Consider the following 144,179-nt stretch of genomic DNA (forward strand, 5'->3'; position numbering starts at 1 on the left):
TGTACAAGGAGTTTCCATTTACTGCCAGATGGACCTAATGTGTAATGTCTATGCTATGTTGCCAATTAAACAATTTGCATTTTGCTGCTATAATATTTTGTGCACATAGTTTATGACTCTTATACGGTGTCTTATTTATATCCCCCCTTTTCTATATTTATTAATACTCTGGCACTACCTAGTTCTCTGAAATAGTACACCTTGTGGCACCATAATTATTTGGCCGGCGTCACACTTGCGAGTTTTACGGACGTAAGAGCGCAGAAACTACGTCCGTAAAACTCGCAAAACATACAGCACAATTATTCTCTATGCCCCTGCTCGTATCTGCCGTATTAAACTGATCAGTATTATACGGCTTTCTACGGCCGTAGAAAATCGCAGCATGCTGCGTTTGTCACCGTATTGCGCAAATAAAACGTCAATGAAAGTCTATGGAAGCCCCAAAAATACGGATTAATATGCAGCGCTGTTAGAGAGAAAAGCCGGCAATTCAGTGCGGTGTACAGTAAAATCACACTGACAGCTTACAGTAGAATAGGTAGAATAAATGTGTACACATAGAATAGGTATATACAGTTAGGTCCATATATATTTGGACAGAGACAACATTTTTCTAATTTTGGTTATAGACATTACCACAATGAATTTTAAACAAAACAATTCAGATGCAGTTGAAGTTCAGACTTTCAGCTTTCATTTGAGGGTATCCACATTAAAATTGGATGAAGGGTTTAGGAGTTTCAGCTCCTTAACATGTGCCACCCTGTTTTTAAAGGGACCAAAAGTAATTGGACAATTGACTCCAAGGCTATTTCATGGACAGGTGTGGGCAATCGCTTTGTTATGTCATTCTCAATTAAGCAGATAAAAGGCCTGGAGTTGATTTGAGGTGTGGTGCTTGCATTTGGAAGGTTTTGCTGTCAAGTAAACATGTGGTCAAAGGAGCTCTCCATGCAGGTGAAACAAGCCATCCTTAAGCTGCGAAAACAGAAAAAACCCATCCGAGAAATTGCTGCAATATTAGGAGTGGCAAAATCTACAGTTTGGTACATCCTGAGAAAGAAAGAAAGCACTGGTGAACTCATCAATGCAAAAAGACCTGGGCGCCCACAGAAGACAACAGTGGTGGATGATCGCAGAATAATCTCCATGGTGAAGAGAAACCCCTTCACAACAGCCAACCAAGTGAACAACACTCTCCAGGAGGTAGGCATATCAATATCCAAATCTACCATAACCAGAAGACTGCATGAAAGTAAATACAGAGGGTTCACTGCACGGTGCAAGCCACTCATAAGCATCAAGAATTAAAAAAACATCTAAAAAAGCCGCACAGTTCTGGAAGAACATTCTTTGGACAGATGAAACGAAGATCAACCTCTACCAGAATGATGGAAAGAGAAAAGTATGGCAAAGGCGTGGTACAGCTCATGATCGAAAGCATACCACATCATCTGTAAAACACGGCGGAGGCAGTGTGATGGCGCGGGCATGCATGGCTGCCAGTGGCACTGGGTCACTAGTGTTTATTGATGATGTGACACAGGACAGAAGCAGCCGAATGAATTCTGAGGTATTCAGAGCCGCCATACTGTGTGCTCAGATCCAGCCAAATGCAGCCAAACTGATTGGTCGTCGTTTCATACTACAGATGGACAATGACTCAAAACATAAAGCCAAAGCAACCCAGGAGTTTATTAAAGCAAAGAAGAGGAATATTCCTGAATGGCCAAGTCAGTCACCTGATCTCAACCCAATTGAGCATGCATTTCACTTGTTAAAGACTAAACTTCAGACAGAAAGGCTCACGAACAAACAGCAACTGAAAACCACCGCAGTGAAGGCCTGGCAGAGCTTCAAAAAGGATGAAACACAGCGTCTGGTGATGTCCATGAGTTCAAGACTTCAGGCAGTCATTGCCAACAAAGGGTTTTCAACCCAAGTACTAAAAATGAACATTTAATTTAAAATTATTGAATCTGTCCAATTACTTTTGGTCCCTTTAAAAACAGGGTGGCACATGTTAAGGAGCTGAAACTCCTAAACCCTTCTGTTGTGAATTCTGTGGCTGAATTCACTCCTGTGGTCACAAGTGGTACTGCAGCTTCTGAGCTTCCTCCCTCAGGTGTTCTGGTGAGCTCGTTAACTGCTTCATTACTTAACTCCGCCTGATGCTGCTATCCTTGCTCCTTGTCAATGTTTCAGTGTTGGATCTGAGCTTCTCCTGATTGTTCCTGTGACCTGCTGCTCTGTATAGCTAAGTGCTTTTTGCTTTTTTGTTGCTTTTTTTCTGTCCAGCTTGTCTTTTGTTTTGCTGGAAGCTCTGAGACGCAAAGGGTGTACCGCCGTGCCGTTAGTTCGGCACGGTGGGTTTTTTTGCCCCCTTTGCGTGGTTTTGCTTTAGGGTTTTTTGTAGACTGCAAAGTTCGCTTTACTGTCCTCGCTCTGTCCTAGAATATCGGGCCCCACTTTGCTGAATCTATTTCATCCCTACGTTTTGTCTTTCCATCTTACTCAGTCATTATATGTGGGGGGCTGCCTTTTCCTTTGGGGAATTTCTCTGGGGCAAGTCAGGCCTATTTTTCTATCTTCAGGCTAGCTAGTTTCTTAGGCTGTGCCGAGTTGCCTAGGTAGTTGTTAGGCGGAATCCACAGCCGCTTTTAGTTGTGTTTAGGATAGGATCAGGTGTGCAGTCTACAGAGTTTCCACGTCTCAGAGCTCGTTCTTGTATTTTTGGGTATTTGTCAGATCACTGTGTGCGCTCTGATCGCTAAGCACACTGTGTTTCTGGATTGCCTTCATAACACCTGTCATTAGCAAACATAACAGTACAAGGAGCCAAACTAATGATTCTCAATAGAGGGAAAGAAAAAGTTCTGACATCATTTTTTTTTTTTTTTTTTTCTGCTCTGTGTTCACTTTTTTTTTTTTTCCCTAGACATTTGTGTGATTCTGGACACAGGATGGATGGATATTCAGGGTCTGTGCTCTTCAATGGATAATCTCGTTATAAATGTACAAAAAATTCAAGATACTATTGATCAGAAATCTATGTTAGAACCAAGAATTCCTATTCCTGATTTGTTTTTTGGAGATAGAACTAAGTTTCTAAGTTTCAAAAATAATTGTAAGCTATTTCTGGCCTTGAAACCTCATTCTTCTGGTAATCCTATTCAACAGGTTTTGATTATTATTTCTTTTTGTTGCGGCGACCCTCAAGACTGGGCATTTTCTCTTGCGCCAGGAGACCCTGCATTGAGTAGTGTCGATGCGTTTTTCCTGGCGCTCGGATTGCTGTACGATGAGCCTAATTCAGTGGATCAGGCTGAGAAAAATTTGCTGGCTTTGTGCCAGGGTCAGGATGATATAGAAGTATATTGTCAGAAATTTAGGAAATGGTCAGTACTCAGTGGAATGAATCTGCGCTGGCAGCTTTGTTCAGGAAGGGTCTCTCTGAGGCTCTTAAGGATGTCATGGTGGGATTTCCTATGCCTGCTGGTTTGAATGAGTCTTTGTCTTTGGCCATTCAGATCGGTCGACGCTTGCGCGAGCGTAAATCTGTGCACCATTTGGCGGTACTGCCTGAGGTTAAACCTGAGCCTATGCAGTGCGATAGGACTATGACTAGAGTTGAACGGCAGGAGTACAGACGTCTGAATGGTCTGTGTTTCTACTGTGGTGATTCCACTCATGCTATTTCTGATTGTCCTAAGCGCACTAAGCGGTCCGCTAGGTCTGCCGTCATTGGTACTGTACAGTCCAAATTCCTTCTGTCCATTACCTTGATATGCTCTTTGTCGTCGTTTTCTGTCATGGCGTTTGTGGATTCGGGCGCTGCCCTGAATCTGATGGATTTGGATTATGCTAAACGTTGTGGGTTTTTCTTGGAGCCTTTGCGGTGTCCTATCCCATTGAGAGGAATTGATGCTACACCTTTGGCCAAGAATAAACCTCAATACTGGGCCCAGCTGACCATGTGCATGGCTCCTGCACATCAGGAAGTTATTCGCTTTCTGGTGTTGCATAATCTGCATGATGTGGTCGTGTTGGGGTTGCCATGGCTACAAACCCATAATCCAGTATTGGATTGGAATTCCATGTCGGTATCCAGCTGGGGTTGTCAGGGGGTACATGGTGATGTTCCGTTTTTGTCGATTTCGTCATCCACCCCTTCTGAGGTCCCAGAGTTCTTGTCTGATTATCAGGATGTATTTGAAGAGCCCAAGTCCGATGCTCTACCTCCGCATAGGGATTGTGATTGTGCTATCAATTTGATTCCTGGTAGTAAATTCCCTAAAGGTCGATTATTTAATTTATCCGTGCCCGAACACGCCGCTATGCGCAGTTATGTGAAGGAATCCCTGGAGAAGGGACATATTCGCCCATCGTCATCACCACTGGGAGCAGGGTTCTTCTTTGTAGCCAAGAAGGATGGTTCGCTGAGACCGTGTATTGATTACCGCCTTCTTAATAAGATCACTGTTAAATTTCAGTATCCCTTGCCATTGTTATCTGACTTGTTTGCTCGGATTAAGGGGGCTAGTTGGTTCACTAAGATAGATCTTCGTGGTGCGTATAATCTGGTGAGAATCAGGCAAGGAGATGAATGGAAAACTGCATTCAATACGCCCGAGGGTCATTTTGAGTATCTAGTGATGCCGTTCGGACTTGCCAATGCTCCATCTGTGTTTCAGTCTTTTATGCATGACATCTTCCGTGAGTATCTGGATAAATTCCTGATTGTTTACTTGGATGACATTTTGATCTTCTCAGATGATTGGGAGTCTCATGTGAAGCAGGTCAGAATGGTTTTTCAGGTCCTGCGTGCTAACTCTTTGTTTGTGAAGGGATCAAAGTGTCTCTTCGGTGTGCAGAAAGTTTCATTTTTGGGGTTCATCTTTACCCCTTCTACTATCGAGATGGATCCAGTTAAGGTCCAAGCCATCCAGGATTGGATTCAGCCGACATCTCTGAAAAGTCTGCAAAAGTTCCTGGGCTTTGCTAATTTTTATCGTCGCTTCATCTGTAATTTTTCTAGCATTGCCAAACCATTGACCGATTTGACCAAGAAGGGTGCTGATTTGGTTAATTGGTCTTCTGCTGCTGTGGAAGCTTTTCAGGAGTTGAAGCGTCGTTTTTGTTCTGCCCCTGTGTTGTGTCAGCCAGATGTTTCTCTTCCGTTCCAGGTCGAGGTTGATGCTTCTGAGATTGGAGCAGGGGCGGTTTTGTCACAGAGAGGTTCTGATTGCTCAGTGATGAAACCATGTGCTTTCTTTTCCAGGAAGTTTTCGCCCGCTGAGCGTAATTATGATGTGGGCAATCGAGAGTTGCTGGCCATGAAGTGGGCATTCGAGGAGTGGCGTCATTGGCTTGAAGGAGTTAAGCATCGCGTGGTGGTATTGACTGATCATAAGAACTTGACTTATCTCGAGTCTGCCAAGCGCTTGAATCCTAGACAGGCCCGTTGGTCGTTATTTTTTGCCCGCTTCGACTTTGTGATTTCGTACCTTCCGGGCTCTAAAAATGTGAAGGCGGATGCTCTGTCTAGGAGTTTTGTGCCCGACTCTCCGGGTTTATCTGAGCCAGCGGGTATCCTCAAGGAAGGAGTCATTGTGTCTGCCATCTCCCCTGATTTGCGGCGGGTGCTGCAAAAATTTCAGGCGAATAAACCTGATCGTTGTCCAGCAGAGAAACTGTTCGTTCCTGATAGGTGGACTAATAAACTTATCTCTGAACTTCATTGTTCGGTGTTGGCTGGTCATCCTGGAATCTTTGGTACCAGAGAGTTAGTGGCTAGATCCTTCTGGTGGCCATCTCTGTCACGGGATGTACGTACTTTTGTGCAGTCCTGTGGGATTTGTGCTAGGGCTAAGCCCTGCTGTTCTCGTGCCAGTGGGTTGCTTTTGCCCTTGCCGGTCCCAAAGAGGCCTTGGACACATATTTCGATGGATTTCATTTCTGACCTTCCCGTTTCTCAAAAGATGTCAGTCATTTGGGTGGTCTGTGATCGCTTTTCTAAAATGGTCCATCTGGTGCCCTTGGCTAAATTGCCTTCCTCCTCTGATTTGGTACCTTTGTTCTTTCAGCATGTGGTTCGGTTGCATGGCATCCCTGAGAATATTGTTTCTGACAGAGGTTCCCAGTTTGTTTCAAGGTTTTGGCGAGCCTTTTGTGGTAGGATGGGCATTGACCTATCCTTTTCCTCGGCTTTCCATCCTCAGACTAATGGCCAGACTGAACGAACCAATCAGACCTTGGAAACATATCTGAGATGTTTTGTTTCTGCAGACCAGGATGATTGGGTGTCCTTTTTGCCGTTGGCTGAGTTCGCCCTTAATAATCGGGCCAGCTCGGCTACCTTGGTTTCTCCATTTTTTTTCAATTCTGGGTTCCATCCTCGTTTCTCTTCAGGACAGGTTGAGTCTTCGGACTGTCCTGGTGTGGATTCTGTGGTGGATAGGTTGCAGCAGATCTGGACTCAGGTAGTGGACAATTTGATCTTGTCCCAGGAGAAAGCTCAACTTTTCGCTAATCGCAGACGCCGTGTGGGTCCCCGACTTCGTGTTGGGGATCTGGTTTGGTTATCTTCTCGTCATATTCCTATGAAGGTTTCCTCTCCTAAATTTAAACCTCGTTTTATTGGTCCGTATAGGATTTCTGAGGTTCTCAATCCTGTGTCTTTTCGTTTGACCCTCCCAGACTCCTTTTCCATACATAATGTATTCCATAGGTCGTTGTTGCGGAGATACGTGGCACCTATGGTTCCATCTGTTGAGCCTCCTGCCCCGGTTTTGGTGGAGGGGGAATTGGAGTATATTGTGGAGAAGATTTTGGATTCTCGTGTTTCTAGACGGAAACTCCAGTATCTGGTTAAATGGAAGGGTTATGCTCAGGAAGATAATTCCTGGGTTTTTGCCTCTGATGTTCATGCTTCCGATCTTGTTCGTGCCTTTCATGCGGCTCATCCTGGTCGGCCTGGGGGCTCTGGTGAGGGTTCGGTGACCCCTCCTCAAGGGGGGGGTACTGTTGTGAATTCTGTGGCTGAATTCACTCCTGTGGTCACAAGTGGTACTGCAGCTTCTGAGCTTCCTCCCTCAGGTGTTCTGGTGAGCTCGTTAACTGCTTCATTACTCAACTCCGCCTGATGCTGCTATCCTTGCTCCTTGTCAATGTTTCAGTGTTGGATCTGAGCTTCTCCTGATTGTTCCTGTGACCTGCTGCTCTGTATAGCTAAGTGCTTTTTGCTTTTTTGTTGCTTTTTTTCTGTCCAGCTTGTCTTTTGTTTTGCTGGAAGCTCTGAGACGCAAAGGGTGTACCGCCGTGCCGTTAGTTCGGCACGGTGGTTTTTTTTGCCCCCTTTGCGTGGTTTTGCTTTAGGGTTTTTTGTAGACTGCAAAGTTCGCTTTACTGTCCTCGCTCTGTCCTAGAATATCGGGCCCCACTTTGCTGAATCTATTTCATCCCTACGTTTTGTCTTTTCATCTTACTCAGTCATTATATGTGGGGGGCTGCCTTTTCCTTTGGGGAATTTCTCTGGGGCAAGTCAGGCCTATTTTTCTATCTTCAGGCTAGCTAGTTTCTTAGGCTGTGCCGAGTTGCCTAGGTAGTTGTTAGGCGCAATCCACAGCCGCTTTTAGTTGTGTTTAGGATAGGATCAGGTGTGCAGTCTACAGAGTTTCCACGTCTCAGAGCTCGTTCTTGTATTTTTGGGTATTTGTCAGATCACTGTGTGCGCTCTGATCGCTAAGCACACTGTGTTTCTGGACTGCCTTCATAACACCTGTCATTAGCAAACATAACACCCTTCATCCAATTTTAATGTGGATACCCTCAAATGAAAGCTGACAGTCTGAACTTCAACTGCATCTGAATAGTTTTGTTTAAAATTCATTGTGGTAATGTCTATAACCAAAATAGAAAAATGTTGTCTCTGTCCAAATATATATGGACCTAACTGTATATATATATATATATATATGTCAGTGAGACACATATATGTATATATTATTATTTCATCCAGCGCGATATAGCAGAAAGCCGGTAATTCAATTACCGGCTTTTGCTTTCTCCTTCCTAATCCCGACATGATATGAGACATGGTTGCATACAGTAAACCATCTCATATCACCATTTTTTTTGCATATTCCACACTACTAATGTTAGTAGTGTGTCTATGCAAAATTTGGCCGTTCTAGCTAGTAAATTAAAGGGTTAAATGGCGGAAAAAATTGTCTTGGGCTCCCGCACAATTTTCTCCGCCAGAGTAGTAAAGCCAGTGACTGAGGGCAGATATTAGTAGCCTGGAGAGAGTCCATGATTATTGCCCCCCCCCCAGCTAAAAACACCTGCCCCCAGCCACCCCAGAAAAGGCACATCTGGAAGATGCGCCTATTCTGGCACTTGGCCACTCTCTTCCCATTCCCGTGTAGCGGCAGGATATGGGGTAATGAAGGGTTAATGCCACCTTGCTATTGTAAGGTGACATTAAGCCTAAATAATAATGGAGAGGCGTCAATTATGACACCTATCCATTATTAATCCAATACTAGTAAAGGGTTAAAAAGAAACACACACACATTATTAAAAATTAATTTAATGAAAAAATCACAAAGGTTGTTGTATTAATTTATTCTACTCTCAATCCACTCACTGAAGACCCTCGATCTGTAAATAAAAAAAAAATAATAAACCAACAATATACATACCTTCCGAGGATCTGTCACGTCCAACGATGTAAATCCATCTGAAGGGGTTAAAATATTTTGCAGCCACGAGCTCCGCTAATGCAGCGCTACTCCTGTCTGCAAAACCCCGGGGAATGAAGGTAAAGTAGGTCAATGACATATATTTACCTGCATTTGCGGTGAGGCGCCCTCTGCTGGCTGTTCCTAGATCGTGGGACCTTTCCTAGAAAGCTCCCAGGCTCGAGATCATAAGAGGCGCCCTCTGCTGGTTGTCCTCATATGAACTCGAGCCAGGGAGCTTTCTAGGAAAGTTCCCACGATCTAGGAACAGCCAGCAGAGGGCGCCTCACCGCAAATGCAGGTAAATATAGGTCAATGACCTACTTTACCTACATTCTCCGGGGTTTTGCAGACAGGAGTAGCGCTGCATTAGCGGAGCTCGTGGCTGCAAAATATTTTAACCCCTTCAGATGGATTTACATTGTTGGACGTGACAGATCCTTGGAAGGTATGTACATTGTTGGTTTATTATTATTTTTTTTATTTACAGATCGAGGGACTTCAGTGAGTGGATTGAGAGTAGAATAAATTAATACAACAACCTTTGTGATTTTTTCATTAAATTAATTTTTAATAATGTGTGTGTTTCTTTTTAACCCTTTACTAGTATTGGATTAATAATGGATAGGTGTCATAATTGACGCCTCTCCATTATTAATTGGGCTTAATGCCACCTTACAATAGCAAGGTGGCATTAACCCTTTATTACCCCATATCCCACTGCTACACGGGAATGGGAAGAGAGTGGCCAAGCGCCAGAATAGGCGCATCTTCCAGATGTGCCTTTTCTGGGGTGGCTGGGGGCAGGTGTTTTTAGCCAGGGGGGGGGGGCCAATAACCGTGGACCCTCTCCAGGCTATTAATATCTGCCCTCAGTCACTGGCTTTACTACTCTGGCGGAGAAAATTGTGCGGGAGCCCACGCCAATTTTTTCCGCCATTTAACCCTTTAATTTACTAGCTGGAACGGCCAAATTTTGCATAGACACACTACTAACATTAGTAGTGTGGAATATGCAAAAAAAATGGTGATATGAGATGGTTTACTGTATGTAAACCATGTCTCATATCATGTCGGGTTTAGGAAGGAGAAAGCAAAAGCCGGTAATTGAATTACCGGCTTTCTGCTATATCACGCTGGATGAAATATTATTATATATATACATATATGTGTCTACTGACATATATATATATATAAATATATATATATATATATATATATATATATATATATATAAACAGTATATATGTTTTTTTTTTTTTTTTTTACACATGGATCCCTTGTATATCCGTATGTCGGTTTTGCAAGCCTGCGATAAAAACACGCAGTACGGATTACATACGGAGGATGCCATGCGCAAAAAACGCTGAAACACCCTGCCTACGGAGGAGCTACGGACCACTATTTTCGGGACTTTTCAGCGTATTACGGCCGTAATATACGGACCGTATTTTCATACGCTGTGTGTGACGTCGGCCTTTATGTGGTATTTAATAGTTGGTATTCCCATTACAGACAAAATTGCTATTTTTACATTCTGTGGATGCTTATGTTGAAACTATTATTTGCATGTATTTGGATACTTTTTGGAGATTTATTTATCTTCATTATCTGATGTTAGGAATTATAATATATGCTATTTTGGTCTCTGTGTTACCCCGTACCTTTTTTCCACCTGTTTGTTTCTCCCTTTTACTTATGCCATATGATTTTTGTATGATTAATAAAATTACGTTTATTATATTTTTATGAGTCGTGCATTATGTTATAGGTTTAATATCTTGGTAAATGCACACTATATGTTCATTGTTTTATATATATGTGTATTCAATAGTGTATTTTGTGTACCCTGATTCCCCACCTATGCTGCCGAAATACCTTACCAAAGTCGCCATTTTCGCCTGTCAGTCAGGCTGGTCTGGTCAGATGGGCGTGGTGACATCGCTGTTTCTTCCCCCAGATCTTGCATATCTTTCCGTTGGTGGCGTAGTGGTTTGCGCATGCCCAACAGGCGAATCCACTGCGCAGCTGAAGGAAAAGAGCGCGATCTGCGCTATTCAGCCATTTATCGGTGGGCGCGGCCATCTTTGTGAGGCCGCGCGTGCACAGATGGTACTGCTCGGCTTCCCGGGGCTTCAGGAAAATGGCCGCGGGATGCCGCGCGTGCGCAGATGGAGATCGCGGCGGCCATTTTCCTGAAGCCGAGTTCGCATCTCAGCTTCAGGAAAATGGCCGCTGCGATCTCCATCTGCGCACGCGTGGCATCCCGCGGCCATTTTCCTGAAGTCCCGGGAAGCCAAGCAGTACCATCTGCGCACGCGCGGCCTCACAAAGATGGCCGCGCCCACCAATATACGGCTGAATAGCGCAGATCGCGCTCTTTTCCTTCAGCTGCGCAGTGGATTCGCCTGTTGGGCATGCGCAAACCACTACGCCACCAACGGAAAGATATGCAAGATCTGGGGGAAGAAACAGCGATGTCACCACGCCCATAAGCATACCATCATGCAATAAGCATACCATCATTTAGAATGAATTCCGCATGTTTTGTGCATATGATGCGTTTTTTTCCACGAAAAAAACACATCGCTGTAAAAACCGCAGCATGTTCATTAATTTTGCGTTTTTTTTTTCGGATTTCCCACTACAAAATGCATTGGGAAGTGTCCGGAAAAAAAACGTATGCGGTTTTCTTGCAGAAAATGTCCGTTTTTTTCTCAGGAATTTTCTGCAAGAAATCCTGAACGTGTGCACATAGCCTAAATCACAGTGCAGTTCTGCAGCGTTTCTGCAGTAGAAAAATCAGCTGCAGTTCTGCACCAATTCTGCACTTAATCTGCATCGTGTGCACATACCCTTAGGCTATGTGCACACGTAGGTTCGGGTCCCTGCGGGTTGTCCCGCAGCGGATTTGATAAATCTGCAGGGCAAAACCGCTGCGATTATCCCTGCAGATTTATCACGTTTTGTCTTGCGGTTTCCGCTGCGGGTTTTACTCCTGCACTGGTTTTACTATTGATGCTGCAAATGTAGCATCAATAGTAATGTTAAAAATAATTTAAAAAAATGGTTATAATCACCCTCTGACGTCCCGATCTCCTCGGTGCTGCAGGCGGCGGTCCGGTTCCAAAGATGCTGTGCGAGAAGGACCTTCGTGACGTCACGGTCATGTGACCGCGACGTCACCGCAGGTCCTGCTCGCATAGCAAACCTGAGACCGGACGGCCGCATGCAGCGCTGAGAGGTGAGTATATCATTATTTTTTATTTTAATTCTTTTTTTTTTTTTTACCACAAATATGGTTCCCAGGGCCTGGAGGAGAGTCTCCTCTCCTCCACCCCAGGTAGCAACCGCACATTATCCGCTTACTTCCTACATGGTGGGCACAGCCCCATGCGGGAAGTAAGCGGATCAATGCATTTCTATGTGTGCAGAATCGCTGTGATTTTGCACAAAGAAGTGACATGCTGCGGGTTGTAAACCGCTGCGTTTCTGCGCGGTTTTTCCCGCAGCATGTGCACAGCAGTTTGCGGTTTCCATTGGTTTACATGTTTACTGTAAACGCAATGGAAACTGCTGCGGACCCTCAGCATCAAAATCGCTGCGGTCCAAGGCCTATCTTCATAGGATGACGCCCTCTTCTTGTCTTCACGCTGTGGCTCCGGCGTACTTTGTCTTCCATGTTGAGGGCAGAGCAAAGTACTGCAGTGCGCAGGTGCTGGGCCTCTCTGACCTTTCCCTGCGCACTGCAGTACTTTGCTCTGCCCTCAACAGGGAAGACAAAGTACGCCGGAGCCGGAGCCTGAAGACAAGAGGACGTCATCGTAAGATGGGAGGCGCCGGACCAGATCGCAACGCCCATCGGATCGGACCGGCTGCCCGAGTATAATCTAACCTCTTTTTCTCATCTTTCAGGATACATCGGGGGCTTATCTACAGCATTCCAGAATGCTGTAGATAAGCCCCTGATGCCGGGGGGCTTAGCTCAGCTTCGATTTCAGGGGTGACAAGGTTCCCTTTAAAAAAAAAAAACACTTTGAAAGAAATTAGAATCACCCTCAATATTTCACAATCAGAAAAAAATAAAAATACACGTATTTGTTATCACCACGTCAGTAAGAATGTGGGCTATCACCCATACGGTAACCATTGCAAAGATGAAAAAAATTAAGCCGCCAGAAGGGACGGACTAAACTGCATATTGGGATGATGGGATGATGGGCTGCAATACTAGACTCCACCACTAGCTGGCAGCACATTTTACAAATGCAGCCCAGGAAATGACTTCTTGTAATATAGCAAGAAGGGAATATGGGTATAACTATTGTTCTGTATGGAGATTATGGGTGAAACATCACAAATACACATGCTCAGGAGCATACTTCATCTACTTCTGATAGGAATATGGGTATAACTATTGTTCTGTATGGAGATTATGGGTGAAATATCACAAATACACATGCCCAGGAACATACTTCATCTAATTCTGATAGGAATATGGGTATAACTATTGTTCTGTATGGAGATTATGGGTGAAATATCACAAATACACATGCTCAGGAACATACTTCATCTACTTCTGATAGGAATATGGGTATATCTATTGATCTGTATGGGGATTATGGGTGAAATATCACAGATACACATGCCCAGGAACATACTTCATCTACTTCTGATAGGAATATGGGTATATCTATTGATCTGTATGGGGATTATGGGTGAAATATCACAAATACACATGCCCAGGAACATACTTCATCTACTTCTGATAGGAATATGGGTATATCTATTGTTCTGTATGGGGATTATGGGTGAAATATCACAAATACACATGCCCAGGAACATATTTCATCTACTTCTGATAGGAATATGGGTATAATTATTGTTCTGTATGGGGATTATGGGTGAAATATCACAAATACACATGCCCAGGAACATACTTCATCTACTTCTGATAGGAATATGGGTATAATTATTGTTCTGTATGGGGATTATAGGTGATATATCATGAATACACATGCCCAGTGTCATATTCGATCAATTCCTGGTAAGAACACGTATGTGTACAATTATTGTTTTATATGTTGATTATTGGTAAAATATGATGAAACATTTCATTAACTTCCGGTAAGAATATGGGTATATTTATTATTCTATATGGGGTTACTAGATTGTGGCCCGATTCTAACGCATCGGGTATTCTAGAATATGCATGTCCCCGTAGTATATGGACAATGATGATTCCAGAATTCGCGGCAGACTGTGCCCGTCGCTGATTGGTCGAGGCAACCTTTATGACATCATCGTCGCCATGGCAACCATTATGACATCTACGTCGATACTGTGCCCATCGCTGAATCAGAAACGTGAGATGTCCACGTCCTTTATGACATCATCGTCGTTGTGCCCGTTGCTGATAGAATCGGGCCACAAGGCCTCGACCAAACGCATTGGGTATTCTAGAATATGCATGTCCCCGTAGTATATGGACAATGATGATTCCAGAATTCGCGGCAGACTGTGCCCGTCGCTGATTGGTCGAGGCAACCTTTATGACATCATCGTCGCCATGGCAACCATTATGACATCAACGTCTATACTGTGCTCGTTGCTGATTGGTCGAGGCCTGGCGGCCTCGACCAATCAGAGACGCGGGATATCTACGTCCTTTATGACATCATCGTCGCTGTGCTCGTCGCTGATTGGTCGAGGCCTCGACCAATCAGAGAGCCGGGATTTCCAGGACAGACAGACAGACGGAAAAACCCTTAGGCAATTATATATATATATGGTCAGAATGGTATGGATATACAGATCCTGTAACCTATTTGCATCTGACAGGATTACATGTCCATTGACTTCTCCCACCCCTGGGAGATGTGAGCCCTGGCATCATAGGTCTTTGACCCAGTGTTCCCACCTCCTTATTAGGCCGGCCATGTCATAGAGATGAGCAGTCTTGCACCATACTTCTTGCTTATATACCTATATTATTCTCAATACATTGTTCTTTATAGGATGTTGGATCTTTTGCAGGATTTTATTGGTTACTTAGGTTTGTTGACATCAATAACTTTTAATGGAGATATATAGAATTTTTATCAATAACTTTTAATAAAATAATAGGTTTTATCTTAACAAAAATATTTGGAAATGGAACATGTATTTTAGTGTATACTGGTCTCTAGGTTAATACGAAGGCCATCATAAAAAATCCAACAAAATAGCTTTCATGGAACAATAAATGATCCTGCTTACGTTCACATGTCTGATATAGGACTCGGTATTGCTTCTTTGTCAGTAGGCAAGGCATAATTGAATCTTATGTGCCTGTTTTCCATCCAGGTTCACTTGAATGGGAATGGAAACCTTCATATTGTTCCCCGCTATACAGGGCAGATTTTTTTTTTTTTGTGTGGCTGTGGGATTCAAACTGCTCTTGGTCGGTTGGGAGAAGTTGCTCTTGGAGGACATTCTGGTACCATTCTTTAATCATGGCTGTGTTTTTAGGCCGATTCACTTGGCTGTGAAGCAACCCCACACATGAATGGTTTCAGGATGCTTTACAGTTGGCATGAGACAAGACTGGTGGTAGCGCTCACCTCTTCTTCTCCGAATAAGCTGTTTTCCAGATGTCCCAAACAATCGAAAAGGGGATTCATCAGAGAAAATGACTTTGCCCCAGTCCTCAGCAGTCCACTCCCTGTACCTTTTGCAGAATATCAGTCGGTCCCTGATGTTTTTTCTGGAGAGAAGTGGCTTCTTTGCTGCCCTCCTTGAAACCAGGCCTTGCTCAAAGAGTCTCCGCCTCACGGTGCGTGCAGAAGCACTCCCACCAGCCTGCTGCCATTCCTGAGCAAGCTCGGCACTGCTGGTAACAGTTTTAAGATACGGTCCTGGCACTTGCTGGTCTTTCTTGGGCGCCCTGGAGCCTTTTTGACAACAATGGAAGCTCTCTCCTTGAAGTTCTTGATGATGGGATAGATTGTTGACTGAGGTGCAATCTTTGTAGCCGCGATACTCTTCCCTGTTAGGCCATTTTTGTGCAGTGCAATGATGGCTGCACATGTTTCTTTAGAGATAACCATGGTTAACTGAAGAGAAACAATGATACCAAGCACCAGCCTCCTTTTAAAGTGTCCAGTGATGTCATTCTTACTTAATCATGACTGATTGATCGCCAGCCCTGTCCTCATCAACACCCACACCTGTGTTAATGGATCAAGCACTAAAACGATGTTAGCTGCTCCTTTTAAGGCAGGACTGCAATGATGTTGAAATGTGTTTTGGGGGATAAAGTTCATTTTCTGGGCAAATATTGACTTTGCAAGTACAGTAATTGCTGTTAAGCTGATCACTCTTTGACATTCAGGAGTATATGCAAATTGCCATTACAAAAATGAAGCAGTAAACTTTGGAAAAATTACTATTTGTCTCATTCTCAATACTTTTGGCCATGACTGTATAGCACTTTGCCAGCCAATTTACTGCTTTATCCAAGCAGCCAGGCGGCTGCCCAGGGCTCCCCTTTTAGACACAAAAAATGGACAAAAGCGGACAGTAGAACATAAAAGAGAGGTAGGATGACACAAAAGGAGGATACTCAGAGGGACAGAAGGATACAAGAGGGACAGGAAGACCCAAAGCGGGACAGCAGGATACAAAGGGGGGCATTTTATTCAGTTGTTTGAGTTATCCCAGTTTTTCACAAATCCAAGCACCCTCTGCTCCCGTTTAGCTTGGATAAAAAAGACTCTACTGGATATTTTTATCAGGTAAAGGATAAATATGGGAGTTGGGATTTGTAGCCATGTTATCCAAATCATAATCCCCATATAAATGAATATTGATAATAATCAATAATATAATCATCCACATCTGATGATCATATCACATTACATTTTATGTGAAATTAGTGGGGTAAGGTGTTTGTTGGTTCACAGCACACGCTATGCACGATTGAGCAGCTAAGTATTAAATTTCACAAGGAAAACACAGGCTATTTTCAACTCGACGCTTTAAAGAGGACCTGTCATCACATTCAATGCCACCAAGCCGCAGCTATGGTGGCATAGTTGACAGGTCCACCTGTGTGGAGAGACCTTTGTCCACCTCCCTGGGTGCCTCCTCATTGAAATACTAAACTTTATTGCCCCCTTGGCGCGCGTAACGGGAATCAAGAAGTGGTCCTGTTGGTGTTTTGGAGTGTGAACCAATCAGTGCTTGAGCCCTGCGCTGTGCCGCGTCATCAGTCGCTGGGCAGTAAAAAAATTCCTGCCCAGCAACTGATGACGCAGTGCATTGTAGATAGCGCAGATTTGTTCACACTCTATCGGACCGATACAGACACTTCATGCTTCCAGTGGTGCCCGTCGAGAGGAATAAAGTGTAATATTTTAGTGCGGAGGCACCAGGGAGGCGGATAGAGGGCTGTCCACACTGCTGGACCTGTCAGCTATGCCACCATAGCTGCGGCTTGGTGGCACTGAATGTGATGACAGGTCAGCTTTAAGCCTTTTTTTCAGTACTGAAGATAAGCAGTTAAAAGTCTCTTAAATCAGCCTTTATTTACTTATTTCAGCAACCTTGACATCCAACCACAAAATATATCAATAAAGTCACAAAAGCTATTTTCAAGTCAATGCTTCAGACAGTTTTCACAATCTTGAAGAAAAAAAAAAAAAAAGCAAAAACTTTGTTAAACCTGTCTTTCCAGGCCTGTTTCAGCATCTTTGAGCGTATAAACACTGCATATGTCCAGGAAATCAATGCAGATATTTTCAAATTAATAGTTCAAACTGTTATCGCTATATTAATGAAAAGCTGTCATATAGAGACAATAAACAGCCTATACTGACTTATTACAGCGCTATTGAATGCAGAATTACCAAGCTGTAAAAGGAAATTACTTAGCCTATTTGACGCTGTAATATAAATGTACATATACGTATTCATTTATTATGGAGCTTACGTGCCCACAAGTTTTTAAAGATATTTTTTCAAACAAAGCTGCAAAATTATTTGGCCTCTGTAAATATATTTCACATTGAATTACCATGGAGGTGAATAATTCTATTCATATTATTATGGAAAATTCATCAAATGTGGTACTGGGCATGACTATTTGGGATAAATATATACAGTGGGGCAAAAAAGTATTTAGTCAGTCAGCAATAGTGCAAGTTCCACCACTTAAAAAGATGAGAGGCGTCTGTAATTTACATCATAGGTAGACCTCAACTATGGGAGACAAACTGAGAAAAAAAAATCCAGAAAATCACATGGTCTGTATTTTTAACATTTTATTTGCATATTATGGTGGAAAATAAGTATTTGGTCAGAAACAAAATTTCATCTCAATACTTTGTAATATATCCTTTGTTGGCAATGACAGAGATCAAACGTTTTCTGTAAGTATTCACAAGGTTGCCACGCACTGTTGTTGGTATGTTGGCCTATTCCTCCATGCAGATCTCCTCTAGAGCAGTGATGTTTTTGGCTTTTCGCTTGGCAACACGGACTTTCAACTCCCTCCAAAGGTTTTCTATAGGGTTGAGATCTGGAGACTGGCTAGGCCACTCCAGGACCTTGAAATGCTTCTTACGAAGCCACTCCTTCGTTGCCCTGGCGGTGTGCTTTGGATCATTGTCATGTTGAAAGACCCAGCCACGTTTCATCTTCAATGCCCTTGCTGATGGAAGGAGGTTTGCACTCAAAATCTCACGATACATGGCCCCATTCATTCTTTCATGTACCCGGATCAGTCGTCCTGGCCCCTTTGCAGAGAAACAGCCCAAAAGCATGATGTTTCCACCACCATGCTTTACAGTAGGTATGGTGTTTGATGGATGCAACTCAGTATTCTTTTTCCTCCAAACACGACAAGTTGTGTTTCTACCAAACAGTTCCAGTTTGGTTTCATCAGACCATAGGACATTCTCCCAAAACTCCTCTGGATCATCCAAATGCTCTCTAGCAAACTTCAGACGGGCCCGGACATGTACTGGCTTAAGCAGTGGGACACGTCTGGCACTGCAGGATCTGAGTCCATGGTGGCGTAGTGTGTTACTTATGGTAGGCCTTGTTACATTGGTCCCAGCTCTCTGCAGTTCATTCACTAGGTCTCCCTGCGTGGTTCTGGGATTTTTGCTCACCATTCTTGTGATCATTCTGACCCCACGGGGTGGGATTTTGCGTGGAGCCCCAGATCGAGGGAGATTATCAGTGGTCTTGTATGTCTTCCATTTTCTAATTATTGCTCCCACTGTTGATTTCTTCACTCCAAGCTGGTTGGCTATTGCAGATTCAGTCTTCCCAGCCTGGTGCAGGGCTACAATTTTGTTTCTGGTGTCCTTTGACAGCTCTTTGGTCTTCACCATAGTGGAGTTTGGAGTCAGACTGTTTGAGGGTGTGCACAGGTGTCTTTTTATACTGATAACAAGTTTAAACAGGTGCCATTACTACAGGTAATGAGTGGAGGAAAGAGGAGACTCTTAAAGAAGAAGTTACAGGTCTGTGAGAGCCAGAAATCTTGATTGTTTGTTTCTGACCAAATACTTATTTTCCACCATAATATGCAAAAAAAATGATAAAAAAAACAGACAATGTGATTTTCTGGATTTTTTTTTCTCAGTTTGTCTCCCATAGTTGAGGTCTACCTATGATGTAAATTACAGACGCCTCTCATCTTTTTAAGTGGTGGAACTTGCACTATTGCTGACTGACTAAATACTTTTTTGCCCCACTGTATGTTCTTAAAATAATGATAAAATATGTTCCTGGGCATGTGTATTTGTGATATTTCACCCATAATCCCCATACAGAACAATAGATATACCCATATTCCTATCAGAAGTAGATGAAGTATGTTCCTGGGCATGTGTATTTGTGATATTTCACCCATAATCCCCATACAGATCAATAGATATACCCATATTCCTATCAGAAGTAGATGAAATATGTTCCTGGGCATGTGTATTTGTGATATTTCACCCATAATCCCCATACAGATCAATAATTATACCCATATTCCTATCAGAAGTAGATGAAGTATGTTCCTGGGCATGTGTATTTGTGATATTTCACCCATAATCCCCATACAGAACAATAGTTATACTCATATTCCTATCAGAAGTAGATGAAATATGTTCCTGGGCATGTGTATTTGTGATATTTCACCCATAATCCCCATACAGATCAATAATTATACCCATATTCCTATCAGAAGTAGATGAAGTATGTTCCTGGGCATGTGTATTTGTGATATTTCACCCATAATCCCCATACAGAACAATAGTTATACTCATATTCCTATCAGAAGTAGATGAAGTATGTTCCTGAGCATGTGCATTTGTGATATTTCACCCATAATCCCCATACAGATCAATAATTATACCCATATTCCTATCAGAAGTAGATGAAATATGTTCCTGAGTATGTGTATTTGTGATATTTCACCCATAATCCCCATACAGATCAATAATTATACTCATATTCCTATCAGAAGTAGATGAAGTATGTTCCTGAGCATGTGTATTTGTGATATTTCACCCATAATCCCCATACAGATCAATAATTATACCCATATTCCTATCAGAAGTAGATGAAATATGTTCCTGAGCATGTGTATTTGTGATATTTCACCCATAATCCCCATACAGATCAATAATTATACTCATATTCCTATCAGAAGTAGATGAAGTATGTTCCTGAGCATGTGTATTTGTGATATTTCACCCATAATCCCCATACAGATCAATAGATATACCCATATTCCTATCAGAAGTAGATGAAATATGTTCCTGGGCATGTGTATTTGTGATATTTCACCCATAATCCCCATACAGAACAATAATTATACCCATATTCCTATCAGAAGTAGATGAAGTATGTTCCTGGGCATGTGTGTTTGTGATATTTCACCCATACTCCCCATACAGAACAATAATTATACCCATATTCCTATCAGAAGTAGATGAAATATGTTCCTGAGCATGTGTATTTGTGATATTTCACCCATAATCCCCATACAGAACAATAGTTATACCCATAATCCTATCAGAAGTAGATGAAGTATTTTCCTGGGCATGTGTATTTGTGATATTTCACCCATAATCCCCATACAGATCAATAGATATACCCATATTCCTATCAGAAGTAGATGAAATATGTTCCTGGGCATGTGTATTTGTGATATTTAACCCATAATCCCCATACAGATCAATAGATATACCCATATTCCTATCAGAAGTAGATGAAGTATGTTCCTGGGCATGTGTATTTGTGATATTTCACACATAATCCCCATACAGAACAATAATTATACCTATATTCCTATCAGAAGTAGATGAAGTATGCTCCTGAGCATGTGTATTTGTGATATTTCACCCATAATCCCCATACAGAACAATAATTATACCCATATTCCTATCAGAAGTAGATGAAGTATGTTCCTGGGCATGTGTATTTGTGATATTTCACCCATAATCCCCATACAGAACAATAGTTATACTCATATTCCTATCAGAAGTAGATGAAATATGTTCCTGGGCATGTGTATTTGTGATATTTCACCCATAATCCCCATACAGAACAATAATTATACCCATATTCCTATCAGAAGTAGATGAAGTATGTTCCTGAGCATGTGCATTTGTGATATTTCACCCATAATCCCCATACAGATCAATAATTATAACCATATTCCTATCAGAAGTAGATGAAATATGTTCCTGAGCATGTGTATTTGTGATATTTCACCCATAATCCCCATACAGATCAATAATTATACTCATATTCCTATCAGAAGTAGATGAAGTATGTTCCTGAGCATGTGTATTTGTGATATTTCACCCATAATCCCCATACAGATCAATAATTATACCCATATTCCAATCAGAAGTAGATGAAATATGTTCCTGAGCATGTGTATTTGTGATATTTCACCCATAATCCCCATACAGATCAATAATTATACTCATATTCCTATCAGAAGTAGATGAAGTATGTTCCTGAGCATGTGTATTTGTGATATTTCACCCATAATCCCCATACAGATCAATAGATATACCCATATTCCTATCAGAAGTAGATGAAATATGTTCCTGGGCATGTGTATTTGTGATATGTCACCCATAATCCCCATACAGAACAATAATTATACCCATATTCCTATCAGAAGTAGATGAAGTATGTTTCTGGGCATGTGTGTTTGTGATATTTCACCCATACTCCCCATACAGAACAATAATTATACCCATATTCCTATCAGAAGTAGATGAAATATGTTCCTGAGCATGTGTATTTGTGATATTTCACCCATAATCCCCATACAGAACAATAGTTATACCCATATTCCTATCAGAAGTAGATGAAGTATTTTCCTGGGCATGTGTATTTGTGATATTTCACCCATAATCCCCATACAGATCAATAGATATACCCATATTCCTATCAGAAGTAGATGAAATATGTTCCTGGGCATGTGTATTTGTGATATTTAACCCATAATCCCCATACAGATCAATAGATATACCCATATTCCTATCAGAAGTAGATGAAGTATGTTCCTGGGCATGTGTATTTGTGATATTTCACCCATAATCCCCATACAGAACAATAATTATACCTATATTCCTATCAGAAGTAGATGAAGTATGCTCCTGAGCATGTGTATTTGTGATATTTCACCCATAATCCCCATACAGAACAATAGTTATACCCATATTCCTATCAGAAGTAGATGAAGTATGTTCCTGGGCATGTGTATTTGTGATATTTCACCCATAATCCCCATACAGAACAATAATTATACCCATATTCCTATCAGAAGTAGATGAAATATGTTCCTGAGCATGTGTATTTGTGATATTTCACCCATAATCCCCATACAGAACAATAATTATACCCATATTCCTATCAGAAGTAGATGAAGTATGTTCCTGGGCATGTGTATTTGTGATATTTCACCCATAATCCCCATACAGAACAATAATTATACCCATATTCCTATCAGAAGTAGATGAAATATGTTCCTGGGCATGTGTATTTGTGATATATCACCCATAATCTCCATACATAACAATAATTATACCCATATTCCTATCAGAAGTAGATGAAGTATGTTACTGGGCATGTGTATTTGTGATATTTCACCCATAATCCCCATACAGATCGATAGATATACCCATATTCCTATCAGAAGTAGATGAAGTATGTTCCTGGGCATGTGTATTTGTGATATTTCACCCATAATCCCCATACAGAACAATAATTATACCCATATTCCTATCAGAAGTAGATGAAATATGTTCCTGGGCATGTGTATTTGTGATATTTCACCCATAATCTCCATACAGAACAATAATTATACCCATATTCCTATCAGAAGTAGATGAAGTATGTTCCTGAGCATGTGTATTTGTGATATTTCACCCATAATCCCCATACAGATCGATAGATATACCTATATTCCTATCAGAAGTAGATGAAGTATGTTCCTGGGCATGTGTATTTGTGATATTTCACCCATAATCCCCATACAGAACAATAATTATACCCATATTCCTATCAGAAGTAGATGAAATATGTTCCTGGGCATGTGTATTTGTGATATTTCACCCATAATCTCCATACATAACAATAATTATACCCATATTCCTATCAGAAGTAGATGAAGTATGTTCCTGGGCATGTGTATTTGTGATATTTCACCCATAATCCCCATACAGAACAATAATTATACCCATTTTCCTATCAGAAGTAGATGAAGTATGTTCCTGAGCATGTGTATTTGTGATATTTCACCCATAATCCCCATACAGATCGATAGATATACACATATTCCTATCAGAAGTAGATGAAGTATGTTCCTGGGCATGTGTATTTGTGATATTTCACCCATAATCCCCATACAGATCGATAGATATACCCATATTCCTATCAGAAGTAGATGAAGTATGTTCCTGGGCATGTGTATTTGTGATATTTCACCCATAATCCCCATACAGATCGATAGATATACCCATATTCCTATCAGAAGTAGATGAAGTATGTTCCTGGGCATGTGTATTTGTGATATTTCACCCATAATCCCCATACAGAACAATAATTATACCCATATTCCTATCAGAAGTAGATGAAATATGTTCCTGGGCATGTGTATTTGTGATATTTCACCCATAATCTCCATACAGAACAATAATTATACCCATATTCCTATCAGAAGTAGATGAAGTATGTTCCTGGGCATGTGTATTTGTGATATTTCACGCATAATCCCCATACAGAACAATAATTATACCCATATTCCTATCAGAAGTAGATGAAATATGTTCCAGGGCATGTGTATTTGTGATATTTCACCAATAATCTCCATACAGAACAATAATTATACCCATATTCCTATCAGAAGTAGATGAAATATGTTCCTGAGCATGTGTATTTGTGATATTTCACCCATAATCCCCATACAGAACAATAATTATACCCATATTCCTATCAGAAGTAGATGAAGTATGTTCCTGGGCATGTGTATTTGTGATATTTCACCCATAATCCCCATACAGATCGATAGATATACCCATATTCCTATCAGAAGTAGATGAAGTATGTTCCTGGGCATGTGTATTTGTGATATTTCACCCATAATCCCCATACAGATCGATATATATACCCATATTCCTATCAGAAGTAGATGAAGTATGTTCCTGGGCATGTGTATTTGTAATATTTCACCCATAATCCCCATACAGAACAATAATTATACCCATATTCCTATCAGAAGTAGATGAAATATGTTCCTGGGCATGTGTATTTGTGATATTTCACCCATAATCTCCATACAGAACAATAATTATACCCATATTCCTATCAGAAGTAGATGAAGTATGTTCCTGGGCATGTGTATTTGTGATATTTCACCCATAATCTCCATACAGAACAATAATTATACCCATATTCCTATCAGAAGTAGATGAAGTATGTTCCTGGGCATGTGTATTTGTGATATTTCACCCATAATCCCCATACAGAACAATAATTATACCCATATTCCTATCAGAAGTAGATGAAATATGTTCCTGGGCATGTGTATTTGTGATATTTCACCCATAATCTCCATACAGAACAATAATTATACCCATATTCCTATCAGAAGTAGATGAAGTATGTTCCTGGGCATGTGTATTTGTGATATTTCACCCATAATCTACATACAGAACAATAATTATACCCATTTTCCTATCAGAAGTAGATGAAGTATGTTCCTGAGCATGTGTATTTGTGATATTTCACCCATAATCCCCATAAAGATCGATAGATATACCCATATTCCTATCAGAAGTAGATGAAGTATGTTCCTGGGCATGTGTATTTGTGATATTTCACCCATAATCCCCATACAGATCGATAGATATACCCATATTCCTATCAGAAGTAGATGAAGTATGTTCCTGGGCATGTGTATTTGTGATATTTCACCCATAATCCCCATACAGATCGATAGATATACCCATATTCCTATCAGAAGTAGATGAAGTATGTTCCTGGGCATGTGTATTTGTGATATTTCACCCATAATCCCCATACAGAACAATAATTATACCCATATTCCTATCAGAAGTAGATGAAATATGTTCCTGGGCATGTGTATTTGTGATATTTCACCCATAATCTCCATACAGAACAATAATTATACCCATATTCCTATCAGAAGTAGATGAAGTATGTTCCTGGGCATGTGTATTTGTGATATTTCACCCATAATCCCCATACAGAACAATAATTATACCCATTTTCCTATCAGAAGTAGATGAAGTATGTTCCTGAGCATGTGTATTTGTGATATTTCACCCATAATCCCCATACAGATCGATAGATATACCCATATTCCTATCAGAAGTAGATGAAGTATGTTCCTGGGCATGTGTATTTGTGATATTTCACCCATAATCCCCATACAGATCGATAGATATACCCATATTCCTATCAGAAGTAGATGAAGTATGTTCCTGGGCATGTGTATTTGTGATATTTCACCCATAATCCCCATACAGATCGATAGATATACCCATATTCCTATCAGAAGTAGATGAAGTATGTTCCTGGGCATGTGTATTTGTGATATTTCACCCATAATCCCCATACAGAACAATAATTATACCCATATTCCTATCAGAAGTAGATGAAATATGTTCCTGGGCATGTGTATTTGTGATATTTCACCCATAATCTCCATACAGAACAATAATTATACCCATATTCCTATCAGAAGTAGATGAAGTATGTTCCTGGGCATGTGTATTTGTGATATTTCACCCATAATCCCCATACAGAACAATAATCATACCCATATTCCTATCAGAAGTAGAGGAAATATGTTCCTGGGCATGTGTATTTGTGATATTTCACCCATAATCTCCATACAGAACAATAATTATACCCATATTCCTATCAGAAGTAGATGAAGTATGTTCCTGGGCATGTGTATTTGTGATATTTCACCCATAATCCCCATACAGAACAATAATTATACCCATATTCCTATCAGAAGTAGATGAAGTATGTTCCTGGGCATGTGTATTTGTGATATTTCACCCATAATCCCCATACAGAACAATAATTATACCCATATTCCTATCAGAAGTAGATGAAATATGTTCCTGAGCATGTGTATTTGTGATATTTCACCCATAATCCCCATACAGAACAATAATTATACCCATATTCCTATCAGAAGTAGATGAAGTATGTTCCTGGGCATGTGTATTTGTGATATTTCACCCATAATCCCCATACAGATCGATAGATATACCCATATTCCTATCAGAAGTAGATGAAGTATGTTCCTGGGCATGTGTATTTGTGATATTTCACCCATAATCCCCATACAGATCGATATATATACCCATATTCCTATCAGAAGTAGATGAAGTATGTTCCTGGGCATGTGTATTTGTGATATTTCACCCATAATCCCCATACAGAACAATAATTATACCCATCTTCCTATCAGAAGTAGATAAAATATGTTCCTGGGCATGGGTATTTGTGATATTTCACCCATAATCTCCATACAGAACAATAATTATACCCATATTCCTATCAGAAGTAGATGAAGTATGTTCCTGGGCATGTGTATTTGTGATATTTCACCCATAATCCCCATACAGAACAATAATTATACCCATTTTCCTATCAGAAGTAGATGAAGTATGTTCCTGAGCATGTGTATTTGTGATATTTCACCCATAATCCCCATACAGATCGATAGATATACCCATATTCCTATCAGAAGTAGATGAAGTATGTTCCTGGGCATGTGTATTTGTGATATTTCACCCATAATCCCCATACAGATCGATAGATATACCCATATTCCTATCAGAAGTAGATGAAGTATGTTCCTGGGCATGTGTATTAGTGATATTTCACCCATAATCCCCATACAGAACAATAATTATACCCATTTTCCTATCAGAAGTAGATGAAGTATGTTCCTGAGCATGTGTATTTGTGATATTTCACCCATAATCCCCATACAGATCGATAGATATACCCATATTCCTATCAGAAGTAGATGAAGTATGTTCCTGGGCATGTGTATTTGTGATATTTCACCCATAATCCCCATACAGATCGATAGATATACCCATATTCCTATCAGAAGTAGATGAAGTATGTTCGTGGGCATGTGTATTTGTGATATTTCACCCATAATCCCCATACAGAACAATATCTATACCCATATTCCTATCAGAAGTAGATGAAATATGTTCCTGGGCATGTGTATTTGTGATATTTCACCCATAATCTCCATAAAGATCAATAATTATACCCATATTCCTAGCAGAAGTAGATGAAGTATGTTCCTGGGCATGTGTATTTGTGATATTTCACCCATAATCCCCATACAGAACAATAATTATACCCATATTCCTATCAGAAGTAGATGAAGTATGTTCCTAGGCATGTGTATTTGTGATATTTCACCCATAATCTCCATACAGAACAATAGTTATACCCATATTCCTATCAGAAGTAGATGAAGTATGTTCCTGGGCATGTGTATTTGTGATATTTCACCCATAATCTCCATACAGAACAATAATTATACCCATTTTCCTATCAGAAGTAGATGAAGTATGTTCCTGAGCATGTGTATTTGTGATATTTCACCCATAATCCCCATACAGATCGATAGATATACCCATATTCCTATCAGAAGTAGATGAAGTATGTTCCTGGGCATGTGTATTTGTGATATTTCACCCATAATCCCCATACAGATCGATAGATATACCCATATTCCTATCAGAAGTAGATGAAGTATGTTCCTGGGCATGTGTATTTGTGATATTTCACCCATAATCCCCATACAGATCGATAGATATACCCATATTCCTATCAGAAGAAGATGAAGTATGTTCCTGGGCATGTGTATTTGTGATATTTCACCCATAATCCCCATACAGAACAATAATTATACCCATATTCCTATCAAAAGTACATGAAGTATGTTCCTGGGCATGTGTATTTGTGATATTTCACCCATAATCCCCATACAGAACAATAATTATACCCATATTCCTATCAGAAGTAGATGAAGTATGTTCCTAGGCATGTGTATTTGTGATATTTCACCCATAATCTCCATACAGAACAATAGTTATACCCATATTCCTATCAGAAGTAGATGAAATATGTTCCTAGGCATGTGTATTTGTGATATTTCACCCATAATCCCCATACAGATCGATAGATATACCCATATTCCTATCAGAAGTAGATGAAGTATGTTCCTGGGCATGTGTATTTGTGATATTTCACCCATAATCCCCATACAGAACAATAATTATACCCATATTCCTATCAGAAGTAGATGAAATATGTTCCTGGGCATGTGTATTTGTGATATTTTACCCATAATCTCCATACAGAACAATAATTATACCCATATTCCTATCAGAAGTAGATGAAATATGTTCCTGGGCATGTGTATTTGTGATATTTCACCAATAATCTCCATACAGAACAATAGTTATACCCATATTCCTATCAGAAGTAGATGAAATATGTTCCTAGGCATGTGTATTTGTGATATTTCACCCATAATCCCCATACAGATCAATAGATATACCCATATTCCTATCAGAAGTAGATGAAGTATGTTCCTGGGCATGTGTATTTGTGATATTTCACCCATAATCCCCATACAGAACAATAATTATACCCATATTCCTATCAGAAGTAGATGAAGTATGTTCCTGGGCATGTGTATTTGTGATATTTCACCCATAATCCCCATACAGAACAATAATTATACCCATTTTCCTATCAGAAGTAGATGAAGTATGTTCCTGAGCATGTGTATTTGTGATATTTCACCCATAATCCCCATACAGATCAATAGATATACCCATATTCCTATCAGAAGTAGATGAAGTATGTTCCTGGGCATGTGTATTTGTGATATTTCACCCATAATCCCCATACAGAACAATAATTATACCAATATTCCTATCAGAAGTAGATGAAGTATGTTCCTGGGCATGTGTATTTGTGATATTTCACCCATAATCCCCATACAGAACAATAATTATACCCATTTTCCTATCAGAAGTAGATGAAGTATGTTCCTGAGCATGTGTATTTGTGATATTTCACCCATAATCCCCAAACAGATCGATAGATATACCCATATTCCTATCAGAAGTAGATGAAGTATGTTCCTGGGCATGTGTATTTGTGATATTTCACCCATAATCCCCATACAGATCGATAGATATACCCATATTCCTATCAGAAGTAGATGAAGTATGTTCCTGGGCATGTGTATTTGTGATATTTCACCCATAATCCCCATACAGATCGATAGATATACCCATATTCCTATCAGAAGTAGATGAAGTATGTTCCTGGGCATGTGTATTTGTGATATTTCACCCATAATCCCCATACAGAACAATAATTATACCCATATTCCTATCAGAAGTAGATGAAATATGTTCCTGGGCATGTGTATTTGTGATATTTTACCCATAATCTCCATACAGAACAATAATTATACCCATATTCCTATGAGAAGTAGATGAAATATGTTCCTGGGCATGTGTATTTGTGATATTTCACCAATAATCTCCATACAGAACAATAGTTATACCCATATTCCTATCAGAAGTAGATGAAATATGTTCCTAGGCATGTGTATTTGTGATATTTCACCCATAATCCCCATACAGATCAATAGATATACCCATATTCCTATCAGAAGTAGATGAAGTATGTTCCTGAGCATGTGTATTTGTGATATTTCACCCATAATCCCCATACAGATCAATAGATATACCCATATTCCTATCAGAAGTAGATGAAGTATGTTCCTGGGCATGTGTATTTGTGATATTTCACCCATAATCCCCATACAGAACAATAATTATACCCATATTCCTATCAGAAGTAGATGAAGTATGTTCCTGGGCATGTGTATTTGTGATATTTCACCCATAATCCCCATACAGAACAATAATTATACCCATTTTCCTATCAGAAGTAGATGAAGTATGTTCCTGAGCATGTGTATTTGTGGTATTTCACCCATAATCCCCAAACAGATCGATAGATATACCCATATTCCTATCAGAAGTAGATGAAGTATGTTCCTGGGCATGTGTATTTGTGATATTTCACCCATAATCCCCATACAGATCGATAGATATACCCATATTCCTATCAGAAGTAGATGAAGTATGTTCCTGGGCATGTGTATTTGTGATATTTCACCCATAATCCCCATACAGATCGATAGATATACCCATATTCCTATCAGAAGTAGATGAAGTATGTTCCTGGGCATGTGTATTTGTGATATTTCACCCATAATCCCCATACAGAACAATAATTATACCCATATTCCTATCAGAAGGAGATGAAATATGTTCCTGGGCATGTGTATTTGTGATATTTTACCCATAATCTCCATACAGAACAATAATTATACCCATATTCCTATCAGAAGTAGATGAAATATGTTCCTGGGCATGTGTATTTGTGATATTTCACCAATAATCTCCATACAGAACAATAATTATACCCATATTCCTATCAGAAGTAGCTGAAGTATGTTCCTGGGCATGTGTATTTGTGATATTTCACCCATAATCCCCATACAGAACAATAATTATACCCATATTCCTATCAGAAGTAGATGAAGTATGTTCCTGGGCATGTGTATTTGTGATATTTCACCCATAATCCCCATACAGAACAATAATTATACCCATATTCCTATCAGAAGTAGATTAAATATGTTCCTGAGCATGTGTATTTGTGATATTTCACCCATAATCCCGATACAGAACAATAATTATACCCATATTCCTATCAGAAGTAGATGAAGTATGTTCCTGGGCATGTGTATTTGTGATATTTCACCCATAATCCCCATACAGATCGATAGATATACCCATATTCCTATCAGAAGTAGATGAAGTATGTTCCTGGGCATGTGTATTTGTGATATTTCACCCATAATCCCCATACAGATCGATAGATATACCCATATTCCTATCAGAAGTAGATGAAGTATGTTCCTGGGCATGTGTATTTGTGATATTTCACCCATAATCCCCATACAGAACAATAATTATACCCATATTCCTATCAGAAGTAGATGAAATATGTTCCTGGGCATGTGTATTTGTGATATTTCACCCATAATCTCCATACAGAACAATAATTATACCCATATTCCTATCAGAAGTAGATGAAGTATGTTCCTGGGCATGTGTATTTGTGATATTTCACCCATAATCCCCATACAGAACAATAATTATACTAATTTTCCTATCAGAAGTAGATGAAGTATGTTCCTGAGCATGTGTATTTGTGATATTTCACCCATAATCCCCATACAGATCGATAGATACACCCATATTCCTATCAGAAGTAGATGAAGTATGTTCCTGGGCATGTGTATTTGTGATATTTCACCCATAATCCCCATACAGATCGATAGATATACCCATATTCCTATCAGAAGTAGATGAAGTATGTTCCTGGGCATGTGTATTTGTGATATTTCACCCATAATCCCCATACAGAACAATAATTATACCCATATTCCTATCAGAAGTAGATGAAATATGTTCCTGGGCATGTGTATTTGTGATATTTCACCCATAATCTCCATACAGAACAATAATTATACCCATATTCCTATCAGAAGTAGATGAAGTATGTTCCTGGGCATGTGTATTTGTGATATTTCACCCATAATCCCCATACAGAACAATAATTATACCCATTTTCCTTTCAGAAGTAGATGAAGTATGTTCCTGAGCATGTGTATTTGTGATATTTCACCCATAATCCCCATACAGATCGATAGATATACCCATATTCCTATCAGAAGTAGATGAAGTATGTTCCTGGGCATGTGTATTTGTGATATTTCACCCATAATCCCCATACAGATCGATAGATATACCCATATTCCTATCAGAAGTAGATGAAGTATGTTCCTGGGCATGTGTATTTGTGATATTTCACCCATAATCCCCATACAGAACAATAATTATACCCATATTCCTATCAGAAGTAGATGAAATATGTTCCTGGGCATGTGTATTTGTGATATTTTACCCATAATCTCCATACAGAACAATAATTATACCCATATTCCTATCAGAAGTAGATGAAATATGTTCCTGGGCATGTGTATTTGTGATATTTCACCAATAATCTCCATACAGAACAATAGTTATACCCATATTCCTATCAGAAGTAGATGAAATATGTTCCTAGGCATGTGTATTTGTGATATTTCACCCATAATCCCCATACAGATCAATAGATATACCCATATTCCTATCAGAAGTAGATGAAGTATGTTCCTGGGCATGTGTATTTGTGATATTTCACCCATAATCCCCATACAGAACAATAATTATACCCATATTCCTATCAGAAGTAGATGAAGTATGTTCCTGGGCATGTGTATTTGTGATATTTCACCCATAATCCCCATACAGAACAATAATTATACCCATTTTCCTATCAGAAGTAGATGAAGTATGTTCCTGAGCATGTGTATTTGTGATATTTCACCCATAATCCCCATACAGATCAATAGATATACCCATATTCCTATCAGAAGTAGATGAAGTATGTTCCTGGGCATGTGTATTTGTGATATTTCACCCATAATCCCCATACAGAACAATAATTATACCCATATTCCTATCAGAAGTAGATGAAGTATGTTCCTGGGCATGTGTATTTGTGATATTTCACCCAGAATCCCCATACAGAACAATAATTATACCCATTTTCCTATCAGAAGTAGATGAAGTATGTTCCTGAGCATGTGTATTTGTGATATTTCACCCATAATCCCCAAACAGATCGATAGATATACCCATATTCCTATCAGAAGTAGATGAAGTATGTTCCTGGGCATGTGTATTTGTGATATTTCACCCATAATCCCCATACAGATCGATAGATATACCCATATTCCTATCAGAAGTAGATGAAGTATGTTCCTGGGCATGTGTATTTGTGATATTTCACCCATAATCCCCATACAGATCGATAGATATACCCATATTCCTATCAGAAGTAGATGAAGTATGTTCCTGGGCATGTGTATTTGTGATATTTCACCCATAATCCCCATACAGAACAATAATTATACCCATATTCCTATCAGAAGTAGATGAAATATGTTCCTGGGCATGTGTATTTGTGATATTTTACCCATAATCTCCATACAGAACAATAATTATACCCATATTCCTATCAGAAGTAGATGAAATATGTTCCTGGGCATGTGTATTTGTGATATTTCACCAATAATCTCCATACAGAACAATAGTTATACCCATATTCCTATCAGAAGTAGATGAAATATGTTCCTAGGCATGTGTATTTGTGATATTTCACCCATAATCCCCATACAGATCAATAGATATACCCATATTCCTATCAGAAGTAGATGAAGTATGTTCCTGAGCATGTGTATTTGTGATATTTCACCCATAATCCCCATACAGATCAATAGATATACCCATATTCCTATCAGAAGTAGATGAAGTATGTTCCTGGGCATGTGTATTTGTGATATTTCACCCATAATCCCCATACAGAACAATAATTATACCCATATTCCTATCAGAAGTAGATGAAGTATGTTCCTGGGCATGTGTATTTGTGATATTTCACCCATAATCCCCATACAGAACAATAATTATACCCATTTTCCTATCAGAAGTAGATGAAGTATGTTCCTGAGCATGTGTATTTGTGATATTTCACCCATAATCCCCAAACAGATCGATAGATATACCCATATTCCTATCAGAAGTAGATGAAGTATGTTCCTGGGCATGTGTATTTGTGATATTTCACCCATAATCCCCATACAGATCGATAGATATACCCATATTCCAATCAGAAGTAGATGAAGTATGTTCCTAGGCATGTGTATTTGTGATATTTCACCCATAATCCCCATACAGATCGATAGATATACCCATATTCCTATCAGAAGTAGATGAAGTATGTTCCTGGGCATGTGTATTTGTGATATTTCACCCATAATCCCCATACAGAACAATAATTATACCCATATTCCTATCAGAAGTAGATGAAATATGTTCCTGGGCATGTGTATTTGTGATATTTTACCCATAATCTCCATACAGAACAATAATTATACCCATATTCCTATCAGAAGTAGATGAAATATGTTCCTGGGCATGTGTATTTGTGATATTTCACCAATAATCTCCATACAGAACAATAATTATACCCATATTCCTATCAGAAGTAGCTGAAGTATGTTCCTGGGCATGTGTATTTGTGATATTTCACCCATAATCCCCATACAGAACAATAATTATACCCATATTCCTATCAGAAGTAGATGAAGTATGTTCCTGGGCATGTGTATTTGTGATATTTCACCCATAATCCCCATACAGAACAATAATTATACCCATATTCCTATCAGAAGTAGATGAAATATGTTCCTGAGCATGTGTATTTGTGATATTTCACCCATAATCCCGATACAGAACAATAATTATACCCATATTCCTATCAGAAGTAGATGAAGTATGTTCCTGGGCATGTGTATTTGTGATATTTCACCCATAATCCCCATACAGATCGATAGATATACCCATATTCCTATCAGAAGTAGATGAAGTATGTTCCTGGGCATGTGTATTTGTGATATTTCACCCATAATCCCCATACAGATCGATAGATATACCCATATTCCTATCAGAAGTAGATGAAGTATGTTCCTGGGCATGTGTATTTGTGATATTTCACCCATAATCCCCATACAGAACAATAATTATACCCATATTCCTATCAGAAGTAGATGAAATATGTTCCTGGGCATGTGTATTTGTGATATTTCACCCATAATCTCCATACAGAACAATAATTATACCCATATTCCTATCAGAAGTAGATGAAGTATGTTCCTGGGCATGTGTATTTGTGATATTTCACCCATAATCCCCATACAGAACAATAATTATACCCATTTTCCTATCAGAAGTAGATGAAGTATGTTCCTGAGCATGTGTATTTGTGATATTTCACCCATAATCCCCATACAGATCGATAGATACACCCATATTCCTATCAGAAGTAGATGAAGTATGTTCCTGGGCATGTGTATTTGTGATATTTCACCCATAATCCCCATACAGATCGATAGATATACCCATATTCCTATCAGAAGTAGATGAAGTATGTTCCTGGGCATGTGTATTTGTGATATTTCACCCATAATCCCCATACAGAACAATAACTATACCCATTTTCCTTTCAGAAGTAGATGAAGTATGTTCCTGAGCATGTGTATTTGTGATATTTCACCCATAATCCCCATACAGATCGATAGATATACCCATATTCCTATCAGAAGTAGATGAAGTATGTTCCTGGGCATGTGTATTTGTGATATTTCACCCATAATCCCCATACAGAACAATAATTATACCCATATTCCTATCAGAAGTAGATGAAATATATTCCTGGGCATGTGTATTTGTGATATTTCACCCATAATCTCCATACAGAACAATAATTATACCCATATTCCTATCAGAAGTAGATGAAGTATGTTCCTGGGCATGTGTATTTGTGATATTTCACCCATAATCCCCATACAGAACAATAATTATACCCATATTCCTATCAGAAGTAGATGAAATATGTTCCTGGGCATGTGTATTTGTGATATTTCACCCATAATCTCCATACAGAACAATAATTATACCCATATTCCTATCAGAAGTAGATGAAGTATGTTCCTGGGCATGTGTATTTGTGATATTTCACCCATAATCCCCATACAGAACAATAATTATACCCATTTTCCTATCAGAAGTAGATGAAGTATGTTCCTGGGCATGTGTATTTGTGATATTTCACCCATAATCCCCATACAGATCGATAGATATACCCATATTCCTATCAGAAGTAGATGAAGTATGTTCCTAGGCATGTGTATTTGTGATATTTCACCCATAATCCCCATACAGATCGATAGATATACCCATATTCCTATCAGAAGTAGATGAAGTATGTTCCTGGGCATGTGTATTTGTGATATTTCACCCATAATCCCCATACAGAACAATAATTATACCCATATTCCTATCAGAAGTAGATGAAATATGTTCCTGGGCATGTGTATTTGTGATATTTTACCCATAATCTCCATACAGAACAATAATTATACCCATATTCCTATCAGAAGTAGATGAAATATGTTCCTGGGCATGTGTATTTGTGATATTTCACCAATAATCTCCATACAGAACAATAATTATACCCATATTCCTATCAGAAGTAGCTGAAGTATGTTCCTGGGCATGTGTATTTGTGATATTTCACCCATAATCCCCATACAGAACAATAATTATACCCATATTCCTATCAGAAGTAGATGAAGTATGTTCCTGGGCATGTGTATTTGTGATATTTCACCCATAATCCCCATACAGAACAATAATTATACCCATATTCCTATCAGAAGTAGATGAAATATGTTCCTGAGCATGTGTATTTGTGATATTTCACCCATAATCCCGATACAGAACAATAATTATACCCATATTCCTATCAGAAGTAGATGAAGTATGTTCCTGGGCATGTGTATTTGTGATATTTCACCCATAATCCCCATACAGATCGATAGATATACCCATATTCCTATCAGAAGTAGATGAAGTATGTTCCTGGGCATGTGTATTTGTGATATTTCACCCATAATCCCCATACAGATCGATAGATATACCCATATTCCTATCAGAAGTAGATGAAGTATGTTCCTGGGCATGTGTATTTGTGATATTTCACCCATAATCCCCATACAGAACAATAATTATACCCATATTCCTATCAGAAGTAGATGAAATATGTTCCTGGGCATGTGTATTTGTGATATTTCACCCATAATCTCCATACAGAACAATAATTATACCCATATTCCTATCAGAAGTAGATGAAGTATGTTCCTGGGCATGTGTATTTGTGATATTTCACCCATAATCCCCATACAGAACAATAATTATACCCATTTTCCTATCAGAAGTAGATGAAGTATGTTCCTGAGCATGTGTATTTGTGATATTTCACCCATAATCCCCATACAGATCGATAGATACACCCATATTCCTATCAGAAGTAGATGAAGTATGTTCCTGGGCATGTGTATTTGTGATATTTCACCCATAATCCCCATACAGATCGATAGATATACCCATATTCCTATCAGAAGTAGATGAAGTATGTTCCTGGGCATGTGTATTTGTGATATTTCACCCATAATCCCCATACAGAACAATAACTATACCCATTTTCCTTTCAGAAGTAGATGAAGTATGTTCCTGAGCATGTGTATTTGTGATATTTCACCCATAATCCCCATACAGATCGATAGATATACCCATATTCCTATCAGAAGTAGATGAAGTATGTTCCTGGGCATGTGTATTTGTGATATTTCACCCATAATCCCCATACAGATCGATAGATATACCCATATTCCTATCAGAAGTAGATGAAGTATGTTCCTGGGCATGTGTATTTGTGATATTTCACCCATAATCCCCATACAGAACAATAATTATACCCATATTCCTATCAGAAGTAGATGAAATATATTCCTGGGCATGTGTATTTGTGATATTTCACCCATAATCTCCATACAGAACAATAATTATACCCATATTCCTATCAGAAGTAGATGAAGTATGTTCCTGGGCATGTGTATTTGTGATATTTCACCCATAATCCCCATACAGAACAATAATTATACCCATATTCCTATCAGAAGTAGATGAAATATGTTCCTGGGCATGTGTATTTGTGATATTTCACCCATAATCTCCATACAGAACAATAATTATACCCATATTCCTATCAGAAGTAGATGAAGTATGTTCCTGGGCATGTGTATTTGTGATATTTCACCCATAATCCCCATACAGAACAATAATTATACCCATTTTCCTATCAGAAGTAGATGAAGTATGTTCCTGAGCATGTGTATTTGTGATATTTCACCCATAATCCCCATACAGATCGATAGATATACCCATATTCCTATCAGAAGTAGATGAAGTATGTTCCTGGGCATGTGTATTTGTGATATTTCACCCATAATCCCCATACAGATCGATAGATATACCCATATTCCTATCAGAAGTAGATGAAGTATGTTCCTGGGCATGTGTATTTGTGATATTTCACCCATAATCCCCATACAGATCGATAGATATACCCATATTCCTATCAGAAGTAGATGAAGTATGTTCCTGGGCATGTGTATTTGTGATATTTCACCCATAATGCCCATACAGAACAATAATTATACCCATATTCCTATCAGAAGTAGATGAAATATGTTCCTGGGCATGTGTATTTGTGATATTTCACCCATAATCTCCATACAGAACAATAATTATACCCATATTCCTATCAGAAGTAGATGAAGTATGTTCCTGGGCATGTGTATTTGTGATATTTCACCCATAATCCCCATACAGAACAATAATTATACCCATATTCCTATCAGAAGTAGATGAAGTATGTTCCTAGGCATGTGTATTTGTGATATTTCACCCATAATCTCCATACAGAACAATAGTTATACCCATATTCCTATCAGAAGTAGATGAAATATGTTCCTAGGCATGTGTATTTGTGATATTTCACCCATAATCCCCATACAGATCAATAGATATACCCATATTCCTATCAGAAGTAGATGAAGTATGTTCCTGAGCATGTGTATTTGTGATATTTCACCCATAATCCCCATACAGATCAATAGATATACCCATATTCCTATCAGAAGTAGATGAAGTATGTTCCTGGGCATGTGTATTTGTGATATTTCACCCATAATCCCCATACAGATCGATAGATATACCCATATTCCTATCAGAAGTAGATGAAGTATGTTCCTGAGCATGTGTATTTGTGATATTTCACCCATAATCCCCATACAGATCAATAGATATACCCATATTCCTATCAGAAGTAGATGAAGTATGTTCCTGGGCATGTGTATTTGTGATATTTCACCCATAATCCCCATACAGATCGATAGATATACCCATATTCCTATCAGAAGTAGATGAAGTATGTTCCTGGGCATGTGTATTTGTGATATTTCACCCATAATCCCCATACAGAACAATAATTATACCCATATTCCTATCAGAAGTAGATGAAATATGTTCCTGGGCATGTGTATTTGTGATATTTTACCCATAATCTCCATACAGAACAATAATTATACCCATATTCCTATCAGAAGTAGATGAAATATGTTCCTGGGCATGTGTATTTGTGATATTTCACCAATAATCTCCATACAGAACAATAATTATACCCATATTCCTATCAAAAGTAGATGAAGTATGTTCCTGGGCATGTGTATTTGTGATATTTCACCCATAATCCCCATACAGAACAATAATTATACCCATATTCCTATCAGAAGTAGATGAAGTATGTTCCTGGGCATGTGTATTTGTGATATTTCACCCATAATCCCCATACAGAACAATAATTATACCCATATTCCTATCAGAAGTAGATGAAATATGTTCCTGAGCATGTGTATTTGTGATATTTCACCCATAATCCCGATACAGAACAATAATTATACCCATATTCCTATCAGAAGTAGATGAAGTATGTTCCTGGGCATGTGTATTTGTGATATTTCACCCATAATCCCCATACAGATCGATAGATATACCCATATTCCTATCAGAAGTAGATGAAGTATGTTCCTGGGCATGTGTATTTGTGATATTTCACCCATAATCCCCATACAGATCGATAGATATACCCATATTCCTATCAGAAGTAGATGAGGTATGTTCCTGGGCATGTGTATTTGTGATATTTCACCCATAATCCCCATACAGAACAATAATTATACCCATATTCCTATCAGAAGTAGATGAAATATGTTCCTGGGCATGTGTATTTGTGATATTTCACCCATAATCTCCATACAGAACAATAATTATACCCATATTCCTATCAGAAGTAGATGAAGTATGTTCCTGGGCATGTGTATTTGTGATATTTCACCCATAATCCCCATACAGAACAATAATTATACCCATTTTCCTATCAGAAGTAGATGAAGTATGCTCCTGAGCATGTGTATTTGTGATATTTCACCCATAATCCCCATACAGATCGATAGATACACCCATATTCCTATCAGAAGTAGATGAAGTATGTTCCTGGGCATGTGTATTTGTGATATTTCACCCATAATCCCCATACAGATCGATAGATATACCCATATTCCTATCAGAAGTAGATGAAGTATGTTCCTGGGCATGTGTATTTGTGATATTTCACCCATAATCCCCATACAGAACAATAATTATACCCATATTCCTATCAGAAGTAGATGAAATATGTTCCTGGGCATGTGTATTTGTGATATTTCACCCATAATCCCCATACAGAACAATAATTATACCCATATTCCTATCAGAAGTAGATGAAGTATGTTCCTGGGCATGTGTATTTGTGATATTTCACCCATAATCCCCATACAGAACAATAATTATACCCATTTTCCTTTCAGAAGTAGATGAAGTATGTTCCTGAGCATGTGTATTTGTGATATTTCACCCATAATCCCCATACAGATCGATAGATATACCCATATTCCTATCAGAAGTAGATGAAGTATGTTCCTGGGCATGTGTATTTGTGATATTTCACCCATAATCCCCATACAGATCGATAGATATACCCATATTCCTATCAGAAGTAGATGAAGTATGTTCCTGGGCATGTGTATTTGTGATATTTAACCCATAATCCCCATACAGATCGATAGATATACCCATATTCCTATCAGAAGTAGATGAAGTATGTTCCTGGGCATGTGTATTTGTGATATTTCACCCATAATCCCCATACAGAACAATAATTATACCCATATTCCTATCAGAAGTAGATGAAATATGTTCCTGGGCATGTGTATTTGTGATATTTCACCCATAATCTCCATACAGAACAATAATTATACCCATATTCCTATCAGAAGTAGATGAAGTATGTTCCTCGGCATGTGTATTTGTGATATTTCACCCATAATCCCCATACAGAACAATAATTATACCCATATTCCTATCAGAAGTAGATGAAATATGTTCCTGGGCATGTGTATTTGTGATATTTCACCCATAATCTCCATACAGAACAATAATTATACCCATATTCCTATCAGAAGTAGATGAAGTATGTTCCTGGGCATGTGTATTTGTGATATTTCACACATAATCCCCATACAGAACAATAATTATACCCATTTTCCTATCAGAAGTAGATGAAGTATGTTCCTGAGCATGTGTATTTGTGATATTTCACCCATAATCCCCATACAGATCGATAGATATACCCATATTCCTATCAGAAGTAGATGAAGTATGTTCCTGGGCATGTGTATTTGTGATATTTCACCCATAATCCCCATACAGATCGATAGATATACCCATATTCCTATCAGAAGTAGATGAAGTATGTTCCTGGGCATGTGTATTTGTGATATTTCACCCATAATCCCCATACAGATCGATAGATATACCCATATTCCTATCAGAAGTAGATGAAGTATGTTCCTGGGCATGTGTATTTGTGATATTTCACCCATAATCTCCATACAGAACAATAATTATACCCATATTCCTATCAGAAGTAGATGAAGTATGTTCCTGGGCATGTGTATTTGTGATATTTCACCCATAATCCCCATACAGAACAATAATTATACCCATATTCCTATCAGAAGTAGATGAAATATGTTCCTGGGCATGTGTATTTGTGATATTTCACCCATAATCTCCATACAGAACAATAATTATACCCATATTCCTATCAGAAATAGATGAAGTATGTTCCTGGGCATGTGTATTTGTGATATTTCACACATAATCCCCATACAGAACAATAATTATACCCATTTTCCTATCAGAAGTAGATGAAGTATGTTCCTGAGCATGTGTATTTGTGATATTTCACCCATAATCCCCATACAGATCGATAGATATACCCATATTCCTATCAGAAGTAGATGAAGTATGTTCCTGGGCATGTGTATTTGTGATATTTCACCCATAATCCCCATACAGATCGATAGATATACCCATATTCCTATCAGAAGTAGATGAAGTATGTTCCTGGGCATGTGTATTTGTGATATTTCACCCATAATCCCCATACAGATCGATAGATATACCCATATTCCTATCAGAAGTAGATGAAGTATGTTCCTGGGCATGTGTATTTGTGATATTTCACCCATAATGCCCATACAGAACAATAATTATACCCATATTCCTATCAGAAGTAGATGAAATATGTTCCTGGGCATGTGTATTTGTGATATTTCACCCATAATCTCCATACAGAACAATAATTATACCCATATTCCTATCAGAAGTAGATGAAGTATGTTCCTGGGCATGTGTATTTGAGATATTTCACCCATAATCCCCATACAGAACAATAATTATACCCATATTCCTATCAGAAGTAGATGAAGTATGTTCCTAGGCATGTGTATTTGTGATATTTCACCCATAATCTCCATACAGAACAATAGTTATACCCATATTCCTATCAGAAGTAGATGAAATATGTTCCTAGGCATGTGTATTTGTGATATTTCACCCATAATCCCCATACAGATCAATAGATATACCCATATTCCTATCAGAAGTAGATGAAGTATGTTCCTGAGCATGTGTATTTGTGATATTTCACCCATAATCCCCATACAGATCAATATATATACCCATATTCCTATCAGAAGTAGATGAAGTATGTTCCTGGGCATGTGTATTTGTGATATTTCACCCATAATCCCCATATAGAACAATAATTATACCCATATTCCTATCAGAAGTAGATGAAGTATGTTCCTGAGCATGTGTATTTGTGATATTTCACCCATAATCCCCATACAGATCGATAGATATACCCATATTCCTATCAGAAGTAGATGAAGTATGTTCCTGGGCATGTGTATTTGTGATATTTCACCCATAATCCCCATACAGAACAATAATTATACCCATATTCCTATCAGAAGTAGATGAAGTATGTTCCTGAGCATGTGTATTTGTGATATTTCACCCATAATCCCCATACAAATCGATAGATATACCCATATTCCTATCAGAAGTAGATGAAGTATGTTCCTGGGCATGTGTATTTGTGATATTTCACCCATAATCCCCATACAGATCGATAGATATACCCATATTCCTATCAGAAGTAGATGAAGTATGTTCCTGGGCATGTGTATTTGTGATATTTCACCCATAATCCCCATACAGCTCGATAGATATACCCATATTCCTATCAGAAGTAGATGAAGTATGTTCCTGGGCATGTGTATTTGTGATATTTCACCCATAATCCCCATTCAGAACAATAATTATACCCATATTCCTATCAGAAGTAGATGAAATATGTTCCTGGGCATGTGTATTTGTGATATTTTACCCATAATCTCCATACAGAACAATAATTATACCCATATTCCTATCAGAAGTAGATGAAATATGTTCCTGGGCATGTGTATTTGTGATATTTCACCAATAATCTCCATACAGAACAATAATTATACCCATATTCTTATCAGAAGTAGATGAAGTATGTTCCTGGGCATGTGTATTTGTGATATTTCACCCATAATCCCCATACAGAACAATAATTATACCCATATTCCTATCAGAAGTAGATGAAGTATGTTCCTGGGCATGTGTATTTGTGATATTTCACCCATAATCCCCATACAGAACAATAATTATACCCATATTCCTATCAGAAGTAGATGAAATATGTTCCTGAGCATGTGTATTTGTGATATTTCACCCATAATCCCGATACAGAACAATAATTATACCCATATTCCTATCAGAAGTAGATGAAGTATGTTCCTGGGCATGTGTATTTGTGATATTTCACCCATAATCCCCATACAGATCGATAGATATACCCATATTCCTATCAGAAGTAGATGAAGTATGTTCCTGGGCATGTGTATTTGTGATATTTCACCCATAATCCCCATACAGATCGATAGATATACCCATATTCCTATCAGAAGTAGATGAAGTATGTTCCTGGGCATGTGTATTTGTGATATTTCACCCATAATCCCCATACAGAACAATAATTATACCCATATTCCTATCAGAAGTAGATGAAATATGTTCCTGGGCATGTGTATTTGTGATATTTCACCCATAATCTCCATACAGAACAATAATTATACCCATATTCCTATCAGAAGTAGATGAAGTATGTTCCTGGGCATGTGTATTTGTGATATTTCACCCATAATCCCCATACAGAACAATAATTATACCCATTTTCCTATCAGAAGTAGATGAAGTATGTTCCTGAGCATGTGTATTTGTGATATTTCACCCATAATCCCCATACAGATCGATAGATATACCCATATTCCTATCAGAAGTAGATGAAGTATGTTCCTGGGCATGTGTATTTGTGATATTTCACCCATAATCCCCATACAGATCGATAGATATACCCATATTCCTATCAGAAGTAGATGAAGTATGTTCCTGGGCATGTGTATTAGTGATATTTCACCCATAATCCCCATACAGAACAATAATTATACCCATTTTCCTATCAGAAGTAGATGAAGTATGTTCCTGAGCATGTGTATTTGTGATATTTCACCCATAATCCCCATACAGATCGATAGATATACCCATATTCCTATCAGAAGTAGATGAAGTATGTTCCTGGGCATGTGTATTTGTGATATTTCACCCATAATCCCCATACAGATCGATAGATATACCCATATTCCTATCAGAAGTAGATGAAGTATGTTCGTGGGCATGTGTATTTGTGATATTTCACCCATAATCCCCATACAGAACAATATCTATACCCATATTCCTATCAGAAGTAGATGAAATATGTTCCTGGGCATGTGTATTTGTGATATTTCACCCATAATCTCCGTAAAGATCAATAATTATACCCATATTCCTAGCAGAAGTAGATGAAGTATGTTCCTGGGCATGTGTATTTGTGATATTTCACCCATAATCCCCATACAGAACAATAATTATACCCATATTCCTATCAGAAGTAGATGAAGTATGTTCCTAGGCATGTGTATTTGTGATATTTCACCCATAATCTCCATACAGAACAATAGTTATACCCATATTCCTATCAGAAGTAGATGAAGTATGTTCCTGGGCATGTGTATTTGTGATATTTCACCCATAATCTCCATACAGAACAATAATTATACCCATTTTCCTATCAGAAGTAGATGAAGTATGTTCCTGAGCATGTGTATTTGTGATATTTCACCCATAATCCCCATACAGATCGATAGATATACCCATATTCCTATCAGAAGTAGATGAAGTATGTTCCTGGGCATGTGTATTTGTGATATTTCACCCATAATCCCCATACAGATCGATAGATATACCCATATTCCTATCAGAAGTAGATGAAGTATGTTCCTGGGCATGTGTATTTGTGATATTTCACCCATAATCCCCATACAGATCGATAGATATACCCATATTCCTATCAGAAGAAGATGAAGTATGTTCCTGGGCATGTGTATTTGTGATATTTCACCCATAATCCCCATACAGAACAATAATTATACCCATATTCCTATCAAAAGTACATGAAGTATGTTCCTGGGCATGTGTATTTGTGATATTTCACCCATAATCCCCATACAGAACAATAATTATACCCATATTCCTATCAGAAGTAGATGAAGTATGTTCCTAGGCATGTGTATTTGTGATATTTCACCCATAATCTCCATACAGAACAATAGTTATACCCATATTCCTATCAGAAGTAGATGAAATATGTTCCTAGGCATGTGTATTTGTGATATTTCACCCATAATCCCCATACAGATCGATAGATATACCCATATTCCTATCAGAAGTAGATGAAGTATGTTCCTGGGCATGTGTATTTGTGATATTTCACCCATAATCCCCATACAGAACAATAATTATACCCATATTCCTATCAGAAGTAGATGAAATATGTTCCTGGGCATGTGTATTTGTGATATTTTACCCATAATCTCCATACAGAACAATAATTATACCCATATTCCTATCAGAAGTAGATGAAATATGTTCCTGGGCATGTGTATTTGTGATATTTCACCAATAATCTCCATACAGAACAATAGTTATACCCATATTCCTATCAGAAGTAGATGAAATATGTTCCTAGGCATGTGTATTTGTGATATTTCACCCATAATCCCCATACAGATCAATAGATATACCCATATTCCTATCAGAAGTAGATGAAGTATGTTCCTGGGCATGTGTATTTGTGATATTTCACCCATAATCCCCATACAGAACAATAATTATACCCATATTCCTATCAGAAGTAGATGAAGTATGTTCCTGGGCATGTGTATTTGTGATATTTCACCCATAATCCCCATACAGAACAATAATTATACCCATTTTCCTATCAGAAGTAGATGAAGTATGTTCCTGAGCATGTGTATTTGTGATATTTCACCCATAATCCCCATACAGATCAATAGATATACCCATATTCCTATCAGAAGTAGATGAAGTATGTTCCTGGGCATGTGTATTTGTGATATTTCACCCATAATCCCCATACAGAACAATAATTATACCAATATTCCTATCAGAAGTAGATGAAGTATGTTCCTGGGCATGTGTATTTGTGATATTTCACCCATAATCCCCATACAGAACAATAATTATACCCATTTTCCTATCAGAAGTAGATGAAGTATGTTCCTGAGCATGTGTATTTGTGATATTTCACCCATAATCCCCAAACAGATCGATAGATATACCCATATTCCTATCAGAAGTAGATGAAGTATGTTCCTGGGCATGTGTATTTGTGATATTTCACCCATAATCCCCATACAGATCGATAGATATACCCATATTCCTATCAGAAGTAGATGAAGTATGTTCCTGGGCATGTGTATTTGTGATATTTCACCCATAATCCCCATACAGATCGATAGATATACCCATATTCCTATCAGAAGTAGATGAAGTATGTTCCTGGGCATGTGTATTTGTGATATTTCACCCATAATCCCCATACAGAACAATAATTATACCCATATTCCTATCAGAAGTAGATGAAATATGTTCCTGGGCATGTGTATTTGTGATATTTTACCCATAATCTCCATACAGAACAATAATTATACCCATATTCCTATCAGAAGTAGATGAAATATGTTCCTGGGCATGTGTATTTGTGATATTTCACCAATAATCTCCATACAGAACAATAGTTATACCCATATTCCTATCAGAAGTAGATGAAATATGTTCCTAGGCATGTGTATTTGTGATATTTCACCCATAATCCCCATACAGATCAATAGATATACCCATATTCCTATCAGAAGTAGATGAAGTATGTTCCTGAGCATGTGTATTTGTGATATTTCACCCATAATCCCCATACAGATCAATAGATATACCCATATTCCTATCAGAAGTAGATGAAGTATGTTCCTGGGCATGTGTATTTGTGATATTTCACCCATAATCCCCATACAGAACAATAATTATACCCATATTCCTATCAGAAGTAGATGAAGTATGTTCCTGGGCATGTGTATTTGTGATATTTCACCCATAATCCCCATACAGAACAATAATTATACCCATTTTCCTATCAGAAGTAGATGAAGTATGTTCCTGAGCATGTGTATTTGTGGTATTTCACCCATAATCCCCAAACAGATCGATAGATATACCCATATTCCTATCAGAAGTAGATGAAGTATGTTCCTGGGCATGTGTATTTGTGATATTTCACCCATAATCCCCATACAGATCGATAGATATACCCATATTCCTATCAGAAGTAGATGAAGTATGTTCCTGGGCATGTGTATTTGTGATATTTCACCCATAATCCCCATACAGATCGATAGATATACCCATATTCCTATCAGAAGTAGATGAAGTATGTTCCTGGGCATGTGTATTTGTGATATTTCACCCATAATCCCCATACAGAACAATAATTATACCCATATTCCTATCAGAAGGAGATGAAATATGTTCCTGGGCATGTGTATTTGTGATATTTTACCCATAATCTCCATACAGAACAATAATTATACCCATATTCCTATCAGAAGTAGATGAAATATGTTCCTGGGCATGTGTATTTGTGATATTTCACCAATAATCTCCATACAGAACAATAATTATACCCATATTCCTATCAGAAGTAGCTGAAGTATGTTCCTGGGCATGTGTATTTGTGATATTTCACCCATAATCCCCATACAGAACAATAATTATACCCATATTCCTATCAGAAGTAGATGAAGTATGTTCCTGGGCATGTGTATTTGTGATATTTCACCCATAATCCCCATACAGAACAATAATTATACCCATATTCCTATCAGAAGTAGATTAAATATGTTCCTGAGCATGTGTATTTGTGATATTTCACCCATAATCCCGATACAGAACAATAATTATACCCATATTCCTATCAGAAGTAGATGAAGTATGTTCCTGGGCATGTGTATTTGTGATATTTCACCCATAATCCCCATACAGATCGATAGATATACCCATATTCCTATCAGAAGTAGATGAAGTATGTTCCTGGGCATGTGTATTTGTGATATTTCACCCATAATCCCCATACAGATCGATAGATATACCCATATTCCTATCAGAAGTAGATGAAGTATGTTCCTGGGCATGTGTATTTGTGATATTTCACCCATAATCCCCATACAGAACAATAATTATACCCATATTCCTATCAGAAGTAGATGAAATATGTTCCTGGGCATGTGTATTTGTGATATTTCACCCATAATCTCCATACAGAACAATAATTATACCCATATTCCTATCAGAAGTAGATGAAGTATGTTCCTGGGCATGTGTATTTGTGATATTTCACCCATAATCCCCATACAGAACAATAATTATACTAATTTTCCTATCAGAAGTAGATGAAGTATGTTCCTGAGCATGTGTATTTGTGATATTTCACCCATAATCCCCATACAGATCGATAGATACACCCATATTCCTATCAGAAGTAGATGAAGTATGTTCCTGGGCATGTGTATTTGTGATATTTCACCCATAATCCCCATACAGATCGATAGATATACCCATATTCCTATCAGAAGTAGATGAAGTATGTTCCTGGGCATGTGTATTTGTGATATTTCACCCATAATCCCCATACAGAACAATAATTATACCCATATTCCTATCAGAAGTAGATGAAATATGTTCCTGGGCATGTGTATTTGTGATATTTCACCCATAATCTCCATACAGAACAATAATTATACCCATATTCCTATCAGAAGTAGATGAAGTATGTTCCTGGGCATGTGTATTTGTGATATTTCACCCATAATCCCCATACAGAACAATAATTATACCCATTTTCCTTTCAGAAGTAGATGAAGTATGTTCCTGAGCATGTGTATTTGTGATATTTCACCCATAATCCCCATACAGATCGATAGATATACCCATATTCCTATCAGAAGTAGATGAAGTATGTTCCTGGGCATGTGTATTTGTGATATTTCACCCATAATCCCCATACAGATCGATAGATATACCCATATTCCTATCAGAAGTAGATGAAGTATGTTCCTGGGCATGTGTATTTGTGATATTTCACCCATAATCCCCATACAGAACAATAATTATACCCATATTCCTATCAGAAGTAGATGAAATATGTTCCTGGGCATGTGTATTTGTGATATTTTACCCATAATCTCCATACAGAACAATAATTATACCCATATTCCTATCAGAAGTAGATGAAATATGTTCCTGGGCATGTGTATTTGTGATATTTCACCAATAATCTCCATACAGAACAATAGTTATACCCATATTCCTATCAGAAGTAGATGAAATATGTTCCTAGGCATGTGTATTTGTGATATTTCACCCATAATCCCCATACAGATCAATAGATATACCCATATTCCTATCAGAAGTAGATGAAGTATGTTCCTGGGCATGTGTATTTGTGATATTTCACCCATAATCCCCATACAGAACAATAATTATACCCATATTCCTATCAGAAGTAGATGAAGTATGTTCCTGGGCATGTGTATTTGTGATATTTCACCCATAATCCCCATACAGAACAATAATTATACCCATTTTCCTATCAGAAGTAGATGAAGTATGTTCCTGAGCATGTGTATTTGTGATATTTCACCCATAATCCCCATACAGATCAATAGATATACCCATATTCCTATCAGAAGTAGATGAAGTATGTTCCTGGGCATGTGTATTTGTGATATTTCACCCATAATCCCCATACAGAACAATAATTATACCCATATTCCTATCAGAAGTAGATGAAGTATGTTCCTGGGCATGTGTATTTGTGATATTTCACCCAGAATCCCCATACAGAACAATAATTATACCCATTTTCCTATCAGAAGTAGATGAAGTATGTTCCTGAGCATGTGTATTTGTGATATTTCACCCATAATCCCCAAACAGATCGATAGATATACCCATATTCCTATCAGAAGTAGATGAAGTATGTTCCTGGGCATGTGTATTTGTGATATTTCACCCATAATCCCCATACAGATCGATAGATATACCCATATTCCTATCAGAAGTAGATGAAGTATGTTCCTGGGCATGTGTATTTGTGATATTTCACCCATAATCCCCATACAGATCGATAGATATACCCATATTCCTATCAGAAGTAGATGAAGTATGTTCCTGGGCATGTGTATTTGTGATATTTCACCCATAATCCCCATACAGAACAATAATTATACCCATATTCCTATCAGAAGTAGATGAAATATGTTCCTGGGCATGTGTATTTGTGATATTTTACCCATAATCTCCATACAGAACAATAATTATAACCATATTCCTATCAGAAGTAGATGAAATATGTTCCTGGGCATGTGTATTTGTGATATTTCACCAATAATCTCCATACAGAACAATAGTTATACCCATATTCCTATCAGAAGTAGATGAAATATGTTCCTAGGCATGTGTATTTGTGATATTTCACCCATAATCCCCATACAGATCAATAGATATACCCATATTCCTATCAGAAGTAGATGAAGTATGTTCCTGAGCATGTGTATTTGTGATATTTCACCCATAATCCCCATACAGATCAATAGATATACCCATATTCCTATCAGAAGTAGATGAAGTATGTTCCTGGGCATGTGTATTTGTGATATTTCACCCATAATCCCCATACAGAACAATAATTATACCCATATTCCTATCAGAAGTAGATGAAGTATGTTCCTGGGCATGTGTATTTGTGATATTTCACCCATAATCCCCATACAGAACAATAATTATACCCATTTTCCTATCAGAAGTAGATGAAGTATGTTCCTGAGCATGTGTATTTGTGATATTTCACCCATAATCCCCAAACAGATCGATAGATATACCCATATTCCTATCAGAAGTAGATGAAGTATGTTCCTGGGCATGTGTATTTGTGATATTTCACCCATAATCCCCATACAGATCGATAGATATACCCATATTCCAATCAGAAGTAGATGAAGTATGTTCCTAGGCATGTGTATTTGTGATATTTCACCCATAATCCCCATACAGATCGATAGATATACCCATATTCCTATCAGAAGTAGATGAAGTATGTTCCTGGGCATGTGTATTTGTGATATTTCACCCATAATCCCCATACAGAACAATAATTATACCCATATTCCTATCAGAAGTAGATGAAATATGTTCCTGGGCATGTGTATTTGTGATATTTTACCCATAATCTCCATACAGAACAATAATTATACCCATATTCCTATCAGAAGTAGATGAAATATGTTCCTGGGCATGTGTATTTGTGATATTTCACCAATAATCTCCATACAGAACAATAATTATACCCATATTCCTATCAGAAGTAGCTGAAGTATGTTCCTGGGCATGTGTATTTGTGATATTTCACCCATAATCCCCATACAGAACAATAATTATACCCATATTCCTATCAGAAGTAGATGAAGTATGTTCCTGGGCATGTGTATTTGTGATATTTCACCCATAATCCCCATACAGAACAATAATTATACCCATATTCCTATCAGAAGTAGATGAAATATGTTCCTGAGCATGTGTATTTGTGATATTTCACCCATAATCCCGATACAGAACAATAATTATACCCATATTCCTATCAGAAGTAGATGAAGTATGTTCCTGGGCATGTGTATTTGTGATATTTCACCCATAATCCCCATACAGATCGATAGATATACCCATATTCCTATCAGAAGTAGATGAAGTATGTTCCTGGGCATGTGTATTTGTGATATTTCACCCATAATCCCCATACAGATCGATAGATATACCCATATTCCTATCAGAAGTAGATGAAGTATGTTCCTGGGCATGTGTATTTGTGATATTTCACCCATAATCCCCATACAGAACAATAATTATACCCATATTCCTATCAGAAGTAGATGAAATATGTTCCTGGGCATGTGTATTTGTGATATTTCACCCATAATCTCCATACAGAACAATAATTATACCCATATTCCTATCAGAAGTAGATGAAGTATGTTCCTGGGCATGTGTATTTGTGATATTTCACCCATAATCCCCATACAGAACAATAATTATACCCATTTTCCTATCAGAAGTAGATGAAGTATGTTCCTGAGCATGTGTATTTGTGATATTTCACCCATAATCCCCATACAGATCGATAGATACACCCATATTCCTATCAGAAGTAGATGAAGTATGTTCCTGGGCATGTGTATTTGTGATATTTCACCCATAATCCCCATACAGATCGATAGATATACCCATATTCCTATCAGAAGTAGATGAAGTATGTTCCTGGGCATGTGTATTTGTGATATTTCACCCATAATCCCCATACAGAACAATAACTATACCCATTTTCCTTTCAGAAGTAGATGAAGTATGTTCCTGAGCATGTGTATTTGTGATATTTCACCCATAATCCCCATACAGATCGATAGATATACCCATATTCCTATCAGAAGTAGATGAAGTATGTTCCTGGGCATGTGTATTTGTGATATTTCACCCATAATCCCCATACAGAACAATAATTATACCCATATTCCTATCAGAAGTAGATGAAATATATTCCTGGGCATGTGTATTTGTGATATTTCACCCATAATCTCCATACAGAACAATAATTATACCCATATTCCTATCAGAAGTAGATGAAGTATGTTCCTGGGCATGTGTATTTGTGATATTTCACCCATAATCCCCATACAGAACAATAATTATACCCATATTCCTATCAGAAGTAGATGAAATATGTTCCTGGGCATGTGTATTTGTGATATTTCACCCATAATCTCCATACAGAACAATAATTATACCCATATTCCTATCAGAAGTAGATGAAGTATGTTCCTGGGCATGTGTATTTGTGATATTTCACCCATAATCCCCATACAGAACAATAATTATACCCATTTTCCTATCAGAAGTAGATGAAGTATGTTCCTGGGCATGTGTATTTGTGATATTTCACCCATAATCCCCATACAGATCGATAGATATACCCATATTCCTATCAGAAGTAGATGAAGTATGTTCCTAGGCATGTGTATTTGTGATATTTCACCCATAATCCCCATACAGATCGATAGATATACCCATATTCCTATCAGAAGTAGATGAAGTATGTTCCTGGGCATGTGTATTTGTGATATTTCACCCATAATCCCCATACAGAACAATAATTATACCCATATTCCTATCAGAAGTAGATGAAATATGTTCCTGGGCATGTGTATTTGTGATATTTTACCCATAATCTCCATACAGAACAATAATTATACCCATATTCCTATCAGAAGTAGATGAAATATGTTCCTGGGCATGTGTATTTGTGATATTTCACCAATAATCTCCATACAGAACAATAATTATACCCATATTCCTATCAGAAGTAGCTGAAGTATGTTCCTGGGCATGTGTATTTGTGATATTTCACCCATAATCCCCATACAGAACAATAATTATACCCATATTCCTATCAGAAGTAGATGAAGTATGTTCCTGGGCATGTGTATTTGTGATATTTCACCCATAATCCCCATACAGAACAATAATTATACCCATATTCCTATCAGAAGTAGATGAAATATGTTCCTGAGCATGTGTATTTGTGATATTTCACCCATAATCCCGATACAGAACAATAATTATACCCATATTCCTATCAGAAGTAGATGAAGTATGTTCCTGGGCATGTGTATTTGTGATATTTCACCCATAATCCCCATACAGATCGATAGATATACCCATATTCCTATCAGAAGTAGATGAAGTATGTTCCTGGGCATGTGTATTTGTGATATTTCACCCATAATCCCCATACAGATCGATAGATATACCCATATTCCTATCAGAAGTAGATGAAGTATGTTCCTGGGCATGTGTATTTGTGATATTTCACCCATAATCCCCATACAGAACAATAATTATACCCATATTCCTATCAGAAGTAGATGAAATATGTTCCTGGGCATGTGTATTTGTGATATTTCACCCATAATCTCCATACAGAACAATAATTATACCCATATTCCTATCAGAAGTAGATGAAGTATGTTCCTGGGCATGTGTATTTGTGATATTTCACCCATAATCCCCATACAGAACAATAATTATACCCATTTTCCTATCAGAAGTAGATGAAGTATGTTCCTGAGCATGTGTATTTGTGATATTTCACCCATAATCCCCATACAGATCGATAGATACACCCATATTCCTATCAGAAGTAGATGAAGTATGTTCCTGGGCATGTGTATTTGTGATATTTCACCCATAATCCCCATACAGATCGATAGATATACCCATATTCCTATCAGAAGTAGATGAAGTATGTTCCTGGGCATGTGTATTTGTGATATTTCACCCATAATCCCCATACAGAACAATAACTATACCCATTTTCCTTTCAGAAGTAGATGAAGTATGTTCCTGAGCATGTGTATTTGTGATATTTCACCCATAATCCCCATACAGATCGATAGATATACCCATATTCCTATCAGAAGTAGATGAAGTATGTTCCTGGGCATGTGTATTTGTGATATTTCACCCATAATCCCCATACAGATCGATAGATATACCCATATTCCTATCAGAAGTAGATGAAGTATGTTCCTGGGCATGTGTATTTGTGATATTTCACCCATAATCCCCATACAGAACAATAATTATACCCATATTCCTATCAGAAGTAGATGAAATATATTCCTGGGCATGTGTATTTGTGATATTTCACCCATAATCTCCATACAGAACAATAATTATACCCATATTCCTATCAGAAGTAGATGAAGTATGTTCCTGGGCATGTGTATTTGTGATATTTCACCCATAATCCCCATACAGAACAATAATTATACCCATATTCCTATCAGAAGTAGATGAAATATGTTCCTGGGCATGTGTATTTGTGATATTTCACCCATAATCTCCATACAGAACAATAATTATACCCATATTCCTATCAGAAGTAGATGAAGTATGTTCCTGGGCATGTGTATTTGTGATATTTCACCCATAATCCCCATACAGAACAATAATTATACCCATTTTCCTATCAGAAGTAGATGAAGTATGTTCCTGAGCATGTGTATTTGTGATATTTCACCCATAATCCCCATACAGATCGATAGATATACCCATATTCCTATCAGAAGTAGATGAAGTATGTTCCTGGGCATGTGTATTTGTGATATTTCACCCATAATCCCCATACAGATCGATAGATATACCCATATTCCTATCAGAAGTAGATGAAGTATGTTCCTGGGCATGTGTATTTGTGATATTTCACCCATAATCCCCATACAGATCGATAGATATACCCATATTCCTATCAGAAGTAGATGAAGTATGTTCCTGGGCATGTGTATTTGTGATATTTCACCCATAATGCCCATACAGAACAATAATTATACCCATATTCCTATCAGAAGTAGATGAAATATGTTCCTGGGCATGTGTATTTGTGATATTTCACCCATAATCTCCATACAGAACAATAATTATACCCATATTCCTATCAGAAGTAGATGAAGTATGTTCCTGGGCATGTGTATTTGTGATATTTCACCCATAATCCCCATACAGAACAATAATTATACCCATATTCCTATCAGAAGTAGATGAAGTATGTTCCTAGGCATGTGTATTTGTGATATTTCACCCATAATCTCCATACAGAACAATAGTTATACCCATATTCCTATCAGAAGTAGATGAAATATGTTCCTAGGCATGTGTATTTGTGATATTTCACCCATAATCCCCATACAGATCAATAGATATACCCATATTCCTATCAGAAGTAGATGAAGTATGTTCCTGAGCATGTGTATTTGTGATATTTCACCCATAATCCCCATACAGATCAATAGATATACCCATATTCCTATCAGAAGTAGATGAAGTATGTTCCTGGGCATGTGTATTTGTGATATTTCACCCATAATCCCCATACAGATCGATAGATATACCCATATTCCTATCAGAAGTAGATGAAGTATGTTCCTGAGCATGTGTATTTGTGATATTTCACCCATAATCCCCATACAGATCAATAGATATACCCATATTCCTATCAGAAGTAGATGAAGTATGTTCCTGGGCATGTGTATTTGTGATATTTCACCCATAATCCCCATACAGATCGATAGATATACCCATATTCCTATCAGAAGTAGATGAAGTATGTTCCTGGGCATGTGTATTTGTGATATTTCACCCATAATCCCCATACAGAACAATAATTATACCCATATTCCTATCAGAAGTAGATGAAATATGTTCCTGGGCATGTGTATTTGTGATATTTTACCCATAATCTCCATACAGAACAATAATTATACCCATATTCCTATCAGAAGTAGATGAAATATGTTCCTGGGCATGTGTATTTGTGATATTTCACCAATAATCTCCATACAGAACAATAATTATACCCATATTCCTATCAAAAGTAGATGAAGTATGTTCCTGGGCATGTGTATTTGTGATATTTCACCCATAATCCCCATACAGAACAATAATTATACCCATATTCCTATCAGAAGTAGATGAAGTATGTTCCTGGGCATGTGTATTTGTGATATTTCACCCATAATCCCCATACAGAACAATAATTATACCCATATTCCTATCAGAAGTAGATGAAATATGTTCCTGAGCATGTGTATTTGTGATATTTCACCCATAATCCCGATACAGAACAATAATTATACCCATATTCCTATCAGAAGTAGATGAAGTATGTTCCTGGGCATGTGTATTTGTGATATTTCACCCATAATCCCCATACAGATCGATAGATATACCCATATTCCTATCAGAAGTAGATGAAGTATGTTCCTGGGCATGTGTATTTGTGATATTTCACCCATAATCCCCATACAGATCGATAGATATACCCATATTCCTATCAGAAGTAGATGAGGTATGTTCCTGGGCATGTGTATTTGTGATATTTCACCCATAATCCCCATACAGAACAATAATTATACCCATATTCCTATCAGAAGTAGATGAAATATGTTCCTGGGCATGTGTATTTGTGATATTTCACCCATAATCTCCATACAGAACAATAATTATACCCATATTCCTATCAGAAGTAGATGAAGTATGTTCCTGGGCATGTGTATTTGTGATATTTCACCCATAATCCCCATACAGAACAATAATTATACCCATTTTCCTATCAGAAGTAGATGAAGTATGCTCCTGAGCATGTGTATTTGTGATATTTCACCCATAATCCCCATACAGATCGATAGATACACCCATATTCCTATCAGAAGTAGATGAAGTATGTTCCTGGGCATGTGTATTTGTGATATTTCACCCATAATCCCCATACAGATCGATAGATATACCCATATTCCTATCAGAAGTAGATGAAGTATGTTCCTGGGCATGTGTATTTGTGATATTTCACCCATAATCCCCATACAGAACAATAATTATACCCATATTCCTATCAGAAGTAGATGAAATATGTTCCTGGGCATGTGTATTTGTGATATTTCACCCATAATCCCCATACAGAACAATAATTATACCCATATTCCTATCAGAAGTAGATGAAGTATGTTCCTGGGCATGTGTATTTGTGATATTTCACCCATAATCCCCATACAGAACAATAATTATACCCATTTTCCTTTCAGAAGTAGATGAAGTATGTTCCTGAGCATGTGTATTTGTGATATTTCACCCATAATCCCCATACAGATCGATAGATATACCCATATTCCTATCAGAAGTAGATGAAGTATGTTCCTGGGCATGTGTATTTGTGATATTTCACCCATAATCCCCATACAGATCGATAGATATACCCATATTCCTATCAGAAGTAGATGAAGTATGTTCCTGGGCATGTGTATTTGTGATATTTAACCCATAATCCCCATACAGATCGATAGATATACCCATATTCCTATCAGAAGTAGATGAAGTATGTTCCTGGGCATGTGTATTTGTGATATTTCACCCATAATCCCCATACAGAACAATAATTATACCCATATTCCTATCAGAAGTAGATGAAATATGTTCCTGGGCATGTGTATTTGTGATATTTCACCCATAATCTCCATACAGAACAATAATTATACCCATATTCCTATCAGAAGTAGATGAAGTATGTTCCTCGGCATGTGTATTTGTGATATTTCACCCATAATCCCCATACAGAACAATAATTATACCCATATTCCTATCAGAAGTAGATGAAATATGTTCCTGGGCATGTGTATTTGTGATATTTCACCCATAATCTCCATACAGAACAATAATTATACCCATATTCCTATCAGAAGTAGATGAAGTATGTTCCTGGGCATGTGTATTTGTGATATTTCACACATAATCCCCATACAGAACAATAATTATACCCATTTTCCTATCAGAAGTAGATGAAGTATGTTCCTGAGCATGTGTATTTGTGATATTTCACCCATAATCCCCATACAGATCGATAGATATACCCATATTCCTATCAGAAGTAGATGAAGTATGTTCCTGGGCATGTGTATTTGTGATATTTCACCCATAATCCCCATACAGATCGATAGATATACCCATATTCCTATCAGAAGTAGATGAAGTATGTTCCTGGGCATGTGTATTTGTGATATTTCACCCATAATCCCCATACAGATCGATAGATATACCCATATTCCTATCAGAAGTAGATGAAGTATGTTCCTGGGCATGTGTATTTGTGATATTTCACCCATAATCTCCATACAGAACAATAATTATACCCATATTCCTATCAGAAGTAGATGAAGTATGTTCCTGGGCATGTGTATTTGTGATATTTCACCCATAATCCCCATACAGAACAATAATTATACCCATATTCCTATCAGAAGTAGATGAAATATGTTCCTGGGCATGTGTATTTGTGATATTTCACCCATAATCTCCATACAGAACAATAATTATACCCATATTCCTATCAGAAATAGATGAAGTATGTTCCTGGGCATGTGTATTTGTGATATTTCACACATAATCCCCATACAGAACAATAATTATACCCATTTTCCTATCAGAAGTAGATGAAGTATGTTCCTGAGCATGTGTATTTGTGATATTTCACCCATAATCCCCATACAGATCGATAGATATACCCATATTCCTATCAGAAGTAGATGAAGTATGTTCCTGGGCATGTGTATTTGTGATATTTCACCCATAATCCCCATACAGATCGATAGATATACCCATATTCCTATCAGAAGTAGATGAAGTATGTTCCTGGGCATGTGTATTTGTGATATTTCACCCATAATCCCCATACAGATCGATAGATATACCCATATTCCTATCAGAAGTAGATGAAGTATGTTCCTGGGCATGTGTATTTGTGATATTTCACCCATAATGCCCATACAGAACAATAATTATACCCATATTCCTATCAGAAGTAGATGAAATATGTTCCTGGGCATGTGTATTTGTGATATTTCACCCATAATCTCCATACAGAACAATAATTATACCCATATTCCTATCAGAAGTAGATGAAGTATGTTCCTGGGCATGTGTATTTGAGATATTTCACCCATAATCCCCATACAGAACAATAATTATACCCATATTCCTATCAGAAGTAGATGAAGTATGTTCCTAGGCATGTGTATTTGTGATATTTCACCCATAATCTCCATACAGAACAATAGTTATACCCATATTCCTATCAGAAGTAGATGAAATATGTTCCTAGGCATGTGTATTTGTGATATTTCACCCATAATCCCCATACAGATCAATAGATATACCCATATTCCTATCAGAAGTAGATGAAGTATGTTCCTGAGCATGTGTATTTGTGATATTTCACCCATAATCCCCATACAGATCAATATATATACCCATATTCCTATCAGAAGTAGATGAAGTATGTTCCTGGGCATGTGTATTTGTGATATTTCACCCATAATCCCCATATAGAACAATAATTATACCCATATTCCTATCAGAAGTAGATGAAGTATGTTCCTGAGCATGTGTATTTGTGATATTTCACCCATAATCCCCATACAGATCGATAGATATACCCATATTCCTATCAGAAGTAGATGAAGTATGTTCCTGGGCATGTGTATTTGTGATATTTCACCCATAATCCCCATACAGAACAATAATTATACCCATATTCCTATCAGAAGTAGATGAAGTATGTTCCTGAGCATGTGTATTTGTGATATTTCACCCATAATCCCCATACAAATCGATAGATATACCCATATTCCTATCAGAAGTAGATGAAGTATGTTCCTGGGCATGTGTATTTGTGATATTTCACCCATAATCCCCATACAGATCGATAGATATACCCATATTCCTATCAGAAGTAGATGAAGTATGTTCCTGGGCATGTGTATTTGTGATATTTCACCCATAATCCCCATACAGCTCGATAGATATACCCATATTCCTATCAGAAGTAGATGAAGTATGTTCCTGGGCATGTGTATTTGTGATATTTCACCCATAATCCCCATTCAGAACAATAATTATACCCATATTCCTATCAGAAGTAGATGAAATATGTTCCTGGGCATGTGTATTTGTGATATTTTACCCATAATCTCCATACAGAACAATAATTATACCCATATTCCTATCAGAAGTAGATGAAATATGTTCCTGGGCATGTGTATTTGTGATATTTCACCAATAATCTCCATACAGAACAATAATTATACCCATATTCTTATCAGAAGTAGATGAAGTATGTTCCTGGGCATGTGTATTTGTGATATTTCACCCATAATCCCCATACAGAACAATAATTATACCCATATTCCTATCAGAAGTAGATGAAGTATGTTCCTGGGCATGTGTATTTGTGATATTTCACCCATAATCCCCATACAGAACAATAATTATACCCATATTCCTATCAGAAGTAGATGAAATATGTTCCTGAGCATGTGTATTTGTGATATTTCACCCATAATCCCGATACAGAACAATAATTATACCCATATTCCTATCAGAAGTAGATGAAGTATGTTCCTGGGCATGTGTATTTGTGATATTTCACCCATAATCCCCATACAGATCGATAGATATACCCATATTCCTATCAGAAGTAGATGAAGTATGTTCCTGGGCATGTGTATTTGTGATATTTCACCCATAATCCCCATACAGATCGATAGATATACCCATATTCCTATCAGAAGTAGATGAAGTATGTTCCTGGGCATGTGTATTTGTGATATTTCACCCATAATCCCCATACAGAACAATAATTATACCCATATTCCTATCAGAAGTAGATGAAATATGTTCCTGGGCATGTGTATTTGTGATATTTCACCCATAATCTCCATACAGAACAATAATTATACCCATATTCCTATCAGAAGTAGATGAAGTATGTTCCTGGGCATGTGTATTTGTGATATTTCACCCATAATCCCCATACAGAACAATAATTATACCCATTTTCCTATCAGAAGTAGATGAAGTATGCTCCTGAGCATGTGTATTTGTGATATTTCACCCATAATCCCCATACAGATCGATAGATACACCCATATTCCTATCAGAAGTAGATGAAGTATGTTCCTGGGCATGTGTATTTGTGATATTTCACCCATAATCCCCATACAGATCGATAGATATACCCATATTCCTATCAGAAGTAGATGAAGTATGTTCCTGGGCATGTGTATTTGTGATATTTCACCCATAATCCCCATACAGAACAATAATTATACCCATATTCCTATCAGAAGTAGATGAAATATGTTCCTGGGCATGTGTATTTGTGATATTTCACCCATAATCTCCATACAGAACAATAATTATACCCATATTCCTATCAGAAGTAGATGAAGTATGTTCCTGGGCATGTGTATTTGTGATATTTCACACATAATCCCCATACAGAACAATAATTATACCCATTTTCCTATCAGAAGTAGATGAAGTATGTTCCTGAGCATGTGTATTTGTGATATTTCACCCATAATCCCCATACAGATCGATAGATATACCCATATTCCTATCAGAAGTAGATGAAGTATGTTCCTGGGCATGTGTATTTGTGATATTTCACCCATAATCCCCATACAGATCGATAGATATACCCATATTCCTATCAGAAGTAGATGAAGTATGTTCCTGGGCATGTGTATTTGTGATATTTCACCCATAATCCCCATACAGATCGATAGATATACCCATATTCCTATCAGAAGTAGATGAAGTATGTTCCTGGGCATGTGTATTTGTGATATTTCACCCATAATGCCCATACAGAACAATAATTATACCCATATTCCTATCAGAAGTAGATGAAATATGTTCCTGGGCATGTGTATTTGTGATATTTCACCCATAATCTCCATACAGAACAATAATTATACCCATATTCCTATCAGAAGTAGATGAAGTATGTTCCTGGGCATGTGTATTTGAGATATTTCACCCATAATCCCCATACAGAACAATAATTATACCCATATTCCTATCAGAAGTAGATGAAGTATGTTCCTAGGCATGTGTATTTGTGATATTTCACCCATAATCTCCATACAGAACAATAGTTATACCCATATTCCTATCAGAAGTAGATGAAATATGTTCCTAGGCATGTGTATTTGTGATATTTCACCCATAATCCCCATACAGATCAATAGATATACCCATATTCCTATCAGAAGTAGATGAAGTATGTTCCTGAGCATGTGTATTTGTGATATTTCACCCATAATCCCCATACAGATCAATAGATATACCCATATTCCTATCAGAAGTAGATGAAGTATGTTCCTGGGCATGTGTATTTGTGATATTTCACCCATAATCCCCATACAGAACAATAATTATACCCATATTCCTATCAGAAGTAGATGAAGTATGTTCCTGAGCATGTGTATTTGTGATATTTCACCCATAATCCCCATACAGATCGATAGATATACCCATATTCCTATCAGAAGTAGATGAAGTATGTTCCTGGGCATGTGTATTTGTGATATTTCACCCATAATCCCCATACAGAACAATAATTATACCCATATTCCTATCAGAAGTAGATGAAGTATGTTCCTGAGCATGTGTATTTGTGATATTTCACCCATAATCCCCATACAAATCGATAGATATACCCATATTCCTATCAGAAGTAGATGAAGTATGTTCCTGGGCATGTGTATTTGTGATATTTCACCCATAATCCCCATACAGATCGATAGATATAGCCATATTCCTATCAGAAGTAGATGAAGTATGTTCCTGGGCATGTGTATTTGTGATATTTCACCCATAATCCCCATACAGCTCGATAGATATACCCATATTCCTATCAGAAGTAGATGAAGTATGTTCCTGGGCATGTGTATTTGTGATATTTCACCCATAATCCCCATACAGAACAATAATTATACCCATATTCCTATCAGAAGTAGATGAAATATGTTCCTGGGCATGTGTATTTGTGATATTTTACCCATAATCTCCATACAGAACAATAATTATACCCATATTCCTATCAGAAGTAGATGAAATATGTTCCTGGGCATGTGTATTTGTGATATTTCACCAATAATCTCCATACAGAACAATAATTATACCCATATTCTTATCAGAAGTAGATGAAGTATGTTCCTGGGCATGTGTATTTGTGATATTTCACCCATAATCCCCATACAGAACAATAATTATACCCATATTCCTATCAGAAGTAGATGAAGTATGTTCCTGGGCATGTGTATTTGTGATATTTCACCCATAATCCCCATACAGAACAATAATTATACCCATATTCCTATCAGAAGTAGATGAAATATGTTCCTGAGCATGTGTATTTGTGATATTTCACCCATAATCCCGATACAGAACAATAATTATACCCATATTCCTATCAGAAGTAGATGAAGTATGTTCCTGGGCATGTGTATTTGTGATATTTCACCCATAATCCCCATACAGATCGATAGATATACCCATATTCCTATCAGAAGTAGATGAAGTATGTTCCTGGGCATGTGTATTTGTGATATTTCACCCATAATCCCCATACAGATCGATAGATATACCCATATTCCTATCAGAAGTAGATGAAGTATGTTCCTGGGCATGTGTATTTGTGATATTTCACCCATAATCCCCATACAGAACAATAATTATACCCATATTCCTATCAGAAGTAGATGAAATATGTTCCTGGGCATGTGTATTTGTGATATTTCACCCATAATCTCCATACAGAACAATAATTATACCCATATTCCTATCAGAAGTAGATGAAGTATGTTCCTGGGCATGTGTATTTGTGATATTTCACCCATAATCCCCATACAGAACAATAATTATACCCATTTTCCTATCAGAAGTAGATGAAGTATGCTCCTGAGCATGTGTATTTGTGATATTTCACCCATAATCCCCATACAGATCGATAGATACACCCATATTCCTATCAGAAGTAGATGAAGTATGTTCCTGGGCATGTGTATTTGTGATATATCACCCATAATCCCCATACAGATCGATAGATATACCCATATTCCTATCAGAAGTAGATGAAGTATGTTCCTGGGCATGTGTATTTGTGATATTTCACCCATAATCCCCATACAGAACAATAATTATACCCATATTCCTATCAGAAGTAGATGAAATATGTTCCTGGGCATGTGTATTTGTGATATTTCACCCATAATCTCCATACAGAACAATAATTATACCCATATTCCTATCAGAAGTAGATGAAGTATGTTCCTGGGCATGTGTATTTGTGATATTTCACCCATAATCCCCATACAGAACAATAATTATACCCATTTTCCTTTCAGAAGTAGATGAAGTATGTTCCTGAGCATGTGTATTTGTGATATTTCACCCATAATCCCCATACAGATCGATAGATATACCCATATTCCTATCAGAAGTAGATGAAGTATGTTCCTGGGCATGTGTATTTGTGATATTTCACCCATAATCCCCATACAGATCGATAGATATACCCATATTCCTATCAGAAGTAGATGAAGTATGTTCCTGGGCATGTGTATTTGTGATATTTCACCCATAATCCCCATACAGAACAATAATTATACCCATATTCCTATCAGAAGTAGATGAAATATGTTCCTGGGCATGTGTATTTGTGATATTTCACCCATAATCTCCATACAGAACAATAATTATACCCATATTCCTATCAGAAGTAGATGAAGTATGTTCCTGGGCATGTGTATTTGTGATATTTCACCCATAATCCCCATACAGAACAATAATTATACCCATATTCCTATCAGAAGTAGATGAAATATGTTCCTGGGCATGTGTATTTGTGATATTTCACCCATAATCTCCATACAGAACAATAATTATACCCATATTCCTATCAGAAGTAGATGAAGTATGTTCCTGGGCATGTGTATTTGTGATATTTCACACATAATCCCCATACAGAACAATAATTATACCCATTTTCCTATCAGAAGTAGATGAAGTATGTTCCTGAGCATGTGTATTTGTGATATTTCACCCATAATCCCCATACAGATCGATAGATATACACATATTCCTATCAGAAGTAGATGAAGTATGTTCCTGGGCATGTGTATTTGTGATATTTCACCCATAATCCCCATACAGATCGATAGATATACCCATATTCCTATCAGAAGTAGATGAAGTATGTTCCTGGGCATGTGTATTTGTGATATTTCACCCATAATCCCCATACAGATCGATAGATATACCCATATTCCTATCAGAAGTAGATGAAGTATGTTCCTGGGCATGTGTATTTGTGATATTTCACCCATAATGCCCATACAGAACAATAATTATACCCATATTCCTATCAGAAGTAGATGAAATATGTTCCTGGGCATGTGTATTTGTGATATTTCACCCATAATCTCCATACAGAACAATAATTATACCCATATTCCTATCAGAAGTAGATGAAGTATGTTCCTGGGCATGTGTATTTGTGATATTTCACCCATAATCCCCATACAGAACAATAATCATACCCATATTCCTATCAGCAGTAGATGAAATATGTTCCTGGGCATGTGTATTTGTGATATTTCACCCATAATCTCCATACAGAACAATAATTATACCCATATTCCTATCAGAAGTACATGAAGTATGTTCCTGGGCATGTGTATTTGTGATATTTCACCCATAATCCCCATACAGAACAATAATTATACCCATATTCCTATCAGAAGTAGATGAAGTATGTTCCTGGGCATGTGTATTTGTGATATTTCACCCATAATCCCCATACAGAACAATAATTATACCCATATTCCTATCAGAAGTAGATGAAATATGTTCCTGAGCATGTGTATTTGTGATATTTCACCCATAATCCCCATACAGAACAATAATTATACCCATATTCCTATCAGAAGTAGATGAAGTATGTTCCTGGGCATGTGTATTTGTGATATTTCACCCATAATCCCCATACAGATCGATAGATATACCCATATTCCTATCAGAAGTAGATGAAGTATGTTCCTGGGCATGTGTATTTGTGATATTTCACCCATAATCCCCATACAGATCGATATATATACCCATATTCCTATCAGAAGTAGATGAAGTATGTTCCTGGGCATGTGTATTTGTGATATTTCACCCATAATCCCCATACAGAACAATAATTATACCCATATTCCTATCAGAAGTAGATGAAGTATGTTCCTGGGCATGTGTATTTGTGATATTTCACCCATAATCCCCATATAGAACAATAATTATACCCATTTTCCTATCAGAAGTAGATGAAGTATGTTCCTGAGCATGTGTATTTGTGATATTTCACCCATAATCCCCATACAGATCGATAGATATACCCATGTTCCTATCAGAAGTAGATGAAGTATGTTCCTGGGCATGTGTATTTGTGATATTTCACCCATAATCCCCATACAGATCGATAGATATACCCATATTCCTATCAGAAGTAGATGAAGTATGTTCCTGGGCATGTGAATTTGTGATATTTCACCCATAATCCCCATACAGAACAATAATTATACCCATATTCCTATCAGAAGTAGATGAAGTATGTTCCTGGGCATGTGTATTTGTGATATTTCACCCATAATCCCCATACAGAACAATAATTATACCCATTTTCCTATCAGAAGTAGAAGAAGTATGTTCCTGGGCATGTGTATTTGTGATATTTCACCCATAATCTCCATACAGAACAATAATTATACCCATTTTCCTATCAGAAGTAGATGAAGTATGTTCCTGAGCATGTGTATTTGTGATATTTCACCCATAATCCCCATACAGATCGATAGATATACCCATATTCCTATCAGAAGTAGATGAAGTATGTTCCTGGGCATGTGTATTTGTGATATTTCACCCATAATCCCCATACAGATCGATAGATATACCCATATTCCTATCAGAAGTAGATGAAGTATGTTCCTGGGCATGTGTATTTGTGATATTTCACCCATAATCTCCATACAGAACAATAATTATACCCATATTCCTATCAGAAGTAGATGAAATATGTTCCTGGGCATGTGTATTTGTGATATTTCACCCATAATCTCCATACAGAACAATAATTATACCCATATTCCTATCAGAAGTAGATGAAGTATGTTCCTGGGCATGTGTATTTGTGATATTTCACCCATAATCCCCATACAGAACAATAATTATACCCATATTCCTATCAGAAGTAGATGAAGTATGCTCCTGGGCATGTGTATTTGTGATATTTCACCCATAATCCCCATACAGAACAATAATTATACCCATATTCCTATCAGAAGTAGATGAAATATGTTCCTGAGCATGTGTATTTGTGATATTTCACCCATAATCCCCATACAGAAGAATAATTATACCCATATTCCTATCAGAAGTAGATGAAGTATGTTCCTGGGCATGTGTATTTGTGATATTTCACCCATAATCCCCATACAGATCGATAGATATACCCATATTCCTATCAGAAGTAGATGAAGTATGTTCCTGGGCATGTGTATTTGTGATATTTCACCCATAATCCCCATACAGATCGATAGATATACCCATATTCCTATCAGAAGTAGATGAAGTATGTTCCTGGGCATGTGTATTTGTGATATTTCACCCATAATCCCCATACAGAACAATAATTATACCCATATTCCTATCAGAAGTAGATGAAGTATGTTCCTGGGCATGTGTATTTGTGATATTTCACCCATAATCCCCATACAGAACAATAATTATACCCATTTTCCTATCAGAAGTAGATGAAGTATGTTCCTGAGCATGTGTATTTGTGATATTTCACCCATAATCCCCATACAGATCGATAGATATACCCATATTCCTATCAGAAGTAGATGAAGTATGTTCCTGGGCATGTGTATTTGTGATATTTCACCCATAATCCCCATACAGATCGATAGATATACCCATATTCCTATCAGAAGTAGATGAAGTATGTTCCTGGGCATGTGTATTTGTGATATTTCACCCATAATCCCCATACAGATCGATAGATATACCCATATTCCTATCAGAAGTAGATGAAGTATGTTCCTGGGCATGTGTATTTGTGATATTTCACCCATAATCCCCATACAGATCAATAGATATACCCATATTCCTATCAGAAGTAGATGAAGTATGTTCCTGGACATGTGTATTTGTGATATTTCACCCATAATCCCCATACAGAACAATAATTATACCCATATTCCTATCAGAAGTAGATGAAATATGTTCCTGGGCATGTGTATTTTTGATATTTCACCCATAATCTCCATACAGAACAATAATTATACCCATATTCCTATCAGAAGTAGATGAAGTATGTTCCTGGGCATGTGTATTTGTGATATTTCACCCATAATCCCCATACAGAACAATAATTATACCCATATTCCTATCAGAAGTAGATGAAATATGTTCCTGGGCATGTGTATTTGTGATATTTCACCCATAATCTCCATACAGAACAATAATTATACCCATATTCCTATCAGAAGTAGATGAAGTATGTTCCTGGGCATGTGTATTTGTGATATTTCACCCATAATCCCCATACAGAACAATAATTATACCCATATTCCTATCAGAAGTAGATGAAGTATGTTCCTGGGCATGTGTATTTGTGATATTTCACCCATAATCCCCATACAGATCGATAGATATACCCATATTCCTATCAGAAGTAGATGAAGTATGTTCCTGGGCATGTGTATTTGTGATATTTCACCCATAATCCCCATACAGAACAATAATTATACCCATATTCCTATCAGAAGTAGATGAAATATGTTCCTGGGCATGTGTATTTGTGATATTTCACCCATAATCTCCATACAGAACAATAATTATACCCATATTCCTATCAGAAGTAGATGAAGTATGTTCCTGGGCATGTGTATTTGTGATATTTCACCCATAATCCCCATACAGAACAATAATTATACCCATTTTCCTATCAGAAGTAGATGAAGTATGTTCCTGAGCATGTGTATTTGTGATATTTCACCCATAATCCCCATACAGATCGATAGATATACCCATATTCCTATCAGAAGTAGATGAAGTATGTTCCTGGGCATGTGTATTTGTGATATTTCACCCATAATCCCCATACAGATCGATAGATATACCCATATTCCTATCAGAAGTAGATGAAGTATGTTCCTGGGCATGTGTATTTGTGATATTTCACCCATAATCCCCATACAGAACAATAATTATACCCATATTCCTATCAGAAGTAGATGAAATATGTTCCTGGGCATGTGTATTTGTGATATTTCACCCATAATCTCCATACAGAACAATAATTATACCCATATTCCTATCAGAAGTAGATGAAGTATGTTCCTGGGCATGTGTATTTGTGATATTTCACCCATAATCCCCATACAGAACAATAATTATACCCATTTTCCTATCAGAAGTAGATGAAGTATGTTCCTGAGCATGTGTATTTGTGATATTTCACCCATAATCCCCATACAGATCGATAGATATACCCATATTCCTATCAGAAGTAGATGAAGTATGTTCCTGGGCATGTGTATTTGTGATATTTCACCCATAATCCCCATACAGATCGATAGATATACCCATATTCCTATCAGAAGTAGATGAAGTATGTTCCTGGGCATGTGTATTTGTGATATTTCACCCATAATCCCCATACAGATCGATAGATATACCCATATTCCTATCAGAAGTAGATGAAATATGTTCCTGGGCATGTGTATTTGTGATATTTCACCCATAATCCCCATACAGAACAATAATTATACCCATATTCCTATCAGAAGTAGATGAAGTATGTTCCTGGGCATGTGTATTTGTGAAATTTCACCCATAATCCCCATACAGATCGATAGATATACCCATATTCCTATCAGAAGTAGATGAAGTATGTTCCTGGGCATGTGTATTTGTGATATTTCACCCATAATCCCCATACAGAACAATAATTATACCCATATTCCTATCAGAAGTAGATGAAATATGTTCCTGGGCATGTGTATTTGTGATATTTCACCCATAATCTCCATACAGAACAATAATTATACCCATATTCCTATCAGAAGTAGATGAAGTATGTTCCTGGGCATGTGTATTTGTGATATTTCACCCATAATCCCCATACAGAACAATAATTATACCCATATTCCTATCAGAAGTAGATGAAATATGTTCCTGGGCATGTGTATTTGTGATATTTCACCCATAATCTCCATACAGAACAATAATTATACCCATATTCCTATCAGAAGTAGATGAAGTATGTTCCTGGGCATGTGTATTTGTGATATTTCACCCATAATCCCCATACAGAACAATAATTATACCCATATTCCTATCAGAAGTAGATGAAGTATGTTCCTGGGCATGTGTATTTGTGATATTTCACCCATAATCCCCATACAGAACAATAATTATACCCATATTCCTATCAGAAGTAGATGAAATATGTTCCTGGGCATGTGTATTTGTGATATTTCACCCATAATCTCCATACAGAACAATAATTATACCCATATTCCTATCAGAAGTAGATGAAGTATGTTCCTGGGCATGTGTATTTGTGATATTTCACCCATAATCCCCATACAGATCGATAGATATACCCATATTCCTATCAGAAGTAGATGAAGTATGTTCCTGGGCATGTGTATTTGTGATATTTCACCCATAATCCCCATACAGATCGATAGATATACCCATATTCCTATCAGAAGTAGATGAAGTATGTTCCTGGGCATGTGTATTTGTGATGTTTCACCCATAATCCCCATACAGATCGATAGATATACCCATATTCCTATCAGAAGTAGATGATGTATGTTCCTGGGCATGTGTATTTGTGATATTTCACCCATAATCCCCATACAGATCGATAGATATACCCATATTCCTATCAGAAGTAGATGAAATATGTTCCTGGGCATGTGTATTTGTGATATTTCACCCATAATCCCCATACAGAACAATAATTATGCCCATATTCCTATCAGAAGTAGATGAAGTATGTTCCTGGGCATGTGTATTTGTGAAATTTCACCCATAATCCCCATACAGATCGATAGATATACCCATATTCCTATCAGAAGTAGATGAAGTATGTTCCTGGGCATGTGTATTTGTGATATTTCACCCATAATCCCCATACAGAACAAAAATTATACCCATATTCCTATCAGAAGTAGATGAAATATGTTCCTGGGCATGTGTATTTGTGATATTTCACCCATAATCTCCATACAGAACAATAATTATACCCATATTCCTATCAGAAGTAGATGAAGTATGTTCCTGGGCATGTGTATTTGTGATATTTCACCCATAATCCCCATACAGAACAATAATTATACCCATATTCCTATCAGAAGTAGATGAAATATGTTCCTGGGCATGTGTATTTGTGATATTTCACCCATAATCTCCATACAGAACAATAATTATACCCATATTCCTATCAGAAGTAGATGAAGTATGTTCCTGGGCATGTGTATTTGTGATATTTCACCCATAATCCCCATACAGAACAATAATTATACCCATATTCCTATCAGAAGTAGATGAAGTATGTTCCTGGGCATGTGTATTTGTGATATTTCACCCATAATCCCCATACAGAACAATAATTATACCCATATTCCTATCAGAAATAGATGAAATATGTTCCTGAGCATGTGTATTTGTGATATTTCACCCATAATCCCCATACAGATCGATAGATATACCCATATTCCTATCAGAAGTAGATGAAGTATGTTCCTGGGCATGTGTATTTGTGATATTTCACCCATAATCCCCATACAGAACAATAATTATACCCATATTCCTATCAGAAGTAGATGAAATATGTTCCTGGGCATGTGTATTTGTGATATTTCACCCATAATCTCCATACAGAACAATAATTATACCCATATTCCTATCAGAAGTAGATGAAATATGTTCCTGAGCATGTGTATTTGTGATATTTCACCCATAATCTCCATACAGAACAATAATTATACCCATATTCCTATCAGAAGTAGATGAAGTATGTTCCTGGGCATGTGTATTTGTGATATTTCACCCATAATCCCCATACAGATCGATAGATATACCCATATTCCTATCAGAAGTAGATGAAGTATGTTCCTGGGCATGTGTATTTGTGATATTTCACCCATAATCCCCATACAGATCGATAGATATACCCATATTCCTATCAGAAGTAGATGAAGTATGTTCCTGGGCATGTGTATTTGTGATATTTCACCCATAATCCCCATACAGAACAATAATTATACCCATATTCCTATCAGAAGTAGATGAAATATGTTCCTGGGCATGTGTATTTGTGATATTTCACCCATAATCTCCATACAGAACAATAATTATACCCATATTCCTATCAGAAGTAGATGAAGTATGTTCCTGGGCATGTGTATTTGTGATATTTCACCCATAATCCCCATACAGAACAATAATTATACCCATATTCCTATCAGAAGTAGATGAAATATGTTCCTGGGCATGTGTATTTGTGATATTTCACCCATAATCTCCATACAGAACAATAATTATACCCATATTCCTATCAGAAGTAGATGAAGTATGTTCCTGGGCATGTGTATTTGTGATATTTCACCCATAATCCCCATACAGAACAATAATTATACCCATATTCCTATCAGAAGTAGATGAAGTATGTTCCTGGGCATGTGTATTTGTGATATTTCACCCATAATCCCCATACAGATCGATAGATATACCCATATTCCTATCAGAAGTAGATGAAGTATGTTCCTGGGCATGTGTATTTGTGATATTTCACCCATAATCCAAATACAGAACAATAATTATACCCATATTCCTATCAGAAGTAGATGAAATATGTTCCTGGGCATGTGTATTTGTGATATTTCACCCATAATCTCCATACAGAACAATAATTATACCCATATTCCTATCAGAAGTAGATGAAGTATGTTCCTGGGCATGTGTATTTGTGATATTTCACCCATAATCCCCATACAGAACAATAATTATACCCATATTCCTATCAGAAGTAGATGAAATATGTTCCTGGGCATGTGTATTTGTGATATTTCACCCATAATCTCCATACAGAACAATAATTATACCCATATTCCTATCAGAAGTAGATGAAGTATGTTCCTGGGCATGTGTATTTGTGATATTTCACCCATAATCCCCATACAGAACAATAATTATACCCATTTTCCTATCAGAAGTAGATGAAGTATGTTCCTGAGCATGTGTATTTGTGATATTTCACCCATAATCCCCATACAGATCGATAGATATACCCATATTCCTATCAGAAGTAGATGAAGTATGTTCCTGGGCATGTGTATTTCTGATATTTCACCCATAATCCCCATACAGATCGATAGATATACCCATATTCCTTTCAGAAGTAGATGAAGTATGTTCCTGGGCATGTGTATTTGTGATATTTCACCCATAATCCCCATACAGAACAATAATTATACCCATATTCCTATCAGAAGTAGATGAAATATGTTCCTGGGCATGTGTATTTGTGATATTTCACCCATAATCTCCATACAGAACAATAATTATACCCATATTCCTATCAGAAGTAGATGAAGTATGTTCTTGGGCATGTGTATTTGTGATATTTCACCCATAATCCCCATACAGAACAATAATTATACCCATTTTCCTATCCGAAGTAGATGAAGTATGTTCCTGAGCATGTGTATTTGTGATATTTCACCCATAATCCCCATACAGATCGATAGATATACCCATATTCCTATCAGAAGTAGATGAAGTATGTTCCTGGGCATGTGTATTTGTGATATTTCACCCATAATCCCCATACAGATCGATAGATATACCCATATTCCTATCAGAAGTAGATGAAGTATGTTCCTGGGCATATGTATTTGTGATATTTCACCCATAATCCCCATACAGAACAATAATTATACCCATATTCCTATCAGAAGTAGATGAAATATGTTCCTGGGCATGTGTATTTGTGATATTTCACCCATAATCTCCATACAGAACAATAATTATACCCATATTCCTATCAGAAGTAGATGAAGTATGTTCCTGGGCATGTGTATTTGTGATATTTCACCCATAATCCCCATACAGAACAATAATTATACCCATTTTCCTATCAGAAGTAGATGAAGTATGTTCCTGAGCATGTGTATTTGTGATATTTCACCCATAATCCCCATACAGAACAATAATTATACCCATATTCCTATCAGAAGTAGATGAAATATGTTCCTGAGCATGTGTATTTGTGATATTTCACCCATAATCCCCATACAGAACAATAATTATACCCATATTCCTATCAGAAGTAGATGAAATATGTTCCTGGGCATGTGTATTTGTGATATTTCACCCATAATCCCCATACAGATCGATAGATATACCCATATTCCTATCAGAAGTAGATGAAGTATGTTCCAGGGCATGTGTATTTGTGATATTTCACCCATAATCCCCATACAGACCGATAGATATATCCATATTCCTATCAGAAGTAGATGAAGTATGTTCCTGGGCATGTGTATTTGTGATATTTCACCCATAATCCCCATACAGATCGATAGATATACCCATATTCCTATCAGAAGTAGATGAAGTATGTTCCTGGGCATGTGTATTTGTGATATTTCACCCATAATCCCCATATAGAACAATAATTATACCCATATTCCTATCAGAAGTAGATGAAATATGTTCCTGGGCATGTGTGTTTGTGATATTTCACCCATAATCTCCATACAGAACAATAATTATACCCATATTCCTATCAGAAGTAGATGAAGTATGTTCCTGGGCATGTGTATTTGTGATATTTCACCCATAATCCCCATACAGAACAATAATTATACCCATATTCCTATCACAAGTAGATGAAGTATGTTCCTGGGCATGTGTATTTGTGATATTTCACCCATAATCCCCATACAGATCGATAGATATACCCATATTCCTATCAGAAGTAGATGAAGTATGTTCCTGGGCATGTGTATTTGTGATATTTCACCCATAATCCCCATACAGATCGATAGATATACCCATATTCCTATCAGAAGTAGATGAAGTATGTTCCTGGGCATATTTATTTGTGATATTTCACCCATAATCCCCATACAGAACAATAATTATACCCATTTTCCTATCAGAAGTAGATGAAGTATGTTCCTGAGCATGTGTATTTGTGATATTTCACCCATAATCCCCATACAGAACAATAATTATACCCATATTCCTATCAGAAGTAGATGAAATATGTTCCTGAGCATGTGTATTTGTGATATTTCACCCATAATCCCCATACAGAACAATAATTATACCCATATTCCTATCAGAAGTAGATGAAATATGTTCCTGGGCATGTGTATTTGTGATATTTCACCCATAATCCCCATACAGATCGATAGATATACCCATATTCCTATCAGAAGTAGATGAAGTATGTTCCAGGGCATGTGTATTTGTGATATTTCACCCATAATCCCCATACAGAACAATAATTATACCCATATTCCTATCAGAAGTAGATGAAGTATGTTCCTGGGCATGTGTATTTGTGATATTTCACCCATAATCCCCATACAGATCGATAGATATACCCATATTCCTATCAGAAGTAGATGAAGTATGTTCCTGGGCATGTGTATTTCTGATATTTCACCCATAATCCCCATACAGATCGATAGATATACCCATATTCCTATCAGAAGTAGATGAAGTATGTTCCTGGGCATGTGTATTTGTGATATTTCACCCATAATCCCCATACAGAACAATAATTATACCCATATTCCTATCAGAAGTAGATGAAATATGTTCCTGGGCATGTGTATTTGTGATATTTCACCCATAATCTCCATACAGAACAATAATTATACCCATATTCCTATCAGAAGTAGATGAAGTATGTTCTTGGGCATGTGTATTTGTGATATTTCACCCATAATCCCCATACAGAACAATAATTATACCCATTTTCCTATCCGAAGTAGATGAAGTATGTTCCTGAGCATGTGTATTTGTGATATTTCACCCATAATCCCCATACAGATCGATAGATATACCCATATTCCTATCAGAAGTAGATGAAGTATGTTCCTGGGCATGTGTATTTGTGATATTTCACCCATAATCCCCATACAGATCGATAGATATACCCATATTCCTATCAGAAGTAGATGAAGTATGTTCCTGGGCATATGTATTTGTGATATTTCACCCATAATCCCCATACAGAACAATAATTATACCCATATTCCTATCAGAAGTAGATGAAATATGTTCCTGGGCATGTGTATTTGTGATATTTCACCCATAATCTCCATACAGAACAATAATTATACCCATATTCCTATCAGAAGTAGATGAAGTATGTTCCTGGGCATGTGTATTTGTGATATTTCACCCATAATCCCCATACAGAACAATAATTATACCCATTTTCCTATCAGAAGTAGATGAAGTATGTTCCTGAGCATGTGTATTTGTGATATTTCACCCATAATCCCCATACAGAACAATAATTATACCCATATTCCTATCAGAAGTAGATGAAATATGTTCCTGAGCATGTGTATTTGTGATATTTCACCCATAATCCCCATACAGAACAATAATTATACCCATATTCCTATCAGAAGTAGATGAAATATGTTCCTGGGCATGTGTATTTGTGATATTTCACCCATAATCCCCATACAGATCGATAGATATACCCATATTCCTATCAGAAGTAGATGAAGTATGTTCCAGGGCATGTGTATTTGTGATATTTCACCCATAATCCCCATACAGACCGATAGATATATCCATATTCCTATCAGAAGTAGATGAAGTATGTTCCTGGGCATGTGTATTTGTGATATTTCACCCATAATCCCCATACAGATCGATAGATATACCCATATTCCTATCAGAAGTAGATGAAGTATGTTCCTGGGCATGTGTATTTGTGATATTTCACCCATAATCCCCATATAGAACAATAATTATACCCATATTCCTATCAGAAGTAGATGAAATATGTTCCTGGGCATGTGTGTTTGTGATATTTCACCCATAATCTCCATACAGAACAATAATTATACCCATATTCCTATCAGAAGTAGATGAAGTATGTTCCTGGGCATGTGTATTTGTGATATTTCACCCATAATCCCCATACAGAACAATAATTATACCCATATTCCTATCACAAGTAGATGAAGTATGTTCCTGGGCATGTGTATTTGTGATATTTCACCCATAATCCCCATACAGAACAATAATTATACCCATATTCCTATCAGAAGTAGATGAAATATGTTCCTGAGCATGTGTATTTGTGATATTTCACCCATAATCCCCATACAGAACAATAATTATACCCATATTCCTATCAGATGTAGATGAAGTATGTTCCTGGGCATGTGTATTTGTGATATTTCACCCATAATCCCCATACAGATCGATAGATATACCCATATTCCTATCAGAAGTAGATGAAGTATGTTCCTGGGCATGTGTATTTGTGATATTTCACCCATAATCCCCATACAGATCGATAGATATACCCATATTCCTATCAGAAGTAGATGAAGTATGTTCCTGGGCATATTTATTTGTGATATTTCACCCATAATCCCCATACAGAACAATAATTATACCCATATTCATATCAGAAGTAGATGAAATATGTTCCTGGGCATGTGTATTTGTGATATTTCACCCATAATCTCCATACAGAACAATAATTATACCCATATTCCTATCAGAAGTAGATGAAGTATGTTCCTGGGCATGTGTATTTGTGATATTTCACCCATAATCCCCATACAGAACAATAATTATACCCATTTTCCTATCAGAAGTAGATGAAGTATGTTCCTGAGCATGTGTATTTGTGATATTTCACCCATAATCCCCATACAGATCGATAGATATACCCATATTCCTATCAGAAGTAGATGAAGTATGTTCCTGGGCATGTGTATTTGTGATATTTCACCCATAATCCCCATACAGAACAATAATTATACCCATATTCCTATCAGAAGTAGATGAAGTATGTTGCTGGGCATGTGTATTTGTGATATTTCACCCATAATCCCCATACAGATCGATAGATATACCCATATTCCTATCAGAAGTAGATGAAGTATGTTCCTGGGCATGTGTATTTGTGATATTTCACCCATAATCCCCATACAGATCGATAGATATACCCATATTCTTATCAGAAGTAGATGAAGTATGTTCCTGGGCATGTGTATTTGTGATATTTCACCCATAATCTCCATACAGAACAATAATTATACCCATATTCCTATCAGAAGTAGATGAAGTATGTTCCTGGGCATGTGTATTTGTGATATTTCACCCATAATCCCCATACAGAACAATAATTATACCCATTTTCCTATCAGAAGTAGATGAAGTATGTTCCTGAGCATGTGTATTTGTGATATTTCACCCATAATCCCCATACAGATCGATAGATATACCCATATTCCTATCAGAAGTAGATGAAGTATGTTCCTGGGCATGTGTATTTGTGATATTTCACCCATAATCCCCATACAGATCGATAGATATACCCATATTCCTATCAGAAGTAGATGAAGTATGTTCCTGGGCATGTGTATTTGTGATATTTCACCCATAATCCCCATACAGATCGATAGATATACCCATATTCCTATCAGAAGTAGATGAAGTATGTTCCTGGGCATGTGTATTTGTGATATTTCACCCATAATCCCCATACAGAACAATAATTATACCCATATTCCTATCAGAAGTAGATGAAATATGTTCCTGGGCATGTGTATTTGTGATATTTCACCCATAATCTCCATACAGAACAATAATTATACCCATATTCCTATCAGAAGTAGATGAAGTATGTTCCTGGGCATGTGTATTTGTGATATTTCACCCATAATCCCCATACAGAACAATAATTATACCCATATTCCTATCAGAAGTAGATGAAATATGTTCCTGGGCATGTGTATTTGTGATATTTCACCCATAATCTCCATACAGAACAATAATTATACCCATATTCCTATCAGAAGTAGATGAAGTATGTTCCTGGGCATGTGTATTTGTGATATTTCACCCATAATCCCCATTCAGAACAATAATTATACCCATATTCCTATCAGAAGTAGATGAAGTATGTTCCTGGGCATGTGTATTTGTGATATTTCACCCATAATCCCCATACAGATCGATAGATATACCCATATTCCTATCAGAAGTAGATGAAGTATGTTCCTGGGCATGTGTATTTGTGATAATTCACCCATAATCCCCATACAGAACAATAATTATACCCATATTCCTATCAGAAGTAGATGAAATATGTTCCTGGGCATGTGTATTTGTGATATTTCACCCATAATCTCCATACAGAACAATAATTATACCCATATTCCTATCAGAAGTAGATGAAGTATGCTCCTGGGCATGTGTATTTGTGATATTTCACCCATAATCCCCATACAGAACAATAATTATACCCATTTTCCTATCAGAAGTAGATGAAGTATGTTCCTGAGCATGTGTATTTGTGATATTTCACCCATAATCCCCATACAGATCGATAGATATACCCATATTCCTATCAGAAGTAGATGAAGTATGTTCCTGGGCATGTGTATTTGTGATATTTCACCCATAATCCCCATACAGAACAATAATTATACCCATATTCCTATCAGAAGTAGATGAAGTATGTTCCTGGGCATGTGTATTTGTGATATTTCACCCATAATCCCCATACAGAACAATAATTATACCCATATTCCTATCAGAAGTAGATGAAGTATGTTCCTGGGCATGTGTATTTGTGATATTTCACCCATAATCCCCATACAGAACAATAATTATACCCATATTCCTATCAGAAGTAGATGAAATATGTTCCTGAGCATGTGTATTTGTGATATTTCACCCATAATCCCCATACAGAACAATAATTATACCCATATTCCTATCAGAAGTAGATGAAGTATGTTCCTGGGCATGTGTATTTGTGATAGTTCACCCATAATCCCCATACAGATCGATAGAAATACCCATATTCCTATCAGAAGTAGATGAAGTATGTTCCTGGGCATGTGTATTTGTGATATTTCACCCATAATCCCCATACAGAACAATAATTATACCCATATTCCTATCAGAAGTAGATGAAGTATGTTCCTGGGCATGTGTATTTGTGATATTTCACCCATAATCCCCATACAGATCGATAGATATACCCATATTCCTATCAGAAGTAGATGAAGTATGTTCCTGGGCATGTGTATTTGTGATATTTCACCCATAATCTCCATACAGAACAATAATTATACCCATATTCCTATCAGAAGTAGATGAAGTATGTTCCTGGGCATGTGTATTTGTGATATTTCACCCATAATCCCCATACAGAACAATAATTATACCCATTTTCCTATCAGAAGTAGATGAAGTATGTTCCTGAGCATGTGTATTTGTGATATTTCACCCATAATCCCCATACAGAACAATAATTATACCGATATTCCTATCAGAAGTAGATGAAATATGTTCCTGGGCATGTGTATTTGTGATATTTCACCCATAATCTCCATACAGAACAATAATTATACCCATATTCCTATCAGAAGTAGATGAAGTATGTTCCTGGGCATGTGTATTTGTGATATTTCACCCATAATCCCCATACAGATCGATAGATATACCCATATTCCTATCAGAAGTAGATGAAGTATGTTCCTGGGCATGTGTATTTGTGATATTTCACCCATAATCCCCATACAGAACAATAATTATACCCATATTCCTATCAGAAGTAGATGAAATATGTTCCTGGGCATGTGTATTTGTGATATTTCACCCATAATCCCCATACAGATCGATAGATATACCCATATTCCTATCAGAAGTAGATGAAGTATGTTCCTGGGCATGTGTATTTGTGATATTTCACCCATAATCCCCATACAGAACAATAATTATACCCATATTCCTATCAGAAGTAGATGAAATATGTTCCTGGGCATGTGTATTTGTGATATTTCACCCATAATCTCCATACAGAACAATAATTATACCCATATTCCTATCAGAAGTAGATGAAGTATGTTCCTGGGCATGTGTATTTGTGATATTTCACCCATAATCCCCATACAGAACAATAATTATACCCATATTCCTATCAGAAGTAGATGAAATATGTTCCTGGGCATGTGTATTTGTGATATTTCACCCATAATCTCCATACAGAACAATAATTATACCCATATTCCTATCAGAAGTAGATGAAGTATGTTCCTGGGCATGTGTATTTGTGATATTTCACCCATAATCCCCATACAGAACAATAATTATACCCATATTCCTATCAGAAGTAGATGAAGTATGTTCCTGGGCATGTGTATTTGTGATATTTCACCCATAATCCCCATACAGATCGATAGATATACCCATATTCCTATCAGAAGTAGATGAAGTATGTTCCTGGGCATGTGTATTTGTGATATTTCACCCATAATCCCCATACAGAACAATAATTATACCCATATTCCTATCAGAAGTAGATGAAATATGTTCCTGGGCATGTGTATTTGTGATATTTCACCCATAATCTCCATACAGAACAATAATTATACCCATATTCCTATCAGAAGTAGATGAAGTATGTTCCTGGGCATGTATATTTGTGATATTTCACCCATAATCCCCATACAGATCAATAGATATACCCATATTCCTATCAGAAGTAGATGAAGTATGTTCCTGGGCATGTGAATTTGTGATATTTCACCCATAATCCCCATACAGAACAATAATTATACCCATATTCCTATCAGAAGTAGATGAAATATGTTCCTGGGCATGTGTATTTGTGATATTTCACCCATAATCTCCATACAGAACAATAATTATACCCATATTCCTATCAGAAGTAGATGAAGTATGTTCCTGGGCATGTGTATTTGTGATATTTCACCCATAATCCCCATACAGAACAATAATTATACCCATTTTCCTATCAGAAGTAGATGAAGTATGTTCCTGAGCATGTGTATTTGTGATATTTCACCCATAATCCCCATACAGATCGATAGATATACCCATATTCCTATCAGAAGTAGATGAAGTATGTTCCTGGGCATGTGTATTTGTGATATTTCACCCATAATCCCCATACAGATCGATAGATATACCCATATTCCTATCAGAAGTAGATGGAGTATGTTCCTGGGCATGTGTATTTGTGATATTTCACCCATAATCCCCATACAGAACAATAATTATACCCATATTCCTATCAGAAGTAGATGAAATATGTTCCTGGGCATGTGTATTTGTGATATTTCACCCATAATCTCCATACAGAACAATAATTATACCCATATTCCTATCAGAAGTAGATGAAGTATGTTCCTGGGCATGTGTATTTGTGATATTTCACCCATAATCCCCATACAGAACAATAATTATACCCATTTTCCTATCCGAAGTAGATGAAGTATGTTCCTGAGCATGTGTATTTGTGATATTTCACCCATAATCCCCATAAAGATCGATAGATATACTCATATTCCTATCAGAAGTAGATGAAGTATGTTCCTGGGCATGTGTATTTGTGATATTTCACCCATAATCCCCATACAGATCGATAGATATACCCATATTCCTATCAGAAGTAGATGAAGTATGTTCCTGGGCATGTGTATTTGTGATATTTCACCCATAATCCCCATACAGAACAATAATTATACCCATATTCCTATCAGAAGTAGATGAAATATGTTCCTGGGCATGTGTATTTGTGATATTTCACCCATAATCCCCATACAGAACAATAATTATACCCATATTCCTATCAGAAGTAGATGAAATATGTTCCTGGGCATGTGTATTTGTGATATTTCACCCATAATCTCCATACAGAACAATAATTATACCCATATTCCTATCAGAAGTAGATGAAGTATGTTCCTGGGCATGTGTATTTGTGATATTTCACCCATAATCCCCATACAGAACAATAATTATACCCATTTTCCTATCCGAAGTAGATGAAGTATGTTCCTGAGCATGTGTATTTGTGATATTTCACCCATAATCCCCATAAAGATCGATAGATATACCCATATTCCTATCAGAAGTAGATGAAGTATGTTCCTGGGCATGTGTATTTGTGATATTTCACCCATAATCCCCATACAGATCGATAGATATACCCATATTCCTATCAGAAGTAGATGAAGTATGTTCCTGGGCATGTGTATTTGTGATATTTCACCCATAATCCCCATACAGAACAATAATTATACCCATATTCCTATCAGAAGTAGATGAAATATGTTCCTGGGCATGTGTATTTGTGATATTTCACCCATAATCCCCATACAGAACAATAATTATACCCATATTCCTATCAGAAGTAGATGAAATATGTTCCTGGGCATGTGTATTTGTGATATTTCACCCATAATCTCCATACAGAACAATAATTATACCCATATTCCTATCAGAAGTAGATGAAGTATGTTCCTGGGCATGTGTATTTGTGATATTTCACCCATAATCCCCATACAGAACAATAATTATACCCATTTTCCTATCAGAAGTAGATGAAGTATGTTCCTGAGCATGTGTATTTGTGATATTTCACCCATAATCCCCATACAGAACAATAATTATACCCATATTCCTATCAGAAGTAGATGAAATATGTTCCTGAGCATGTGTATTTGTGATATTTCACCCATAATCCCCATACAGAACAATAATTATACCCATATTCCTATCAGAAGTAGATGAAATATGTTCCTGGGCATGTGTATTTGTGATATTTCACCCATAATCCCCATACAGATCGATAGATATACCCATATTCCTATCAGAAGTAGATGAAGTATGTTCCAGGGCATGTGTATTTGTGATATTTCACCCATAATCCCCATACAGACCGATAGATATATCCATATTCCTATCAGAAGTAGATGAAGTATGTTCCTGGGCATGTGTATTTGTGATATTTCACCCATAATCCCCATACAGATCGATAGATATACCCATATTCCTATCAGAAGTAGATGAAGTATGTTCCTGGGCATGTGTATTTGTGATATTTCACCCATAATCCCCATATAGAACAATAATTATACCCATATTCCTATCAGAAGTAGATGAAATATGTTCCTGGGCATGTGTATTTGTGATATTTCACCCATAATCTCCATACAGAACAATAATTATACCCATATTCCTATCAGAAGTAGATGAAGTATGTTCCTGGGCATGTGTATTTGTGATATTTCACCCATAATCCCCATACAGAACAATAATTATACCCATATTCCTATCACAAGTAGATGAAGTATGTTCCTGGGCATGTGTATTTGTGATATTTCACCCATAATCCCCATACAGAACAATAATTATACCCATATTCCTATCAGAAGTAGATGAAATATGTTCCTGAGCATGTGTATTTGTGATATTTCACCCATAATCCCCATACAGAACAATAATTATACCCATATTCCTATCAGATGTAGATGAAGTATGTTCCTGGGCATGTGTATTTGTGATATTTCACCCATAATCCCCATACAGATCGATAGATATACCCATATTCCTATCAGAAGTAGATGAAGTATGTTCCTGGGCATGTGTATGTGTGATATTTCACCCATAATCCCCATACAGATCGATAGATATACCCATATTCCTATTAGAAGTAGATGAAGTATGTTCCTGGGCATATTTATTTGTGATATTTCACCCATAATCCCCATACAGAACAATAATTATACCCATATTCCTATCAGAAGTAGATGAAATATGTTCCTGGGCATGTGTATTTGTGATATTTCACCCATAATCTCCATACAGAACAATAATTATACCCATATTCCTATCAGAAGTAGATGAAGTATGTTCCTGGGCATGTGTATTTGTGATATTTCACCCATAATCCCCATACAGAACAATAATTATACCCATTTTCCTATCAGAAGTAGATGAAGTATGTTCCTGAGCATGTGTATTTGTGATATTTCACCCATAATCCCCATACAGATCGATAGATATACCCATATTCCTATCAGAAGTAGATGAAGTATGTTCCTGGGCATGTGTATTTGTGATATTTCACCCATAATCCCCATACAGAACAATAATTATACCCATATTCCTATCAGAAGTAGATGAAGTATGTGGCTGGGCATGTGTATTTGTGATATTTCACCCATAATCCCCATACAGATCGATAGATATACCCATATTCCTATCAGAAGTAGATGAAGTATGTTCCTGGGCATGTGTATTTGTGATATTTCACCCATAATCCCCATACAGATCGATAGATATACCCATATTCTTATCAGAAGTAGATGAAGTATGTTCCTGGGCATGTGTATTTGTGATATTTCACCCATAATCTCCATACAGAACAATAATTATACCCATATTCCTATCAGAAGTAGATGAAGTATGTTCCTGGGCATGTGTATTTGTGATATTTCACCCATAATCCCCATACAGAACAATAATTATACCCATTTTCCTATCAGAAGTAGATGAAGTATGTTCCTGAGCATGTGTATTTGTGATATTTCACCCAAAATCCCCATACAGATCGATAGATATACCCATTGTTAGGACTGGCGGAACGCACCAAGACAGATGATAAAGGTGCGTTCGCAGTCCGGGGTCCACCGTGCAGGTGAGAACCTGCTGCTAGCAATTTGCAGACTGTATGGCGGTACACTAAAGTATACACGCGTGGGTTTAACCTCACCCAGCGTGAAGAAAGCGATCCTGTTAATTCACAGGACCGCAGTACCGCACAAGTGCGCGAGCAAGTGGTCAGCGGACTTAACCCCAGAAGGGATTGGAGCCCGATTAGACCCCTGCTGGCGCAACACCGCAACTGGGTGTGTAGAGAACCTTAGGAAATATATGTGCACAAGAGTGCGAGCGATGCCGCGCTGACGGACGCCACTAACCACCCAGACTCGGGTATGGAAAGCGCAAGGCAGGCGCACGGCGCCGTACTGGCAGGCACAGCTACAGGACGCTGTGATGTGTGACTAGTGCTGTAGGCTAAGTCGGGCGCTAGATAGCAGCCATACACCTTCCGCGAACAGACATTCAATAGGGAAGGGGTATCCAAGGACGACTTGCACTCACAACATACACACATAAGCAATTGTAAAACAATACTAGCGCATGGCCGTGCGGTCATGCGCAGTTTATATAGCAGCAGCACAGGAAGTGGCCACAGCACTTTTGCCCTTCTAGGACCTGCCAAGAGGACCAATGGAATGTGCTGCAGAGCCTGAGCACATGACCCTCGATCTCCAACGGGAGACCTTATGCTGGGCATGCTCAGTACGTGCAGACAAGGACTTAGTCCCAGAGACGTCCGCTCGCTGCTGACCAGCACTGACTTCAATGGCAGAGACTGGAGAAGCAGCAGTAACTCTCAGAACAGAGTGAGAATGAGCAAGACGCTGGGACCGACGTCTTTGCTGAGCAGACTCCACTGCGGCTGGACAAGAATGGGAGACCGCAGCGGAGGCGGCTCGAGATTCCCCCTGTGCAGAAGCGGGAACTCGACCCCTAACATTACCCCCCCCCCCTAGGGCCCCCCCCTCCTTGGGCCTCGCTACGTTCGAAGGCAGCAATGAGCTGCGGAGCCCGAATATACTCAGCAGGCTCCCAGGATCTATCCTCAGGACCGTAACCCCTCCAGTCCACCAAATAAAATTTTTTGCCACGAACCACCTTGTACCCCAAGATCGCGTTCACCTCGTAATCGTCCGTAGACGAACCCGACGTCCCAGTAGATGACTCAGAAAACCGGGACATGTAGACGGGCTTAAGGAGGGACACATGAAAGGTGTCGGTGATACCCAGGCGTGGAGGAAGGGCCAGACGGTAAACCACAGGATTAACCTGTTCGAGGACCTTAAAAGGGCCTAAGTAGCGAGGTGCAAACTTGGTGGACTCAACTCGCAGCCTGATGTTACGGGCGGAGAGCCACACTAAGTCGCCAGGAGCAAAGGTTGGAGCGGGGCGCCGATGTGCGTCGGCGGAGGACCTCATTCTCTCCTTGGAAGCCTGAATAGCATCCTGAGTGCGATCCCAAATGTCCCGTGCCTCCACAGCCCAGTCTGCCACCCTGGAATCGGCGGAAGACACGGGCATGGGCACAGGTACCCTCGGATGCTGACCATAGTTAAGGAGGAATGGAGTCTGTCCAGTGGAATCAGCGACAGCATTGTTAAGAGCAAACTCCGCCCACGGTAGCAAAGATGCCCAGTCATCCTGCTTAGCAGAAACAAAATGTCGCAGATATGTGACCAAGGTCTGGTTGGCTCTCTCTACCAACCCATTCGTCTCGGGATGATAAGCCGAAGAGAGATTCAACTCGATACTGAGAAGACGACAAAGCTCTCTCCAGAACCGAGACGCAAACTGGGGACCTCGGTCACTGACAATTTTGTCTGGCATACCGTGAAGACGAAAGATGTGTTTGACAAACAACGCTGCCAAGGCCCGTGCAGAAGGTAACCGGGGAAGTGGCACCAAATGCACCATTTTAGAAAAATGGTCGGTGATTACCCAAATAATGGTACAGCCACGAGACTTGGGCAAACCCACAACAAAATCCATCCCGACCATCTCCCAGGGCCTGTCTGCCACCGGCAGAGGGTATAACAAACCAGCTGGCCGTTGTCGGGAAGACTTATTCTTGGCACAAGAGACACATGCCCGAACGTAGTCTCCGACGTCACGAACCATATGTGGCCACCAGTACGTCCTCGCCAGTAGCTCAGAGGTCCTTTTAGCCCCAAAGTGTCCACCCACTCTGGACGAATGAGCCCAAGAGAGAACCTCCGGACGCAAATTGATGGGAACAAAAGTCTTGCCCGGGGGCACAGACTCCAGCGAAACCGGAGCTACAGTTCTCAGACTCTCCGAAGGGACAATGAGCCGAGGCTCGTCCTCCTCCTCCTCAGCTGACACGAAGGAGCGAGAGAGAGCGTCGGCACGAATGTTCTTCTCCCCGGCGAGATAATGTAGGGTAAAGTGGAACCGGGAGAAAAACAAGGACCATCTGGCCTGACGAGAATTCAGCCGCTGGGCTGTTTGTAAATAGACCAAATTCTTGTGATCCGTGAAAACCTGGAATGGGAACCGGGCACCCTCCAAGAGATGTCTCCACTCCGAAAAGGCCAACTTCATTGCCAACAACTCTCTATCCCCGATGGAGTAATTTCTCTCCGCTGGTGTGAAGGTCTTTGAGAAAAAGAAGCATGGATGCTTCCGACCCTGAGCATCCTTTTGATAGAGGACTGCTCCAGCGCCAACGGATGAGGCATCCACTTCCAGAAGGAATGGCTTACCCACATCGGGACGATGTAAGATAGGAGCGCTGGCAAAATGGGACTTTATAGAAGAGAAGGCCTTGGAGACCCCTTCGGACCACAATTTGGGATTCGCTCCCTTCTTGGTGAGGGATACCAAGGGAGCTACCAAAGTTGAAAAGTGGGGAATGAACTGGCGATAGTAATTTATGAACCCCATAAAGCGCTGCACCGCTTTAAGAGAATGGGGTTCCTGCCAGTCCATCACTGCTTGTAGTTTGGCAGGATCCATAGCCAATCCCTGGGCCGAGACGATATAGCCCAGGAAAGGCAAGGACTCCTGCTCGAACACACACTTCTCCAACTTTGCATATAAGGAATTCGCCCGTAGGAGTTCGAAGACTCTGCCAACATCTCTCCGGTGGGAGTCAATATCTGGAGAAAAGATGAGGATATCATCCAGATAGACTACGACCGAGGTGGAAAGCATATCCCGGAAGATATCGTTGACAAAGTCCTGAAAAACGGCTGGGGCATTACAGAGCCCGAAAGGCATCACCAGGTACTCATAGTGCCCATCCCTGGTATTGAAAGCCGTTTTCCATTCGTCCCCCTCACGGATGCGAATCAGATTGTAGGCACCCCGCAGATCTAATTTGGTGAAAATTTTAGCTCCCCTTAATCTGTCAAAGAGCTCCGATATCAGGGGCAACGGGTATTTGTTCTTAATAGTGATTGCATTGAGACCCCTGTAATCGATGCAAGGACGTAACTCCCCGTTCTTCTTCTGCACGAAGAAGAATCCCGCCCCTGCCGGAGACACTGACTTCCTTATAAATCCTCTTGCTAAATTCTCCTGAATGTATTGAGACATAGCCTCCGTCTCAGGCAGAGAGAGGGGATATACCCTTCCCCTAGGAGGTTCAGCTCCCGGCAAGAGGTCGATAGGACAGTCGTAAGGGCGATGGGGCGGTAGAGTCTCAGCAGCCTTTTTAGAGAACACGTCTGCATAACACCAATAATACCTGGGAAGTGACGAGAGATCTGCGGGTACCTGGGTAGAAGAGACCTGTACACACTCACTCACACATCTGCCCAAACATGACTTACTCCAGCCCAATATTTTCCCTGAGGACCACTCAATATGTGGCGAGTGGAAACGGAGCCAGGGTATTCCCAGCAAAATCTCATCCATTCCCTCAGGAAGGACAAGAAGGGAAACAATCTCCTGGTGGGAAGGAGACATGGACAGCGATAACGGGACTGTCTGGTGCGTGATTTGCAGTGGGAGTGTCGCCCCATTCACAACTCTAACCGTTATTGGTTTGGCGAGCATGACCAGTGGTATAGCATGACGTGTAGCAAAAGCAGAGGACATGAAACTTCCCTCTGCTCCTGAATCCACACAAAGCTCGACTGTAAGAGTGGAGGAGCCTAACAGGATTGTCCCTTTAAAGGACAGTTTGGAGGAGAATGCTGCTGTGTCTAGTGAACCTCCCCCAATGGCCACTAGACGCGATCGTTTCCCGACCGCCGCGGACATTTATTGGCGTAATGTCCATGTTGTCGACAGTTATTACAAACTACGGGTACTCGAGCGGCTAGAGATTTAGGTCCCGCTCGAGAAACCTCCATGGCCTCATGAGAATCTGACGCCAAGACAGGAGATTCCAGAGGTCTGGCGAAAGTTGGAGCCAGCCGAAACCTCTGCCTACACTGGGTCCGCTCCAACCTCCGCTCGTGAAAACGGAGGTCGATGCGGGTAGACACGGAAATAAGTTCCTCCAGTGTGGCCGGTATCTCCCTAGTGGCCAAGGCGTCTTTCACGTGGTCTGCCAGTCCCCTCCAGAACACCGGAATAAGAACTTTGTCTGGCCACTCTAACTCTGAAGCTAGAGTCCGGAACTGAATGGCAAACTGGCTGACCACGGAGGTACCCTGTGTAATGGACAACAATTGGAGTGCGGTGTCGTGGGTAACCCGAGGCCCTAAAAAGACCTGCTTCAGAGTGTCCAAGAAGAGAGGAGCACTCTGTACCACACGATCATCTCGCTCCCAGAGTGGCGTTGCCCACTCCAACGCCCTGCCCGACAAGAGAGATAGGATAAATCCCACTCTCGCCCGCTCCGTAGGAAAACATGACGCCAGGAGCTCAAGATGTATAGAGCACTGACTCACGAATCCGCGACAAAGTTTACTGTCGCCAGCAAACTTGTCAGGTAGTGGGAGACGGGATAAAGTCGGAGCAGGGGTGGCAGTGGACAAACTGGCCGCGGCTACACTTGCAGCCTGCACAGCTACAGCAGTGACATCCACAGCTGAGGTTGTACGCTCAAGAGCCGCCAACCTTCCCTCCAGCTGCTGGATGTACCGCTGTAAACGCTGGTCGTCCGCCATTTTACTAGCCAGACCCTGGCGCTAGTATTCTGTTAGGACTGGCGGAACGCACCAAGACAGATGATAAAGGTGCGTTCACAGTCCGGGGTCCACCGTGCAGGTGAGAACCTGCTGCTAGCAATTTGCAGACTGTATGGCGGTACACTAAAGTATACACGCGTGGGTTTAACCTCACCCAGCGTGAAGAAAGCGATCCTGTTAATTCACAGGACCGCAGTACCGCACAAGTGCGCGAGCAAGTGGTCAGCGGACTTAACCCCAGAAGGGATTGGAGCCCGATTAGACCCCTGCTGGCGCAACACCGCAACTGGGTGTGTAGAGAACCTTAGGAAATATATGTGCACAAGAGTGCGAGCGATGCCGCGCTGACGGACGCCACTAACCACCCAGACTCGGGTATGGAAAGCGCAAGGCAGGCGCACGGCGCCGTACTGGCAGGCACAGCTACAGGACGCTGTGATGTGTGACTAGTGCTGTAGGCTAAGTCGGGCGCTAGATAGCAGCCATACACCTTCCGCGAACAGACATTCAATAGGGAAGGGGTATCCAAGGACGACTTGCACTCACAACATACACACATAAGCAATTGTAAAACAATACTAGCGCATGGCCGTGCGGTCATGCGCAGTTTATATAGCAGCAGCACAGGAAGTGGCCACAGCACTTTTGCCCTTCTAGGACCTGCCAAGAGGACCAATGGAATGTGCTGCAGAGCCTGAGCACATGACCCTCGATCTCCAACGGGAGACCTTATGCTGGGCATGCTCAGTACGTGCAGACAAGGACTTAGTCCCAGAGACGTCCGCTCGCTGCTGACCAGCACTGACTTCAATGGCAGAGACTGGAGAAGCAGCAGTAACTCTCAGAACAGAGTGAGAATGAGCAAGACGCTGGGACCGACGTCTTTGCTGAGCAGACTCCACTGCGGCTGGACAAGAATGGGAGACCGCAGCGGAGGCGGCTCGAGATTCCCCCTGTGCAGAAGCGGGAACTCGACCCCTAACACCCATATTCCTATCAGAAGTAGATGAAGTATGTTCCTGGGCATGTGTATTTGTGATATTTCACCCATAATCCCCATACAGATCGATAGATATACCCATATTCCTATCAGAAGTAGATGAAGTATGTTCCTGGGCATGTGTATTTGTGATATTTCACCCATAATCCCCATACAGATCGATAGATATACCCATATTCCTATCAGAAGTAGATGAAGTATGTTCCTGGGCATGTGTATTTGTGATATTTCACCCATAATCCCCATACAGAACAATAATTATACCCATATTCCTATCAGAAGTAGATGAAGTATGTTCCTGGGCATGTGTATTTGTGATATTTCACCCATAATCCCCATTCAGAACAATAATTATACCCATATTCCTATCAGAAGTAGATGAAATATGTTCCTGGGCATGTGTATTTGTGATATTTCACCCATAATCTCCATACAGAACAATAATTGTACCCATATTCCTATCAGAAGTAGATGAAGTATGTTCCTGGGCATGTGTATTTGTGATATTTCACCCATAATCCCCATACAGATCGATAGATATACCCATATTCCTATCAGAAGTAGATGAAGTATGTTCCTGGGCATGTGTATTTGTGATATTTCACCCATAATCTCCATACAGAACAATAATTATACCCATATTCCTATCAGAAGTAGATGAAGTATGTTCCTGGGCATGTGTATTTGTGATATTTCACCCATAATCCCCATACAGAACAATAATTATACCCATTTTCCTATCAGAAGTAGATGAAGTATGTTCCTGAGCATGTGTATTTGTGATATTTCACCCATAACCCCTATACAGATTGATAGATATACCCATATTCCTATCAGAAGTAGATGAAGTATGTTCCTGGGCATGTGTATTTGTGATATTTCACCCATAATCCCCATACAGATCGATAGATATACCCATATTCCTATCAGAAGTAGATGAAGTATGTTCCTGGGCATGTGTATTTGTGATATTTCACCCATAATCCCCATACAGATCGAAAGATATACCCATATTCCTATCAGAAGTAGATGAAGTATGTTCCTGGGCATGTGTATTTGTGATATTTCACCCATAATCTCCATACAGAACAATAATTATACCCATATTCCTATCAGAAGTAGATGAAGTATGTTCCTGGGCATGTGTATTTGTGATATTTCACCCATAATCCCCATACAGAACAATAATTATACCCATTTTCCTATCAGAAGTAGATGAAGTATGTTCCTGAGCATGTGTATTTGTGATATTTCACCCATAATCCCCATACAGATCGATAGATATACCCATATTCCTATCAGAAGTAGATGAAGTATGTTCCTGGGCATGTGTATTTGTGATATTTCACCCATAATCCCCATACAGATCGATAGATATACCCATATTCCTATCAGAAGTAGATGAAGTATGTTCCTGGGCATGTGTATTTGTGAAATTTCACCCATAATCCCCATACAGATTGATAGATATACCCATATTCCTATCAGAAGTAGATGAAGTATGTTCCTGGGCATGTGTATTTGTGATATTTCACCCATAATCCCCATACAGAACAATAATTATACCCATATTCCTATCAGAAGTAGATGAAATATGTTCCTGGGCATGTGTATTTGTGATATTTCACCCATAATCTCCATACAGAACAATAATTATACCCATATTCCTATCAGAAGTAGATGAAGTATGTTCCTGGGCATGTGTATTTGTGATATTTCACCCATAATCCCCATACAGAACAATAATTATACCCATATTCCTATCAGAAGTAGATGAAATATGTTCCTGGGCATGTGTATTTGTGATATTTCACCCATAATCTCCATACAGAACAATAATTATACCCATATTCCTATCAGAAGTAGATGAAGTATGTTCCTGGGCATGTGTATTTGTGATATTTCAACCATAATCTCCATACAGAACAATAATTATACCCATATTCCTATCAGAAGTAGATGAAATATGTTCCTGGGCATGTGTATTTGTGATATTTCACCCATAATCTCCATACAGAACAATAATTATACCCATATTCCTATCAGAAGTAGATGAAGTATGTTCCTGGGCATGTGTATTTGTGATATTTCACCCATAATCCCCATACAGAACAATAATTATACCCATATTCCTATCAGAAGTAGATGAAGTATGTTCCTGGGCATGTGTATTTGTGATATTTCACCCATAATCCCCATACAGAACAATAATTATACCCATATTCCTATCAGAAGTAGATGAAATATGTTCCTGAGCATGTGTATTTGTGATATTTCACCCATAATCCCCATACAGAACAATAATTATACCCATATTCCTATCAGAAGTAGATGAAGTATGTTCCTGGGCATGTGTATTTGTGATAGTTCACCCATAATCCCCATACAGATCGATAGAAATACCCATATTCCTATCAGAAGTAGATGAAGTATGTTCCTGGGCATGTGTATTTGTGATATTTCACCCATAATCCCCATACAGAACAATAATTATACCCATATTCCTATCAGAAGTAGATGAAGTATGTTCCTGGGCATGTGTATTTGTGATATTTCACCCATAATCCCCATACAGATCGATAGATATACCCATATTCCTATCAGAAGTAGATGAAGTATGTTCCTGGGCATGTGTATTTGTGATATTTCACCCATAATCTCCATACAGAACAATAATTATACCCATATTCCTATCAGAAGTAGATGAAGTATGTTCCTGGGTATGTGTATTTGTGATATTTCACCCATAATCCCCATACAGAACAATAATTATACCCATTTTCCTATCAGAAGTAGATGAAGTATGTTCCTGAGCATGTGTATTTGTGATATTTCACCCATAATCCCCATACAGAACAATAATTATACCCATATTCCTATCAGAAGTAGATGAAATATGTTCCTGGGCATGTGTATTTGTGATATTTCACCCATAATCTCCATACAGAACAATAATTATACCCATATTCCTATCAGAAGTAGATGAAGTATGTTCCTGGGCATGTGTATTTGTGATATTTCACCCATAATCCCCATACAGAACAATAATTATACCCATATTCCTATCAGAAGTAGATGAAATATGTTCCTGGGCATGTGTATTTGTGATATTTCACCCATAATCTCCATACAGAACAATAATTATACCCATATTCCTATCAGAAGTAGATGAAGTATGTTCCTGGGCATGTGTATTTGTGATATTTCACCCATAATCCCCATACAGAACAATAATTATACCCATATTCCTATCAGAAATAGATGAAGTATGTTCCTGGGCATGTGTATTTGTGATATTTCACCCATAATCCCCATACAGAACAATAATTATACCCATATTCCTATCAGAAGTAGATGAAATATGTTCCTGAGCATGTGTATTTGTGATATTTCACCCATAATCCCCATACAGAACAATAATTATACCCATATTCCTATCAGAAGTAGATGAAGTATGTTCCTGGGCATGTGTATTTGTGATATTTCACCCATAATCCCAATACAGATCGATAGATATACCCATATTCCTATCAGAAGTAGATGAAGTATGTTCCTGGGCATGTGTATTTGTGATATTTCACCCATAATCCCCATACAGAACAATAATTATACCCATATTCCTATCAGAATTAGATGAAATATGTTCCTGGGCATGTGTATTTGTGATATTTCACCCATAATCTCCATACAGAACAATAATTATACCCATATTCCTATCAGAAGTAGATGAAGTATGTTCCTGGGCATATGTATTTGTGATATTTCACCCATAATCCCCATACAGAACAATAATTATACCCATATTCCTATCAGAAGTAGATGAAATATGTTCCTGGGCATGTGTATTTGTGATATTTCACCCATAATCCCCATACAGATCGATAGATATACCCATATTCCTATCAGAAGTAGATGAAGTATGTTCCTGGGCATGTGTATTTGTGATATTTCACCCATAATCCCCATACAGATCGATAGATATACCCATATTCCTATCAGAAGTAGATGAAGTATGTTCCTGGGCATGTGTATTTGTGATATTTCACCCATAATCCCCATACAGAACAATAATTATACCCATATTCCTATCAGAAGTAGATGAAATATGTTCCTGGGCATGTGTATTTGTGATATTTCACCCATAATCTCCATACAGAACAATAATTATACCCATATTCCTATCAGAAGTAGATGAAGTATGTTCCTGGGCATATGTATTTGTGATATTTCACCCATAATCCCCATACAGAACAATAATTATACCCATATTCCTATCAGAAGTAGATGAAGTATGTTCCTGGGCATGTGTATTTGTGATATTTCACCCATAATCCCCATACAGATCGATAGATATACCCATATTCCTATCAGAAGTAGATGAAGTATGTTCCTGGGCATGTGTATTTGTGATATTTCACCCATAATCCCCATACAGATCGATAGATATACCCATATTCCTATCAGAAGTAGATGAAGTATGTTCCTGGGCATGTGTATTTGTGATATTTCACCCATAATCCCCATACAGATCGATAGATATACCCATATTCCTATCAGAAGTAGATGAAGTATGTTCCTGGGCATGTGTATTTGTGATATTTCACACATAATCCCCATACAGAACAATAATTATACCCATATTCCTATCAGAAGTAGATGAAATATGTTCCTGGGCATGTGTATTTGTGATATTTCACCCATAATCTCCATACAGAACAATAATTATACCCATATTCCTATCAGAAGTAGATGAAGTATGTTCCTGGGCATGTGTATTTGTGATATTTTACCCATAATCCCCATACAGAACAATAATTATACCCATATTCCTATCAGAAGTAGATGAAATATGTTCCTGGGCATGTGTATTTGTGATATTTCACCCATAATCTCCATACAGAACAATAATTATACCCATATTCCTATCAGAAGTAGATGAAGTATGTTCCTGGGCATGTGTATTTGTGATATTTCACCCATAATCCCCATACAGATCGATAGATAAACCCATATTCCTATCAGAAGTAGATGAAGTATGTTCCTGGGCATGTGTATTTGTGATATTTCACACATAATCCCCATACAGAACAATAATTATACCCATATTCCTATCAGAAGTAGATGAAGTATGTTCCTGGGCATGTGTATTTGTGATATTTCACCCATAATCCCCATACAGATCGATAGATATACCCATATTCCTATCAGAAGTAGATGAAGTATGTTCCTGGGCATGTGTATTTGTGATATTTCACCCATAATCCCCATACAGAACAATAATTATACCCATATTCCTATCAGAAGTAGATGAAATATGTTCCTGGGCATGTGTATTTGTGATATTTCACCCATAATCTCCATACAGAACAATAATTATACCCATATTCCTATCAGAAGTAGATGAAGTATGTTCCTGAGCATGTGTATTTGTGATATTTCACCCATAATCCCCATACAGAACAATAATTATACCCATTTTCCTATCAGAAGTAGATGAAGTATGTTCCTGAGCGTGTGTATTTGTGATATTTCACCCATAATCCCCATACAGATCGATAGATATACCCATATTCCTATCAGAAGTAGATGAAGTATGTTCCTGGGCATGTGTATTTGTGATATTTCACCCATAATCCCCATACAGAACAATAATTATACCCATATTCCTATCAGAAGTAGATGAAATATGTTCCTGGGCATGTGTATTTGTGATATTTCACCCATAATCTCCATACAGAACAATAATTGTACCCATATTCCTATCAGAAGTAGATGAAGTATGTTCCTGGGCATGTGTATTTGTGATATTTCACCCATAATCCCCATGCAGAACAATAACTATACCCATTTTCCTATCAGAAGTAGATGAAGTATGTTCCTGAGCATGTGTATTTGTGATATTTCACCCATAATCCCCATGCAGATCGATAGATATACCCATATTCCTATCAGAAGTAGATGAAGTATGTTCCTGGGCATGTGTATTTGTGATATTTCACTCATAATCCCCATACAGATCGATAGATATACCCATATTCCTATCAGAAGTAGATGAAGTATATTCCTGGGCATGTGTATTTGTGATATTTCACCCATAATCCCCATACAGATCGATAGATATACCCATATTCCTATCAGAAGTAGATGAAGTATGTTCCTGGGCATGTGTATTTGTGATATTTCACCCATAATCCCCATACAGAACAATAATTATACCCATATTCCTATCAGAAGTAGATGAAATATGTTCCTGGGCATGTGTATTTGTGATATTTCACCCATAATCTCCATACAGAACAATAATTATACCCATATTCCTATCAGAAGTAGATGAAGTATGTTCCTGGGCATGTGTATTTGTGATATTTCACCCATAATCCCCATACAGAACAATAATTATACCCATATTCCTATCAGAAGTAGATGAAATATGTTCCTGGGCATGTGTATTTGTGATATTTCACCCATAATCTCCATACAGAACAATAATTATACCCATATTCCTATCAGAAGTAGATGAAATATGTTCCTGGGCATGTGTATTTGTGATATTTCACCCATAATCCCCATACAGAACAATAATTATACCCATATTCCTATCAGAAGTAGATGAAGTATGTTCCTGGGCATGTGTATTTGTGATATTTCACCCATAATCCTCATACAGAACAATAATTATACCCATATTCCTATCAGAAGTAGATGAAATATGTTCCTGAGCATGTGTATTTGTGATATTTCACCCATAATCCCCATACAGAACAATAATTATACCCATATTCCTATCAGAAGTAGATGAAGTATATTCCTGGGCATGTGTATTTGTGATATTTCACCCATAATCCCCATACAGATCGATAGATATACCCATATTCCTATCAGAAGTAGATAAAGTATGTTCCTGGGCATGTGTATTTGTGATATTTCACCCATAATCCCCATACAGAACAATAATTATACCCATATTCCTATCAGAAGTAGATGAAATATGTTCCTGGGCATGTGTATTTGTGATATTTCACCCATAATCTCCATACAGAACAATAATTATACCCATATTCCTATCAGAAGTAGATGAAGTATGTTCCTGGACATGTGTATTTGTGATATTTCACCCATAATCCCCATACAGAACAATAATTATACCCATATTCCTATCAGAAGTAGATGAAATATGTTCCTGGGCATGTGTATTTGTGATATTTCACCCATAATCTCCATACAGAACAATAATTATACCCATATTCCTATCAGAAGTAGATGAAGTATGTTCCTGGGCATGTGTATTTGTGATATTTCACCCATAATCCCCATACAGAACAATAATTATACCCATATTCCTATCAGAAGTAGATGAAGTATGTTCCTGGGCATGTGTATTTGTGATATTTCACCCATAATCCCCATACAGAACAATAATTATACCCATATTCCTATCAGAAGTAGATGAAATATGTTCCTGGGCATGTGTATTTGTGATATTTCACCCATAATCCCCATACAGATCGATAGATATACCCATATTCCTATCAGAAGTAGATGAAGTATGTTCCTGAGCATGTGTATTTGTGATATTTCACCCATAATCCCCATACAGAACAATAATTATACCCATATTCCTATCAGAAGTAGATGAAGTATGTTCCTGAGCATGTGTATTTGTGATATTTCACCCATAATCCCCATACAGAACAATAATTATACCCATATTCCTATCAGAAGTAGATGAAATATGTTCCTGGGCATGTGTATTTGTGATATTTCACCCATAATCTCCATACAGAACAATAATTGTACCCATATTCCTATCAGAAGTAGATGAAGTATGTTCCTGGGCATGTGTATTTGTGATATTTCACCCATAATCCCCATACAGATCGATAGATATACCCATATTCCTATCAGAAGTAGATGAAGTATGTTCCTGGGCATGTGTATTTGTGATATTTCACCCATAATCTCCATACAGAACAATAATTATACCCATATTCCTATCAGAAGTAGATGAAGTATGTTCCTGGGCATGTGTATTTGTGATATTTCACCCATAATCCCCATACAGAACAATAATTATACCCATTTTCCTATCAGAAGTAGATGAAGTATGTTCCTGAGCATGTGTATTTGTGATATTTCACCCATAACCCCTATACAGATCGATAGATATACCCATATTCCTATCAGAAGTAGATGAAGTATGTTCCTGGGCATGTGTATTTGTGATATTTCACCCATAATCCCCATACAGAACAATAATTATACCCATTTTCCTATCAGAAGTAGATGAAGTATGTTCCTGGGCATGTGTATTTGTGAAATTTCACCCATAATCCCCATACAGATCGATAGATATACCCATATTCCTATCAGAAGTAGATGAAGTATGTTCCTGGGCATGTGTATTTGTGATATTTCACCCATAATCCCCATACAGAACAATAATTATACCCATATTCCTATCAGAAGTAGATGAAATATGTTCCTGGTCATGTGTATTTGTGATATTTCACCCATAATCTCCATACAGAACAATAATTATACCCACATTCCTATCAGAAGTAGATGAAGTATGTTCCTGGGCATGTGTATTTGTGATATTTCACCCATAATCCCCATACAGAACAATAATTATACCCATATTCCTATCAGAAGTAGATGAAGTATGTTCCTGGGCATGTGTATTTGTGATATTTCACCCATAATCCCCATACAGAACAATAATTATACCCATATTCCTATCAGAAGTAGATGAAATATGTTTCTGAGCATGTGTATTTGTGATATTTCACCCATAATCCCCATACAGAACAATAATTATACCCATATTCCTATCAGAAGTAGATGAAGTATGTTCCTGGGCATGTGTATTTGTGATATTTCACCCATATTCCCCATACAGATCGATAGATATACCCATATTCCTATCAGAAGTAGATGAAGTATGTTCCTGGGCATGTGTATTTGTGATATTTCACCCATAATCCCCATACAGATCGATAGATATACCCATATTCCTATCAGAAGTAGATGAAGTATGTTCCTGGGCATGTGTATTTGTGATATTTCACCCATAATCCCCATACAGAACAATAATTATACCCATATTCCTATCAGAAGTAGATGAAATATGTTCCTGGGCATGTGTATTTGTGATATTTCACCCATAATCTCCATACAGAACAATAATTATACCCATATTCCTATCAGAAGTAGATGAAGTATGTTCCTGGGCATGTGTATTTGTGATATTTCACCCATAATCCCCATACAGAACAATAATTATACCCATTTTCCTATCAGAAGTAGATGAAGTATGTTCCTGAGCATGTGTATTTGTGATATTTCACCCATAATCCCCATACAGATCGATAGATATACCCATATTCCTATCAGAAGTAGATGAAGTGTGTTCCTGGGCATGTGTATTTGTGATATTTCACCCATAATCCCCATACAGATCGATAGATATACCCATATTCCTATCAGAAGTAGATGAAGTATGTTCCTGGGCATGTGTATTTGTGATATTTCACCCATAATCCCCATACAGAACAATAATTATACCCATATTCCTATCAGAAGTAGATGAAATATGTTCCTGGGCATGTGTATTTGTGATATTTCACCCATAATCTCCATACAGAACAATAATTATACCCATATTCCTATCAGAAGTACATGAAGTATGTTCCTGGGCATGTGTATTTGTGATATTTCACACATAATCCCCATACAGAACAATAATTATACCCATATTCCTATCAGAAGTAGATGAAATATGTTCCTGGGCATGTGTATTTGTGATATTTCACCCATAATCTCCATACAGAACAATAATTATACCCATATTCCTATCAGAAGTAGATGAAGTATGTTCCTGGGCATGTGTATTTGTGATATTTCACCCATAATCCCCATGCAGAACAATAATTATACCCATATTCCTATCAGAAGTAGATGAAATATGTTCCTGGGCATGTGTATTTGTGATATTTCACCCATAATCCCCATACAGAACAATAATTATACCCATATTCCTATCAGAAGTAGATGAAATATGTTCCTGAGCATGTGTATTTGTGATATTTCACCCATAATCCCCATACAGATCGATAGATATACCCATATTCCTATCAGAAGTAGATGAAGTATGTTCCTGGGCATGTGTATTTGTGATATTTCACCCATAATCCCCATACAGAACAATAATTATACCCATATTCCTATCAGAAGTAGATGAAATATGTTCCTGGGCATGTGTATTTGTGATATTTCACCCATAATCTCCATACAGAACAATAATTATACCCATATTCCTATCAGAAGTAGATGAAGTATGTTCCTGGGCATGTGCATTTGTGATATTTCACCCATAATCCCCATACAGATCGATAGATATACCCATATTCCTATCAGAAGTAGATGAAGAATGTTCCTGGGCATGTGTATTTGTGATATTTCACCCATAATCCCCATACAGATCGATAGATATACCCATATTCCTATCAGAAGTAGATGAAGTATGTCCCTGGGCATGTGTATTTGTGATATTTCACCCATAATCCCCATACAGAACAATAATTATACCCATATTCCTATCAGAAGTAGATGAAATATGTTCCTGGGCATGTGTATTTGTGATATTTCACCCATAATCTCCATACAGAACAATAATTATACCCATATTCCTATCAGAAGTACATGAAGTATGTTCCTGGGCATGTGTATTTGTGATATTTCACCCATAATCCCCATACAGAACAATAATTATACCCATATTCCTATCAGAAGTAGATGAAATATGTTCCTGGGCATGTGTATTTGTGATATTTCACCCATAATCTCCATACAGAACAATAATTATACCCATATTCCTATCAGAAGTAGATGAAGTATGTTCCTGGGCATGTGTATTTGTGATATTTCACCCATAATCCCCATACAGAACAATAATTATACCCATATTCCTATCAGAAGTAGATGAAATATGTTCCTGGGCATGTGTATTTGTGATATTTCACCCATAATCCCCATACAGAACAATAATTATACCCATATTCCTATCAGAAGTAGATGAAATATGTTCCTGAGTATGTGTATTTGTGATATTTCACCCATAATCCCCATACAGATCGATAGATATACCCATATTCCTATCAGAAGTAGATGAAGTATGTTCCTGGGCATGTGTATTTGTGATATTTCACCCATAATCCCCATACAGAACAATAATTATACCCATATTCCTATCAGAAGTAGATGAAATATGTTCCTGGGCATGTGTATTTGTGATATTTCACCCATAATCTCCATACAGAACAATAATTATACCCATATTCCTATCAGAAGTAGATGAAGTATGTTCCTGGGCATGTGCATTTGTGATATTTCACCCATAATCCCCATACAGATCGATAGATATACCCATATTCCTATCAGAAGTAGATGAAGAATGTTCCTGGGCATGTGTATTTGTGATATTTCACCCATAATCCCCATACAGATCGATAGATATACCCATATTCCTATCAGAAGTAGATGAAGTATGTTCCTGGGCATGTGTATTTGTGATATTTCACCCATAATCCCCATACAGAACAATAATTATACCCATATTCCTATCAGAAGTAGATGAAATATGTTCCTGGGCATGTGTATTTGTGATATTTCACCCATAATCTCCATACAGAACAATAATTATACCCATATTCCTATCAGAAGTAGATGAAGTATGTTCCTGGGCATGTGTATTTGTGATATTTCACCCATAATCCCCATACAGAACAATAATTATACCCATTTTCCTATCAGAAGTAGATGAAGTATGTTCCTGAGCATGTGTATTTGTGATATTTCACCCATAATCCCCATACAGATCGATAGATATACCCATATTCCTATCAGAAGTAGATGAAGTATGTTCCTGGGCATGTGTATTTGTGATATTTCACCCATAATCCCCATACAGAACAATAATTATACCCATATTCCTATCAGAAGTAGATGAAATATGTTCCTGAGCATGTGTATTTGTGATATTTCACCCATAATCCCCATACAGAACAATAATTATACCCATATTCCTATCAGAAGTAGATGAAGTATGTTCCTGGGCATGTGTATTTGTGATATTTCACCCATAATCCCCATACAGATCGATAGATATACCCATATTCCTATCAGAAGTAGATGAAGTATGTTCCTGGGCATGTGTATTTGTGATATTTCACCCATAATCCCCATACAGATCGATAGATATACCCATATTCCTATCAGAAGTAGATGAAGTATGTTCCTGGGCATGTGTATTTGTGATATTTCACCCATAATCCCCATACAGAACAATAATTATACCCATATTCCTATCAGAAGTAGATGAAATATGTTCCTGGGCATGTGTATTTGTGATATTTCACCCATAATCTCCATACAGAACAATAATTATACCCATATTCCTATCAGAAGTAGATGAAGTATGTTCCTGGGCATGTGTATTTGTGATATTTCACCCATAATCCCCATACAGAACAATAATTATACCCATATTCCTATCAGAAGTAGATGAAATATGTTCCTGGGCATGTGTATTTGTGATATTTCACCCATAATCTCCATACAGAACAATAATTATACCCATATTCCTATCAGAAGTAGATGAAGTATGTTCCTGGGCATGTGTATTTGTGATATTTCACCCATAATCCCCATACAGAACAATAATTATACCCATATTCCTATCAGAAGTAGATGAAGTATGTTCCTGGGCATGTGTATTTGTGATATTTCACCCATAATCCCCATACAGAACAATAATTATACCCATATTCCTATCAGAAGTAGATGAAGTATGTTCCTGGGCATGTGTATTTGTGATATTTCACCCATAATCCCCATACAGATCGATAGATATACCCATATTCCTATCAGAAGTAGATGAAGTATGTTCCTGGGCATGTGTATTTGTGATATTTTACCCATAATCCCCATACAGATCGATAGATATACCCATATTCCTATCAGAAGTAGATGAAGTATGTTCCTGGGCATGTGTATTTGTGATATTTCACCCATAATCCCCATACAGATCGATAGATATACCCATATTCCTATCAGAAGTAGATGAAGTATGTTCCTGGGCATGTGTATTTGTGATATTTCACCCATAATCCCCATACAGAACAATAATTATACCCATATTCCTATCAGAAGTAGATGAAATATGTTCCTGGGCATGTGTATTTGTGATATTTCACCCATAATCTCCATACAGAACAATAATTATACCCATATTCCTATCAGAAGCAGATGAAGTATGTTCCTGGGCATGTGTATTTGTGATATTTCACCCATAATCCCCATACAGATCGATAGATATACCCATATTCCTATCAGAAGTAGATGAAGTATGTTCCTGGGCATGTGTATTTGTGATATTTCACCCATAATCCCCATACAGATCGATAGATATACCCATATTCCTATCAGAAGTAGATGAAGTATGTTCCTGGGCATGTGTATTTGTGATATTTCACCCATAATCCCCATACAGAACAATAATTATACCCATATTCCTATCAGAAGTAGATGAAATATGTTCCTGGGCATGTGTATTTGTGATATTTCACCCATAATCTCCATACAGAACAATAATTATACCCATATTCCTATCAGAAGTAGATGAAGTATGTTCCTGGGCATGTGTATTTGTGATATTTCACCCATAATCCCCATACAGAACAATAATTATACCCATTTTCCTATCAGAAGTAGATGAAGTATGTTCCTGAGCATGTGTATTTGTGATATTTCACCCATAATCCCCATACAGATCGATAGATATACCCATATTCCTATCAGAAGTAGATGAAGTATGTTCCTGGGCATGTGTATTTGTGATATTTCACCCATAATCCCCATACAGATCGATAGATATACCCATATTCCTATCAGAAGTAGATGAAGTATGTTCCTGGGCATGTGTATTTGTGATATTTCACCCATAATCCCCATACAGAACAATAATTATACCCATATTCCTATCAGAAGTAGATGAAATATGTTCCTGGGCATGTGTATTTGTGATATTTCACCCATAATCTCCATACAGAACAATAATTATACCCATATTCCTATCAGAAGTAGATGAAGTATGTTCCTGGGCATGTGTATTTGTGATATTTCACCCATAATCCCCATACAGAACAATAATTATACCCATTTTCCTATCAGAAGTAGATGAAGTATGTTCCTGAGCATGTGTATTTGTGATATTTCACCCATAATCCCCATACAGATCGATAGATATACCCATATTCCTATCAGAAGTAGATGAAGTATGTTCCTGGGCATGTGTATTTGTGATATTTCACCCATAATCCCCATACAGATCGATAGATATACCCATATTCCTATCAGAAGTAGATGAAGTATGTTCCTGGGCATGTGTATTTGTGATATTTCACCCAAAATCCCCATACAGAACAATAATTATACCCATATTTTTATCAGAAGTAGATGAAATATGTTCCTGGGCATGTGTATTTGTGATATTTCACCCATAATCCCCATACAGAACAATAATTATACCCATTTTCCTATCAGAAGTAGATGAAGTATGTTCCTGAGCATGTGTATTTGTGATATTTCACCCATAATCCCCATACAGATCGATAGATATACCCATATTCCTATCAGAAGTAGATGAAGTATGTTCCTGGGCATGTGTATTTGTGATATTTCACCCATAATCCCCATACAGATCGATAGATATACCCATATTCCTATCAGAAGTAGATGAAGTATGTTCCTGGGCATGTGTATTTGTGATATTTCACCCAAAATCCCCATACAGAACAATAATTATACCCATATTTTTATCAGAAGTAGATGAAATATGTTCCTGGGCATGTGTATTTGTGATATTTCACCCATAATCTCCATACAGAACAATAATTATACCCATATTCCTATCAGAAGTAGATGAAGTATGTTCTTGGGCATATGTATTTGTGATATTTCACCCATAATCCCCATAGAGAACAATAATAATACCCATATTCCTATCAGAAGTAGATGAAATATGTTCCTGGGCATGTGTATTTGTGATATTTCACCCATAATCTCCATACAGAACAATAATTATACCCATATTCCTATCAGAAGTAGATGAAGTATGTTCCTGGGCATGTGTATTTGTGATATTTCACCCATAATCCCCATACAGAACAATAATTATACCCATTTTCCTATCAGAAGTAGATGAAGTATGTTCCTGAGCATGTGTATTTGTGATATTTCACCCATAATCCCCATACAGATCGATAGATATACCCATATTCCTATCAGAAGTAGATGAAGTATTTTCCTGGGCATGTGTATTTGTGATATTTCACCCATAATCCCCATACAGATCGATAGATATACCCATATTCCTATCAGAAGTAGATGAAGTATGTTCCTGGGCATGTGTATTTGTGATATTTCACCCATAATCCCCATACAGATCGATAGATATACCCATATTCCTATCAGAAGTAGATGAAGTATGTTCCTGGGCATGTGTATTTGTGATATTTCACACATAATCCCCATACAGAACAATAATTATACCCATATTCCTATCAGAAGTAGATTAAATATGTTCCTGGGCATGTGTATTTGTGATATTTCACCCATAATCTCCATACAGAACAATAATTATACCCATATTCCTATCAGAAGAAGATGAAGTATGTTCCTGGGCATGTGTATTTGTGATATTTCACCCATAATCCCCATACAGAACAATAATTATACCCATATTCCTATCAGAAGTAGATGAAATATGTTCCTGGGCATGTGTATTTGTTATATTTCACCCATAATCTCCATACAGAACAATAATTATACCCATATTCCTATCAGAAGTAGATGAAGTATGTTCCTGGGCATGTGTATTTGTGATATTTCACCCATAATCCCCATACAGAACAATAATTATACCCATATTCCTATCAGAAGTAGATGAAGTATGTTCCTGGGCATGTGTATTTGTGATATTTCACCCATAATCCCCATACAGAACAATAATTATACCCATATTCCTATCAGAAGTAGATGAAATATGTTCCTGGGCATGTGTATTTGTGATATTTCACCCATAATCCCCATACAGACCGATAGATATACCCATATTCCTATCAGAAGTAGATGAAGTATGCTCCTGGGCATGTGTATTTGTGATATTTCACCCATAATCCCCATACAGAACAATAATTATACCCATATTCCTATCAGAAGTAGATGAAATATGTTCCTGGGCATGTGTATTTGTGATATTTCACCCATAATCTCCATACAGAACAATAATTATACCCATATTCCTATCAGAAGTATATGAAGTATGTTCCTGAGCATGTGTATTTGTGATATTTCACCCATAATCCCCATACAGAACAATAACTATACCCATTTTCCTATCAGAAGTAGATGAAGTATGTTCCTGAGCATGTGTATTTGTGATATTTCACCCATAATCCCCATACAGATCGATAGATATACCCATATTCCTATCAGAAGTAGATGAAGTATGTTCCTGGGCATGTGTATCTGTGATATTTCACCCATAATCCCCATACAGAACAATAATTATACCCATATTCCTATCAGAAGTAGATGAAATATGTTCCTGGGCATGTGTATTTGTGATATTTCACCCATAATCTCCATACAGAACAATAATTGTACCCATATTCCTATCAGAAGTAGATGAAGTATGTTCCTGGGCATGTGTATTTGTGATATTTCACCCATAATCCCCATACAGATCGATAGATATACCCATATTCCTATCAGAAGTAGATGAAGTATGTTCCTGGGCATGTGTATTTGTGATATTTCACCCATAATCTCCATACAGAACAATAATTATACCCATATTCCTATCAGAAGTAGATGAAGTATGTTCCTGGGCATGTGTATTTGTGATATTTCACCCATAATCCCCATACAGAACAATAATTATACCCATTTTCCTATCAGAAGTAGATGAAGTATGTTCCTGAGCATGTGTATTTGTGATATTTCACCCATAACCCCCATACAGATCGATAGATATACCCATATTCCTATCAGAAGTAGATGAAGTATGTTCCTGGGCATGTGTATTTGTGATATTTCACCCATAATCCCCATACAGATCGATAGATATACCCATATTCCTATCAGAAGTAGATGAAGTATGTTCCTGGGCATGTGTATTTGTGAAATTTCACCCATAATCCCCATACAGATCGATAGATATACCCATATTCCTATCAGAAGTAGATGAAGTATGTTCCTGGGCATGTGTATTTGTGATACTTCACCCATAATCCCCATACAGAACAATAATTATACCCATATTCCTATCAGAAGTAGATGAAATATGTTCCTGGTCATGTGTATTTGTGATATTTCACCCATAATCTCCATACAGAACAATAATTATACCCACATTCCTATCAGAAGTAGATGAAGTATGTTCCTGGGCATGTGTATTTGTGATATTTCACCCATAATCCCCATACAGAACAATAATTATACCCATATTCCTATCAGAAGTAGATGAAGTATGTTCCTGGGCATGTGTATTTGTGATATTTCACCCATAATCCCCATACAGAACAATAATTATACCCATATTCCTATCAGAAGTAGATGAAATATGTTCCTGAGCATGTGTATTTGTGATATTTCACCCATAATCCCCATACAGAACAATAATTATACCCATATTCCTATCAGAAGTAGATGAAGTATGTTCCTGGGCATGTGTATTTGTGATATTTCACCCATAATCCCCATACAGATCGATAGATATACCCATATTCCTATCAGAAGTAGATGAAGTATGTTCCTGGGCATGTGTATTTGTGATATTTCACCCATAATCCCCATACAGATCGATAGATATACCCATATTCCTATCAGAAGTAGATGAAGTATGTTCCTGGGCATGTGTATTTGTGATATTTCACCCATAATCCCCATACAGAACAATAATTATACCCATATTCCTATCAGAAGTAGATGAAATATGTTCCTGGGCATGTGTATTTGTGATATTTCACCCATAATCTCCATACAGAACAATAATTATACCCATATTCCTATCAGAAGTAGATGAAGTATGTTCCTGGGCATGTGTATTTGTGATATTTCACCCATAATCCCCATACAGAACAATAATTATACCCATTTTCCTATCAGAAGTAGATGAAGTATGTTCCTGAGCATGTGTATTTGTGATATTTCACCCATAATCCCCATACAGATCGATAGATATACCCATATTCCTATCAGAAGTAGATGAAGTGTGTTCCTGGGCATGTGTATTTGTGATATTTCACCCATAATCCCCATACAGATCGATAGATATACCCATATTCCTATCAGAAGTAGATGAAGTATGTTCCTGGGCATGTGTATTTGTGATATTTCACCCATAATCCCCATACAGAACAATAATTATACCCATATTCCTATCAGAAGTAGATGAAATATGTTCCTGGGCATGTGTATTTGTGATATTTCACCCATAATCTCCATACAGAACAATAATTATACCCATATTCCTATCAGAAGTACATGAAGTATGTTCCTGGGCATGTGTATTTGTGATATTTCACCCATAATCCCCATACAGAACAATAATTATACCCATATTCCTATCAGAAGTAGATGAAATATGTTCCTGGGCATGTGTATTTGTGATATTTCACCCATAATCTCCATACAGAACAATAATTATACCCATATTCCTATCAGAAGTAGATGAAATATGTTCCTGGGCATGTGTATTTGTGATATTTCACCCATAATCTCCATACAGAACAATAATTATACCCATATTCCTATCAGAAGTAGATGAAGTATGTTCCTGGGCATGTGTATTTGTGATATTTCACCCATAATCCCCATACAGAACAATAATTATACCCATATTCCTATCAGAAGTAGATGAAGTATGTTCCTGGGCATGTGTATTTGTGATATTTCACCCATAATCCCCATACAGAACAATAATTATACCCATATTCCTATCAGAAGTAGATGAAGTATGTTCCTGGGCATGTGTATTTGTGATATTTTACCCATAATCCCCATACAGATCGATAGATATACCCATATTCCTATCAGAAGTAGATGAAGTATGTTCCTGGGCATGTGTATTTGTGATATTTCACCCATAATCCCCATACAGATCGATAGATATACCCATATTCCTATCAGAAGTAGATGAAGTATGTTCCTGGGCATGTGTATTTGTGATATTTCACCCATAATCCCCATACAGAACAATAATTATACCCATATTCCTATCAGAAGTAGATGAAATATGTTCCTGGGCATGTGTATTTGTGATATTTCACCCATAATCTCCATACAGAACAATAATTATACCCATATTCCTATCAGAAGTAGATGAAGTATGTTCCTGGGCATGTGTATTTGTGATATTTCACCCATAATCCCCATACAGATCGATAGATATACCCATATTCCTATCAGAAGTAGATGAAGTATGTTCCTGGGCATGTGTATTTGTGATATTTCACCCATAATCCCCATACAGATCGATAGATATACCCATATTCCTATCAGAAGTAGATGAAGTATGTTCCTGGGCATGTGTATTTGTGATATTTCACCCATAATCCCCATACAGAACAATAATTATACCCATATTCCTATCAGAAGTAGATGAAATATGTTCCTGGGCATGTGTATTTGTGATATTTCACCCATAATCTCCATACAGAACAATAATTATACCCATATTCCTATCAGAAGTAGATGAAGTATGTTCCTGGGCATGTGTATTTGTGATATTTCACCCATAATCCCCATACAGAACAATAATTATACCCATTTTCCTATCAGAAGTAGATGAAGTATGTTCCTGAGCATGTGTATTTGTGATATTTCACCCATAATCCCCATACAGATCGATAGATATACCCATATTCCTATCAGAAGTAGATGAAGTATGTTCCTGGGCATGTGTATTTGTGATATTTCACCCATAATCCCCATACAGAACAATAATTATACCCATATTCCTATCAGAAGTAGATGAAATATGTTCCTGGGCATGTGTATTTGTGATATTTCACCCATAATCTCCATACAGAACAATAATTATACCCATATTCCTATCAGAAGTAGATGAAGTATGTTCCTGGGCATGTGTATTTGTGATATTTCACCCATAATCCCCATACAGATCGATAGATATACCCATATTCCTATCAGAAGTAGATGAAGAATGTTCCTGGGCATGTGTATTTGTGATATTTCACCCATAATCCCCATACAGATCGATAGATATACCCATATTCCTATCAGAAGTAGATGAAGTATGTTCCTGGGCATGTGTATTTGTGATATTTCACCCATAATCCCCATACAGAACAATAATTGTACCCATATTCCTATCAGAAGTAGATGAAATATGTTCCTGGGCATGTGTATTTGTGATATTTCACCCATAATCTCCATACAGAACAATAATTATACCCATATTCCTATCAGAAGTAGATGAAGTATGTTCCTGGGCATGTGTATTTGTGATATTTCACCCATAATCCCCATACAGAACAATAATTATACCCATTTTCCTATCAGAAGTAGATGAAGTATGTTCCTGAGCATGTGTATTTGTGATATTTCACCCATAATCCCCATACAGATCGATAGATATACCCATATTCCTATCAGAAGTAGATGAAGTATGTTCCTGGGCATGTGTATTTGTGATAATTCACCCATAATCCCCATACAGAACAATAATTATACCCATATTCCTATCAGAAGTAGATGAAATATGTTCCTGGGCATGTGTATTTGTGATATTTCACCCATAATCTCCATACAGAACAATAATTATACCCATATTCCTATCAGAAGTAGATGAAGTATGCTCCTGGGCATGTGTATTTGTGATATTTCACCCATAATCCCCATACAGAACAATAATTATACCCATTTTCCTATCAGAAGTAGATGAAGTATGTTCCTGAGCATGTGTATTTGTGATATTTCACCCATAATCCCCATACAGATCGATAGATATACCCATATTCCTATCAGAAGTAGATGAAGTATGTTCCTGGGCATGTGTATTTGTGATATTTCACCCATAATCCCCATACAGAACAATAATTATACCCATATTCCTATCAGAAGTAGATGAAATATGTTCCTGGGCATGTGTATTTGTGATATTTCACCCATAATCTCCATACATAACAATAATTATACCCATATTCTTATCAGAAGTAGATGAAGTATGTTCCTGGGCATGTGTATTTGTGATATTTCACCCATAATCCCCATACAGAACAATAATTATACCCATTTTCCTATCAGAAGTAGATGAAGTATGTTCCTGAGCATGTGTATTTGTGATATTTCACCCATAATCCCCATACAGATCGATAGATATACCCATATTCCTATCAGAAGTAGATGAAGTATGTTCCTGGGCATGTGTATTTGTGATATTTCACCCATAATCCCCATACAGAACAATAATTATACCCATATTCCTATCAGAAGTAGATGAAATATGTTCCTGAGCATGTGTATTTGTGATATTTCACCCATAATCCCCATACAGAACAATAATTATACCCATATTCCTATCAGAAGTAGATGAAGTATGTTCCTGGGCATGTGTATTTGTGATATTTCACCCATAATCCCCATACAGATCGATAGATATACCCATATTCCTATCAGAAGTAGATGAAGTATGTTCCTGGGCATGTGTATTTGTGATATTTCACCCATAATCCCCATACAGATCGAAAGATATACCCATATTCCTATCAGAAGTAGATGAAGTATGTTCCTGGGCATGTGTATTTGTGATATTTCACCCATAATCTCCATACAGAACAATAATTATACCCATATTCCTATCAGAAGTAGATGAAGTATGTTCCTGGGCATGTGTATTTGTGATATTTCACCCATAATCCCCGTACAGAACAATAATTATACCCATTTTCCTATCAGAAGTAGATGAAGTATGTTCCTGAGCATGTGTATTTGTGATATTTCACCCATAATCCCCATACAGATCGATAGATATACCCATATTCCTATCAGAAGTAGATGAAGTATGTTCCTGGGCATGTGTATTTGTGATATTTCACCCATAATCCCCATACAGATCGATAGATATACCCATATTCCTATCAGAAGTAGATGAAGTATGTTCCTGGGCATGTGTATTTGTGAAATTTCACCCATAATCCCCATACAGATTGATAGATATACCCATATTCCTATCAGAAGTAGATGAAGTATGTTCCTGGGCATGTGTATTTGTGATATTTCACCCATAATCCCCATACAGAACAATAATTATACCCATATTCCTATCAGAAGTAGATGAAATATGTTCCTGGGCATGTGTATTTGTGATATTTCACCCATAATCTCCATACAGAACAATAATTATACCCATATTCCTATCAGAAGTAGATGAAGTATGTTCCTGGGCATGTGTATTTGTGATATTTCACCCATAATCCCCATACAGAACAATAATTATACCCATATTCCTATCAGAAGTAGATGAAATATGTTCCTGGGCATGTGTATTTGTGATATTTCACCCATAATCTCCATACAGAACAATAATTATACCCATATTCCTATCAGAAGTAGATGAAGTATGTTCCTGGGCATGTGTATTTGTGATATTTCAACCATAATCTCCATACAGAACAATAATTATACCCATATTCCTATCAGAAGTAGATGAAATATGTTCCTGGGCATGTGTATTTGTGATATTTCACCCATAATCTCCATACAGAACAATAATTATACCCATATTCCTATCAGAAGTAGATGAAGTATGTTCCTGGGCATGTGTATTTGTGATATTTCACCCATAATCCCCATACAGAACAATAATTATACCCATATTCCTATCAGAAGTAGATGAAGTATGTTCCTGGGCATGTGTATTTGTGATATTTCACCCATAATCCCCATACAGAACAATAATTATACCCATATTCCTATCAGAAGTAGATGAAATATGTTCCTGAGCATGTGTATTTGTGATATTTCACCCATAATCCCCATACAGAACAATAATTATACCCATATTCCTATCAGAAGTAGATGAAGTATGTTCCTGGGCATGTGTTAAGGACTGGCGGAACGCACCATGTATAGATGGTACGAAACTAGGTGCGTTCGCAGTCCGAGGTCCACCGTGCAGGTAAAAGACCCTGCAGCTAGCAAGACGGACAATATGGCGGTACACTAAAGGATACACGCGTGGGTTAAACCTCACCCAGCGTGAAGAAAGCGATCCTGTTAATCCACAGGACCGCAGTACCGCACTAGTGCGCGAGCAAGTGGTCAGCGGACTTAACCCCAGAAGGGATTGGAGCCCGATTAGACCCTTGCTGGCGTAACACCGCAACTGGGTGTGTAGAGAACTTTAAGAAGTATAAGTGCACAAGAGTGCGAGCGATGCCGCACTAACGGACGCCACTAACCACCCAGACTCGGGTATGGAAAGCGCAAGGCAGGCGCACGGCGCCGTACTGGCAGGCACAGCTACAGGACGCTGAGATGTGTGTCTAGTGCTGTAGGCTAAGTCGGGCGCTAGGTAGCAGCCATACACCTTCCGCGAACAGACATTCAATAGGGAAGGGATTTCAAAGGACGACTTGCACTCACAACATACACACATCAACAATTGTTAGACAATACTAGCGCATGGCCGTGCGGTCATGCGCAGTTTATATAGGAGCAGCACAGGAAGTGGCCACAGCACTTTTGCCCTTCTAGGACCTGCCAAGAGGACCAATGGAATGTGCTGCAGAGCCTGAGCACATGACCCTCGATCTCCAACGGGAGACCTTACGCTGGGCATGCTCAGTACATGCAGACAAGGACTTAGTCCCAGAGAAGTCCGCTCGCTGCTGACCAGTACTGACTTTAATGGCAGAGACTGGAGAAGCAGCACTAACTCTCTGAACAGAGTGAGAATGAGCAAGACGCTGGGACCGACGTCCTTGCTGAGCAGGCTCCACTGCGGCTGGACAAGAATGGGAGACCGCAGCGGAAGTGGCTCGAGATTCCCCCAGTGCAGAAGCGGGAACTCGACCCCTAACATTACCCCCCCTCCTAGGGCCCCCCCCTCCTTGGGCCTCGCTACGTTCAAAGGCAGCAATGAGCTGCGGAGCCCGAATGTGCTCCACAGGCTCCCAGGTTCTATCCTCTGGACCATGACCCTTCCAATCCACCAAATAAAATTTTTTGCCACGTACCACCTTGCTTCCCACAATAGCATTCACCTCAAATTCATCCGTGGATGAACCCGATGTCCCAGCAGAAGACTCAGAAAACCGAGACAAGCGAACGGGCTTTAAGAGGGAAACGTGAAAGGTATCGGTGATACCAAGGCGTGGAGGAATGGCCAAACGGTAAACCACAGGGTTGACCTGTTCCAGAACTTTAAACGGGCCAATGTAGCGAGGAGCAAACTTAGTGGACTCAACTCGCAGCCTGATGTTACGGGCGGAGAGCCACACTAAGTCGCCGGGAGCAAAGACCGGAGCGGGGCGCCGGTGTGTATCAGCCGAAACCCTCATTCTCTCCTTGGAGGCCCGGATAGCATCCTGTGTGCGGTCCCAGATGTCACGTGCCTCCACCGCCCAGTCTGCCACCCTAGAATCGGTGGAGGACACGGGCATGGGCACAGGGACACGCGGATGCTGGCCGTAATTAAGGAGAAAAGGAGTTTGACCAGTGGAATCGGCTACGTCGTTGTTCAGGGCAAATTCCGCCCAAGGTAGCAAAGATGCCCAGTCATCCTGCCTAGCAGAGACGAAATGTCGCAAATATGTCACCAGAGTCTGGTTGGTTCTCTCCACCAACCCATTCGTCTCGGGATGGTAAGCAGAGGAGAGGTTTAACTCTATGCTGAGTAAACGGCAGAGCTCTCTCCAAAACCGAGATGCGAACTGGGGACCCCGATCGCTGACAATCTTATCAGGCATACCATGCAAACGGAAAATGTGTTTAACGAACAACACCGCCAAGGCCCGTGCTGAGGGTAACCGAGGAAGCGGCACCAAATGCACCATCTTAGAGAAATGGTCAGTGACAACCCAAATAATGGAGCAGCCACGCGACTTGGGTAGACCCACCACAAAGTCCATTCCGACCATCTCCCAGGGCCTGTCTGCCACCGGTAGAGGGTAAAGCAACCCAGCAGGCCGTTGCCGAGGAGACCGATTCTGGGCGCAAGAAACGCACGCCTGAATGTAGTCCCTGACATCTCGGGCCATATGCGGCCACCAGTATGTTCTCGCCAAAAGCTCTGATGTCCTCTTTGTCCCAAAATGCCCCCCCACTCTGGAGGAGTGAGCCCAAGAGAGAACCTCCGGTCGCAAGTTAGCTGGCACGAAAGTCTTGCCCGGGGGCACAGACTCTAGCGAAACCGGAGCTACAGTTCTCAGGCTCTCAGAAGGGACAATAAGCCGAGGCTCCTCCTCCTCCTCCTCAGATGACACTACGGAGCGGGAGAGAGCGTCGGCACGAACGTTCTTCTCCCCGGAGAGAAAATGAAGAGTAAAATGGAACCGGGAGAAGAACAGGGACCATCTAGCCTGGCGAGAATTCAGCCGCTGGGCCGTCTGTATATACACCAAGTTCTTGTGGTCAGTGAAGACTTGGAAGGGAAAGCGAGCTCCCTCCAAGAGGTGTCTCCACTCTGAAAAAGCCAACTTCATAGCTAGCAACTCCCTGTCCCCGATGGAATAATTCCTCTCCGCTGGTGTGAAGGTCTTGGAGAAGAAGAAGCAAGGATGCTTCCGACCTTGAGCATCCTTTTGGAAAAGGACTGCTCCAGCACCAACGGATGAGGCATCCACCTCCAAGATGAATGGTTTATCTACATCGGGGCGATGTAGGATGGGAGCGCTAGCGAAGTGTGACTTAATCGAGAGAAAGGCCTTGGAGACCTCCTCTGACCACAACTTGGGATTTGCTCCCTTCTTGGTGAGGGCGACCAAGGGAGCTACCAAAGTTGAGAAGTGTGGAATGAACTGGCGATAATAATTAATGAACCCCATAATGCGCTGCACCGCTTTAAGAGAATGGGGTTCCTGCCAGTCCATTACAGCCTGTAGCTTGGCAGGATCCATAGCCAAACCCTGGGCAGAAATGATATATCCAAGGAAAGGCAAGGACTCCTGCTCAAACACACACTTCTCCAACTTAGCGTAGAGGGAGTTTGCCCGTAAGAGGTCGAAGACTTTGCGAACATCTCTCCGATGGGAGTCTATATCTGGAGAGTAGATGAGAATGTCATCCAGATAGACTACGACCGAGGTGGTGAGCATATCCCGAAAGATGTCGTTCACAAAGTCTTGGAAAACGGCTGGGGCATTACAGAGCCCAAAGGGCATCACTAGATATTCATAGTGCCCATCCCTGGTGTTAAAAGCCGTCTTCCATTCATCCCCCTCACGGATGCGAATCAGGTTGTAAGCACCCCGCAGATCTAACTTTGTAAATACCTTTGCTCCCCGTAGCCTATCAAAGAGCTCAGATATCAGGGGTAATGGGTACTTGTTCTTAACGGTAATTGCGTTAAGACCCCTGTAGTCTATGCATGGACGTAAGTCTCCAGTCTTCTTCTGTACGAAGAAGAACCCAGCCCCTGCCGGTGACACTGACTTCCTAATGAATCCTCTTGCCAGATTCTCCTGAATATACTGGGACATTGCCTCCGTCTCCGGGAGAGATAACGGGTAGACTCGACCCCGGGGAGGCTCAGCACCAGGCAAGAGGTCAATAGGACAGTCATAGGGGCGGTGAGGCGGAAGGGTCTCCGCAGCTCTTTTGGAGAACACGTCTGCATGGGACCAATAGTGCTTGGGGAGAGAGGAAAGATCTGCGGGTACCTGTGTAGAAGCAACCTGAACGCACTCCCTCTGACATCTACCCTCACAGGATTTACTCCATCCCAAAATTCTCCCAGAGGACCACTCAATATGAGGAGAATGGTAGCGAAGCCATGGCATCCCCAACAGGACCTCATCAATTCCCTCAGGAATGACTAATAGGGAGATTATCTCCTGATGTGATGGAGACACAGATAGGGTGAAAGGAATGGTTTGGTGAGTAATCTGTGAAGGTAGTGTTGACCCATTTACCACTCGAACGGTCACTGGCTGGGCGAGCATCACCAAGGGTATTGCGTGACGCTGGGCAAAGGCGGAGGACATAAAGTTACCCTCTGCCCCAGAGTCCAAGCATAGCTCGACCGTGAGAGTGGATGGGCCTATGGTAATTGTCCCCTTGAAGGACAACTTTGAGGCAAACGTCGCCGTGTCTAGTGTACCTCCTCCAACTGCCACTAGACGCTGACGTTTCCCCGACCGCTGAGGACTCTTGGAGGCAAGACGTCCTGACTGCTGGCGAACATGACGAACCTTATGTGCACGAGCGGACTGAGACTTGGATCCCGCTCGTGTCACCTCCAAGGTCTCATGTGACTCAGATGTCTGGACTGGAGATTTCAAAGGTTTGGCGAAGGTAGGAGCCAGCCGAAACCTCTGCCTACACTGGGCTCGTTCCAACCTCCGCTCGTTAAAACGGAGGTCTATACGAGTAGAAATAGATATTAACTCCTCCAGTGTGGCAGGAATCTCCCTAGTGGCCAGAGCGTCCTTAACATGGTCAGCCAGGCCCCTCCAGAATATGGGGATAAGGGCTTTATCCGACCACTCCAGCTCGGAAGCTAACGTACGGAATCGGACGGAAAAATGGCTGACCAAGGACTCACCCTGAGTTAATGCCAGTAGTTGGAGCGCTGTATCATGGGTGAGTTGAGGTCCTAGAAAGACCTTTTTCAGCGTGCCCAGAAACAACGGAGCACTCTGCACCACATGATCATCACGCTCCCACAGCGGCGTAGCCCACTCCAACGCCCTGTCCGACAACAGCGAGACAATAAATCCCACCTTAGCCCGCTCTGTAGGAAAACGTGCAGCCAGGAGCTCGAGGTGGATAGAGCACTGACTCACGAATCCCCTACAAGTTTTGCAATCTCCAGAAAATTTTTCTGGCAACGGGAGGCGGGATAATGTCGGAACAGGGGTGGCAGTGGACAAGGTTGCTGCCGCCACGCCAGCAGCCTTTACAGCAACTGCGGTAACATCCACAGCTGAGGTTGAGTTCTCGAGAACCTTCAACCTACCCTCCAACTGCTGGATATACCGCAAAGATTGCTGAATGTCCGCCATACTAGCCAGACCTTGGCGCTAGTATTATGTTAAGGACTGGCGGAACGCACCATGTATAGATGGTACGAAACTAGGTGCGTTCGCAGTCCGAGGTCCACCGTGCAGGTAAAAGACCCTGCAGCTAGCAAGACGGACAATATGGCGGTACACTAAAGGATACACGCGTGGGTTAAACCTCACCCAGCGTGAAGAAAGCGATCCTGTTAATCCACAGGACCGCAGTACCGCACTAGTGCGCGAGCAAGTGGTCAGCGGACTTAACCCCAGAAGGGATTGGAGCCCGATTAGACCCTTGCTGGCGTAACACCGCAACTGGGTGTGTAGAGAACTTTAAGAAGTATAAGTGCACAAGAGTGCGAGCGATGCCGCACTAACGGACGCCACTAACCACCCAGACTCGGGTATGGAAAGCGCAAGGCAGGCGCACGGCGCCGTACTGGCAGGCACAGCTACAGGACGCTGAGATGTGTGTCTAGTGCTGTAGGCTAAGTCGGGCGCTAGGTAGCAGCCATACACCTTCCGCGAACAGACATTCAATAGGGAAGGGATTTCAAAGGACGACTTGCACTCACAACATACACACATCAACAATTGTTAGACAATACTAGCGCATGGCCGTGCGGTCATGCGCAGTTTATATAGGAGCAGCACAGGAAGTGGCCACAGCACTTTTGCCCTTCTAGGACCTGCCAAGAGGACCAATGGAATGTGCTGCAGAGCCTGAGCACATGACCCTCGATCTCCAACGGGAGACCTTACGCTGGGCATGCTCAGTACATGCAGACAAGGACTTAGTCCCAGAGAAGTCCGCTCGCTGCTGACCAGTACTGACTTTAATGGCAGAGACTGGAGAAGCAGCACTAACTCTCTGAACAGAGTGAGAATGAGCAAGACGCTGGGACCGACGTCCTTGCTGAGCAGGCTCCACTGCGGCTGGACAAGAATGGAAGACCGCAGCGGAAGTGGCTCGAGATTCCCCCAGTGCAGAAGCGGGAACTCGACCCCTAACAGCATGTGTATTTGTGATAGTTCACCCATAATCCCCATACAGATCGATAGAAATACCCATATTCCTATCAGAAGTAGATGAAGTATGTTCCTGGGCATGTGTATTTGTGATATTTCACCCATAATCCCCATACAGAACAATAATTATACCCATATTCCTATCAGAAGTAGATGAAGTATGTTCCTGAGCATGTGTATTTGTGATATTTCACCCATAATCCCCATACAGATCGATAGATATACCCATATTCCTATCAGAAGTAGATGAAGTATGTTCCTGGGCATGTGTATTTGTGATATTTCACCCATAATCTCCATACAGAACAATAATTATACCCATATTCCTATCAGAAGTAGATGAAGTATGTTCCTGGGCATGTGTATTTGTGATATTTCACCCATAATCCCCATACAGAACAATAATTATACCCATTTTCCTATCAGAAGTAGATGAAGTATGTTCCTGAGCATGTGTATTTGTGATATTTCACCCATAATCCCCATACAGAACAATAATTATACCCATATTCCTATCAGAAGTAGATGAAATATGTTCCTGGGCATGTATATTTGTGATATTTCACCCATAATCTCCATACAGAACAATAATTATACCCATATTCCTATCAGAAGTAGATGAAGTATGTTCCTGGGCATGTGTATTTGTGATATTTCACCCATAATCCCCATACAGAACAATAATTATACCCATATTCCTATCAGAAGTAGATGAAATATGTTCCTGGGCATGTGTATTTGTGATATTTCACCCATAATCTCCATACAGAACAATAATTATACCCATATTCCTATCAGAAGTAGATGAAGTATGTTCCTGGGCATGTGTATTTGTGATATTTCACCCATAATCCCCATACAGAACAATAATTATACCCATATTCCTATCAGAAATAGATGAAGTATGTTCCTGGGCATGTGTATTTGTGATATTTCACCCATAATCCCCATACAGAACAATAATTATACCCATATTCCTATCAGAAGTAGATGAAATATGTTCCTGAGCATGTGTATTTGTGATATTTCACCCATAATCCCCATACAGAACAATAATTATACCCATATTCCTATCAGAAGTAGATGAAGTATGTTCCTGGGCATGTGTATTTGTGATATTTCACCCATAATCCCAATACAGATCGATAGATATACCCATATTCCTATCAGAAGTAGATGAAGTATGTTCCTGGGCATGTGTATTTGTGATATTTCACCCATAATCCCCATACAGAACAATAATTATACCCATATTCCTATCAGAATTAGATGAAATATGTTCCTGGGCATGTGTATTTGTGATATTTCACCCATAATCTCCATACAGAACAATAATTATACCCATATTCCTATCAGAAGTAGATGAAGTATGTTCCTGGGCATATGTATTTGTGATATTTCACCCATAATCCCCATACAGAACAATAATTATACCCATATTCCTATCAGAAGTAGATGAAATATGTTCCTGGGCATGTGTATTTGTGATATTTCACCCATAATCCCCATACAGATCGATAGATATACCCATATTCCTATCAGAAGTAGATGAAGTATGTTCCTGGGCATGTGTATTTGTGATATTTCACCCATAATCCCCATACAGATCGATAGATATACCCATATTCCTATCAGAAGTAGATGAAGTATGTTCCTGGGCATGTGTATTTGTGATATTTCACCCATAATCCCCATACAGAACAATAATTATACCCATATTCCTATCAGAAGTAGATGAAATATGTTCCTGGGCATGTGTATTTGTGATATTTCACCCATAATCTCCATACAGAACAATAATTATACCCATATTCCTATCAGAAGTAGATGAAGTATGTTCCTGGGCATATGTATTTGTGATATTTCACCCATAATCCCCATACAGAACAATAATTATACCCATATTCCTATCAGAAGTAGATGAAGTATGTTCCTGGGCATGTGTATTTGTGATATTTCACCCATAATCCCCATACAGATCGATAGATATACCCATATTCCTATCAGAAGTAGATGAAGTATGTTCCTGGGCATGTGTATTTGTGATATTTCACCCATAATCCCCATACAGATCGATAGATATACCCATATTCCTATCAGAAGTAGATGAAGTATGTTCCTGGGCATGTGTATTTGTGATATTTCACCCATAATCCCCATACAGATCGATAGATATACCCATATTCCTATCAGAAGTAGATGAAGTATGTTCCTGGGCATGTGTATTTGTGATATTTCACACATAATCCCCATACAGAACAATAATTATACCCATATTCCTATCAGAAGTAGATGAAATATGTTCCTGGGCATGTGTATTTGTGATATTTCACCCATAATCTCCATACAGAACAATAATTATACCCATATTCCTATCAGAAGTAGATGAAGTATGTTCCTGGGCATGTGTATTTGTGATATTTTACCCATAATCCCCATACAGAACAATAATTATACCCATATTCCTATCAGAAGTAGATGAAATATGTTCCTGGGCATGTGTATTTGTGATATTTCACCCATAATCTCCATACAGAACAATAATTATACCCATATTCCTATCAGAAGTAGATGAAGTATGTTCCTGGGCATGTGTATTTGTGATATTTCACCCATAATCCCCATACAGATCGATAGATAAACCCATATTCCTATCAGAAGTAGATGAAGTATGTTCCTGGGCATGTGTATTTGTGATATTTCACACATAATCCCCATACAGAACAATAATTATACCCATATTCCTATCAGAAGTAGATGAAGTATGTTCCTGGGCATGTGTATTTGTGATATTTCACCCATAATCCCCATACAGATCGATAGATATACCCATATTCCTATCAGAAGTAGATGAAGTATGTTCCTGGGCATGTGTATTTGTGATATTTCACCCATAATCCCCATACAGAACAATAATTATACCCATATTCCTATCAGAAGTAGATGAAATATGTTCCTGGGCATGTGTATTTGTGATATTTCACCCATAATCTCCATACAGAACAATAATTATACCCATATTCCTATCAGAAGTAGATGAAGTATGTTCCTGAGCATGTGTATTTGTGATATTTCACCCATAATCCCCATACAGAACAATAATTATACCCATTTTCCTATCAGAAGTAGATGAAGTATGTTCCTGAGCGTGTGTATTTGTGATATTTCACCCATAATCCCCATACAGATCGATAGATATACCCATATTCCTATCAGAAGTAGATGAAGTATGTTCCTGGGCATGTGTATTTGTGATATTTCACCCATAATCCCCATGCAGAACAATAATTATACCCATTTTCCTATCAGAAGTAGATGAAGTATGTTCCTGAGCATGTGTATTTGTGATATTTCACCCATAATCCCCATGCAGATCGATAGATATACCCATATTCCTATCAGAAGTAGATGAAGTATGTTCCTGGGCATGTGTATTTGTGATATTTCACTCATAATCCCCATACAGATCGATAGATATACCCATATTCCTATCAGAAGTAGATGAAGTATATTCCTGGGCATGTGTATTTGTGATATTTCACCCATAATCCCCATACAGATCGATAGATATACCCATATTCCTATCAGAAGTAGATGAAGTATGTTCCTGGGCATGTGTATTTGTGATATTTCACCCATAATCCCCATACAGAACAATAATTATACCCATATTCCTATCAGAAGTAGATGAAATATGTTCCTGGGCATGTGTATTTGTGATATTTCACCCATAATCTCCATACAGAACAATAATTATACCCATATTCCTATCAGAAGTAGATGAAGTATGTTCCTGGGCATGTGTATTTGTGATATTTCACCCATAATCCCCATACAGAACAATAATTATACCCATATTCCTATCAGAAGTAGATGAAATATGTTCCTGGGCATGTGTATTTGTGATATTTCACCCATAATCTCCATACAGAACAATAATTATACCCATATTCCTATCAGAAGTAGATGAAATATGTTCCTGGGCATGTGTATTTGTGATATTTCACCCATAATCCCCATACAGAACAATAATTATACCCATATTCCTATCAGAAGTAGATGAAGTATGTTCCTGGGCATGTGTATTTGTGATATTTCACCCATAATCCCCATACAGAACAATAATTATACCCATATTCCTATCAGAAGTAGATGAAATATGTTCCTGAGCATGTGTATTTGTGATATTTCACCCATAATCCCCATACAGAACAATAATTATACCCATATTCCTATCAGAAGTAGATGAAGTATATTCCTGGGCATGTGTATTTGTGATATTTCACCCATAATCCCCATACAGATCGATAGATATACCCATATTCCTATCAGAAGTAGATAAAGTATGTTCCTGGGCATGTGTATTTGTGATATTTCACCCATAATCCCCATACAGAACAATAATTATACCCATATTCCTATCAGAAGTAGATGAAATATGTTCCTGGGCATGTGTATTTGTGATATTTCACCCATAATCTCCATACAGAACAATAATTATACCCATATTCCTATCAGAAGTAGATGAAGTATGTTCCTGGGCATATGTATTTGTGATATTTCACCCATAATCCCCATACAGAACAATAATTATACCCATATTCCTATCAGAAGTAGATGAAATATGTTCCTGGGCATGTGTATTTGTGATATTTCACCCATAATCCCCATACAGATCGATAGATATACCCATATTCCTATCAGAAGTAGATGAAGTATGTTCCTGGGCATGTGTATTTGTGATATTTCACCCATAATCCCCATACAGATCGATAGATATACCCATATTCCTATCAGAAGTAGATGAAGTATGTTCCTGGGCATGTGTATTTGTGATATTTCACCCATAATCCCCATACAGAACAATAATTATACCCATATTCCTATCAGAAGTAGATGAAATATGTTCCTGGGCATGTGTATTTGTGATATTTCACCCATAATCTCCATACAGAACAATAATTATACCCATATTCCTATCAGAAGTAGATGAAGTATGTTCCTGGGCATATGTATTTGTGATATTTCACCCATAATCCCCATACAGAACAATAATTATACCCATATTCCTATCAGAAGTAGATGAAGTATGTTCCTGGGCATGTGTATTTGTGATATTTCACCCATAATCCCCATACAGATCGATAGATATACCCATATTCCTATCAGAAGTAGATGAAGTATGTTCCTGGGCATGTGTATTTGTGATATTTCACCCATAATCCCCATACAGATCGATAGATATACCCATATTCCTATCAGAAGTAGATGAAGTATGTTCCTGGGCATGTGTATTTGTGATATTTCACCCATAATCCCCATACAGATCGATAGATATACCCATATTCCTATCAGAAGTAGATGAAGTATGTTCCTGGGCATGTGTATTTGTGATATTTCACACATAATCCCCATACAGAACAATAATTATACCCATATTCCTATCAGAAGTAGATGAAATATGTTCCTGGGCATGTGTATTTGTGATATTTCACCCATAATCTCCATACAGAACAATAATTATACCCATATTCCTATCAGAAGTAGATGAAGTATGTTCCTGGGCATGTGTATTTGTGATATTTTACCCATAATCCCCATACAGAACAATAATTATACCCATATTCCTATCAGAAGTAGATGAAATATGTTCCTGGGCATGTGTATTTGTGATATTTCACCCATAATCTCCATACAGAACAATAATTATACCCATATTCCTATCAGAAGTAGATGAAGTATGTTCCTGGGCATGTGTATTTGTGATATTTCACCCATAATCCCCATACAGATCGATAGATAAACCCATATTCCTATCAGAAGTAGATGAAGTATGTTCCTGGGCATGTGTATTTGTGATATTTCACACATAATCCCCATACAGAACAATAATTATACCCATATTCCTATCAGAAGTAGATGAAGTATGTTCCTGGGCATGTGTATTTGTGATATTTCACCCATAATCCCCATACAGATCGATAGATATACCCATATTCCTATCAGAAGTAGATGAAGTATGTTCCTGGGCATGTGTATTTGTGATATTTCACCCATAATCCCCATACAGAACAATAATTATACCCATATTCCTATCAGAAGTAGATGAAATATGTTCCTGGGCATGTGTATTTGTGATATTTCACCCATAATCTCCATACAGAACAATAATTATACCCATATTCCTATCAGAAGTAGATGAAGTATGTTCCTGAGCATGTGTATTTGTGATATTTCACCCATAATCCCCATACAGAACAATAATTATACCCATTTTCCTATCAGAAGTAGATGAAGTATGTTCCTGAGCGTGTGTATTTGTGATATTTCACCCATAATCCCCATACAGATCGATAGATATACCCATATTCCTATCAGAAGTAGATGAAGTATGTTCCTGGGCATGTGTATTTGTGATATTTCACCCATAATCCCCATACAGAACAATAATTATACCCATATTCCTATCAGAAGTAGATGAAATATGTTCCTGGGCATGTGTATTTGTGATATTTCACCCATAATCTCCATACAGAACAATAATTGTACCCATATTCCTATCAGAAGTAGATGAAGTATGTTCCTGGGCATGTGTATTTGTGATATTTCACCCATAATCCCCATGCAGAACAATAATTATACCCATTTTCCTATCAGAAGTAGATGAAGTATGTTCCTGAGCATGTGTATTTGTGATATTTCACCCATAATCCCCATGCAGATCGATAGATATACCCATATTCCTATCAGAAGTAGATGAAGTATGTTCCTGGGCATGTGTATTTGTGATATTTCACTCATAATCCCCATACAGATCGATAGATATACCCATATTCCTATCAGAAGTAGATGAAGTATATTCCTGGGCATGTGTATTTGTGATATTTCACCCATAATCCCCATACAGATCGATAGATATACCCATATTCCTATCAGAAGTAGATGAAGTATGTTCCTGGGCATGTGTATTTGTGATATTTCACCCATAATCCCCATACAGAACAATAATTATACCCATATTCCTATCAGAAGTAGATGAAATATGTTCCTGGGCATGTGTATTTGTGATATTTCACCCATAATCTCCATACAGAACAATAATTATACCCATATTCCTATCAGAAGTAGATGAAGTATGTTCCTGGGCATGTGTATTTGTGATATTTCACCCATAATCCCCATACAGAACAATAATTATACCCATATTCCTATCAGAAGTAGATGAAATATGTTCCTGGGCATGTGTATTTGTGATATTTCACCCATAATCTCCATACAGAACAATAATTATACCCATATTCCTATCAGAAGTAGATGAAATATGTTCCTGGGCATGTGTATTTGTGATATTTCACCCATAATCCCCATACAGAACAATAATTATACCCATATTCCTATCAGAAGTAGATGAAGTATGTTCCTGGGCATGTGTATTTGTGATATTTCACCCATAATCCCCATACAGAACAATAATTATACCCATATTCCTATCAGAAGTAGATGAAATATGTTCCTGAGCATGTGTATTTGTGATATTTCACCCATAATCCCCATACAGAACAATAATTATACCCATATTCCTATCAGAAGTAGATGAAGTATATTCCTGGGCATGTGTATTTGTGATATTTCACCCATAATCCCCATACAGATCGATAGATATACCCATATTCCTATCAGAAGTAGATAAAGTATGTTCCTGGGCATGTGTATTTGTGATATTTCACCCATAATCCCCATACAGAACAATAATTATACCCATATTCCTATCAGAAGTAGATGAAATATGTTCCTGGGCATGTGTATTTGTGATATTTCACCCATAATCTCCATACAGAACAATAATTATACCCATATTCCTATCAGAAGTAGATGAAGTATGTTCCTGGACATGTGTATTTGTGATATTTCACCCATAATCCCCATACAGAACAATAATTATACCCATATTCCTATCAGAAGTAGATGAAATATGTTCCTGGGCATGTGTATTTGTGATATTTCACCCATAATCTCCATACAGAACAATAATTATACCCATATTCCTATCAGAAGTAGATGAAGTATGTTCCTGGGCATGTGTATTTGTGATATTTCACCCATAATCCCCATACAGAACAATAATTATACCCATATTCCTATCAGAAGTAGATGAAGTATGTTCCTGGGCATGTGTATTTGTGATATTTCACCCATAATCCCCATACAGAACAATAATTATACCCATATTCCTATCAGAAGTAGATGAAATATGTTCCTGGGCATGTGTATTTGTGATATTTCACCCATAATCCCCATACAGATCGATAGATATACCCATATTCCTATCAGAAGTAGATGAAGTATGTTCCTGAGCATGTGTATTTGTGATATTTCACCCATAATCCCCATACAGAACAATAATTATACCCATATTCCTATCAGAAGTAGATGAAGTATGTTCCTGAGCATGTGTATTTGTGATATTTCACCCATAATCCCCATACAGAACAATAATTATACCCATATTCCTATCAGAAGTAGATGAAATATGTTCCTGGGCATGTGTATTTGTGATATTTCACCCATAATCTCCATACAGAACAATAATTGTACCCATATTCCTATCAGAAGTAGATGAAGTATGTTCCTGGGCATGTGTATTTGTGATATTTCACCCATAATCCCCATACAGATCGATAGATATACCCATATTCCTATCAGAAGTAGATGAAGTATGTTCCTGGGCATGTGTATTTGTGATATTTCACCCATAATCTCCATACAGAACAATAATTATACCCATATTCCTATCAGAAGTAGATGAAGTATGTTCCTGGGCATGTGTATTTGTGATATTTCACCCATAATCCCCATACAGAACAATAATTATACCCATTTTCCTATCAGAAGTAGATGAAGTATGTTCCTGAGCATGTGTATTTGTGATATTTCACCCATAACCCCTATACAGATCGATAGATATACCCATATTCCTATCAGAAGTAGATGAAGTATGTTCCTGGGCATGTGTATTTGTGATATTTCACCCATAATCCCCATACAGATCGATAGATATACCCATATTCCTATCAGAAGTAGATGAAGTATGTTCCTGGGCATGTGTATTTGTGAAATTTCACCCATAATCCCCATACAGATCGATAGATATACCCATATTCCTATCAGAAGTAGATGAAGTATGTTCCTGGGCATGTGTATTTGTGATATTTCACCCATAATCCCCATACAGAACAATAATTATACCCATATTCCTATCAGAAGTAGATGAAATATGTTCCTGGTCATGTGTATTTGTGATATTTCACCCATAATCTCCATACAGAACAATAATTATACCCACATTCCTATCAGAAGTAGATGAAGTATGTTCCTGGGCATGTGTATTTGTGATATTTCACCCATAATCCCCATACAGAACAATAATTATACCCATATTCCTATCAGAAGTAGATGAAGTATGTTCCTGGGCATGTGTATTTGTGATATTTCACCCATAATCCCCATACAGAACAATAATTATACCCATATTCCTATCAGAAGTAGATGAAATATGTTTCTGAGCATGTGTATTTGTGATATTTCACCCATAATCCCCATACAGAACAATAATTATACCCATATTCCTATCAGAAGTAGATGAAGTATGTTCCTGGGCATGTGTATTTGTGATATTTCACCCATATTCCCCATACAGATCGATAGATATACCCATATTCCTATCAGAAGTAGATGAAGTATGTTCCTGGGCATGTGTATTTGTGATATTTCACCCATAATCCCCATACAGATCGATAGATATACCCATATTCCTATCAGAAGTAGATGAAGTATGTTCCTGGGCATGTGTATTTGTGATATTTCACCCATAATCCCCATACAGAACAATAATTATACCCATATTCCTATCAGAAGTAGATGAAATATGTTCCTGGGCATGTGTATTTGTGATATTTCACCCATAATCTCCATACAGAACAATAATTATACCCATATTCCTATCAGAAGTAGATGAAGTATGTTCCTGGGCATGTGTATTTGTGATATTTCACCCATAATCCCCATACAGAACAATAATTATACCCATTTTCCTATCAGAAGTAGATGAAGTATGTTCCTGAGCATGTGTATTTGTGATATTTCACCCATAATCCCCATACAGATCGATAGATATACCCATATTCCTATCAGAAGTAGATGAAGTGTGTTCCTGGGCATGTGTATTTGTGATATTTCACCCATAATCCCCATACAGATCGATAGATATACCCATATTCCTATCAGAAGTAGATGAAGTATGTTCCTGGGCATGTGTATTTGTGATATTTCACCCATAATCCCCATACAGAACAATAATTATACCCATATTCCTATCAGAAGTAGATGAAATATGTTCCTGGGCATGTGTATTTGTGATATCTCACCCATAATCTCCATACAGAACAATAATTATACCCATATTCCTATCAGAAGTACATGAAGTATGTTCCTGGGCATGTGTATTTGTGATATTTCACACATAATCCCCATACAGAACAATAATTATACCCATATTCCTATCAGAAGTAGATGAAATATGTTCCTGGGCATGTGTATTTGTGATATTTCACCCATAATCTCCATACAGAACAATAATTATACCCATATTCCTATCAGAAGTAGATGAAGTATGTTCCTGGGCATGTGTATTTGTGATATTTCACCCATAATCCCCATACAGAACAATAATTATACCCATATTCCTATCAGAAGTAGATGAAATATGTTCCTGGGCATGTGTATTTGTGATATTTCACCCATAATCCCCATACAGAACAATAATTATACCCATATTCCTATCAGAAGTAGATGAAATATGTTCCTGAGCATGTGTATTTGTGATATTTCACCCATAATCCCCATACAGATCGATAGATATACCCATATTCCTATCAGAAGTAGATGAAGTATGTTCCTGGGCATGTGTATTTGTGATATTTCACCCATAATCCCCATACAGAACAATAATTATACCCATATTCCTATCAGAAGTAGATGAAATATGTTCCTGGGCATGTGTATTTGTGATATTTCACCCATAATCTCCATACAGAACAATAATTATACCCATATTCCTATCAGAAGTAGATGAAGTATGTTCCTGGGCATGTGCATTTGTGATATTTCACCCATAATCCCCATACAGATCGATAGATATACCCATATTCCTATCAGAAGTAGATGAAGAATGTTCCTGGGCATGTGTATTTGTGATATTTCACCCATAATCCCCATACAGATCAATAGATATACCCATATTCCTATCAGAAGTAGATGAAGTATGTCCCTGGGCATGTGTATTTGTGATATTTCACCCATAATCCCCATACAGAACAATAATTATACCCATATTCCTATCAGAAGTAGATGAAATATGTTCCTGGGCATGTGTATTTGTGATATTTCACCCATAATCTCCATACAGAACAATAATTATACCCATATTCCTATCAGAAGTACATGAAGTATGTTCCTGGGCATGTGTATTTGTGATATTTCACCCATAATCCCCATACAGAACAATAATTATACCCATATTCCTATCAGAAGTAGATGAAATATGTTCCTGGGCATGTGTATTTGTGATATTTCACCCATAATCTCCATACAGAACAATAATTATACCCATATTCCTATCAGAAGTAGATGAAGTATGTTCCTGGGCATGTGTATTTGTGATATTTCACCCATAATCCCCATACAGAACAATAATTATACCCATATTCCTATCAGAAGTAGATGAAATATGTTCCTGGGCATGTGTATTTGTGATATTTCACCCATAATCCCCATACAGAACAATAATTATACCCATATTCCTATCAGAAGTAGATGAAATATGTTCCTGAGCATGTGTATTTGTGATATTTCACCCATAATCCCCATACAGATCGATAGATATACCCATATTCCTATCAGAAGTAGATGAAGTATGTTCCTGGGCATGTGTATTTGTGATATTTCACCCATAATCCCCATACAGAACAATAATTATACCCATATTCCTATCAGAAGTAGATGAAATATGTTCCTGGGCATGTGTATTTGTGATATTTCACCCATAATCTCCATACAGAACAATAATTATACCCATATTCCTATCAGAAGTAGATGAAGTATGTTCCTGGGCATGTGCATTTGTGATATTTCACCCATAATCCCCATACAGATCGATAGATATACCCATATTCCTATCAGAAGTAGATGAAGAATGTTCCTGGGCATGTGTATTTGTGATATTTCACCCATAATCCCCATACAGATCGATAGATATACCCATATTCCTATCAGAAGTAGATGAAGTATGTTCCTGGGCATGTGTATTTGTGATATTTCACCCATAATCCCCATACAGAACAATAATTATACCCATATTCCTATCAGAAGTAGATGAAATATGTTCCTGGGCATGTGTATTTGTGATATTTCACCCATAATCTCCATACAGAACAATAATTATACCCATATTCCTATCAGAAGTAGATGAAGTATGTTCCTGGGCATGTGTATTTGTGATATTTCACCCATAATCCCCATACAGAACAATAATTATACCCATTTTCCTATCAGAAGTAGATGAAGTATGTTCCTGAGCATGTGTATTTGTGATATTTCACCCATAATCCCCATACAGATCGATAGATATACCCATATTCCTATCAGAAGTAGATGAAGTATGTTCCTGGGCATGTGTATTTGTGATATTTCACCCATAATCCCCATACAGAACAATAATTATACCCATATTCCTATCAGAAGTAGATGAAATATGTTCCTGAGCATGTGTATTTGTGATATTTCACCCATAATCCCCATACAGAACAATAATTATACCCATATTCCTATCAGAAGTAGATGAAGTATGTTCCTGGGCATGTGTATTTGTGATATTTCACCCATAATCCCCATACAGATCGATAGATATACCCATATTCCTATCAGAAGTAGATGAAGTATGTTCCTGGGCATGTGTATTTGTGATATTTCACCCATAATCCCCATACAGATCGATAGATATACCCATATTCCTATCAGAAGTAGATGAAGTATGTTCCTGGGCATGTGTATTTGTGATATTTCACCCATAATCCCCATACAGAACAATAATTATACCCATATTCCTATCAGAAGTAGATGAAATATGTTCCTGGGCATGTGTATTTGTGATATTTCACCCATAATCTCCATACAGAACAATAATTATACCCATATTCCTATCAGAAGTAGATGAAGTATGTTCCTGGGCATGTGTATTTGTGATATTTCACCCATAATCCCCATACAGAACAATAATTATACCCATATTCCTATCAGAAGTAGATGAAATATGTTCCTGGGCATGTGTATTTGTGATATTTCACCCATAATCTCCATACAGAACAATAATTATACCCATATTCCTATCAGAAGTAGATGAAGTATGTTCCTGGGCATGTGTATTTGTGATATTTCACCCATAATCCCCATACAGAACAATAATTATACCCATATTCCTATCAGAAGTAGATGAAGTATGTTCCTGGGCATGTGTATTTGTGATATTTCACCCATAATCCCCATACAGAACAATAATTATACCCATATTCCTATCAGAAGTAGATGAAGTATGTTCCTGGGCATGTGTATTTGTGATATTTTACCCATAATCCCCATACAGATCGATAGATATACCCATATTCCTATCAGAAGTAGATGAAGTATGTTCCTGGGCATGTGTATTTGTGATATTTCACCCATAATCCCCATACAGATCGATAGATATACCCATATTCCTATCAGAAGTAGATGAAGTATGTTCCTGGGCATGTGTATTTGTGATATTTCACCCATAATCCCCATACAGAACAATAATTATACCCATATTCCTATCAGAAGTAGATGAAATATGTTCCTGGGCATGTGTATTTGTGATATTTCACCCATAATCTCCATACAGAACAATAATTATACCCATATTCCTATCAGAAGCAGATGAAGTATGTTCCTGGGCATGTGTATTTGTGATATTTCACCCATAATCCCCATACAGATCGATAGATATACCCATATTCCTATCAGAAGTAGATGAAGTATGTTCCTGGGCATGTGTATTTGTGATATTTCACCCATAATCCCCATACAGATCGATAGATATACCCATATTCCTATCAGAAGTAGATGAAGTATGTTCCTGGGCATGTGTATTTGTGATATTTCACCCATAATCCCCATACAGAACAATAATTATACCCATATTCCTATCAGAAGTAGATGAAATATGTTCCTGGGCATGTGTATTTGTGATATTTCACCCATAATCTCCATACAGAACAATAATTATACCCATATTCCTATCAGAAGTAGATGAAGTATGTTCCTGGGCATGTGTATTTGTGATATTTCACCCATAATCCCCATACAGAACAATAATTATACCCATTTTCCTATCAGAAGTAGATGAAGTATGTTCCTGAGCATGTGTATTTGTGATATTTCACCCATAATCCCCATACAGATCGATAGATATACCCATATTCCTATCAGAAGTAGATGAAGTATGTTCCTGGGCATGTGTATTTGTGATATTTCACCCATAATCCCCATACAGATCGATAGATATATCCATATTCCTATCAGAAGTAGATGAAGTATGTTCCTGGGCATGTGTATTTGTGATATTTCACCCATAATCCCCATACAGATCGATAGATATACCCATATTCCTATCAGAAGTAGATGAAGTATGTTCCTGGGCATGTGTATTTGTGATATTTCACCCAAAATCCCCATACAGAACAATAATTATACCCATATTTTTATCAGAAGTAGATGAAATATGTTCCTGGGCATGTGTATTTGTGATATTTCACCCATAATCTCCATACAGAACAATAATTATACCCATATTCCTATCAGAAGTAGATGAAGTATGTTCTTGGGCATATGTATTTGTGATATTTCACCCATAATCCCCATAGAGAACAATAATAATACCCATATTCCTATCAGAAGTAGATGAAATATGTTCCTGGGCATGTGTATTTGTGATATTTCACCCATAATCTCCATACAGAACAATAATTATACCCATATTCCTATCAGAAGTAGATGAAGTATGTTCCTGGGCATGTGTATTTGTGATATTTCACCCATAATCCCCATACAGAACAATAATTATACCCATTTTCCTATCAGAAGTAGATGAAGTATGTTCCTGAGCATGTGTATTTGTGATATTTCACCCATAATCCCCATACAGATCGATAGATATACCCATATTCCTATCAGAATTAGATGAAGTATTTTCCTGGGCATGTGTATTTGTGATATTTCACCCATAATCCCCATACAGATCGATAGATATACCCATATTCCTATCAGAAGTAGATGAAGTATGTTCCTGGGCATGTGTATTTGTGATATTTCACCCATAATCCCCATACAGATCGATAGATATACCCATATTCCTATCAGAAGTAGATGAAGTATGTTCCTGGGCATGTGTATTTGTGATATTTCACACATAATCCCCATACAGAACAATAATTATACCCATATTCCTATCAGAAGTAGATTAAATATGTTCCTGGGCATGTGTATTTGTGATATTTCACCCATAATCTCCATACAGAACAATAATTATACCCATATTCCTATCAGAAGAAGATGAAGTATGTTCCTGGGCATGTGTATTTGTGATATTTCACCCATAATCCCCATACAGAACAATAATTATACCCATATTCCTATCAGAAGCAGATGAAATATGTTCCTGGGCATGTGTATTTGTTATATTTCACCCATAATCTCCATACAGAACAATAATTATACCCATATTCCTATCAGAAGTAGATGAAGTATGTTCCTGGGCATGTGTATTTGTGATATTTCACCCATAATCCCCATACAGAACAATAATTATACCCATATTCCTATCAGAAGTAGATGAAGTATGTTCCTGGGCATGTGTATTTGTGATATTTCACCCATAATCCCCATACAGAACAATAATTATACCCATATTCCTATCAGAAGTAGATGAAATATGTTCCTGGGCATGTGTATTTGTGATATTTCACCCATAATCCCCATACAGACCGATAGATATACCCATATTCCTATCAGAAGTAGATGAAGTATGTTCCTGGGCATGTGTATTTGTGATATTTCACCCATAATCCCCATACAGAACAATAATTATACCCATATTCCTATCAGAAGTAGATGAAATATGTTCCTGGGCATGTGTATTTGTGATATTTCACCCATAATCTCCATACAGAACAATAATTATACCCATATTCCTATCAGAAGTATATGAAGTATGTTCCTGAGCATGTGTATTTGTGATATTTCACCCATAATCCCCATACAGAACAATAACTATACCCATTTTCCTATCAGAAGTAGATGAAGTATGTTCCTGAGCATGTTTATTTGTGATATTTCACCCATAATCCCCATACAGATCGATAGATATACCCATATTCCTATCAGAAGTAGATGAAGTATGTTCCTGGGCATGTGTATCTGTGATATTTCACCCATAATCCCCATACAGAACAATAATTATACCCATATTCCTATCAGAAGTAGATGAAATATGTTCCTGGGCATGTGTATTTGTGATATTTCACCCATAATCTCCATACAGAACAATAATTGTACCCATATTCCTATCAGAAGTAGATGAAGTATGTTCCTGGGCATGTGTATTTGTGATATTTCACCCATAATCCCCATACAGATCGATAGATATACCCATATTCCTATCAGAAGTAGATGAAGTATGTTCCTGGGCATGTGTATTTGTGATATTTCACCCATAATCTCCATACAGAACAATAATTATACCCATATTCCTATCAGAAGTAGATGAAGTATGTTCCTGGGCATGTGTATTTGTGATATTTCACCCATAATCCCCATACAGAACAATAATTATACCCATTTTCCTATCAGAAGTAGATGAAGTATGTTCCTGAGCATGTGTATTTGTGATATTTCACCCATAACCCCCATACAGATCGATAGATATACCCATATTCCTATCAGAAGTAGATGAAGTATGTTCCTGGGCATGTGTATTTGTGATATTTCACCCATAATCCCCATACAGATCGATAGATATACCCATATTCCTATCAGAAGTAGATGAAGTATGTTCCTGGGCATGTGTATTTGTGAAATTTCACCCATAATCCCCATACAGATCGATAGATATACCCATATTCCTATCAGAAGTAGATGAAGTATGTTCCTGGGCATGTGTATTTGTGATATTTCACCCATAATCCCCATACAGAACAATAATTATACCCATATTCCTATCAGAAGTAGATGAAATATGTTCCTGGTCATGTGTATTTGTGATATTTCACCCATAATCTCCATACAGAACAATAATTATACCCACATTCCTATCAGAAGTAGATGAAGTATGTTCCTGGGCATGTGTATTTGTGATATTTCACCCATAATCCCCATACAGAACAATAATTATACCCATATTCCTATCAGAAGTAGATGAAGTATGTTCCTGGGCATGTGTATTTGTGATATTTCACCCATAATCCCCATACAGAACAATAATTATACCCATATTCCTATCAGAAGTAGATGAAATATGTTCCTGAGCATGTGTATTTGTGATATTTCACCCATAATCCCCATACAGAACAATAATTATACCCATATTCCTATCAGAAGTAGATGAAGTATGTTCCTGGGCATGTGTATTTGTGATATTTCACCCATAATCCCCATACAGATCGATAGATATACCCATATTCCTATCAGAAGTAGATGAAGTATGTTCCTGGGCATGTGTATTTGTGATATTTCACCCATAATCCCCATACAGATCGATAGATATACCCATATTCCTATCAGAAGTAGATGAAGTATGTTCCTGGGCATGTGTATTTGTGATATTTCACCCATAATCCCCATACAGAACAATAATTATACCCATATTCCTATCAGAAGTAGATGAAATATGTTCCTGGGCATGTGTATTTGTGATATTTCACCCATAATCTCCATACAGAACAATAATTATACCCATATTCCTATCAGAAGTAGATGAAGTATGTTCCTGGGCATGTGTATTTGTGATATTTCACCCATAATCCCCATACAGAACAATAATTATACCCATTTTCCTATCAGAAGTAGATGAAGTATGTTCCTGAGCATGTGTATTTGTGATATTTCACCCATAATCCCCATACAGATCGATAGATATACCCATATTCCTATCAGAAGTAGATGAAGTGTGTTCCTGGGCATGTGTATTTGTGATATTTCACCCATAATCCCCATACAGATCGATAGATATACCCATATTCCTATCAGAAGTAGATGAAGTATGTTCCTGGGCATGTGTATTTGTGATATTTCACCCATAATCCCCATACAGAACAATAATTATACCCATATTCCTATCAGAAGTAGATGAAATATGTTCCTGGGCATGTGTATTTGTGATATTTCACCCATAATCTCCATACAGAACAATAATTATACCCATATTCCTATCAGAAGTACATGAAGTATGTTCCTGGGCATGTGTATTTGTGATATTTCACCCATAATCCCCATACAGAACAATAATTATACCCATATTCCTATCAGAAGTAGATGAAATATGTTCCTGGGCATGTGTATTTGTGATATTTCACCCATAATCTCCATACAGAACAATAATTATACCCATATTCCTATCAGAAGTAGATGAAGTATGTTCCTGGGCATGTGTATTTGTGATATTTCACCCATAATCCCCATACAGAACAATAATTATACCCATATTCCTATCAGAAGTAGATGAAATATGTTCCTGGGCATGTGTATTTGTGATATTTCACCCATAATCTCCATACAGAACAATAATTATACCCATATTCCTATCAGAAGTACATGAAGTATGTTCCTGGGCATGTGTATTTGTGATATTTCACCCATAATCCCCATACAGAACAATAATTATACCCATATTCCTATCAGAAGTAGATGAAATATGTTCCTGGGCATGTGTATTTGTGATATTTCACCCATAATCTCCATACAGAACAATAATTATACCCATATTCCTATCAGAAGTAGATGAAGTATGTTCCTGGGCATGTGTATTTGTGATATTTCACCCATAATCCCCATACAGAACAATAATTATACCCATATTCCTATCAGAAGTAGATGAAATATGTTCCTGGGCATGTGTATTTGTGATATTTCACCCATAATCCCCATACAGAACAATAATTATACCCATATTCCTATCAGAAGTAGATGAAATATGTTCCTGAGCATGTGTATTTGTGATATTTCACCCATAATCCCCATACAGATCGATAGATATACCCATATTCCTATCAGAAGTAGATGAAGTATGTTCCTGGGCATGTGTATTTGTGATATTTCACCCATAATCCCCATACAGAACAATAATTATACCCATATTCCTATCAGAAGTAGATGAAATATGTTCCTGGGCATGTGTATTTGTGATATTTCACCCATAATCTCCATACAGAACAATAATTATACCCATATTCCTATCAGAAGTAGATGAAGTATGTTCCTGGGCATGTGCATTTGTGATATTTCACCCATAATCCCCATACAGATCGATAGATATACCCATATTCCTATCAGAAGTAGATGAAGAATGTTCCTGGGCATGTGTATATGTGATATTTCACCCATAATCCCCATACAGATCGATAGATATACCCATATTCCTATCAGAAGTAGATGAAGTATGTTCCTGGGCATGTGTATTTATGATATTTCACCCATAATCCCCATACAGAACAATAATTATACCCATATTCCTATCAGAAGTAGATGAAATATGTTCCTGGGCATGTGTATTTGTGATATTTCACCCATAATCTCCATACAGAACAATAATTATACCCATATTCCAATCAGAAGTAGATGAAGTATGTTCCTGGGCATGTGTATTTGTGATATTTCACCCATAATCCCCATACAGAACAATAATTATACCCATTTTCCTATCAGAAGTAGATGAAGTATGTTCCTGAGCATGTGTATTTGTGATATTTCACCCATAATCCCCATACAGATCGATAGATATACCCATATTCCTATCAGAAGTAGATGAAGTATGTTCCTGGGCATGTGTATTTGTGATATTTCACCCATAATCCCCATACAGAACAATAATTATACCCATATTCCTATCAGAAGTAGATGAAATATGTTCCTGAGCATGTGTATTTGTGATATTTCACCCATAATCCCCATACAGAACAATAATTATACCCATATTCCTATCAGAAGTAGATGAAGTATGTTCCTGGGCATGTGTATTTGTGATATTTCACCCATAATCCCCATACAGATCGATAGATATACCCATATTCCTATCAGAAGTAGATGAAGTATGTTCCTGGGCATGTGTATTTGTGATATTTCACCCATAATCCCCATACAGATCGATAGATATACCCATATTCCTATCAGAAGTAGATGAAGTATGTTCCTGGGCATGTGTATTTGTGATATTTCACCCATAATCCCCATACAGAACAATAATTATACCCATATTCCTATCAGAAGTAGATGAAATATGTTCCTGGGCATGTGTATTTGTGATATTTCACCCATAATCTCCATACAGAACAATAATTATACCCATATTCCTATCAGAAGTAGATGAAGTATGTTCCTGGGCATGTGTATTTGTGATATTTCACCCATAATCCCCATACAGAACAATAATTATACCCATATTCCTATCAGAAGTAGATGAAATATGTTCCTGGGCATGTGTATTTGTGATATTTCACCCATAATCTCCATACAGAACAATAATTATACCCATATTCCTATCAGAAGTAGATGAAGTATGTTCCTGGGCATGTGTATTTGTGATATTTCACCCATAATCCCCATACAGAACAATAATTATACCCATATTCCTATCAGAAGTAGATGAAGTATGTTCCTGGGCATGTGTATTTGTGATATTTCACCCATAATCCCCATACAGAACAATAATTATACCCATATTCCTATCAGAAGTAGATGAAGTATGTTCCTGGGCATGTGTATTTGTGATATTTTACCCATAATCCCCATACAGATCGATAGATATACCCATATTCCTATCAGAAGTAGATGAAGTATGTTCCTGGGCATGTGTATTTGTGATATTTCACCCATAATCCCCATACAGATCGATAGATATACCCATATTCCTATCAGAAGTAGATGAAGTATGTTCCTGGGCATGTGTATTTGTGATATTTCACCCATAATCCCCATACAGAACAATAATTATACCCATATTCCTATCAGAAGTAGATGAAATATGTTCCTGGGCATGTGTATTTGTGATATTTCACCCATAATCTCCATACAGAACAATAATTATACCCATATTCCTATCAGAAGTAGATGAAGTATGTTCCTGGGCATGTGTATTTGTGATATTTCACCCATAATCCCCATAC

The sequence above is a fragment of the Ranitomeya imitator genome, chromosome 2 (genome assembly GCF_032444005.1).
Source record: "Ranitomeya imitator isolate aRanImi1 chromosome 2, aRanImi1.pri, whole genome shotgun sequence".
Lineage (NCBI taxonomy): Eukaryota > Metazoa > Chordata > Amphibia > Anura > Dendrobatidae > Ranitomeya > Ranitomeya imitator.